This window comes from Anabrus simplex, chromosome 1 (assembly GCF_040414725.1).
Source record: "Anabrus simplex isolate iqAnaSimp1 chromosome 1, ASM4041472v1, whole genome shotgun sequence".
NCBI classification, from domain to species: Eukaryota; Metazoa; Arthropoda; class Insecta; order Orthoptera; family Tettigoniidae; genus Anabrus; species Anabrus simplex.
The window spans coordinates 944,621,004-944,765,182 of NC_090265.1; the positions used below are offsets into that span (position 1 = coordinate 944,621,004).

Consider the following 144,179-nt stretch of genomic DNA (forward strand, 5'->3'; position numbering starts at 1 on the left):
CTCTTTTTTTATCTAGAGCAGCCCCTCGGAAAAGCACAAGCGTAGGCAGAATCGTAGAATGTCATGATAACATGCTTAATCTCTGCAGGATTTGGTGTCAAAATGCTAAATTTTCAATATCATAAGCTTTCATTTCAGAAGAGCTCGTTATTTTGGCATTTTAGTATGTAATAAATTTGATTTACGTTCTTCGTAACTACAGTAATGTATGCCCTGCTACAAGCATCCTCACTCAACAATGCCGCTTTTATTGAAGTTCGTTGAACCACAGCAATGCTTTTGCATATAACCTCTTTGGGAACCAGCCTCCCAATATGCCGGTTGTTGGCCTCATAGGCAATATAGTTACGTCCTGTTGATTGTACGGTCTGTAGTCAAATGTATTACTGAATATATTTCAGACATTTCAGTGCGCTATTCTGATTTAAAGAAAACAAGGGCCTGGAGGTGCGAAAAGGTGAAAGTAATATCACGAAAACGTATTACTGTGGCAACAGACAGCTCTTGATTGGTCACAGTTTCTGATATTTTTATACCGGACTGGGCACTGGAGCCAAATTACCGCTAGTAAATTTTCTTTTTTCAACTGACCTGAGATATATCACAGAGCAACTTGAGGAGCATTGAAATCTACAAGCTACTTACAAATCCGGTAGAAATGAAATTAAAATGCATCATTTTAAAATATTTAAAAAATAATTTAAATTCGAAACGTAATACGTTACACTTGATGACATTTGGAAAATAATCATACGAAGCACATACTTGCAAAATTTAAAATAACTTTGTTTTAAAACTCTACATAAGGACGTAACAGATCTTGGCTTATCTTCGAACACACAGATGGCAAACAAGCGACTGCCGGACTTTCGAATGAAATTATCTTTATATCGTTACTCTTTTTTAAAACAACTTTGCTGTATGGGATTGAAATCTGGATGGAATATAAGATAAAAGTAACAGAAATTTAAGTAGCGACAATGATTGCCAGTACAATTAGGACGGAAGAATGGTACGAGAGTACTGAAAATGAATAAAAGCTAAGATAGGATTAAACTCGGGCGAGTTGGTCGTGCGTGTAGAGGCGCGCGGCTGTGAGCTTGCATCCGGGAGATAGTAGGTTCGAATCCCACTATCGGCAGCCCTGAAGATGGTTTTCCGTGGTTTCCCATTTTCACACCAGGCAAATGCTGGGGCTGCACCTTAATTAAGGCCACGGCCGCTTCCTTCCAACTCCTAGGCCTTTCCTATCCCATCGTCGCCATAAGACCTATCTGTGTCGGTGCGACGTAAAGCAACTAGCAAAAAAAAAAAAAAAAAAAACTCGAAGAATGAAGCTGTACGTGCAATAAATAAATAAATAAATAAATAAATAAATAAATAAATAAAAATATTTTTTTCGGTCAAAAGAACCTATATAATCGGTAAACTTTATTAGGTGTGCTGCTAGGAATTCGAAAGCGAATACCAAATCCTTACGATTCATTGGACAATGTGTGGCATATCTCAAATGGGTAATTACAGTATTCAATAAAAGATCACAATTAGTAAATTGAGCATTTAGCTATCGGAATTTCCGCTGCTAACAAGCATTTTTCTGCTTGACGGAGTTTGATTCCTCGTTGAAACAAATTTTCTCTTTTTATCCTTTTAATGATTGCTTCTCGCTATGAGTGTGCACCAGAAACAAAGGCATCCTCATTCCTGGTGATAATAAAATGGAAGTGTTGTGAGAAAAAGTTATAGTAGAACCGTTTCGACAGGTACTAAAAGGGACCGGGCGAGTTGGCCGTGCGGTTAGGGGTGCGCAACTGTGAGCTTGCATGCGAGAGACAGTGGGTTTGAACTCTACTGTCGGCAGTTCTGAAGATGGTTTTCTGTGGTTTCCCATTTTCACACCAGGCAAATGCTGGGGCTGTAACTTAATTAAGGCCACGGCCGCTTCCTTCCCATTTCTATGCCTTTCCTATCCCAACGTCGGTATAAGACCTATCTGTGTCGGTGCGACGTAAAGCAAATAGCAAAAAAATAAAAATAAAAAAGGGTACTAGAAGGAAGTGAAGAGTGCATTATTCATTCACCTATCAAATGTGCCACGTGTTTTCAAAATGTACGAATATTTGCTATGAAAACATTAATGAGGGCCACGTGCACCGTTGACTGTTACAGAGGTTGTATGACACTGAGATACATGAATGTCTCGATAGAAGACGTCTGAGTAGGAGAGTCAGTCTCCCGAACATTTTTCGACTCCTACGGCCTACGAAATTTCTTGCCTACAACCCTTTCTTTTACACCTCGGACCTCAGGGTAGTTGATTATTGTTTGTTATTGTTGTTCATGATGGTGATATTGATTGTGATGATGATGACGATAAGATGCCCTACTGTTAACAAAGCATAGCCACGCAACATCGAGCGTTGAACACGGGTGCCTGATGAATTTCGTTTAAGCGATCACTCTGAACGAGTTTTGGCAACTGATATGAATGTAGCCTTTCATCGAAGCTTTTGCGAACTCTCTTCTCGATACGGTTGAAGTAGTACGTAGGAGGCGCGATAGCCGATTGTCATCATCAGCGGCTTCTTACCAAGACGGACGCGATTCGAATACCGGCCATATCATGGGATATTTGAAATCATTAAAATGAACACGAAAAGAAATACCATTAATATTATTTAGACATTGTTTCGGACTTTAATTTGAAATGTCTACAATCCCTTTCTATTTAAAGAGATTAATTAATGAAAGTTATATGTTCTATGTCCCACTAACTACTTTTATGGTTATCGGAGACGCCGAGGTGCGGGAATTTAGTCCTGCAAGAGTTCTTTTACGTGCCAGTAAATCTACCGACTCGACGCTGACGCATTTGAGCACCTTCAAATACCACCGGACTGATTAACATCAAACCTGTTAATCTGGGGTCAGAAAGCCAGCGCCTCAACCATCTGAGCTACTTCAGCCGGGCTTCTTGAAGAGAAATATGCAGTATATTTTGAAAATAATAATACATTCATATCTACACCACAACTTTCTTCTAAACTAAAGCTGAAACTGCATAGAATAGTATTTCTTTTTTTCCTTTTTCTTTTTGCTATTTGCTTTACGCCCCACCGACACAGATAAGTCTTATGGCGGCGATGTGACAGGAAAGGCCTAGGAATGGGAAGGAAGCGTCCGTGGCCTTAATTAAGTTACAGCCCAAGCATTTGCCTAGTGTGAAAATGGGAAACCACGGATATCCATCTTCAGAGCTCTTTTTTTCTTTTTTTTTCTTTTTTTTTTTGCTATTTGCTTTACGTCGCACAGACACAGATAGGTCTTTTGGCGACCATGGGACAGGAAAGGCCTAGGAATGGGAAGGAAGCGTCCGTGGCCTTAATTAAGTTACAGCCCAAGCATTTGCCTAGTGTGAAAATGGGAAACCACGGATATCCATCTTCAGAGCTCTTTTTTTCTTTTTTTTCTTTTTTTTTTTTTTGCTATTTGCTTTACGTCGCACAGACACAGATAGGTCTTTTGGCGACCATGGGACAGGAAAGGCCTAGGAATGGGAAGGAAGCGTCCGTGGCCTTAATTAAGTTACAGCCCCAGCATTTGCCTAGTGTGAAAATGGGAAACCACGGAAATTCATCTTCAGTTCTAGAAACAAAATAGTGTAAGTAAATTCCAATCATGTAAAATATTAGTGTACACATCACATTAAGTTTAACATTTAGTAGTCAACCAGTATTCTTATCTTTGATTAATTACATGAAGAAAATTAAAAATTCTTCTTCTACTTCTACCGCTTTTCCAACGTCTATGGGGTCGTAGTTGCGAGCTGTGTCACACTTGTGGATCTGGCACTATTTTACAGCTGGATGCCCTTCCCGACGCCAACCCTATATGGAGGGTTGTAATCACTAGACCTCGGATTTTCGGGGAAGACATAATTTTTCCTTGGAGAGATAACTTAAAATGAAGTTGTATTTGCAGATTTCATGTATTTATAACGTTAGAAACGGTGGACCTATTAGTGCCTAAAAATGTCTGAAGTGACGTTAGAACTTATATATATGCCTCTCTTCCTGTAATTCGTAATTTTATCCCTAAATCGATTAAAATGCTTTAAATATATTCTCATAAAATAAAATATTTGCTGACTCGTTTTCAGTATCTTAAAAAAATATTAAATTCGGAAAGCAGTAAAAACCACACTCCCCCGGAAAGCCTTAAGAACCGCCAGCAGCGAACACTCCCGTAGTCTGTCACAAGACAGGAGACAGTAGAGTTTATCCACTGACCTACTTGAAAAAAAAAAAAAAAAAAAAAAAAAAAAAAAAAAAAAAAAAAAAGCTCCTTTCCATTCTGTGAGAACAGTTCGGTATCCCGTTTGTTCAGTGTGTAAATTATACTGAAAGTGTCTGGTTGCAAGTCATCTTTAATTAAACAGTAGTTACAGGAGTTTCCCCGTTTCACATCGAATGGTAAAATTCTGAGACGTTTGTAGCACAGAGATCAGTGAAACAGGATTTATATCTCCCCCTAACGAGTTATAATCAATTTAGCAAAATAAACATGGTATTTTATTTGATGCCTATTATAATGCGTAAAATTTAAGCTGCCTAAAAGTATTTTAAAACCTATTTGAGAGTTTATACTAGACAGATAAATAACATTTTAACACCTAAATATCACTGGTCCAGTAATCACTACCGCATGTTTCTGTGGTGGTAGGAAGTGTGTTGTGTTGTCTGAATATGTAGAGAAAAGTGTTGGAACAAACACAAACACCCAGTCTCCGAGCCAGGAGAATTAATTAGACACAATTAAAATCCCCGATCCCATCGCGAATCGGATGCGGGATCTTCTGAACAGAACGGCACAGCGGTGACTATTCAGCCAAGTATATGGACAAAATGAAATCATTACTCTGTTTCATTATTTCTAATAGTATAAACATTCAGCTTTCGTAGTAGAACAAACCAGAAATAATTAATTAATTTAATATTCCAACCAATTTTAACATGCAACTTTTGTATTGTATGCGCACTTTTTAGTGGTAGATTTTTGTACTCGGTTGAGGAGTAAGGAGGGAGCACTGCCGGTTCCGGCAATACAGCCACCTGAATGGAAATGAAATCTGAATTGAATCGATAATATGATCGAACGATATGAATTTTCTAAACCTTTATTATCTTACGCCATCAACTGTGTCACACACACAATATATAACACTATATAACATTTCCCGATGCGAAACGTGTTCCTAGCATGAATTCTATAGTTTGGCTTTGCTGTGTAAACAACAACAGTACGAGTACTTTGCCAGATGTCGCACAGCGATGATAAGTGATTCTTAGTTTGTGTTTCAAAGGTTGCCAATACGAATCTCGAAGATAACTGAAGTCGACCTATTCAGCACTAGAGTGTAAATCTATCGCTAAAAAGTGCGCAGATAATAGTTGCAATCTTCCCGCCTGATGTTTAATATATGGCCGTCAGGTACGCCACTTCCAACTCAGTTTAGTACGGGAGAATACGGAAGAGTTCCAGTATTGTCTACAGTGTATTTTATTCGGTAGCCGGCATAATGCCTATTCTCGCCGCTAGATGGGGCTTCATTCCTGACCTGGTCGAATGACTGGAAACAGCCTGTGGATTGTTTCAACATAACGAGGGCTCCAGATCTCTAGAGAATATATATCTGGAATCGTATTTAATTACGGCTACTTGGCGAAGAACTATAAAATGAAATAAGCAATGATAATAAAACTGTGTAGATATAAAACAAGTAAAATACACTGACTGACAGAGCAAATGCAACACCAAGAAGGAGTGGTCAGAACTTTATGCCAATTGCAGGGTAGACTGACGTCATTGAGGTATGCTCATGATGTGAAATGCGCCGCTGTGCTGCGCACGTAGCGAACGATAAATGGGACACGGCGTTGGCGAATGGCCCACTTTGTACCGTGATTTCTCAGCCGACAGTCATTGTAGAACGTGTTGTCGTGTGCCACAGGACACGTGTATAGCTAAGAATGCCAGGCCGCCGTCAACGGAGGCATTTCCAGCAGAGGGGTATGGTGATCGGGCTGAGAAGGGCAGGTTGGTCGCTTCGTCAAATCGCAGCCGATACCCATAAGGATGTGTCCACGGTGCAGCGCCTGTGGCGAAGATGGTTGGCGCCAGGGACATGTGGCACGTGCGAGGGGTCCAGGCGCAGCCCGAGTGACGTCAGCACGCGAGGATCGGCGCATCCGCCGCCAAGCGGTGGCAGCCCCGCACGCCACGTCAACCGCCATTCTTCAGCATGTGCAAGACACCCTGGCTGTTCCAATATCGACCAGAACAATTTCCCGTCGATTGGTTGAAGGAGGCCTGCACTCCCGGCGTCCGCTCAGAAGACTACCATTGACTCCACAGCATAGACGTGCACGCCTGGCGTGGTGCCGGGCTGGTGCGACTTGGATGAGGGAATGGCGGAACGTCGTGTTCTCCGATGAGTCACGCTTCTGTTCTGTCAGTGATAGTCACCGCAGACGAGTGTGGCGTCGGCGTGGAGAAAGGTCAAATCCGGCAGTAACTGTGGAGCGCCCTGCCGCTAGACAACGCGGCATCATGGTTTGGGGCGCTATTGCGTATGATTCCACGTCACCTCTAGTGCGTATACAAGGCACGTTAAATGCCCACCGCTACGTGCAGCATGTGCTGCGGCCGGTGGCACTCCCGTACCTTCAGGGGCTGCCCAATGCTCTGTTTCAGCAGGATAATGCCCGCCCACACACTGCTGGCATCTCCCAACAGGCTCTACGAGGTGTACAGATGCTTCCGTGGCCAGCGTACTCTCCGGATCTCTCACCAATCGAACACGTGTGGGATCTCATTGGACGTCGTTTGCAAACTGTGCCCCAGCCTCGTACGGACGACCAACTGTGGCAAATGGTTGACAGAGAATGGAGAACCATCCCTCAGGACACCATCCGCACTCTTATTGACTCTGTACCTCGACGTGTTTCTGCGTGCATCGCCGCTCGCGGTGGTCCTACATCCTACTGAGTCGATGCCGTGCGCATTGTGTAACCTGCATATCGGTTTGAAATAAACATCAATTATTCGTCCGTGCCGTCTCTGTTTTCCCAACTTTCATCCCTTTCGAACCACTCCTTCTTGGTGTTGCATTTGCTCTGTCAGTCAGTGTACATCAGTATTTTATTAAAGCTCTATTGCTGCCTATGTCCATATACATACAGAATATAGTGACACAATGGACTATACAGATGTACAGATACACGTGCACATATTTAATCTGTGCTTAGTTCAGTCAGAGAAAACTTCAGTTTCTTGCATCTTTGTAAGAGTATGGCATCTGTCACACTACCGATGGCACCGCTACACATACATTGTGAATCCGGTAAATGATTCTACTTGTGTTGGTAAACCTTGTGATGAAATCTATGTATGGCAGAGTGGAGAAACAGTGGATACAAACTGAGACACTCAGTAACTCGTTTTGCCATACATGGATTCATCGGTTTCATGAATTTCAGCACAGAAATATACTGTGCTGTTTAATTTATGGATTTCAACTGTTTCAAAAAACAATAAAATTAGGGTTGCAGAGTGTGAGTATGCATTCGGTTGCATGTCTTTTTTTCGTGGTTACCCATTTTCGCAAGAGACAAATGCTGGGGCTGTACCTTAATTCAGACCATGGGCGATACCCTCCTAACCACAGGCCTTTCCCATTCTATCGCCCCCAAAAATGTTGATGTGTTAGTGCGACATTAAACTACTAGCAAAAAAATATCACCGGTGATGTTCATTTAGGGCTGTCACTCAGGTGGCAGACTTCCAATCAGTAGTGTAACAAGACTTTTCTTAAGATTTCAAACAAGTTAGATATTTATCCGATATCTCCCTTGGTAAATAAGCCCAGTTCCGCATTACTCTTCCTATAAACTAAAATTTGCTTTAATTTGTCTTATAAATTCCAACTTTATATTATGATCTTTCCTACTTTAAAAACTCCATTCACCGGGCGAGTTGGCCGTGCGCGTAGAGGCGCGCGGCTGTGAGCTTGCATCCGGGAGATAGTAGGTTCAAATCCCACTATCGGCAGCCCTGAAAATGGTTTTCCGTGGTTTCCCATTTTCACACCAGGCAAATGCTGGGGCTGTACCTTAATTAAGGCCACGGCCGCTTCCTTCCAACTCCTAGGCCTTTCCTATCCCATCGTCGCCATAAGACCTATCTGTGTCGGTGCGACGTAAAGCCCCTAGCAAAAAAACTCCAAGCCTATTCGCCTACCAGTACCATTACAATAGATTCCTCCATTGTCACCTAGGAAACACAGTACTTAGTCGTGCAACTCATCTCCTTATTCCCATGTCTTCCTAGTCGAAAGTTTGCAACATTTTTCCAACCCCAATCTTTTATCGGCAATCACCCAGAACAAATCATGCTGCTTTTGTTTGGATCTCTCACAGTTCTCGAATAAAATAATCCTGGTGAGGCTCCTATACTCTAACTGGGGTCTTACCAGTGACTTACATGCAGTCTCCTTCACATCCTTACTACAGCTCCAAAATAACCTCATAACCATATAAAGACGTGTAACATGTATTTACAGTCCCGTTAACGTAATTACTCCGACGAAGGTCTTTCCTTTCCTTGGTACTTACAGTGACCCCTGTGAGGTATTTTCACCCCATCAAAACAGCAATTAAAATGCAGAGGACTTTTCCTGTTGGTGAAACCTACAACCACGCTGAGTGGCTCAGACAGTTGAGGCGCTGGCCTTCTTATTTTGGCTTGGAAGGTTTGATCCTGGCTCAGCTGAGCCACTGGCCTTCTGATCCCGGCTTGGAAGGTTCGATACTGGCTCAGTGCGGTGGTATGTGAAGGTGCTCAAATACATCAGCCTCGTGTCGGTAGTTTTATTGGCATGTAAAAGAACTCCTGCGGGACAAAATTCCGGCATCTCGGCTTCTTCGAAAAACGTTAAAGTAGTTAGTGGAATGTAATGCAAATAACATTATTATTATTATTATTATTATTATTATTATTATTATTATTATTATTATTATTATTATTATTATACGACCTGACGATACGATCAAAATTACCATCAAACTATTGTCAGCTGTCCATCTCACAACATTATCAAAGTTTTTTTGCAGTCACACAAAATTCTATAAATCTCTATGAAGTATAACATCATCCGCAAAAAAGTCTTGCCTGTGATTCCCGTTCTTTATTGTATATATACCTTAGCTTTTTCATAGCGATATATATATGTATATAATACAGAGGACTTTTCTTTTTCCCGTTCTTTTCTCCATATTGTATATATACCTTAGCTTTTTCATAGCGATATATATATATATATAATACAGACTACTTTTCTTGTTGGTTAAAGTTACAAGTGTCTCAGTCGGTTGAGGCGCTGGTCCAATAATACTGCCAATAATAAGGGATCAGTTCACCTGGTCTAATACTCTGAGTTCTATTCTCTAGAAAAGTCACCCATTCAATATTTCCTTTGCCTAGTGTAATAGCCCACGTTAGCGTAAGCAGTCTCCCATGATCTACCCTATCAAAGGCCTTGGTAGGATATTAGCGATTCGGTCCATTCGACCACCTGAATCTACAATATCTGCTATAAATTGCTGGGACCCTACACGTTGAGCCTGACCGGGAGAACCTTTCATACACATGAAATGCCTTCCATCAACTCAGTTAGTAAATTTGCAAACGTGTGTAATATAATCAACATATTCCAAGCTGACTGCTCTGTACCATGTACATGACTGTTTTCACACTCTTGAGCAATTGTTTTAAACCTGGCTCAGCTTGTGTACAACTGTATTTGCCGTTTTTCACCGATCATAATTACTTTTTTTATTCCTTCATACTAACACTGCCAATTTTACAACCTTTTCATTGCTTTTACTTTTAAGCACAGCAAATATAGCTCCGTGATAACTTATATGACTTCATTTTCTGTGTAGAACTCGTCCGATTTTAACACCCCCACGTCTATAATATTCTTCTCTTTAGTTGGTTACATCACTTCTGATTCAGATGACCTTACAAGATTAACGTACTTAACCATTTGTTAGCCATGCATTCCCATTTCCTTCCCAGTTATAGGTAAATTGAGATCACCCACTAAAATCACATCTACTGTTGCGACGACCCCATGTAGCTGATTATATTATTAAACAACTCTACCTTAGTGTCAGCACTACCTCTTTCAGATCTGTACACCCGCAAAACACCAAGCTGCCTCTTATAAATAGAAATGAGCCTTACATCTAGAATTTCATGTTTCTCGTCTAAACATTTTCTTAGCTTATACATTCTTCTTACAGCAGTATGAACACTCCGTCTCCTACCGAATCTATTCGGTCTCTACAATATACGCTCCAGTCCCGGAATAAAATTTTCGCATCCATATCACGTCCCAGCGATGATAAAACTCCTATTACAATATCTGGTAAAAATATAATATAATATAATATAATATAATATAATATAATATAATATAATATAATATAATATAATATAATATAATATAATATAATATAATTATATCTTTTTCTTTTCCTACCGCCTTTCCCACGCCTGTGCGGTCGCGGATGCGAACTGCGACGCATATGTGGATTTAGCCCTGGTTTACGGCCGGATGCCCTTCCTGACGCCAACCCTATATGGAGGGATGTACTCAGGCCCCGAGCAAGAAAAATTATTCATAAGCTATTAAAATCCCCGACCCGTCCGGGAATCGAACCTGGAACCCTCTGAGCCGAAGTGCAGTACGCTGACCATTCAACCAACGAGTCGGAAAATATTCTTATAATACCTATTAGATTACTGAATTCTATTCCTTTCCTTACAATACTTCTTGTATAATTTAACACTAAAAACTTTACGTCATTCTTATTTGACTTCTAGCGCAATGCACTCCCTTTTGGCCGCAGTCTACAACTATGTCAATTCTCGGCTTCATGTAAATAACACAGTTACGTAAATGTAACAATGAAGGTAACTGAAGCATACTAATGCACCAAAGAAGCTATACAGATATTTGAGTGCACTATTCTGATAAATGTATTCAAAATAGCACGTAGGTGAAGAGAGTGGCTGCGCAGATTGGGTCACATACCTATGAACTTGCGTTGGGGAGACAGAGGGTTCGAACCCCACTGTCGGCAGCCCTGAAGATGGTGGTCCGTGGTTTCCCATTTTCACACCAGACAAATGCCGAGGCTGTACTTACATTCAGATCATGGTCGCTTCTTTCCAACTCGTAGCTATTTTTCTAGTCCCGTTTGAAAGGTGCCATAAGACGGAAGTGTCAATATGAATATAATTTTGTCGCTTCATATTCCTGATATTTTTATACCGGATTGGTCACTGGAGCTATGCGCTAAATTTATCATCTACCCATCCATCTGTTCAAACCGTTCACGTAGATTATTACTACAACGTACAAGTGAGTTATAACTGGTAGTGAGTGAGTTGGCGGTTATGGTCGCGTAGCTATTAACTTGCATTCCGGAGGTGGTGAGTTCAAATCACACCGTCATTGTCAGCCCTGAAGATGGTTTTCCTTGGTTTTCCATTCCGTCCTTATATCGCCGAGAATCTTCGATGTGTTAGTGCGACGTTTAACCATAAGCAAAAAAGAAAAGTGACTGGTTAACGAATTTTTAACTGCATGTGACTCCTAACCAAGGTAGGCCCATCTCTATTCCTTAAATGAAGAAATTAATAGGGACGTACTTAAAATATTTACATGTAAATCCCATACACTGTAGGTGAATCGCCAGCTCACTTTGCGTAGGTGGAGAAAATACACGCAGTACATTTTCGCTTATATTTTAGCCGTTCCGTGAGTGTTGGACAATTCCCTGAAACTAGTAAACGCGTTGATTCACCACATTTACAGCAGCAAAGTCATTGTCGTAGCGAGCAGGATGCTGATAAGGAGAGTCGCGCATGAGCACGCTACCAGTAAGTCCGTTGTGTGGCTGGCATAATGAGGCTGTATGGTCTCGTCGGAGTCGTGCTGCTGCTCCTTCTCACACAGGTTAGTAACATTCACCTACTTCAATAATAATGATAAGATTAACGGACACTTGGGTGATTCATGCTCTTCTTTAGGGCACGATGACATGTCTATGTTAGTGTCTTCATATCACTCCACGAAGTTTTACGAGTGTGGCTTTAATCTAGGAAGTGGCATGTGGCATTTGGCCTTCTTGTCAAACTAACAGAATATATCTCAAACATTATATTTTCGTTACAAGAGTAAGTTTATGAATCCACCTCCTTTGGGGGAAGTTTGGCTATGCTCACATTGTAGTAGGTTTTTAAATTTTGTTATAAAAAGTATATTATGACAAACTTAAGATAGTATAAAATTAATTGGTTTTCAAATATTCCATCCCTCAGTGTAAAAAAATTATGTTCCTTTATCTATTAATCCTCTGCAGAAAATCTTTGAAATATATTTGTTGGAGCGACGTAAAACTAATTGGAAAAAAGGAAATATACATTGTACATAAGATTTTACTGCGATTTCACTTCAGTAGCTTATTTTAACTATCTTAAGCTTTGATGAAAATGTTAACAGTATCCGTTTAGTAATTTATGATATATATATTTCTTTTTTTAATTCGTTTTACGTCGCACCGACACGGATTGCTGTTATGGCGACGATAGGATAGAAAATGACTAGGAGTTGGAACTAAGAGGCCGTGGCCTCAATTATGATACAGTCCCAGCTGTTTGTATCTGTTTATAGTCCGTCTGGTGGCTATGATCGTTAATGTGTAAGTTCCTCATGGTCAGACACCGCGGGTAGCCGGTTCGAGTTCCTTAGGTGCAAAACGTTTCACTATCAGAATGTTGGCCGCATGGGTAGAGGAGCTGGAATAACATTCGTAATCCCTAGATTGCATGTAAAAATGATGGGTTCTGTTCTAAACGTCACAAATGGCATCTGACACTGTTGTTAGTGATTCGTCCTTTCTCCGTACGTCATTATCACACAACATGCGTCATAGTGCCTATGAAACAATTGCATAATTATCTTCGTCTCTGAGGCTAGGAATATGTAACTCCTTGATCGAAGCGATCACAAATAAACGATGATAGCGAACAGCCGATCATCATGGCCAATAGACTCGTATCCAAGTGGCTGAGCATTAGAGCACACACACACACACACACACACACACACACATACACACATGTTTATATTCAACACCTATTGCATGATCACTAAACAAAGCATAAGTAACATTCATATCCTGAATAAGATTTATATTTTCTTTTCATTTTTAGATATCAATCTAAAGATATTTAAAAATGACTCTAAATCAGTTTAATGCGATTTTACTTCAGTCACTTATTTTAATTACCTTAAACTTTTGATGAAAACTTTAACAGTATCCGCTGAGTAATTTGCGATATACAGGTACATAACATATTGAAAATATCATGTGCTGGAAACCGTGTTCCAAGTTGCTCCAAGTAACTCAACAAGAATGCTCATCAAAACCACTGAATTATAAATCAAATACCACACTCTCGACAACAATATTCGTTTCGTCAATGCTACCACTATATCGAAGCTTTTCAAAAATTGGGGGAATTACAAACCTTCTATGCCAATAAGTTGTAAAAATGCAGAATTTCCACGAGAATTAAATGAAAATAGGATTTATATTTCACCAAAATTAATCCAAAGAACCATACATTTGTTTCCAGAACGAGTTTTCTAACAAGTCACTCACCAGTCCAATGACGAAATACCGAAGTATTTTTAGGATGACAATCTAAAATTATCAGTTTTTTATTTCAAACTTTTGTTGCTATTTGTTTTACGTCGCACCGACACAGACAGGTCGTATGGTGACGATGGGGTAGTAAGGGCCTAGGAATGGGAAAGCCGGGCTGAGTGGCTCAGACGGTTAAGGCGCTGGCCTTCTAACCCCAAATTGGCAGGTTCGGTCCTGGCTCAGTCCGGTGGTATTTGAAGGTGCTCAAATACGACAGCCTCGTGTCGGTAGATTTACTGGCACGTAAAAGAACTCCTGCGGGACTAAATTCCGGCACCTCGGCGTCTCCGAAGACCGTAAAAGTAGTTAGTGGGACGTAAAACAAATAACATTATTATTAGGAATGGGAAGAAAGTGTCCGTGCCCTTAATTAAGGTACAGCCCCAGCATTTGCCTGGTGTGAAAATGGGAAAAATGGGAAAACAAACTTCAGGGCTGCCTGCCGACAGTGGGGTTCGAACCCACTATCTTCCGGATGCAAGCTCACAGCTGGGCGACCGTAACCACACGGCCAACTTGCCCGGTTCTGACTTTTTAACAGCATCTTTGAATTTTAAATTAACAGCGTTTTGATTAATCTTCTTGGAGTTTTAAGATATTTCTTCCTGGCCTTTCCCCAATTTTATTAGGTTCAGAACCTGAATTGAATTTGGCCCAGTTTTACGGTCGAATGTTTTTCCTGATGCCAACTCTGTGTGAAGGAATGCATTCACTATTGCGTGCCTATTTGGTAGATCGTAGTGTAATGTATGGTACGTAAATGAAGAGAAGTGTATTAATGCTAACACAAATCAAGTTCCCGAGCAGCGGAATAAAATACCCGACATGGGAGTCGAACCCGGAACCCTCTGAAAGGAAGACGTGTATGCTGAATGTTCAGCCAAGGAGCCCGACATTACGATTTTTACCATTTAGTATTTAAAATATATTTCAGTAGAACTTAACACACTCACCTCCGTAGCACTACTTGTTAATCGAAATACCACTGATTCGAATCTAGATTAAGATGTTGAAAGGTAGCTTACTTTGCATTTTTCATACTAAATTGCAATATATTCGGATACTTAATAATGTACAAAAATTAATAATAATAATAATAATAATAATAATAATAATAATAATAATAATAATACCGAGTGAGTTGGTCGTGCGGTTAGGGTAGTTCAGCGGTGAGCTTGCATTCGGGAGAACATGGGTTTGAATCTTGAAGCCCTGCAGATGATTTTCCCATTTTCACAGCAGATAAAGGCTGGGACTGTACTTTAATTTTATCGTCGCCGTAAGAGCTATCTGTGTCGGTTAATATAAGGAAGCATCTTCATTGGGTTAATCACATTAACGAAGTTGTTAAATAAGGATGCAGATCTCTTCATGTGGTTACGGGGGTATTTAAGGGTTGTAATAAGAATGTATAGGAGAGGGTATGCAAGTCCCTGGTAAGACCATACACAGAGTATGGTTCCAGGTTATGGAACCTTTCCACGATTACTTGATACGACAGGAAAGCAGCATGATATGTTCTAGGTTATTTCCGACAAAATAGTAATGTTAAGAAAATGTTCCAAACTTTGGGCTGGGAAGATATACTCGAAAAATCAGGATGTTCCGGGCTGTCGGTGGATAAATTGCGTGGAATGGCATTAGTAGAATAAGTTTGTGCGGAACTTTTAAAATGAGGAAATATCATGGTGTGAAGATAAAGTTGAAATTCAAGAGAACAAATTTAGGCAAATATTCATTTATAGGACGAGATACAATTCCACGTTCTTTGAAAACATTTAAGAAAAGGTCACGCAAACTGTTGATAGGGAATCTAGTACCTGGGTGATAGCCCTAAATACAGATTGACCTTCACGAAGTCAACTGTTACGCATAACTACCAGCATGATTGCTGTTTTACTCGATCAACTGTATACAGCGTGTCATTAAATTGTAGAGCAAGCCAAGCACGGTAGAATGCAGGATGTGAAAAGATGCGAATATAGTCTTGTTTAGGCTGTTCTACGTTGAGTGCAGTTTGCGAACAAATAATGAACTTGGCATTATCGCACAGTACATATAGTCCAGTCAAGTTAAACATGAAAAGGGGGTCGTGCTTGCAAAAGGTCGGGTAGTTCTGAATTTTGTATATGTTGTTAGGACCTAAACCAATATTTAAAAAACAGATTTGCAATTTCCAAAGTGCTGTGCGAGCGGCGATATACCCACAAAAAAAACCATGAGATTTTTAGACTTTTTTCAGGTTTTGCTCAATATCTCGGTGAAGAAAGGGTCCGATTGTTCTAGTCACTCTATACCTGTTTAAAGTAGACCAAATTAGCTACAATTTGAGGCCAGGGTGAGCTCTATACAGCCATTAGTTCCCAAGATACAGTTCTTCAAAAATAGGCAATCTTTTCCAAAAAGTGAATTTTTTTTTCGAAATGGTCATTTGTTTTGTGAAATATCTTCTAAAATACGCATCCCACATCAAATATTATATGAAATGAAGTTGTAGTAAATTTCATTAACTTTCATTTGGGACCAGACTGGTACCTACAGGCCCAGCGGTTCTCTCAAAAACAGCAGATAACACAAAACAGTCATAAGTGGGTTTTGGGGTAAAATTCAAATAAACTGTTCTCACGTCTTTTTATGGTTTTCTTTTTATTGGAACCTTCATTCGTACACTGTCCACAAGATTCTCCCTTTTGTCCACGCAGCTGGACATTTTTTGTACGCTAAGAGCGCGCACCTCTGCAAGATCGGATGGATAAAAGTGAATACGATCTTTCACCATTCGCCTGTATGACAAGTTTTGGCCTGGGATGTGGTCAGGTCTAACAATTGAACAGAAGCTGATGCGCTCCATGAAGACCTACGGTGGGTTGACCCAAGGAAGGGGAATCTCCGACAGTGTGCTGGCAAGGTTGACAACAGGATTGGTGTTTATGGTGAACATATGTGAAGCACTTGAAAGTTTTTGCAGCATCTCATATCCTACTGGAGAGCAGCATGTAGGCATGAGACCTTCTCGAATCGTCCGAGATAAGTGGTGTGGAAAAACTCAAAAGCTGGTTTGCTCTCCACCCTCCATTTCCCAAAACAGACAGTTTACTTTCTATCAGTATTGGTTTACCGATAGGTCCTGAGGATATAAAGGATGAGTTCAAGTATGAGTTGTCCCCGTTCCCGATGTGTCTGTTCAATGAACAGAGGATGCGCAAGGGCATAAAATCCACTTTGTACCCTGCCTTCACTCCTCTTTCCAGACACACGGCGATAGATGCCAGCACTCACGTCGTTTTGGATGGTGGCTGCCTCTTGCACAAGGTCGTGTGGCAACGGAAGAGAACAGTTCGAGCACTTTTGGCGCGTTATACCACCTACGTCCACAACCACTTTAGGAAGGACAACTCCGTTGTTTCTGACGGCTACCCCGAAGATGTTACCAAAACAAAACCACCAAAACAGCGGAATGACTCCGGCGCTACGCAGCTCATTCCAGCTACAAACTGACGTTCGATGAATCCACAGTAATTCAAATTGTTCAAGAGAATGTATTGGACAATGGGAACAACAAGAGATGCCTAATAACTCTTCTTTGAGACGCCTTTCAGAAGGAGGGAATAGAAGTGTCTGTTGTCGAAGAAGATGCGGATCGAGAGATCGTCATGACGGCGCTTTCAAAAAGAGCAGTAGCCGATCGGGGCGTCATAGTTGGAGAAGATGTCGACCTGCTCGTTTTCTCAATGGTTTAGGCGCTGAAGAGAAAAAACATCTACCTTCAGAAGAGTATGAAGGGCGAAGCTGGTTGCTGTCACTACTCTACGACCTCCTACAACCACCACGACTCCCAGCGATCACCATGGATGGTACTATTCACCCACGCGTTTACCGGGTGCGATACCCCCTCAGCACCGTTTGGCCAAGGAAAGACCAAAATCACCACACTCCTGAGCAAGAGTGAACTACTTGCTGAGCAAGACTCCACTCCGCAAGCCATGAGAGAAGCAGGCATCAAGTGCTTTGTGGCTCTATATGGGGGTGACATCGCGAGGGATACTTTGGATTTTCTGAGGTATAAGACGTTTGTCACTTCAACGAGCATAAACCTCGCCCGTTTGCCACCGACGGAAGATGCCGCAGGCCACCATGCAGCAAGGTGCTACCTCCAAGTGCAGAAGTGGCGGGGAGTCAACTTGAATCCCACTAATTGGGGGTGGAAGCTGTCTTCTCAAGAACTCTCCCCCATTCCCACTACCATGCATCCCGCACCCCCTGCCCTTCTGCGAAAAATTTCATGTAAATGCAAGAAAGAGTGCAGATTACGAGGGGTCGTGTGGTCAGCACGACGCATCCTCTCGGCGGTTATTCTGGGCTTTCGAGACCTGTACCGCCATCTCACCGTCATATAGCTCCTCAATTCTAATCACGTAGGCTGAGTGGACGACGAACCAGCCTTCATGTCGAGAGAAAAATCCCTCAACTGGCCGGGAATCGAACCCGGAGCCCTCGCGCGAGAGGCAGGCACTCTACCCCTACACCACGGGGCAGGAAAAACGCAATACCTGCATGATGTATATGTTTTATTTTTTTGTGTAAATGTAATTTGTCCTTATAGTACAGTAGGTACCATGATGTTCGTACAAGCATTTTAGTATGTAAGTATATACCGTATAAAAATGTTTGATGATGAAGTAATTCCCGATAGGTATATTATATTTTTCATCAAACAATTTTTAACAATAAAAAAGTAACTGTTTGATAAATAAAACCATAAAAAGGCCTGAGAACAGTTTATTTGCATTACCCCCCCCCCAAAACCCACTTATGACTGTTTTTGGTTATCTGCCATTTTTGAGAGAACCGCTGAAGCTATAGGTACCAGTCTGATCTCAAATGAAAGATAATTAAATTTTCTACAACTTCATTTCATATAATATTTGACGTGGGATGCGTATTTTAAAAGATATTTCACAAAATATGTGACCATTTCGAAAAAAATTCACTTTTTGGAAAAAAAAATGCCTGTTTTCGATTAACTGTATCTTGGGAACCAATGGCCGTATATAGCTGTCCCAGATCTCAAATTGTAGAAAGTTTAGTCTACTTTAAAAGTATATAGAGTGATGGTACCGGTCAAACCCTTCCTTCACTGAGATATTGAGAAAAACCTGAAAAACGTCCGAAAATTGTATGGTTTTTTGGGTACACTGCCGCTCGCACAGCACTTTAAAAATTGCAAATCTGTTTTTTTTAATATTGGTTTAAGCCCTAACAACATATGAAAAATTCAGAACGACCGGACCTTTTGCAAGCACGGATGTACATCTTGACTGGACTAATAAACGGGGTCGCATTGTAAGCAGTCCTGCGAAACCAAACGCGCGTGTGTAGTGCACAGCACATCTGCCGGCTCTCTATACACAACGGTGAAGCGAGGCAAGCGAAGCCACTGCTTGAGCGAGCACGCGTCAGGTAGAGTCTTCGCCACACGCCGGCCGTAAGTATTACCAACTATTCACTTGCACCGCAGTGCCGTCTCTGAATCTCCTCTGCGTATTACGTGACCATACCACCGAAGTCACATCTCACGCATCTTGTCTACGATCGGGGTAACTCCCATAATTTTCCGGATTTCTAGGTTGGTGACATGATCTAGCCGGGTCAGTCCAAATGACCAGCGAAGCATGCATCTCCATGACATGAAATGCTTCCTCGTGCTTGACTGTTGCTGGCCAACAACAGTCCCGTAAACCTTGAACTTCAGGTGGAGTGGTATCGAACGATCGCCGAGAAAACCAGTAGCTTGCCGCCACTTTATCCAGGCCGCAGTTACTTGTGCGCAGGTGTCTAAAATAGTGTCAAACTCAGCGTTGACCAAAGAACCAAGGTACTCAAACTGTTCAAACTGTTCTACTTTAATTAGATCTTGGCCATCTATCTGAATTGTACCATTCGCCTGCGGACCGCACTTCATGTACTCAATTTTCTTGGTATTGAGTCGAAGTCCATGTGCTGTTAGTTCTTCGTTCCATTTCTTAACCTGCTCTTGAATCTGTTGACGCTCCTCAGCAGAAAGTAGGAAATCGTCAACATACAGTAGTGACCATGGAGGATTGATACCTGGATATCAGAGGTGACTGTGTCCATACACAAAATGAAGAGAAGCGGTGACAAGGTCGATCCCTGGTGGACACCAACCTGAATGGGGAATGGCGGTGAAATTCCAGCAGGATATCGGACGGCGCCGGTAGAGCTTTGATAGAGCAAATTTATCGAACGATATATGTAAGGACGTAAAGGTTCAATGATACTGCCCTGTGGGATCCACGTCTTAATCATTACAGGATCACATAACACTTCACCTACTCCAATGTTAGCCACAGGAACTTTAATGGAATCCGAACCATAAGGATGTGAGACTTCATTTCAAAAATCCCTACATAAATTCGAAACACGGCAGCCATAGTAAGTAGCCAGTGACGATACTACCCAGCTAACACGGCTTTACTCGACCAAAACGACAGGAAAGGATCAGATAACACAACGTTAACGGTTGTTAGGCCAACTTATTTCACACAGCAAAGCAAATAACCGGACAATCGCGTAATCTTAGGGCAGCTAAACGTGAAAAGTATCAAAAACTAACATTTTATCTTTTCACTTCTTTGAATATAGTAAGTTTTCCTGATTCAAAAATACACACCGCTAAAAAATGGGAAGAAATACATTTGGTCACTGTTTAGTAAAATCATACTTCCAAGATACGCCTACATTTTAAAACAGAAACAGACACGCAATGATGATGATGATGATGCTTGTTGTTTTAAGGGGTCTAACATCTAGGTCATCGACCCCTAATGGTACTAAATGAGACGAAATTCAATGACAATTTAAAAGTCCAAAATTCATCCACTGACTAGAATTCAAAACGTGATTATGAAGAACGAAAGGATAATTAATAATTTAACATAATCAGCGGAGCCAACTCACCACACTGAATGTAAAAAATAATTCCAAAATCGATCCACTAACTATAATTCAAGAAAGAGACGATGAACAATGATTATGAACTTAAAACAATCAGTGGGTCCGACCCGCAATGCCCCACTTTCCCAGAAACTATATTAAAACAATAGCATTACTGACCAAGGCACTGCTTCCAAAGCACATACCTGAATCGATGATTCTTGTTGTTTAAAGGGGTCCAAAGTCCAGGTGAACGGCCCCTCATAACCGTATATGTCGCTAGTAAAGTAGAACCGTGGTACTAATCTAAAGTAGGGTAGACTCACGGTGTTTCAAACATTATGGTACTACTGACAAGTATTGTACGTCGCACAGGTAACGCAGACCTATGGTGTTTCTCACATAATGGCGCCATTCGTAGGCAACGCATACCCATGATGCTCCTCGCATAGGTGTACTTATCACAGGAACTCGTACTATCTCGTGGTGTTCCTCACATAGTGAGTACTAATCATAGGCAACGCAGAGCAACGGTTTCGCTCATATAGTGGTACTAATCACAGGTACTGGAAACCCACAGTGAACCGGTCTCTGCTGCTACGAATCATAAACCTACTGTGTACTAACATAGTGTTACTACTCGCAAGTGATACGCAATGAAAACAAACCACCTTCTTTGCAACAATTAAGAACTGAAATGAAAATCGTTCTTTGAACACTGAACACACGACATCATTGCACCACGTGTCAGAAACGAAGTGGTCCTTGTAATTATTTTCACCCCTCACATGAATAACAACTTCAAAAAGCCTTCTCATCTGAGAAGGCGCCGCACGTTCTGTTGATGCAAACGGCCCCTTTCTTCGAGGGGATTTAGTGTTTGGGATGGTGAGTTTTTCGCTCGGATGCATTTGTGCAGTTGATACTAGACTTTTTCGATCGGACTCAAGCTGGGGCTTCTGGATTACCACTCCATTCTTGTAGGAATCTTGTAAACACTACACTCTGACCAACCTTCGCACATGCCTTGAACTGACATCGACATCACCCAAACATCCGGATTACAGTGGAGCACTCTGGCACGTAAAGAGGACAGTCAAATTCCCATCCACTATGCATTCATACAATGTAGTTACGAACATCTAAAGACATGATCAAATTTACTTTTTGAGTAGCGTATAGTGTGCAATAAAGGTGTATTTAAAATGGATATTTAAATTTGGTGACACCACTGCCACTCTCCCTGAACTGTCAGCTAACATTACATTCCCCAAAGCACATTTTAAAAATTAGGTACCCTATACATTCCACAGGAAAAATGAGAGAATGAGAGATAGACAACCAAACTCCAGTAACAGCAAAGCAAAAAGCAAAGTCATCTCCGTAGAGGTCATGAAGGCCCCTATAGGGGTGGAAGGTGAAGGCGTCCACTATCCGTAACCTCGGCACTTGATGGGGTAAAGTGGTGGCCGCCTTTGCTCCAGGAATGAACTTGGTACTCATTTTTGGTGTAGGGTGAGTGAACCTCAGGCCCATGTGCACCTGCGGAAGAGGAAATCTCGCGCCTTAAATTTTACGACTTCCTGACGGGGATTCGAACCCACGTCGTTCTGGGCGAACCGAGCATGCTTTTACCGCCTCGGCCAGGCAGAAACTCAACCAAACTCCAGAAAACTTATTTAATTGCTTAAAAACCTCAAATACGACCCGCATGATGTATATATTTTGCCTAAAATTCAAGCAGTGTGGTATTAATTACCTCCAAATATTTTAGGGAAAGTACTTTCTTTTGTCCGCCTCTGTGGTGTAGTGGTTAGTGTGAATAGCTGCCATCCCCAGAGGCCCGAGATCTATTCCAGGCTCTGCCACGAAATTGTACGAGGGCTAGAACGGGGTCCACTCAGCCTCGGGAGGTCAAATGAGTAGAGGTGGGTTCGATTCCCACCTCTGCCATCCTGGAAGTGGTTTTCTGTGGTTTCTCACTTCTAATCCTGGCAAATGCCGGGATGGTACCTAACTTAAAGCCACGGCTTCCTTCCCTCTTCCTTGTCAATCCTTTCCAATCTTCCCATCTCCCGCAAGGCCCCTGTTCAGCATAGCAGATGCGGCCGCCTGGACGAGGTAGTACTGGTCATCCTCCCCTGTTGTATTCCCCGACCCAGAGTCTGAAGCTCCAGTACATTGCCCTGGAGGCGGTAGAGGTGGGATGCCTCGCTGAGTCCGAAGGAAAAACCGAACCTGGTGGCTAAGCAGATAAAGACACCCTATTATGATGAGAAACAGCCACGGAAGGTGATCTTTTACGTAATGAGTGAGATTTTTCGAAACTTATCACGTTAGTGGCTGCTGCACACATTTTGTTTCATACCACGGTGGATTTACTTATTTTAAATTCAATTCTTAATTAAAAATAATATTGACACGTCAAAACCCAAATCATCAATGTCTGACTCATGCAGTGACGTGTGTGTTGCTATGAATATGAAACGTGTGTGCATGTAGTTATGTGCTAACAAAACATACAAATTACTGTCGAGTGAAGCAATGAAAACTCCACTAAGCTACCATGGTCGTAAACATTTTCTTCCGGTCCTGGATTAATGAAAGCAATACGAACTTTATGGTATACTGCGATATACGCGATATTTATCAACCGGTAATGGATTAGCCTACACAATAGCTGGGAATGCAGAGACATTTTCGGTGTAGGTAGTTATGGTGCTACAGCGCTGCATTAAGGTGGAGAAACAATTGAACAACCTTAGGTTTGGTAAGTGTGGTGCCTGCTGTTTTATAAACCCTATCATTATCCGTGTTTACATTATTGTGAAGCGGAGTTCAACCAATCAGAAACGATTTCAAGTAAAAGAATGGAGGAAGTAATTACAGTTACAGTAAAGTGATATTTTCCTTACACTTTCCAGTGCGGAAAGAAGATTTTTCGATACATTTTGGGAAAGTACTTTGTTTTGACAACCCATTTTAAAACGGTGAAATACTTCGTTTGCATTTGTAGGTCTTTATTGCTGGTACAAGTGTTATTAATATGTAAAAAATAATAGTGACTCAAAGCGATATCTGCCGAGAAAATTGTACCTATAGTCGTTATTTATTTGCTAGTTGCTTCACGTCGCACCGACGCCTTAATTAAGGTACAACTATCTTCAGGGCTGCCGACACTGGGATTCCAACCCAGATGCAAATTCGCAGCCACGTGTCCCTGAACGCATGGCCAACTTTGCCGGTAACCTAAAATCGTAACCGAAATTTAATTTTTAAACGTGATTTGTTACTCCTTGCATGGCTGTTGATCTAAAGGAGATATACTTTGCCTTAGTTAATGTTAAATGTTGAGGGAAGTTTGATAGTCTGAACAAATCATTTCTTGGATATGAACCTACATGCCGGGATGCTTAGCCGGTTAAGGCGCTGGCTTTCTCAGCCCAAGTTGGCACGTTCGATCCTGGCTCAGTCTGGTGGTATTTGAAGGAGCTCAAATACGCCAGCCTCGTGTCGGTAGACTTACTCGTACGTGAAAGAACTCCTGCGGGGCAAAATTCCGACATTCGGTGTCTCGAAAAACCTTAAAAGTAGTAAATGGGACTTAAAACAAGCAATAACATTATTATTATTATTTCTTCTTCTTCTTGCGTTCCGGCCTTCTAATAACCACGTTACAATTTCAATTGTTCCTCCTTAGTTGTTCTTTCCTTTTCTTCCAGTATTCTTTCATTGTTTCACTGTGTTTCTTTTTCCTGTCTTCAGTCCACTTTGTGCCTGTTTTCTTTTCCTTCGTCCCTTGGAATCCTTCCATTTGTAAGACTTTCTTCCTAAAAGTCTTTCTTTCCAATAATTCTTCTTCTCGTATGTTGTTCCTTTCCAGGTCTTTCTTGACTTCTTGAATCCAGGTGGTAGTTGATTTCTTTTCCCAAAGGTACTTGAAGATTCGTTTAGTTAGTCTATTGTCATCCATTCTGTAAATGTGTCCGAGAAATAGCAATCTCCTTTTTTCTTATTGTTTCCGATATGTTTTCTACATTGTGGTAAATTTCATTGTTACTTCTTAATTTCCAAAACTCTGCAATTCTTATTATTCAATTTATTATTATTATTATTATTATTATTATTATTATTATTATTATTATTATTATTATTATTATTATTATTATAATACTCTCCGTGGACCAGATGGCAGTGCACTTGCCTTGCCTTTCATCGCTGCGTTCTGTGGTTCAAATCTCGGTCACTTCACGTGAGATTTCTTCTGGGCAACGCGGAGGAGGGACCGGTTTTCCTCTGGGTACTCCAGTTTCCCCTGTCATCTTTCATTTCAGGAACTCTCTCCAATATAATTTCATTTCATCTCTCAGTCATTAATTATTGCCCCAGAGAAGTGCGACAGGCTTCAGCGACCGGCACAGTTCCCATCCTCGCCGCTAGATGGAGGCTTCATTTATTTCATTCCTGACCCGGTTTATACTAGAAACAAGCTATGGATTATTATTATTATTATTATTATTATTATTATTATTATTATTATTATTATTATTATTATTATTAACCTACAAAATGAGCCTTAAAACATCCTGGTTTTACGCTGAAGTGCCTCCAAGCCTCAGTATTAAAAGCATAATACAATGACACTTGCTGTCTTCCGGTTAAGTGATTTGTTTTGTAGGAGGCTTGTGATATCGTGGTCAACAGCCCTACCTACTTATTGCGTTCTATGGTGTGCATAATATGCCGATGCATGAACTAGTTATTTAAAATTACGCTGTACTGTCATCATACAATACATCTCGCGCGCTAAGTACACACACAGCTGATGATCACAGTGTGGTAAGCTCAATTTCAAGAAGAAACAACAACAGGAATGAGGAAGGAACCGACTATGACATACATTTTAGGAAACATCCCGTTACATCCCTGCAGTTGAGGAGGAAAACCAAGACGAATTCCTCAAGAGAAAGAAGAAACGTTTTTCCATAATGTTACTTCCTTTGCTAGTAGTATATTATCGCACTAACTCAGGTAGTTTAACGGCAACGATGGTATCGCAAAAGGTAAGGACTGGGAAGGAAACCGCTGTGGCCTTAATTAAGGCACAGTCTGGTTTGAAAACGGGAAACCACCGAATACCATTTTCAGGACTGCCGATAGTGAGGTCCAAACCCCTCACCTTCCGAATGAAAGCTAACTGCTATGCGGTTCATACTTCGCAACAAACTCACTAGGTGAAAAATGTTACCATAGCATGACAGCATTTCTTTCTGATTTTTTCCAGAACCGAAAATCCAGCAACTGAAACGTCACCAAACCTGACTAACCGTTCCACATTTTCATCTTAGATTTATTAAATTACAGGAAAAGGAAAATAAATCTGCATAAAAAATTAACACCTGCACACTTGCGTGATCTACGTCAAATTTATTCAATTTGTTTGCCTTTCCCGTTAGTTGATCTCAACTGCAATTAATAATTAAACAGCACATGATGATTAAATGTCTTCAGCTTTAAGGGAGGTACACAACTTTACTTCATGAAATTTCCTTCATCGGATTACATTCTTTGAAAGGCACACTCTAATTAAATTTTTCTTAATAGTTAAATGATATGTTGCGCACGCTACTTCATGAACATTTCTAGAACAGTTTGCATCCCTTCTTCCCTTTTTGCGTCCGTTCTGATTTCAGCTGAAATGGAATCTTCACTGACCTTCGGATAAAGCAATAACGACAGAACTGAGAAGGAACGTGACCTAAAAGGGTATAATTTCGTGAATAAAAGAACAGTTAATTTATTGAAACCAAATATTTTAGGAATTATTAGAACGGTTGTGTTCCGTTTTCACCCAACTCTCTGAAAAAGCAAAACAAAATCTTCGTGTAAGTTTAAGTTCGCGCTCAATTGTCTCCTAAAATTCCAAATTTCTGATTTATATTACTTTGAAGTAATACATTGTATGTCCGATAGAGAAGAATACTACACAAACTGGTATATTTACAGCAAGCTATACTGAGGACGAGTTCTCTTTTCCTTTTTTTTTTTTTTTTTTTTGTAATTTTGCTTTATGTCGCGCCGACACAGATAGGTCTTACGGCGACCATGGGATAGGAAAGTGTTAGGAGTGGGGTGGCAACAACCACGGTCTTAATTAAGGTACAGCCGCATTTGCCTGGCGTGAAAGTGGGAAACCACGGAATACCATCTTCAAGGCTGCCGACTGTAGGGTTCGAATCCACTATCTTCCAAATGAGGACGAGAAAAACCGGCAGGAAAGCTACTTGGACTGTAAAGTGGAAGCAAGAATACGGACAGAAAAAAAAAGCCATCTCACACAGTTGCTACAGCTAACGACTTGGTGGTTTGTGCAAATCACATAGATAAATCAGATTTCTAGAAGTTAGGGAAATATTAAACTTTAAATTTTCCAACTGTCACGGTTTTGTCTTTCCCATCGCTCTAGTCAAGGGGTTTAGAGTGCGTACGTAGTGGAGGCAGGGGAAAGTTCTTGCCCGTCATCGGAAGACCCACCAGCTCAAGGTAGTAGCAGACATCTTTAATTATTTGATAGTCTCAGAAAGCTGACTTGAGAGGAAGGTTTCAAAATTCTTTCTTAATGTAAATTTCTAAAGTTCAACATTATGTAAATTCTCAAGGAAGTCTTAGGACCTTATTCAAGTCCTTGTGGGGCAATACAAATCTTAGGGAATAGAGTGTGTTCACCTTTTACTTCCCATTCAACTTGGTATTGGGGTGACTATGATTTTGTGAAATTAAAAACTTCATTTCTTCTTTCGGAGATTAATATTTTTCTCCAACTTTTCACTCTCTGTAGTATAGGCTTAGCCTCTGTGACTTAGAGCCATGAGCCCACATAGGACTCAAAGTGATTCAAGGCATATTTCAAAACGAGTGCAAGTGTTCCGCCTCCTATCATTTTGTTTATGAACGATAATTTAAACCTTTTCTGTTAACCAGGAAGGCCATTTAGTATGGGCCTTATTGCCCCTGGTTAATTAACTATTCATTGTAAGGTTTAAATCAGACTGTCGAGCGGGTAAGAACTGTTTTTGATGATCTAATTTGGATTAGAGAATTGTGCCTTGGAGGGGCTAGATTGTAATAAGTTTTGGAGCGCAGTCTCGTAGAGTATTAATTGAATAGAGCTATTATTTTTGCTAGTGGCTTTACGTCGCACCGACACAGATAGGTCTTATGGCGACGATGGGATAGGAAAGGCCCAGGAGTTCGAAGGAAGCGGCAGTGGCCTTAATTAAGGTACAGCCCCAGCATTTGCCTAGCGTGAAAATGGGAAACTACGGAAAACCATCTTCAGGGCTGCCGACAGTGGGATTCAAAACCCACTATCTCCGGGATGCAAGCTCACAGCCGCGGGCCTCTAACCGCACTGCGAACTCGCATGGTACTGAATAGAGCAATGGTGCTCTTTTGACTAATGTAACTTTGGAGCTACAAGCTCATCCTACAACTTATTGTGTACCTGGAATTTGATCATTCCTGTTATTTGAGCCGACGAGCTCCTGTATTGTTGTTGTTGTTGTTGTTTATCAAAGTTTAAAAGTCAGAAAGAGGAAAGAAATAAAATTTCAAATTTATTTTTTTAAATTACGCTTCGATCTTTCTCTGTCTACCCATTTGCCCCAGCACCTTCTTTCACCTCTGCGTTCCACGGTATGCCCGTAGCAATAATAATAATAATAATAATAATAATAATAATAATAATAATAATAATAATAATAATAATAATAATAATAATCATATCCCGCTAACTGCTTTTACGGGTTTTTTTAAAGACACCGAGGTGCCAAAATTTTGCTCCGCAGGAGTTTTTTTTAAATGCTGGTAAATCTACCGACATGAGAATGACGTATTTAAACACCTTCAAATACCGCCGGACTGAGCTCAGATCGAACCCACCAACTCAGGAGGCCGGAGCTCTACCGTTGAGCTACTAATTCCGGCGTATATATTCATTTTTTTTTTTTTTGCTAGTTGTTTTACGTCGCACCGACACAGATAGGTCTTACGGCGACGATGGAACAGGAAAGGGCTAGGAGTGGGAAGGAAGCGACCGTGGCCTTAATTAAGGTACAGCCCCAGCATTTGCCTGGTGTGAAAAATGGGAAACCACGGAAAACCATTTTCAGGGCTGCCGACAGTGGGGTTCGAACCTACTATCTCCCGAATACTGGATACTGGCCGCAATTAAGCGACTGCAGCTATCCGTATATATTCAAATACAAATTCAGACGAGAAAAGATTATATGTGCTGGTTGGTCAAAATGCCAGGTTAGTTCAGCGATGGGCTCTATTGACTCGGCGCCGTTTACACTTCCGGACTGCAACCCGCGGTACATCTTTTGAACAAGAACGATTGTAGTCTGTAGAAGGGGAAGAAGATTGATCTGCACACTCTACCCCGCAGACAATCTTCTTTACTGGGATTCTTCTCTGCGCCACAGCAAAGTTGAAATCTTTCTTTAGCACTGATATTGAGTTCTAATTTAGTAATTTATCAGACATATTTACTATGACCTTGTTATAATCTAATTCCGGTGTTTTACGTTGGACAAATCTCTGAAATATCTTTTCTTGAGTTGCTGTGCTATACCTTTAACCGTTCGACATGCTCATATTTCATTCTGTCTATCAAGATCCAATGATCAATACGCAAGTTCGTGCTAAGCTTCATGAACAGACTGAGTGCAATTGTGTTGTTCTAATCCAAATCCCTCCTGGTTTCTTGAATTTGATTTCGCTGCAAACGTCGGCTGCCTTCCGCCAGAATCTTTATGGCTCCAGTTGTTTGCAGATGATGTTTGATCTTGAGTCATGGAGGTATCATGTCACTGTCACGGCTTATCTTCAGGAAGGCTAGTCTGGAGATTGACTTACATATTTTCTTTCTCAGTCCACCGCACTTCCTAACCTTCAAGTACATATCCTCTCCATAGAGATTACTAACATTAATGATCGTAGGTTTTCGTGGCTCATTTTGTGAAAATAAATAATTAAATATGATTATCTGGATTAAAGTCACTTATTTATTACGAAAACAAAGCAGAGCTTTCCGCCAAATTACATCGGCCTTCATGAGGGCATGCAAACTCAGCTTCTGACATTGATCATAGAAATTCTTCAAAGAACGTCGAAGTCACGACCATACTATCGCAACTCATCCACCCACACCCAATACTAACTGGTCTGATAGGCCGTTTGCTAGTAAATCAAATAAATACACACATTTATTTCCTGCACATTAGCAGATGCCTATTGTGGATGGAGGAGATAGAGGTAAGTGTGGATCGTTCGAGGCAGCGAGTCCTTCAAGTTCGGTGAGTATGAGTGTAATTGCAAGTTAACTGGGCGTTCTCGAATCTATTTGATCCTGGATCAAGTTGAACGCTCTAAAACGTTTATTTCCTTGGTCTGTAGAAGCGTTCATGTGGATCCCGAATCTGACATTAATGATGGCGGGACGGCTTAATCCCTTCCGATCACCAACCCAGTAATTAATCCCAATCCCACTCCGAAATCACCATCATCTCTGTACGTTGCTCCTGCCTTATGGTCACTACAGTATTAATGATCTCTATGATCATGACCAGTAATTTTTCCCACATCAGAAGCATGAGGGTGTCACTAATGTATGCAAGAACGTTCATTCATCACTTCATCCCCTTAAGATTCAACAGGCCGTATTACCCCTCAACTTACAAACAAGACCGGTTCAGACATTCATAAATCCAAATTTTAACTATTATGACGTTGTGTTGCTAGATGCTATTCAGTGAACGAAATAAGGAACTGCAGGGAGCTTTAAACTCCTGCATTATATTTATTTTTTCACTGAAATTTGCCTCACATGTATCCCCTTTTTATAAACAATTTTCATGGTTAAAAGTCGAGCAGTAGAGAAATCAGCTTGTATCATCCTTAATCTATCGACGCTAAACTGAAAATATAGCTGAATATCTCGCCAGTAATTTCCGTTTTCTATCTTGCTTTCATGACCGCGACGCGCGATCTGTGTCAGTAATTGCAGTACCTCCACATCATACATCTGCCTTCAGTAATTCTTTCCTTGTGTCGGGCGCTAGAATATGGAATGCTTTACCCCTGAAATTAGTAATTGTTTTTCATTAATTACTTTCGAAAGACAGACTAAAGATTTCCCCTTGAATACGTAAGCTATATTACATAGTTATCTGTGAACGTGCGATTGAATGTCTTGAGTAAATAGTTCCCAAATGTTTTTATACATTATTGTTATGTTATATGTATTTCACGTAGAACAGTTAATATTGAATTCATTATGCTCATTTTATACTTAGGATGTAGATCTTTTAGTTTTAGTCTATATTAAGTTGTATTGTATAGGCTACATTAAGTTTGAGCATATATAATGTATTCAGTATCAAGCCACGTAATGTGGTTAAGTGTAAGATAGGGCCAAGTGCCCTAACTTTGTCACAATAAAGGCATAAATAAATAAATAAATAAATAAATAAATAAATAAATAAATAAATAAATAAATAAATAAATCTCATGCCATAAGACATATTTATTTCACTGTCGAATAATGTTTCATTTCACCTGCATCTCCCCTCAACATCTCTCATTGTATCGATACTAGCTCTACCTACTCGTCCACTCTGAAGTAGAAACAACTCGAGTCAATTTCACCTGCAGTCTGTGCTATGCAGTCATAAATACGAATTCCGGCTGTGTTTGTTAACAGCGCTATTAAAGAAGAGGAACAAGGTTTATGGCAGCTCTTAATTACCAGAAATAGTAAATGAACATAGAGTGTGTAATACTCAGCCGAAATTACGGCATATTAACTCGCTAATTAATCTTCTACTAAAGATCTGGAATGCATTCATTTTCAAACTTTTGTTAATCGCGCATGAAAGAATTTTATCGCGACCAGTTCTATCGGTAATAATGAAGTCCTGCTTCCTCACTAAATGGTTTAGAGAGCCGTGGGTGTGCTTCCCGACAGAGCCAAGGATTTTAACTGCGTATGGTTCATTCCTTTGGCCAGGATATTAGCTGTTCGTGTTCCTGTTTGTCATAATACGCTTGTCATCATTCACACAACACACCACTCTATCAACCACATCGGTAATTAACAACAGTGAATACATCCCTCCACAGAGGGAAGGGCATCCGATAATAAAACTGGGCAAATTCACATCAAATGTCGATGCCAATCAACTGTAAAAAGGCCAAGAATAATAATAGAACTAATGACCAAATGAAGAAGAACCAGCCTAGGGCTGAAGTCACCGTGTGTAAGCGTTTTGATCTGACGTAATTTAGGCTATCTGGGTTTCAATTTCGAAGTTCCACTTAACTATTTCAGATGTCGCAGAAGTAATTAGGCAACATATCAATGTATCATCACACATCCTTTATAAATGTCGACGAAGTGCCGAATTGGCTTCCTCTCCACTTCTTCGAGAATGCGACTACTTCTGCAGCGTTTGAAAGCAGATTGGGCGATCACACTCTACCACTGGCCCACAGAGGGAACTTTTTTACAGTTCATCTTTCCGTATTATTCCTTTTTTAAATCAATATTCACGAACACTGTTTGTGAGAGAACCCCACTTAAAATCCCGAACATAGTTAAATTCTTCACGGCAGAGCCCTGAATTGAACTCGTACCAACCGACAGCAAAGGCATTTGATAACCACTAAATCACGGCAGCTGCACTTAACGAGTTAGCATGCTCGCTCCTCTTAATTACATTAAATATGTGAATATAAGTCACCAGTCCTACAGCTTTATATGAAATCCGAACTAGCCTATAGGGACGAGATGCCCCACTTCAAAATTATTACTTGCAGAGACGTAATTTGAACCAAAAACGCTCTAGTCAGAAAAGAATAAGGTTTTTAATGCATTAATACTGGTAAAGATACAAAACTTCTATCATCATTAGATTTTTCCTTCGTTCACGAACTAGGAGTCAGCGAGAGATGAGGTTGACATAAATACTCAGAAAAACGAAACATGTAGGGCCTACAAATATCTATCATAGGGCGTCCGACAGATATTTGCCCAGTTGACGCACATTGTAAGGTTCGTTTCGGCACTCTCCTTCTATTCATTCTGCCAACATGTCTAATTTTATCTGAGTGCCTATGTATTGAGGCACAGATTCAATTATTAAAGATAAACTGTTGCTTTTAAAATTTTCAGGTATATGAATATGGATGGAAATAATGAATTAGTTAATTTAGTTGCATGTTCATTTAAAATTCTCTTCAGACTGTCAATTTGTATTTGAAGCAGCAACATGATATTGAAACTCTGTCCGCGAATGGTTATTTTTATATGCTTCATATTATATTTTACTTTCAGCCATACATCCTAGTTTTTGTTCAAATCAGTTACTGTACTTTCGTGAATTTTGAAATCCTCTCACTTATTCTACAGTATCTCTACATACATAAAACTCAGCGTCTGTTTGCATGTACCATGTTACACCTCTGAGAATGTAAAATTCGTGGCAATTCCGTTTATATTGGTATTTCATTACGTGGCTAATTAATATAAGCATGTTACATTTATGAAGCTGCAATTAATTTCAGGCAAATCTTTTCACTTGACACTTGAAAAAGCTAGTTATTGTGGTACGCAGCCGTTGAAGTCCCCAGGCCTAAGGCCGCAAGCTACAAAAGGAAAATATTTAAAGTTGCATAAAGGGGATGTGACTGGACGATTTAAGCATTAACAGTTTGTAATGTTTCCAAATGAAGCAACATCTAGTCGTTATTCCAAGAATAGTTCGGTAAACGGAACCAAATTTGAAATTTGAATTGGTTATATTAAAGCCTATGAACAAGGAAGCGTGTTCTTTATGTCGTCGGTGGTCGTGCACATTAATTGTCTTTATCACTGGTTCTTAATATTTCATTGGTCATAATATGTGCCAAATATGTTTCGGCTCTTCTCGTTTGTAGGTCATCATGTGTTACTAGTCATAACTAACTGATTATCACTTACAAGAACGATTTACTAATCTCGACAACGAAGTTGTAGATTAAGAGACCACCCTAGAACCAGGAAACTGCAAATCGAAGTGGGAATGTGGACGTCGTAGCAGGGGAAGTTAACCAAGGACGACAACAGTACATAAGGATCTTGTGCAGAATTAGATCCACGGAAAGAAATCAATGTGACCCAATCATTTGGTCTTGCTGGCTGACAATTAACAGGAGAAATGGCAGTAAGTTGTACACACAACGATGACATTTTCATGTATAAAAATCCTGTCTTCATCAGACTATTAGTATTATTATTATTATTATCATTGTGTTATTTTGTTTTAATTTAAATAGTTAATCAATTAGTTACATTCTTTTACAGCAGCCTTAATCACATGCTCCTACAAATTTTATGTTTTTTTCAAGGGTATCACATAAGGCTCAGTCAACAGAATATCAGATTTCCAGTCAATGTACGTAACCTGAAATAAAGTTCAACCTACCTATTTACCTACATTTTTGGAAAAAATGTAAATAATTATTATAATTCATGTAAATCTACTTGAAGAAAGTTTCTATTACAATATATGTATGTATGTATGTAAACAGTCTATATATATATATATATATATATATGTGTCTAGTTGTAACACCATAACAACTGGACGGCTTTCTTTTATGTGGTTTCCGCTGGTGCCTGGAGGATTTCCATAGAAAGGTTTTCGTGTGTAAAATATAGAATTGTGTTGAAAGGACTTCGAGCAGGAACTGTTAGAAGAAAATAACGCCACGCGATACAATGTCACGGCTTCCGCTACCCAAGTCATTAATGATATCCACAAACTATATGCATAAGAATTGAAAGCATAAGAAGTTCTACAAGAAAAGTTCCCGGAATCACGTTTGTATCTTTAAAAGGTCCGAGCGAGTTGGCCGTGTGGTTAGGGGCGCGCAGCTGTGATCATGCCTTGGGGAGATAGTGGGTTCGAACCGCACTGTTGGCAACCCTGAAGATAGTTTTCTGTGGTTTCCCATTTTCACACCAGGCAAATGCTGGGGCTGTAACTTAATTGCGGCTACGGCCGCTCCTTCCCACTCTTAGCCCTTTCCTACGCCATCGTCGCCTTAAGACCTGTCTGTATCAGTGCGAGCAGTGTTGCCAACACTGTAGGAGTGAAATCTGCTAATTGACTGTGCCAATTCCGCTAGAAATCCGCTAGATTCTTCAGCATTTCATTTATTAATTAAATAAATAAAATATACAATATTGCATATTTGTTTCCCGAGTAGGAACGAAGCTTAATAGAGCATAGAATTGGGAATGTTTGGAGTTAAAAATGAGCATGATTTTTTAAATGTAAGATAATTTAGTGCTTTACTGCTTACCGCTTATTGACTAGTCCTACCCTCTTAATCAACGCAATATAAATACGGTATTACAATCACCAGGCATTAGGATGCTCTTACACTGTAACATATTCCACGGAATTTTAAGTCCTCAACATTTGTTGATTCGTCAACGATGATACGATAAAGGCTGTCTGTCACCTATATATTTTTTACAACTCATTTATGTCATGAGGGAGCCTCCGTGGCTCAGACGGCAGAGCGTCGGCCTCTCACCGCTGGATACCGTGGTTCAAAAGCCGGTCACTCCCTGTGAGATTTGTGCTGGACAAAGCGGAGGCGGGACAGGTTTTTCTCCGGGTACTCCGGTTTTCCCTGTCATCTTTCATTCCAGCAACACTCTTCATTATCATTTCGTAGCATCTATCAGTCATTAATATATCAGCCCGCCTGGTGGCCATGATCGTTAAGGCGCTGAAGTCTAAAACGGTCTAACACCGAGGTTAGCCGGTTCGAGTCCCGTTGGTCGAAAAAATTTTCACCATCAGAATGTTGGCCGGCAGGGTAGGGGAGGTGGTGGTATACAATTTCTAATCACTAGATTGCGTGCCAAAAGCCTGGATTAAATTCCAAACCTCTCCGCAGTGCTCATATGGAGTGAGGGCATATGACGCTGTTGATGGTGATTCGTCCGTCGGATGGGGACGTTAAGCCTTGAGCAGACCCCTTGGTGCTATTCGACAGGAGTAGGCTATGTGCCGGCACCGGGTTTCACCCTCTCCCTACTATCATATATCACGTCATTCATTTCATCTCTCATTAACTCCTCTGATGAGGTTGACGTCAGGAAGGGCATCCGGTCATAAAAAACCGCCACGACAAATTCATCTCACCTCATACCCGACCCCGTAGGGAAACGGGACAAGGGTTGGACAAACATCAGTCATTAATATATCACCTTGGGAGTGGCGACCCCATCGTACTAACAGCCTATATATGCTTCATTCATTACATCCCTGACCCGGTCATTGACTGAAAAACAGGTTGTAGGTTTTCATTTTTTCATTTATGACATGGGAACCAAATGTGTTTTTAATTATTGCAGTACACTTGCATCTGAAAATCTCTGGAAACAACCGAGCCTGTAAACATCGTCTTGCGAATTTCGGCAAAGATTTTTTTTTTTTTTTTTCTGCTAGTTGCTTTACGTCGCACCGACACAGATAGGTCTTATGGCGAAGACGGGACGGGGAAGGGCTAGAAGTGGGAAGGAAGCGGCCGTGGCCTTAATTAAGTTACAGCCCCAGCATTTGCCTGGTGTGAAAATGGGAAACCACGGAAAACCATCTTCAGGGCTGCCGACAGTGGGGTTCGAACCTACTATCTCCCGAATACTGGATTCTGGCCACACTTAAGCGACTGCAGCTATCGAGCCCGGTGGCAAAGAGATTACAGTAGTGGTTAATAAACTGCAATGTTCCGGAATATATATATACTTGATATTTAAACATACGTACACAGTAAGTACAATGAGTCATTAAGGCATAGGCAATAAAAATTCAGTAAATCGTTTAAATATAAAAAAACACGAAATGCATGCACAACACGCTGATGAAAGTCACTAAAATATTGAATACCTAGAGAAAGGACCCCTGTGGTGGTGTGGTAGGGACGACTCAGTCCCACACAGACACCAGTGAAGAACTGAACTAATGTATACACTCACAAAGTAAAACAGATCTCGTCCAGTAAAAATAATAGCACTTCCTAATGACATGAACGTGATTTACCGTACAGGTTCGGCCCGACGCAACTGAGAAACAACTTTAGTGGTACTTCCACTGGGAACTAGGTACATTCTAAATTTACCCATTAATTTGAGTCAGTGATATTTATGCTATAAATGTGTGACATTATGTTTGCATTTAACAAAGACACTAGAAAATCCTCCGAGACATCAAAATTCCACCAAGATTTCCGCTAGCCACTAAATGCATTTTTTCGCCGCTAGAAGGATTTAGAATCCGCCAGCTTTGGCGGGAAATCTGCTAAGTTGGCAACACTGAGTGTGACATAAAGCAACTTATAAAAAATATTAAAGCATTCGTGAACCAAAACGAGTATAACTTGAAAACGACTGGACAGATTTTTATGCGGTATTTACAAATTATATGCGTACGAACTGCTGAGCATAAAACGTATGCTAGATACGAGAATAAAATTCTTCAACTTCAGAACGCTTGGGAAATTTTCATACGGTTTTCACTGTTACCTCGAGGAACACGCGAGGGAGGTCTATGCATAAAATGTTGAACTATGGTGAAACGAAGCCAAATATTAACGATTTCTGAGGAAAAAGAAACTGTATATAAAATAATGCCAGGCGACAACATTTATCATCTTACGCTGCCTAAATCATAGAAGACATCCAGAAACTATTTGAATAAAGATTTTATGGCATAAAACGTTCTTAAAAAACGTTCCGCGGGCCACGTACCAAAATTACAGTTTTTGTTTGTTTGTTTGTTTGTTTGTTAACGGTAGAAATCTTGCGCTAGGTACGGGAAGGTATAACTCGATAACTGCTGAAGAGATTATGTGATTTTCGCTGTTGCCAAGAGGATCTCACGGAGAAGGTTTCCTTGTATTTATTACTGAAAAGTGAAGGAAAACAGATCAGAAACTGTGTCTGCGAAACAGCTTCAAGGACTGTAAAGAATTGTACAGCTCACAGTAACAGGTTTTACATTTGTTAACTGTACTGGGTTAGGAAAGACCATTCCTGAGACTCGGCTTAACATAGCTTAAACCGATCAAGAGATCCTCACACTATGTGCGTAAGATCTACAGTATCTATGAAAAATGCCACAAGACCACATGTGCATAACGAAGCCCTCAACTAAACAACTGCCATGGTTTCACGTCTTCACCATATGAAGCACATTAATATTCATATCTCCAGTCTAAAATAATTGGGCCATAATCATTCTTTTCATTCAAGTGGAAACCAGCACATAAGCTGACATTAAAGAAACTGCAAATAATACCATCCCAACGTCTATATTTTGGAAAATACAATAACTCATCACTGAGTGACAAATAAACTACTGTTGGGAGATCAGAAGAATGCACATGCCCGGTGAGGCACGGGGCGAAGGGGTTTTCACCAGCAGAGCCAGTGACGCAATGGTTACCATAGCAACTCCGCTACTATCCAGACGACTTTATATTATCTTCTACTGGCAGCTCTTCGCTCTCGTCAGTTGTAATCCAGCAAACTGCGAAGTGTGAGTCGATGTTTTCGTGTAGCAGATACGAGGAGATAAGAGCCGATCTGTCTGGGCAGAACAGGAAGTTCATGCTTGCAGGCCACATTCCTCATTCTTGCATTCTTCTCATCTCTACACAGTACCACAAACAGCTACGTACAGCAGTACAGCATATTTAACGGTATTCAGCGTTGGAATTATTATATTTATAGTACACTGCGTTATTTTTTGCGTAACTCAAGGGAGACAATCGCTTGGATTCACAAAACCTGGTCAATGTGGGCAAAGTCGCGGGTAGTTTAGCTACAGTAGTTTACTGGTATGCGTGTTATTGAGAACAATATTCCTAATAACGGCATGGGGGCATGGAATTTGCATAACTTGAAAACACGTGGACGAGGGTTGTCAAAGGTAAATGTTTGTGAACCACTGGTATAAACCTACGGTCCACACAGCTCTTTATGGAATTACGCGTGCCACGACAACTGCTGTTCAGTCTGATGGACAGCAGGTATTTAAAAAAAATTCAATCGGACAGAGAAAATTTCCCCAGCCGTACCGTCTGGTTTTCTTGAAGAGTTTGACTGTCTCTCACATCAGACAGCTTCTATCCAAAGCAGAAACACTTTCTTCCTAGTGATTTTCCGTCGCACTAACACGGTGAGGCAAGGATGAGAAACTCCTAGTGTTGGTAAACTCATAGTATTGGGAAGGTAGCGGCTTTGCTCTTATTTCAGGTACAGCCCCTGCTGAGAAAATAAAAAAACGAAAAATCATATATCAAGACTGATGACGGGGCAATTCAAACTCACCATCTCCTGAGTGCCATCTCGTTCGCTAAAGGAAACTGACCAACGAAAGCATCTCGTGTATAGGGAAGCTGTTCAAATTTAAACTCATCACTTATTCTAGACTAGCAAGGCCGAGTAGCTCAGACGGTGGAGCGCTGGCCGTCTGAGCCCAATTTGGCAAGTTCGATACTGACTCAGTCCGGTGTAACTTGAAGATAATAAAATACTTCAGCTTCGTGCGGTAGATTTAGTGACACGTGAAAAACCCGGCTGTACAAAATTCCGGTACCTTGGCGTCTTCTAAAATCGAAAAACTAGTTACTGGGACGTAAAAAGATTATTATTATTATTATTATTATTATTATTATTATTATTATTCCTTAATCTGTTTACCCTCCACGGACTCTCAGCGAGGGATCATACCTCTACCTCCTCAAGGGCAGTGTCCTGGAGTGTGAAACTTTGGTTCGCGGGATACATCTGGCGAGGAGAATCAGTCCCTCATCAAGGTGGCCTCATCTGCTATGGTCAACAAGGGCCACGTGGAGGGATGGGAATATCAGAACGGATATACAAGAAAAAGGGAAGGAAACGGCCGAAGACTTATGTTAGGTACTACCCCGACTTTTGCCTGGAGGAGAAGTGGGAAGCCAGCGTAACTGAGGTGGGAATCGAACCTCCTATACTCAGTTGACCTCCTGAATGTGAGTGGACCCCGGTCCAGTCCTCGTGCCACTTGAAAAATTACGCGGCAGAGTGAGGAATTGAATCCGGACCTCCGAGGGTGGCAGCTAATCACACTAACCACTACACCACAGAGACGGAGATTGTTGTTATTATTATTAGTAGTAGTAGTAGTAGCAGCAGCGAATTCTCCCAGTATTGAGACGTTAAGCAAATAACTCAACTCATTTCTTCTGCGGGTTCTTCTTGATTTTCCAACAGGTTTTCATTCTTTCCGAGAAGGTTTGTTTATGTTCTACTGACCACATAGGTCAGTACTGTTGTTGTTGTGGTTGCTCTGATGTAACATTCCAGTTGATTATTTTGTGTCTAATGATGTCTCTTTCTGGGATGTCTCTTGAACTTACGTTGTCCTTTCGAAGTTCGTTTTGTCAATCTATTTTCTGGTAATCTAGTGAGATCACCGAAGAATTTCATTCGTCTTTTCCTAATGTCAATGAGAACTTTGGGTGTATCTTGCTCCTAACATTTTCCTAATTATCTTCCTCTCTTCATTTTTGATTTCTTAAAGTTCTTGCTTTCTTTTGAGTGCCAATGTTTCACCTGCGTAAAGGACTGTTAGTTTTATGTCTGTGTTGCAATGCCGAACTAGCTGCCTCTGTGGATCCGTGGTAGAGTGTCGGCCTCCGGATCCCAAGATAGCGGGTTCAAACCCGGCAGAGGTAGTCGGATTTTTGAAGGGCGGAAAAAAGTCCATTCGACACTCCATGTCGTACGATGTCGGCATGTAAAAGATCTCTGGTGATACATTTGGTATTTACCCGACAAAATTAATTAAATCTCAGCCATAGCCGCCCAAGAGAGATCCGGTTTACTCTAGGTCCGCTAGATGGCGGACAGAGTAAACCGGAATGTCGAAATTGACGAGCAGACAGCCAAATGGCGTCAAATCGAAATGTCTGCAAACGGTAGCTGAGGCCATACGATTATTATTATTATTATTATTATTATTATTATTAATGCCGAACTTTTGTATGTCTTGACATGGATTTTTTTGTTGGAGATATTTCGGACTAACCTTAATGCTCTTTTAATTTTTTGGAGACGAGTTTGTTGTGAGATCTTTTCAAGGCCTGTCGGTTCGATAAATTCTCCGAGGTATTTAAAATAAGGGACTCTGTCAATTGTACCATATCTTGTTCTCATGCTCTTGATATCTGTATTTGAACAAAATAATTTCGTTTTCTCGAATGATAAATGTAGTACCACGTTTTATGCACTTTCTTGAAGTATCTCGAGCTGTTTATCGGCAGTCTCCTCAACCTCAGTTAGTATCGCCAGATCATCTGCAAAAGTCGAATTAGCCTCCAAAACTCACATTTCTGGAGTTATTTCTCCCATTCTTCCAAAACCTTGTCTAGGACGAAGTTGAACAGAATAGGAGCGAGTCCATCATCTTGTCTCACGCCTCTTTGAATGTCGAAGGGTTCCGAGATTTCCCCCATAAATTTCACTTTAGATTTTTTGCCAGTCAGTGTTTGTTTTATAAATTCTCGAGTTTTGGAATCTAGCCCCCTCTCTTCTAGAATTTTGAACAGTGAGGGCCTATCGAATGAATCGTAAGCTTTTTTGAAATATACAAATGTGCATACGAGGTGTTTTTGTCTGAGAGCTCGCATTTTGAGTATAGTTTTTTGGTTAAACATTTGTTCGGGGCATGACCTATTTGGTCTGAATCCTGCTTGATATTCAGCTGCCGGGCTGAGTGGCTCAGACGGTTGAGGCGCTGGCCCTCTGACCCCAACTTGGCAGGTTCGATCCTGGCTCAGTCCGGTGGTATTTGAAGGTGCTCAAATACGTCAGCCTCGTGTCGGTAGATTTACTGGCACGTAAAAGAACTCCTGCGGGACGAAATTCCGGCACCTCGGCGTCTCAGAAAACCGTAAAAGTGGTTAGTGTGACGTAAACCAAATAGCATTATTATTATTATTATTATTATTATTATTATTATTATTATTATTATTATTATTATATTCAGCTAATTTTGGTTATAATTGCTTTCGTGTTCTTTACAAGAGACATGCCGATAAAATTTTGTAGCTGACAGATAAAAGAGAGATCCCTCGATAATTATTTACATCTGACTTGTCACCTTTCTTATGTAGTGGATGGATTAGAGCTATCTTCTAATCATCCGGGAGCTTTTCAGTTCGCCAAATGTTTTGAATTATTTGTATAATTTCTTTGAAAAAATTTGGGCCTAATTTTTTCAAAATTATAGCTACAATTCCGTCCTCTGCTGATACTTTGTTGTTTTTTAAGTTTCTTGATGTGTGAAGGAATTTCTTCTTGTGTTGGTGGTGAAGAATTTTCTGGTGTGATTTCTGGCTGTAATTTCTGGAATCTCTCTGTAGGTTCTGGACAATTTAAAAGCTGTGAAATACACGTGGGTAGTTCTGGCAATTTTCTTTATTTGTTAATGTCAGTTTATAATCTTGTTTCCGAAAGCAAAGGTTCTGTGGAGAAAACCCTTCAATTTGGTTCGTGAAGATCTTGTAAAAATCGTGTGTGTTGTAACTTTTGAAATCGTCATCAACTGACTTCAGTTTACCGTTGACGTATTTCCGTTTATTTTGTCTTAGAGTCTTAGATGCCTGATTTCGAACTTCTAAACATTTCTACTGTGTTTCTTTTGATCTGTTGCCATTGTAGTTTTGAATGCCATTTTCTTTTCTTCTAGTGCGCTCTCACATTATCGATTCCACCAAGGTGTTTTGGTTTCTCGCGAATGGGATGAGATCTTTCGCCGTTTTGATGATCATAGTTTGAAATTTCTCCCAATTCTCTGCAGATTGTTCTTCCCATTCTTCTGTTATTTTGGAGTCTATGATTTTGTGTAGATCAAATTTTGGGATCACCGGAGTTTTCCTTTTGAATTTTCTTTTGGGTGTGAATTTAATATTGATACCTGTTAAATAATGATTCAAATCGATGTTAGCACTTCTGCGCACTTGCAAATCGCGCATTCCTTTTTGCTAATCATACGATATTGCTACATGATGAATCTAAAATTCTCCTAAATGGTGGATGGGTGATCGCCATGTCTTTTGTTTTTTTGGATTTTTCTGCAGTGAAGTTGACATAATTTTCAAGTTGTTTTTTTGGCATAACCCAATGAGACGTGCGCCATTTTTTATTGGTGAACCTGTGTGCCGGATAGTCTCCCACTGTCTTTTTTGTATTTGCGTTCCCTGCCAACTTGTGCATTGAAATCACTGAGTAGAATGTTCACAACATCTTTTGGGATTTTGGCCATCTCTGTTTCAAGTTCTTCCCAGAATCTTTCCGTTTTCTCGGGCTCTTTTTATTTTCAACATTTGTTGGCGTATGTTCATTAATAAAGGTGTAGCTTTTGCTGGTGTGTTTGATTCTTAAAAACATAAGTTTATTCATGGGTTTCACCTCTCTTATGGATTCTAAAACTTTTTTGTCTACAATGAAGGCCATGCCAAATACTCCTACTACATAGCCAATTTTCTTGTTTGTTCCACTTTTGAAGATCCTGTCTATCGTTTCTGATTCTGTGAAACGTATTTCTTGTAGGGCCAGAATTTGGATTTTCTGCTTCGTAAGTTATGTTGTGAGATTGTATAGTTTTCCTGTTTGAATCAGTGTCTGAATGTTGAAAGTGCCAATGTAAGTGTGTGTTTCCCGTGGAAGTTTACCAGAGCACTCCGACTTGCTCTCTCGTAGAAGTCCAAGCTCCCCAGGATCCGAATGCTTCGTTGCCGCTTTAGCGTGGGTGGATCGTCTATCTGGGCTAATGTCTTTACTTATACGAGTCATGATTGCTTGTAATCAATCTAGCTTTCTCTAGGGGAGTAGAACGAGGAATTGTTAGTTCCTGGATCATCTTTACAGCCGCACATCTGGGGAACAGACGCTGACCACTTTGCCGCTTGCTAAAATCAGACGCGAAATGGTTTTGAATTGGTTCTTCCGCCCTCTCTGCCATTGGGATATTCCCTCTTCTGTCGTCGAGGCCGTTGACCATTTTTCTCTTTACCTCGTGTGATCAGCGAGTGCTTATTTGGCTAAGCCTTATTCACACCTGCCTGCATATCTACAGGATATTTCACTATCAGCCACTGGGACGTGTCGTGTCGGCGTTGAGGTGCCCCACCCCAGTGACTCACGTACGGTTGTGCTTCGCTCCTACTCAGTTCGGAGCTAAACCCCCACGCAAACTAATTCTTTGGATTATTATTATTTATTATTATTATTATTATTATTATTATTATTATTATTATTATTATTATTATTATTATTATTATTATTATTATTATTATTATTATTATTAATGACTACATTTTACAGTAGCCTTATCCATCATTTAAAATCCTAGAGCGAAATAATCGTAGCTTCACGATGCATTGATAGAATCGATTACTTATTATGATGTTACCGTATGCTTGTATTTAATTATTTAATTAGTTTTAAGTGTTATACAAGAAGCTAGCCCCACTTACGGAACAACTGTACACTTTTTATACAAACAAACTGAATTTCTTATCTTCTAAAACTAGCAAAGCAACGAAAGATGGAATTATTTTAAATGGAGAAGGAATTATAGGCCAACAAGTGTCTCGTAGAGGTATCAAGAAGCCAGTTAGTAACTCCCTCAGCTCTCCATTGGTAGAAATACAGGCTCCGGATCATAAGATTAAATGTCCAGTATCGCAGCTTTGTGGGCAGTGTCTTGATCCAAGGGCTTCGGGGTTTCAGACTCGATTCCTGGCCATGTGCTGGATTTCCTGATGGACAATTTCCTTGGCTTGAGGACTGGATGTGTGTGCTGTCCCCAACACCCTTGCAACTCTCACGCAAAGCTATCCTCCACCATAATACCACATGGTAACCCGTACACAGCCGACACTGGCCACTCTTACAAGAGTTGCATCAGTCTAATACTGCAATAGCCACATGAAATTATTATATACCTTCTAGCATTGCGGCAGAGATAGTCCAAGTTTTGAAGGGCAGAAAGAATGAAATTCGACACGTCATGTCGTATGATGTTTCTGATGACACATTTGGTGTTTACCCAAAAGAAATAATTAAAAACTCAGATACGGAAACCAGAAATGTCATTTGTCCTATGCAATTTGGCTGAGTAAATAAAAAACACACATACAGCCCAGATATGTCAAAGTAAAATGTCTGCATTCGGTTGCTCAGGTCACGTTATTATTATTATTATTATTATTATTATTATTATTATTATTATTATTATTATTATTATTATTATTATTATTAGATTGATGGCAGTGGAAGCCAATATACCGAATACTCTAAAGTTCAGTCAGTCGTGTCCCATAAAAAACAGCTAATATCCACGTGTTTTATATCACTATGGGTTGCATTTTATAACTATCAACCACCACTCATGATAATACTCAGTCCTGGAGCAAGACTGAACATCAGAACTTAATCACAAACCTAACATAATTTCAGTCTGTTGATTGAAAATGTACACGTGTATAGCGAATCTAAGTGATTGTACATGAATATTTTATTTATTTTGCAGGTGAGCTGTAGCAGTGGACGTGCCCTGAATGTGAGTGCTGAAGACCGAAAACTGGCGATCCAAGCATGGAGAGCTTTTCTGAAGGAACCTAGAAGCGGCGTCGACTTAGTGCTGGAGTGAGTGTGGGATAAAATATACTCCATACGTCGTAGCTATTAATTATTAGTCTAAAGGGAATTTTCAAAGAAGCAATTTATTTCAAGTAAGTTATGTACTGAAGGAATTATTTTACTGCTAGTGGCTCAACTTCACCCTATCACATACATATTTTGGGGGGATGGTGGGATGCGAAAGTAATGGAAGCTTTAATTAATTATCCCTTGTATTTCCCTTGTGTGAAGATGGGAAACCATGCAATCTATCTTCAAAACTATAGATGGTGGGGTTTGAACCAACTATTTTCCAAACGCAACGCAAGGTATACGAAGGGTTTTCAAAATGGCCCGAACATTTGATGTAACATCTTTATCGCTTATTGCACAATCCCACTATCCCACTGCCGCCTCAAAGTAGCCTCTCTACTGACGATACACCATCCCTATCGTTTCTTCCACTCTAGGAAAGCCTCCTGGAGCTCACTTTCTGGAATGACGCGCAGGTTTCTTGTTGCATTGTCCTGAATATCGTCTATGGTTCGCTTTCAATATCAGCCATAAACCCTCGTCTCATCGGCTGTTATGGTATTGCTAAGGGGTTTTCATTGTCAATGGTAGTGGCGAGCAGTTGCTGGCTGATTTAAGCACGAGTCTGTTTCTAATCGCCAATCTACAAACGCGGCAGGAATTTTGCACCGACACGTCGCTTCTCCCGTTTGTCACTCAAAATTTGATTGAAATGTCTCCGTGTACGTTCTACAAAGTTTGTAGAAACACACACACACACACATACACATACACGTTGTTGTTCACGCTCTTTCATTGTCACTTTGGTACTAATCCGACCAACAGCTTGTGCACTGCAGCGGCTGTAGCTCACCAAATACCGGTCAGAGCGAAAAGCGGCAAATGGCAGTCTGTGGTTCAAACCTGTCACTACGTGTGCTCAGTACCCGTAGCTCGTTTCCTCTGCAGGATGGCGCGCTATTTCAAAAGTTCCGTTTCGTTTTGGACACACATCGTACATCCGCGCGACCTCTAGCACGTAGCCAACTCAATCGGTGAAAGAAAGAAATCTTCTTCAATGCAGTTGATCATTGCTAGAAGACGACCTTCTAAATGCCTGTAAGTGTGAAAATCAAATTTCAGAACCAACTAAAATGTCTATAATTTCCATACATGACACATTATATGTTCTCCTAAGTCAGGCAATGTTTAAGGTGTAACAGTTTCCAAATCTTTCATGCGTCAAAAGTGCTTATAGAACTCAAACTAGAGATCCAAACAGCTTACAGAAAAATCCGTGCCCGTCAAGCCTACCGCCACCAAGTTACGAGTAGATAGCCGTGGTCAGCATGGTGATATTCTCGGTTGTATTTTCTCCCATATCAGACAAGCTTCCCATGTAACTGGCCTTAAGAAGGGCAGTGATTGCGGAGTCAACACCAACACTTTTCAGTGTTTGTCCTTGTAACTTATTTATTGTCATTGCTAGGTTATATGATACCTTTACAGAAGTGAACAATAACAGATATCTTTCTTTTCACGGTACTCAAAATACAATTTAGAATCTTGTATTTCACGTGGCAATAAAATAATTTCAAACATTAAATTTTTGACAACCGATCGTTGTCTCGAAATCCTTTCTCCTTTCTTTTACGTCATTTTCGCGTGCTTTATCCTCACTATTTACTTGTACACTCGCTCGCTCGGACGCTTTCATTCCCCACCCTGGGGGGGTGGGGCGGGCCACCTAGAGGGTGTCGCCCTCTCCCTGGCCAGGTTATTTGTACATACCACACACGAAAATGTTCGGCACCGAGCTCGATAGCTGCAGTCGCTTAAGTGCGGCCAGTATCCAGTATTCGGGAGATAGTAGGTTCGAACCCCACTGTCAGCAGCACTGAAAATGGTTTCCGTGGTTTCCCATTTTCACACCAGGCAAATGCTAGGGCTGTACCTTAATTAAGCCCACGACCGCTTCCTTCCCACGCCTAGCCCTTTTCTGTCCCATCGTCGCCGTAAGACCAATCTGTGTCGGTGCGACGTAAAACAACTAGCAAAAAAAATGTTCGGTACCGTGTTGATTTAGTGCTTATGGTAGCACCTATTTCAGTTTCTTTATAAGTGCTTCAGTGGAGAAAGAATGATGAATAACTTTCGGAATTGCACCTTTCATATCTCAGCAAACGTTTTCACATGAACTCAGGCTATAGTGTTGCATGCGCTGTTCATAACAATAGCTTAATGTAGTAACAAACACAGTTATACCGTAAAACTGCATAACATGCATACATCGAACTCACATTCACGTAAATAGTTCTGCCACTAGCTTAGCCGAACACACTAACGTCGAGACTTGTAACGACCTTAAAAGGGTTAAGTATGCTAGTAATAACGAAACCTATATAAGAGGGAGGGTGGACCATGGACCAAAGTTGATAAATCTACACCGCAATCAAGCAGTTCAGTGCTGATTTTTCTCCTATGTTCATAACTCAATTTTATTCAAGATCAGTATCCCACTCCTTTAATGTCTCTACGACAAACGGAACATCAAATTTACAAGCCAGAGTAACCTCTGGAGGAGTGGAAGGTAAGATTCCTGCATTAACTTTGACACTGACCTGATATTAATGTGTATTAGAAGCAAACTACAGCGCCATGCACTGCTCCAAATTTTTCGCTTCATAACCAGAAATCAAACCCTTCCGTCTGGATGAACCGACCATGTCTCTCAGATGGAGTCACCGTTTTATAATTATCTAGAAAGGCCTTTCACATTGAATGCAGCCGTTACAAGCTATGTCCTTTTGAAAGGCATAACATATGATTGGTATTTCCCTTTGTGTGATACAAGATCAATGTTTCTGATATTACTCCCGAGTGTAGATTTCATTTTTAATGGATTATTATTCGCCGACATTCCAGGAAGCTCATTCAGTGTACATCCCTTGAAATGAATCCAACCGCATGATAATTATTTGAGTTTAAACCCGACCGAAAATATTTATTCATTAGCTGGCACAGTACAACCAAACATCAGACGTCGGGGCATGAAAAGGAAGAAGCACAAGACTTCATTATACAGTCATCTCCCTACCATATGTCAACGCAGATGTTGGGGGAATACGTGTGCTTTCAGAACATCACCTCTACAAACCCAATTCTACAGCATTTTGAAGACAGACTCTGTCTGAAGATACAGACACCAGCTTCATCATATCCGGAGAAGTTTCAACCGTTTAAGAACAAAGTTCTCCAAATGGACAAGCAACACGGTGAAGTAGATTGATACTAATGAAGGGCATTCCTTCTTTGCTAATTTCTAGAAAATCCCTATTCGCAGTGCGAGATAAATTTATCACCTGGTAAGAGAATTATAGATGTAGAATTCTGGAAAGGTGGGGTGTGATTATAGAGTTATTCCGTAAAACTAGAGAAGTTGTTGATGATGATGATGATGATGATGATGATGATGATGATGATGATGATGATGATGAAGAAACAGAAAGAGGTCTATTCGTTCATCCATATCCGAAACGCAATAAGAACCCACAGATTCTATTAATCTTCACCGACATGCAGCTTAATGCCACTTGGTAACTGTCATACGAATTTACTGTATGTGTTTCTAAACAGTACGGCGGAGTACAGGACACTGAAATATACACTCTAAGTTTTCCCAACTGACAAGTGTATTTATTATTTGTTACAACAACCAAGGGTAATTTTACACAGTTTACTAGTAGTTAATTTAAATATTATACTACAATGGAGAATGGTGTGGCGCTTTAGCTAAATGGTCAGCCTACCGGTCTTCTATTCAGAGTCCCAGGTTCGATTATCGGCCGGATCGAGGTTTTAATCGCATCTGGGTTATTCCTCAAGTTCGTGGACTGGGTGTTAGTGAGCGTCTTAATACACATACAGCACATCACACGATAACCACCGAAACACGCAATAGTGAATACATTCCTCCATATAGGGGTTGGCCTCGGTAAAGGCATCCTGGTGTAAACCTAGGCTAAATATTGAACATTCAAAGGCCAGGAAGAAGACTGCAATGGAGAAATGACAAATGGATTATTTTGGAAACTCTAACTTGATGCCGTATTAGCAAGAACTAAACACACACACACACAGGGCCTACGTAACCGCAGTGCAAATTTACTATGCATCAGTATTTCAAAGCAAACTTACTTGTGTTCATAATTATCAGCAATATGCTATGCCATATTCCATTTATTTCACTGACGATTCAGTATTGAAATTACTCTGCACTCGTAGGCATGTTCCAGGAAAGCGAGTCCAGTGATACGCATGTTATGACAGGTGTAGATATTTAATCTGAATTTTAGTCACGAAATATAGAAATTATTTGGAACGAATACCCAGTAAATCAGTGACCCCTTATTCTTCGAATTTATACAAACCGCAGTTTATAAACTCACCTGAAAATATCTCCGCTGTCATCCGATTATTATTTATTTAGTACATAGTTTGAAATGCGTATCTCCGTTGCTGAAAAACCAATAAAAGGAGGGAATGATGATAGAACCGTAAAAGGAGCACTCCGTGCTGATCAGAAACGGCGTTGACACTGAAATGTTACGGTATAAATACAGTTGTAACGATCTTCTCCGTCGCTGAGATCGTTAACGGCCAATGTTACGTCTTGTGTCCACACATTCAAAACCTGTGCTAAAATAATATCTTCACGCATTTACTTCCATGCAGTGAGAGCCGAAATAATTAAGAACCGTAGCACAGTAATTATGGCAAGAATTAAGAAAGGGGTGAGACGGAGTTTTCCACTCTCACCATATATTTTAAACTTTTTAATTGAAGAAGCCATATGTGTTTTAAAGTAAAGGGCTAAGAGTATACAAATAAATGGGAAAAGAATCCACATTATTAGATTTCCTGACTCTGAGGAGGAACTAAATAGAATTCGAATAGTCTGTGTTACACATTTAAACATTACAAACTTAACATCAATATTATTATTATTATTATTATTATTATTAACGACTGTTATGTCTTTCAGCGTTCAGTCATTATTATTGACCTCAAGATATTTTTTTATGAACTGGAAGTAACAGACGTGTAAGTAACAAGATGGTCGCTGATACAAACAGGTGGGAGCAATGGGACGAGAGAACTCGCAACATGCGACAAAGGCAAAGTTAAGAATAAACTCCATGGATGGAGCTGCACGTGCGAACCAAATTCGGTAGGGGGGTCTCGTGAGGCGAATGGAGGAAGGCAGGTTAGATTGGAGATCTTGCCATGGACTGTGAGAGATGAGGAAGGAGATCTAAGTGACGATGGTTTGACGCACTTCTTTAATGAAGGAAAAACGGTGTGGAAATGAAAGGTGCCACAGAGCTGGTTGCGAGTACAGAAATGTGGAGACGCATAGTTAATTCATGGAGACTTTCAGACTGAACACTGAAATAAAAAAATTGGACGTTTTACGTGACTGTTGATATGGTGATTATAGCCACAGAAACATGAACCACTATGTCATAATTTCTCTTTGTTTCAAAAACCCTCCACTGGAATTTATAACAGTATAGAAAATGCATGATGCACGTATGTCTTTTATTATTATTATTATTATTATTATTATTATTATTATTATTATTATTATTATTATTATTTAGTTGATTACAGAATTCTATATTAGGGTACTATTTCACGAATGGTTAAAAATAAAATCCCACATAACAGTTCAATTTCACAAGGCAATTTAATATCTCTCGCTATGCAGGAGTGCAAATTACTCAAAGAATGTCATCTTCATATCAGACTATCATTGGCCCCAGCTTCATAAATCGGCTCCAAATGTCAAACTGCTTCATTAAAAAAAGATATGAGATAGCCTTTAATGGGGCTAGAAGCAGTAACAATTCCTGTGTCGTGTGATACCGTTTCGTGATAGTTGAACGTCGAAACTTTCTCCTTTCATCAAAACGTAATCTGCATTAATGATAATATTGTTAAAATTGGGAGTAAGTTGGTTTGTTAGTGCAATTTGGACCACTTAAATTTAAACGTCCATAACTCTACTGACCTAATGAAAATTTCTCAAAATTTTATACACGATAATTAGTACTATGTATCAAACGATTTTATGAACATGAATATTATCCTTATGTTCTTTTAAAAGTAAAGTAATATTTATTCTCAAATTTGTTATCATGTAATTTGGACAGATAGCATGTAACTTGGCTTAGATGATCGTGTAATTTGGACTCGTAAATACAAACTCTCACGAGTTATTTGATGTATTTATTATGAAACATTAAGCAATAAAATACTGCGCTATGAATTATTGTGGTCGTCAAGTTTGGCATGCAGGACAATGATAAAAGAATTCATCCTGCATTTTGGTGCAGTTTTCATGAGCCCTATTTTTGCAACTATTGCAGTGAATCCAATCGTCGTCATAATACTTGTCTCATACAATGCAAAGAGTTTTCGATTTTTTTCTTGCGTTTGTTTTTTCTTGAACAGTTTCTCGACCGCTGCTCATCCCGAAGGCGTGGAGATAACGAGGTGTCGTGTGGTCAACACGACGGATCCTCTCGGCCGTTATTTTTTGCTTTCTAGACTGGGGGCCGCCGTTTAACCGTCAGATAACTCTTCAATGGTAATCACGTAGGTTGATTGGACCCCAAACCAGCCCTGAGATCCAGGTAAAAATTCCTAACTTGGACGAGAATGGAACCCACGGCCTCCGGGAAAGAGGCAGGCACGCTACCCCTACACCGCACGACCGACCTCAAGTTATAAGACGAGTTTTTTAAGATTTTCCAGTAAAACTACGAGAAACTTAATTATTACAATAGTTTCAATGGTCCAAATGACACGCCCTTGGCCGGTGTAAACTACACGACATGCAAAGATCAAATAAAAACTAAATAATATGCAAAAATGATTAAAATTATGAATGAAATTATGTTAAAACTTGCTTAGATATTTTTGCAGTACTTCTAAAAGCTAAACACCCCTTTTGGCTGAAATAACTACTTCACACTACACTTACTTCTTCTTAATCTGTTTACCCTCAAGGGTCGGTTTTTCCCTCGGACTCAGCAAGGGATCCCACCTCTACCGCCTCAAGGGCAGTGTCCTGGAGCGTGAGACATTTGGTCGGGGATACAACTGGGGAGGATGACCAGTACCTCGCCCAAGCGGCCTCACCTGCTATGCTGAACTGGGGCCTTGGTGGGGGATGGAAGGATTGAAAGGGATAGATAAGGAAGGGGGAAGGAAGCGGCCGTGGCCTTAATTTAGGTACCATCCCGGCATTTGCCTGGAGGAAAAGTGGGGAAACCACGGAAAAAACACTTCCAGGTTGGCTGAGGTGGGAATCGAACCCACCTCCACTCAGTTGACCTACCGAGGCTGAGTGGACCCCGTCCCTGCCCTCGTACCACTTTTCAAATTTCGTGGCAGAGCGGGGAATCGTACCCGGGCCTCCGGGGGTAGCAACTAATCACACTAACCACTACACCACAGAGGCGGACAGTACACTTACTTGCCACCGTATAAGCTTACAAGGAATGTGACAATTAAGATAGTTTCCCTCTTACCCTTTAGCAAAACAACTTCGAGGAAGAAAGCTACCCTCGACTGTCTTGCTGACCTTGCCTCAGACACGGGGTGACCAAACTTGCAAATAACAAAAATATTATCGGTCCAAATTACATGCAGGTCCAAATAACGCGGACTTCCCCTAGTAGAAAGTTAGTTAAAAACGGTGTTACGTTCTCAGGTGTTAAACAAATATAATGTATTTTAATTTGGTGTAATTTTGTTCGGTAAGTAAACTCGTGTCCCCATCCCTAGTTGATGCAGCTCTTTTCAAGCACACCACAACGGAGGTGAACTGCATAAACCATTTCAACCACATTCCAGCCCTCCTGGCATTCTTAAATTTCAGGCAGTGCCGGAAATCGAACCCGGGCCTCCGAAGACGGCAGTTAATAGTGCTAACCGTTACCCTTCGGAGATGGACTTCAGTTAAAGTAAGTACAAGTAAGTACTTAATTTTGCAATGCATACTGTGAACCATGTAACCTTGCCGTGATGGGGAGACTTGTGCTTCCCACTGAAGCATGTAACCGAGCCGTAGGTGCGAACGTACTGTATTGCACGGTTATCTATCGAGATACCAGAAAACGAGCGGGGAATGGTAGACTTTCAGAAGTTAAAGGGCGACAGGCTGGATGATTCAATTATATGGCCTCGTAATATTTAGCATAGTTTAGCTATCATGATCAACGGTCATAACCGTGTTGAAACACCGAATCCCGTGGGATCTCCGAAGTTAAGCAACATTGGGCGTGGTCAACACTGGATGGGTTACCACGCGCTGTTGGTGGGGATAAGGAAATGGAGGATCGGAAAGGAGCTGGCCACCCTACCGTACGTACACTCCGGCTCAGGCACACCTCTGCGGAGGTTCGGACCTGCCTTCGGGCAAAATACACCCTTACCTTAGCTATTCAGATAATGCTACACGGCTGAAAGTAACCGGAAACAACAGACGTAACTAACTCCCGAGGACATGCATTCTCTGTATAAATGAATGAAGCACTGATACTGTCTTCCTCTCGGGTAAAATATTCCGGAGGTAAAATAGCCCCCATTCGGATCTCTGCGTGGGGACTATAGGAGTGGGCACTCATCAGGAATATAATGGCGAGTGGCCTCCGAAGAGACCTGGTGCAGGTATTTCGGGTTGACGCAATATAGGCGACCTGCGCGTCTGTGAGAATGGGGCGCTACGTGTGATGAATTCTAATCCTGAAGACGGCACACACACCCAGCCCTCGAGCCGTTGGAATTAACCAACGAAGGTGAAAATCCCCGACTCAGTCGGGAATCGAACCAGGGAATCATCAGGAAGATGAATACCGACACTCTGCGAGCTCGATCGTATAATGTTAAACGTTGGAATCATTGTGATATGTTAGAGAATCTGGAAAGGGAACTGGATAAACTAAAGTTAGATGTAGTTTAGGAAGAGGAGGATTTGTTGTCAAGCCACAACATAACTAACCCCACCAAATCAAACATGGGAAATGTAGGAGTAAGAAAATAAAGCAGTGGTTAACCTCCTATGACCAGAATACTGAACGGATTATTTTTGTCAAGGTAGACACCAAGCAATACCCACCAAAATAATGCAAGTCTATCTGCCTACTAGATCAGCGGATGATGAAGAATTCCAAGTAATATTTGAAGATTTAATATAATGAGACAAGAACCTAATTGTGACGGGAGACAGGAATGCGGTGGTAGGTCTAAATATTTTTGGTCCAAATAACTCAGATTTAGCATTAGGAATGGTATTCATGTCGCAGGGCCGTTATTACAGACGTTGCGCATAAGCGATTGTTTGTTTGTTTTGTTGGTGGCAGTGCGGTTTTCTTTTTTTACACCGCACCGACACAGATAGGTCTTATGGCGATGATGGGAAAGGAAAGGCTTAGGAAGGGAAGGAAGCAACGGTGGCATTGAATAAGGTACAGCCCCACCATTTGCCTGGTGTGAAGATGGGAAATTACGGAAAATAATCATCAGGGCTGACAACAGCGGTGTTCGAACACACTGTCTCCCGAATGCAAGTTGACAGCTACGTGATCCAAACCGCGCAACCACTCCCTCGGTGGTGGTGGTGGTGGTGGTGGTGATGGTGGTGGTGGTGGTGGTGGTGGTGGTGGTGACTGCAAGGGGAGAAACATACAGGCTATAATATCCCATCGGAATAAAAGAGAAACATGATCAGTTAAGGTGTAAGCTGAGGGAAGGGAAGACACGAAACATAGAGAAAGAAATGCCTTCATAAGCCTCGAAATCCTAGCACCGTCTAAGCCAGTAAGAATAAAATTTGGCCACTAAATGTGGAATAGGAAAAGTGATAAAGACGATCATATTATAAGTCAAAGTTATGTTAGTCCAGACTCGGCTGGGACCCCCTGATCACCACAGATCACAGCGCGTGCCTCGAATAGAGAACGTTGAGAAATTTATTTGATTTCAAAATATAGTTTCATCAATTTTGACTAGCATTGTTACAACTGAATTGTTCATTTCTTCTGTACCCGTATCTCATATTGCCAGACTATTTTTATTTGTGTGCTAAATAAGTACATTATTTTTGTTGAAGCTCTATCAAGTCCTACCCTGATGGCGACAAGGTCCTAGGAAGTCTGTCCAGAGAAACCGGACTGTCCGTGAACGAACTGGATAAAGCTGTGGAGCCTTTAGGCACCAATCTCCTCATCAACTACAGCAAGATCTTCGCCATGCTGAGAGACGAGAACAAGATGAAGATCTACATGCAGCGCATGGGCAAATTCTACCATGAAAAGAGCATCACCGAGCAGGAGTACATGGTAGGACAATTATCATATCAGTAATCAGATCAGTGAGGTTAGTCTGTAGTTTAGAGGACAAGCTTCCCCAGTTGTGAAATGGATAGCCTTACGTGTCAGGGATGGGAGTATATTTGGATGTGTACTTATGAATGACTATCCTACTTCAGACAGGCCTCCCCTGTTAAATACTAACTGTTGCGTAGATAGATAGATAGGTAAAGCCTTTATTTTCTGTGGCAAAGTTAGGGCTCTTGGCCCTTTCTTACACTTAACCACACACATATTATTATTATTCCATACAATGACATTGATTAACTTAAAATACTAAGAACTACAAATAACACTAATTTTTAAGACAAAAATATGAATATATACATGCAAAGAAGAATGAAAGAAAAAGTAACTACCTACATAATACAGATTTGAGGGGGGAAAAATTCAATACACAACGAAAGAAATAAGAATGTAAAAATACTAGTAAGCTTAATAAAAATACTAAATGAAAATTTAACTAATTGTATCCTTGCAAGACTAGATCTAAGTTAAATACTGTACTTACTACTAGCTATTTTTAGACTACTTCTACTTCGTAATTACAATATGGATGTTTTTAATTTAAATTATTATATTAAACCAATATTTAATTTATTGTACAATAATCTCATATCATTTTCACACACAATCACTCGTTCCACTCATACAGGTAGTGTACCTTGCTGGAAGCACTTAACGAGGAACTGCCGGTAGGAGATTTTAAATATACTTTTTGATGCAGCATCCTTGATGTCTTTGGGAAGAGCATTCCACCATCCCGAAGCGGTGATAGTAAATGATCGATGGTATGTGGTTGTTCGGTGGACAGGTATTTCTAGGAGGGACACTGATCGAGTATCATGGAGATGTAAAGAACCAAGGTGACGAAAATTGCTGGAGAGATAAGCAGGGATGTCTTCCGAAAGTACCTGGTACACAAGAGTATTTGCATGTAGTTTACGCCTGTCGTCTAGTCGTAACCAAGATAATTGTTTATAGTAGGGAGAAACTCGAGCGTCATACCGTAAATCCATAGCATATCTAAGACAAGCATTTTGAGTGCGTTGTAGTTTCAAGCTTAATTATTTTGTTATATCCGTAAGAATTACATCACAGTAGTCAAAAATGGGAAATAATAATGACCGAACAAGTTGAATTTTTAGTGATCGAGGGAATACATTTCTGAAACGTTTTAAGGGATGCAAGCCACAATAAACCTTTTTGCAGATATTCTTAATTTGCGCTGACCAGTTTAGAGTTTCCGTTATAATAACACCAAGGTTAGAAACTGATTCACAATAAGGTATAACAGTATAACAATTGACGGGTCAGTTTTCGTAACTGCAGTAGTAAGACCATCTAGAGAAGATGAGTGGCAGCAGAAAATTCAGAACACCCGTCATCAAACAAAAAATAGTGTAATTTTTATTATTAATAAGTTTTATGAACTTAGTGCTTGTTTTATTCCGATTCAGCAATATCAAAACATCCGAGAGCTAAGCCTTCAGTCTTCCTCCCCCACTTATTCTTCGAGTGATCGTTCCTTCACGTTTTTCTTCTTTTCGATAGCCATGTTCACTATATTCCAGATCAATAGGAGTAATGGACCTCGCGCTTTTGCATATCACAAAAATAATCCTGACAAAACCCACCACCGAAGCCAGTTAGTTACCACCACGACTGAACAATATTCCCAAGCAGTGATTTTCACCGTTGATGGACATAAACATTTTAAAAAAATGAATCATGATTGTCCTCATCAGTATTATAACTCGTGTGGTGGAAATACACAGATACAATAGATTGTAAATTAGATTTGTCTGGTCAAGGAAGCCCAGCAGGCTGACTGAGGCCGAGCGCTACAGCGGCTGCCTCAGCCCAACTCACATGTTTTAAGCATGTATACAATCTTATATGAAAGCTTACCTTGTATAAGATTCGGTAAGTGTCATGCTTCTTAATGAGGGACTTTATAAACACCATTAGGATGCTCTGCACACCAATTGTGAGAGTTATGACTGTTCACACGACCACTAAGATGAAACCAGGCCTTATCCTAAAAGAACACAAGCTCAACGATCTTTCAATGATGCAAGATACCACTCACAATATCTCACTCCTGTGGCTGGATCAGCAGGTTTTAAACAATGGGACCGTGTAAACCTGTACGGTTTTATACGTAACAGCTTTACAGCTCTGTGTGCAGAAGAAACCGAAACCACTACCTGTTGTGCTAATTTTGTGAGTGATTTGTTCGGTGACCGTTCAAGATTCGCACCAATGGCATCTAGCTTTTCCTCTGTTAAAACTGTTTGCATGCGCGCCATTTTTTCATCGAGCACTGAGCCAGCAGTTTCGAATTTATTTACAATTACGTGAATCTATGCTTGTGAAGGTGGCACCTGACCAGGAAATTGCTGAACAAATGCATCGGTACCCGTCGAGCAGACTCGTACTTAAAATAACTTGTACATACTAAAATAGGTGTTGCAATGAAAACTGTCTCACCATGTTAACAGCTGACATTCAGACTGGCTACTGCGCACACTCCTTGTGAGGTCAAGAACTATGCGCGTGCCTCCCGTAGAACTGGTTAGATCTCAGAGAGTAGAAACTCCGCTGGACGATCTGGGTTTATAAGAGAGACCCTGCATTCGTGTTTCCTTTACTTGCTACCTAGGCCATTCGAAAGGTTTTAAACTGTATACATAGTGAATCCGCACCGGTTGTTTTCCTAGTTTTTTCTTAAATGATTGCAAAGAATTTGGAAATTTATTGAACATCTCCCTTGGTAAATTTTCCAATCCCTAACTCAATTACCAATAAACAAATATTTGCCCGAATTTGTTGCCTTAAATTCCAAATTTATCTTCATACTGGAATTTTTCCTACTTTTAAAAACACCATTCAAACGCATTCGTCTACTAAAGTCATTCCACGCCGTATCTCCACTGACAACTCGGAACATACCACTTAGACGAGCAGCTAGTCTTCTTTCAACCAAGTCTTCCCATTTTAATAATCAATCAATCAATCAATCAATCAATCAATCAATCAATCAATCAATCAATCAATCAATCAATCAATCAATCAATCAATCAATCAATCAATCAATCAATACTGATCTGCATTTAGGGCAGTCGCCCAGGTGGCAGATTCCGTACCTGTTGTTTTCCTAGCCTTTTCTTAAATGATTGCAAAGAAATTCAAAATTTATTGAACATCTCCATTGGTAAGTTATTCCAATCCCTAACTCCCCTTCCAATAAATGAATATTCGCCCCAATTTGTCCTCTTTTATTCCAACTTTATCTTCATATTGTGATCTCTCCTACTTTTCAAGACGCCACTCAAACTTATTCGTCTACTGATGTCCTCCCCCCCCCCCCATTTCTCCACTGACAGCTCGGAACATACCACTCAGTCGAGCAGCTCGTCTCCTTTCTCCCAGTTCCTCCCAGCCCAAACTTTTCAACATTTTTCTAACACTATTCTTTTGTCGGAAATCACCCAGAACAAATCGAGCTGCTTTTCTTTGGATTTTTTCCACTTCCTGAATCAAGTAATCCTGGTGAGGGTCACATACATTGGAACCGTACTCTAGTTGGAGTCTCACCAGAGACAAACATGCTCTCTCCTTTACATTCTTACTACAACCCCTAAATACCCTCATAACCCTGTGCAGAGATCTGTACCCTTTATTTACAATCATATTTATGTGATTACCCCAATGAATATCTTTCCTTATATTAATATCTAGGTATTTACAATGATTCCCAAAGGGAACTTTCACCTCATCAACGCAGTAATTAAAACTGAGAGGACTTTTCCTATTTGTGAAAATCACAACCTGACCTTTATCCCCGTTTATCAACATACCATTGCCTGCTGTCCATCTCACAACATTATAGAGGTCATTTTGCAGTTGCTCACAATCTTGTACCTTATTTATTACACTATGGAGAATAACATCATCCGCAAAAAAGCCTTACATCTGATTCCACTCCTTTACTCATATCATTTATATATATAAGAAAACATAAAGGTCCGAAAATACTGCCTTGAGGAATTCCCCTCTTAATTATTACAGGGTCAGATAAAGCTTCACCTACTCTAATTCTCTGAGATCTATTTTCTAGAAATATAGCAACCCATTCAGTCACCCTTTCGTCCAGTCCAATTGCACTCATTTTTGCCAGTAGTCTCCCATCATCCACCCTATCAAATGCTTTAGACAGGTCAATCGCGGTACAGTCCATTTGACCTCCAGAATCCAAAATATCTGCTATATCTTGCTGGAATCCTACAAGTTGAGCTTCAGTGGAATAATCTTTCATAAAACCGTATTGCCTTCTAAAGTAGTAGTTATTAATATCGTAAACATACCTAATGTAATCAGAAAGAATGGCTTCCCAAAGCTTACATGCAACGCATGTCAAACTTATTGGCCTGCAATTTTCAGCTTTATGTCTATCACTCTTTCCTTTATATACAGGGGCTACAATAGCAACTCTCCATTCATTTGGTACAGCTCCTTTAACCAAACAATAATCAGATAAATACTTCAGATATGGTACTATATCCCAACCTATTATCTTTATTACATTCCCAGAAATCTTATCAATTCCAGCCGCTTTTATAGTTTTCAACTTTTGTATCTTATTGTAAATATAATTCTTATCATATGTATATTTTAATACTTCTTTAGCATTAGTCACCTCCTCTATCTTGACATTTTCCTTGTACTCGACAGTCTTTACATACTGCTGACTGAATATTTGTGCCTTTTGACGTTCCTTACATACACGCTCTCCTTGTTCATTAATTATTCCTTTAATGTCCTTCTTGGAACCTATTTCCGACTTAAAATACCTATACATACCGTTCCATTGTTCACTAAAATTTGTATGACTGCCAATTATGCTTGCCATCATGTTATCCTTAGCTGCCTTCTTTGCTAGATTCAATTTCTTAGTAAGTTCCTACAATTTCTCCTTACTTCCACAGCCATTTCTAACACTATTTCTTTCCAATTTGCACCTCCTTTTTAGTCTCTTTGTTTCTCTATTATAATTATAAGATTGCTCTTTTCTCGGAAATCATCCAGAATAAATCGGACTGATTTTCTTTGGATTTATTCCAGTTCTCGAATCAAGTAATTCTGGTGAGGGTCCCATACTCTGGAACTTTACCCCATTTGGGATCTTACCAGAGACTTATATGCCCTCTCCTTTACATGCTTCCTACAACCTCTAAATACTCTCATAATCATGTGCACAGGAACAGAAAGAACACACTGTGATAAAAGTATACTTGTTTCGAATGACAGTTGTTGCATTACCCTTTGTTCTGTTTGTACATTTTGGTTATTGCAAATGCTTTCTCACTATTGTGTGAAGGTATTTTCAGAGAAACAAAGACGACTTGGGGTAACAAACGGAATAAATTGTAACTACATTATTACTCTGTAACGAGCTGCCGTGGACTATTAGTTCCTTATACCAATATACTCTGAGAGCCTCCGTGGCTCAGGAGGCAGTGCGTCGGCCTCTCACCGCTGGATACCGTGGCTCAAATCCCGGTCACTCCATGTGAGATTTGTGGTGGACAAAGCGGAGGCGGCATAGGTTTTTCTCCGGGTACTCCGGTTTTCCCTGTCATCTTTCATTCCAGTAACACTCTCCATTCTCATTTCATAGCATCTATCAGTCATTAAAAAAATCACTTTGGGAGTGGCGACCCTATCGTGCTAAGAGTCTATATATGATTCATTCATTTCATTCCTAACCCGGTCAATGACTGGAAAACAGGTTGTAGGTTTTCATTTTCACCAATATACTCAGAAGGCACATTAGAACAACCAACAAAAGGTTGTCGGTGGAGTTCAGGTTCACCCTATATAGTAATTTAGTACATATTAGAGCAACCACCTACCTGTGATAAGAAAGTAAATGGTCATTTTACAGGCATGGACGTATGTATTCGTACAGTAAAACATGTTACAGTAAACGACTTATAACTCGATTAACATTTCGTGGGCATATTCTATTCCTCTTGAGTAAATGTACGAGATATCCGGTAATAACACAGATCGGACACAAGAGCAAGACCCAGTGAAAGTGAGAAATGTTTACGTTGTAAAGTTCAGTTATCCTCGTGCAGAGTATTCGTACACTTGGCTGTGAACAAGGAAATAACGGACAAGCTAAAAACATCAACAAATTTTGGAATATCACCAAAACGATTATTCTGAGATATTCCATGCCGCATTGACATAGGTACGTTATTCATTCTCCTATCACAACCCTGAATTTCGACAGTGTTCAATACGGGCGTGCTTTCTTCTCGTATAGTAGTCATGTAAACTTACCTTGAGTGAGATGTTGCGTTTTTCCATATCACCAAACACTACAGTCAGTTTGTGTTCAGCCTTGCACTGCCACGTCACGTAGACGAATACAAACGTTTGATAGGATACAGAAAGATGCTTTACTTTCGGCAAGCCATACACTGCAAGATTTGCCGATTGGTTAAATGTCACAAAAAAGCAGCGTATCTAAGATGTGAAGAAAGTACAGAAGGACGGGAAATGTCAACAATTGGCCTCAGTCTGGCAGTCCACATGTTACAACACCAACCGAGGATTGTCATCTCCAAGGGATGGCTCGCTGACGTCCAACATATACTATCAGGGCAGAGGTTTTTATCGCAGACCAAACAGTGCGCAGAAGACGGAATGATGATGTTCTTCAGGCCAGAAGGCCAATGAAAAGTTTTGAACTGCACCAACAGAATGGAATGGATCGAAGGTTCTGGGCTATTGCATATCAACACTAGACCATTGCAGATTGGGGTAATGTCATGTTACCGATGAGATCAGGATTGGTTTGAGACCTGGCACCCGAAGTACAAGAATATGGAGAACCTCTGAACAACATCATCAATATACGCAGGCCAAGTAAGTCCATCCGTATGCTTGCGGAAGTGTTATGTTCGGGGTAGGAATAATGCTGGGATGGAATTCCCATCTAGGGTGCAACGAGTGGACATCGATACATTCAAAAGGTGCTACAACAATTTGCGTGGCCCTTCCGAACTGCATTCGACGATCATTTCATCCCAGCAGATGAAAAAATGCAAAACTTTGCCATCCTGGGACAGTGTTACGATATCTCCAAAGACACAATATCTCTTGAATGGATTGACCTACACAATCCCCAGACATGAATGCAATTGAGCATTCATGGGACATGTTGAAGGTGGCCATTTTAGAGAGTCCAAACCCATCGGACAATCTTCAGTAACGTACTGAAGCTGCAATAGAGGAGTGGGACTGTACGCACCAAGACAAACTTGACGACCACATTTGAAATATGCAACACGGTGGAAGAGCTCATCCTTATGCTGGGTGGACATACCCATTACTAAAAACTGCTAGCACCGTGCGATGGAGAGAGTTTCAAAGTGTTGTTGTCTGAACAGAAGGTGCTTTTTTTTTTTTTTCGGTATACACTGAGTGGCCAACGGTCACGTGAAGTGGTGCCCCATTAGAAAATGTGCCGTGTATGACACCTGAGCGTTGTGGCAAGCTGCGGCGAAGCTGAGCAGTCTGTCACAGACAACAGTGTCGTGAAGATGGCAACACATCGCGTTAACCGTTTTGCGCACGGCACATGGGTCATAGCGTTGCGAAGATTTACACGCGAATTCGTGTTTCCTAGATCAACAGTGTCGAGATGGATCTCGAATAATGTAGAGAGAATGTTACCATCCGCGTAAACCGCCGCACGGGAAGACCACATGTGTTTAATGAATGGATAAAACGTCGCCTCCGCAGAACCAAACTAGGCGCTCGACGGGCTATTGTGAGTGAGATCACCGCCTAGTTGCATGTTGGGAGTCAGGAACCAATTTGTACCAGGACTGCAAGGAGACAACTGCACCGCATAGTTTTCACCAGCCAACGACCAACGCGTGTCCACACCTCGACACAGAGCTCAACGATGCGCATAGGCCCACGAACATCAGCAATGTACCATGGAACAGTGGCAGCGTGTGGTATGTTCCGATGAAACCCGGTTCCAGTTGTATCGAGCTGATGGGTGCGTGAGAGTGTGGCGTATGCCCCATGAATCTATGAATCCTGCGTGTGAACAATATTCTGTCCAGGCGGGAGGTGGCTTCCGTTCTGGTCTCGGCGGCGTTCTCATGCTCGCAATTAGGTCCCATTGTGCGGCTGCAGGGAGCGCAGGCAGGTGCACATTATGTGGGCATTCTTTTAGACCTTCTGCATTCTTTTCTAGCCCTAGAGTACCCTAATAGAGAGGCCATGTTTCAACAGGACAATTCGCCATGTCACCGCTCTGTGGTGGCACGTAGAAGGTTGAAGAAGCAATCCGGTGCTGTTACGACCATGGATTGGCCATCTACATCCTCCGATCTTAATCCAATCAAACATTTATGGGGTGCTGTCTATGCTGGTGTTCGTTCCATGAACCCCACACCAACGACACAAGACCAATTGTGGGTAGCAGTGCAAGATGAATGGGTCCAGATCCCTGCAGAACTATTCCAGCCCTTTGTAGAGTGGATGGATTGCCGTACTGCTGCCGTTTTGAAGGCTCGCGGAGGAGCAATTCGTTATTACATCTCATTCAGTAGCTTCCCGTGACTTTTCACCACTCAGTGTATATTGTTCAAAATGCTTAATTCAGAGGCAAATATGCTTAATTTGTTAAATATTAATTGCAAAGCTACCGAATGCTTGATAAGGATCCAGTATAGTCGAATACATGTTATTCTAAACTTTTGTTGAAGAGTGAAGTTGTCTAGCAGACTCGGTCTTTCTCAGCTGTTGACTGTATGTTAAATGAGCTATATTGAGTGACTGACGTGATACAAGTGATTCAAATGGGTTGCAAAGGATAAGAAATTGCACTAGAAATGAGGCGGATGATTGTCTCAGTAACTGGTGAAAGGAAATCATACTCCATAATTCCAAACATGGTTGGGAAAAGTCGCTCGACTGTCCGGAGTATAATTAAGTGATTCAAAGGAATGAGCATGCTACTACACAAAGAAAGAGTTGCTATCCCACAAAAACTGAAGAAATGGAAGAGCATATTAAAGTTTGCAGAAGCTTTCTTAGAAAACGACCTCGATTTCTGGAACAGCGTCATTTTCTCGGACGAAAGCAAATTCAGCCTGTTTTATAATTATGACCGTGTTTTGGTTTGGAGGTGGCCCAATACTGTTCTAGACATCTAGAATCTTCAAGCTTCTGTGAAGCATGGGGGAGGTGGTGTCACGATCTGAAGGTGTATGGCCAAGTCTGTTGTCTGGTACCTGTTTTTCATTGACGGAACTACGCTCAGATTTTCTTATTTACCTATTCTGGTAGAAAACTTGAAGAATGTAGAGAAAGTGAGTTTGGAAACGATTATGACTTCCAACACGAGAAAGATCCCAATCATAATGCCGAGACTGTCCGACTATGGGTGCTGTATAATACGCCCCACACTCTATAAAACCTCAGTACAGTCCCTCGATCTCAGTCCTACAGAGTACCTCTGAAGTGAACTGGAAGTGATAGTACGAAATCACTACATGTCTAGTAAATCTCAGCCAAAAAATGTTGACATAATATTGGAGCAGAGATAACTGGAAATTTGGTTTACTGGGGGAAATTATTTACACACTAGGTAGGCAGACTAAGTACTGAAGGAAAAATTCACCATTGTTCTTCATTCGAGAAAATCAATGTTACATACGTGTATTGTTGTCCGGACTAAAATTCGTATTGTGAGAAGAAATATTATCTTTATGTTTGAAAAATGTTAAAATGGTATCATTACTGTGTCCATGCGTTGAAGTGATTAGTTACGTTTATCGGAAGTATTTATACTTGTTTGTATTGAGAGTTCCAGGAATAAACACATTGTTAGTTTCCTAGTGGCTGTACGAATATTTACCTAGATGTCTGTATGTCAATACGCTCTGGATTCATGCACAGCGCGTATCTTGTCCGCCTGTTTAGTGCAAACAGAATGGTCCACGGTTGGTGAATGAAGGCATTTCCTTGTGAACTACTGGTCGGTTTCTGAAGGAAAAATGCACCCCTAAATTTACAAATGTCCATTACCTATGAATGCTTAAAGCAGAAAACTGTTAAGTTCCAATTTTAAAAGTCAGAATCGTTACGTCGCCAGATATACACAAAACTGAGAAATTGATACTAGTTCGATTATGAGCTAATTGTTAACATTATTTAAAGTGAAGACTACCGTACGAGTTGGCCGTGCGGTCAGGGGAACACAGCTGTGAGCTTGCATCCGGGAGATAATGCGTGTAAACCCCACTGTCGGCAGCCCATAAGATGTTTTTCGGGGCTGTACCTTAATTACGGCCATGCCCGCTTACATCCCACTCATAGGCCTTTCCTATCCCCTCGTCGCTACGAGATCTATCTGTGTCGGTGGGACGTACAACAACTTGTGAAAAAAGAAGTGGAAAACGATTTTTGATATCTACAATGGTTTATGAGTTATTTGAAGGGAACATCCTAGCTGACATCTGGATATTTTTGTTCTACTTAGCACTTAGAATACTGTTGTTGAAAATGTTCATTACCAACAATGCACTTGTTTATTCATAGCGTTAGTAGACATAAGATGACTGTTCGTGACAGTATTTAGAACTAGAATTATTCACTTAGCGTGTTCAAATTGCTGAGAGCTAAGCACGTATTTGTTCGAGTAACATAATATTTCAAGTATCCGCCTTCCAGTAAAGGGGCTGCCTGGCCGAGGCGGTAAAGGCGTGCTCGGTTTGCCCGGAAGGACGTGGGTTCGAATCCCCATCAGGAAGTCGTAAAATTTAAGAAACAAGTTTTCCACTTCCGGATGTGCATATGCCCTGAGGTTTACTCAGCCTACACCAAAAATGAGTACCAGGTTAATTCCTGGGGGCAAAGGCGGCCGGGCGTAGAGCTAACCACTCCACCCCATCACGTGCCGAGGTTAACAATGGTGGAAGCCTTTACCTTCCACTCCTCCAAGGGCCTTCATGACTTTGCTTTGCCTTCCAGTAAATTAATCGAACTGATCTGTTAACTCAGAACTAGAGGATGACTTTGAAAACATCCCCAGTGGGACAAGCACATGTGACACAGGATTCTGCATCGAAATTGTCCTTACCCTATTATAGGCACTGAAATTTTTTAAACCGTGCAAGTTGGCCGTGCGGTTAGGGGCGCGCGGCTGTGAGCTGGCATTCGGAAGATAGTGGGTACAAACCCCACTGTCGGCAGCGCTGAAGATGTCTTTACGTGGTTTCCTATTTTCACACCAGGCAAATGCTAGGACCGTACCGCAATAAGACCACGGCCGCTTATTTCCCACTCCTAGCCCTTTCATATCCCGTCGTCGCCGTAAGGCCTATCTGTGTTGGTACGACGTCAAACAACTTGTAAGAAAAGAAGTTATTGAAAGATAATGGAACGACGATTATACAAACGGTAATATAAATACTGTATGTGTGTGAAATGGTAACTTCAATAATAGCTTTTATTAATTTATTATATTCTGAACTTGCCCAGAGTTAGAAGGGACATCTGCAGTAGTACAAGCACATGTTACACAGGATTTTGCATCGAAATTACTCTTTCTCTATTAAAGGCACTGAAGTTATTAAAACCTACAACCGCATAACTTCTGGTGCAAGTTTGAGGATACAACCAGCCACTGGGCAACTTAATAGACAGTCATAATGCAAATGAAATGCTGATCAAGTTCAATTGACCCAGGGGCATGACAAGGAGCATGGTTGTGAAAATAATTCAGCATATAATTGTTTGTTCGTATGAAAAACCGTATTCGCCCTAAGAAGTTTAAGCAATTTTTGTCCATAAAATCAAGCGTAAATTTGTGATGTATATGAATACAACCGAGGTAGTGCATTGGCTATTTAATGTTTCCCACCGTTCATATTGTTATACAGTTCTCTGCTGAATTTCATGTCTCCCATAACAATTCTGCTCGCTGGAGGTAATACATCAAAAGATAAAGTTGAGTTTGTTAATATTTTAGCCAGTTGTCTAATTAACTAACCGCAATTGTGACCATTCCTTTTATTGGATATAATGAGCGAAGCTTTACGACTACTCGTTATCATTCTTTTGTCTCACTACTACAAATATGGCAATAAAGCCTCCCTTTTATGATCTTCTACTCACAACGTTGGTCTCAGAACAAAGCGTTTTATGGTGATCAGTGAAACTTCACCGAGCTACTTACGCTTCATGTTCTCGTTGCAAGACCAAACAAGCGAATAAATGTTGGATTAGTGTGAATTATACCACAACAAGTAGGTTGAACTGCGAATCCATCGAGATAAATATTACGTTATCTTGGGTTTCAAGGATGAGGGAGACTGACTCTAAAAGACCTTCTCCTTACCGAGCAAGCAAGCCTGTGGTTTTACGTGTCCGTAAATATCACAAACATAGCCATGAGACTTCCAGCTTTACGTGGAATCTGAATCACATGGACGTGACGTAACATCTGACTTTAGGAGAGAGCGGATCCCTGGAAAATGCCTGGCGTAGTTTCCGTGTTAAACGTTGGTAGCTACCAACCTAATTCCGACCATAGCCTAAAATCTCAGAAAATAACTTCTTAAATACTCACGGGGATGTGACTTTTCAAGGCCACGGAAAATCCTACATGCACTGGCCGGGATTTAAACCTCAGCCACCTTGGTGATAAGCCAATGACGATGTGAATCGTTCCCACGTCGTCATTGCATCACCGTTGTCGTTATCATCCAACTACTACTATCTTTCTCTCGCTGATCATCCCTTAAATAAAAGTCGATACTCTCTATTTCTGTCATCAATGTGTTCATATCGCGTGATTAACCAGCCCCTTATTTTTTCGGAAATAAGCAACACAAATAACTCGTATAACTTAACGATCCTAGTAATTTAGTTTCATGAACACCAAATAACTTGAAATGTCTCCTTATGGTCGATAAGGCTCTCCTCTACCAGTGCGTCATAACTGTAAATTGATCCATGGATCTAGCAAAGGAAAAACTACTATACACAGTTCCGCGCCAAATACGAACGGCCATTCAGCAAACATGTGATTTATTGCGCCTTGAAATAACGCAGGTACCCGTAATACAATCGATTTAATAGGGTATGCCATGTACTAACTAATGTAAAGAAGTTAAACGAACACCGCAAACAATCACTGAAGATTTCGACACGGATATTGAATTTCCAGTTGAAACGGTCATACTGAAGTAGTAGTAGTAGTAGTAGTCCTTTAGTGAGCGTCTTATATGTTGTTTTTGTGGCTCGCCAGCTCGATAGCTGCAGTCGCTTAAGTGCGGCCAGTATCCAGTATTCGGGAGATCGTGGGTTCGAACCCCATTGTCGGCAGCCCTGAAGATGGTTTTCGTTGGTTTCCCATTTTCACACCGGGCAAATGCTGGGGCTGTACCTTAATTAAGGCCACGGCCGCTTCCTTCCCACTCCTAGCCCCTTCCTCCCTCATCGTCGCCAAAAGACCTTTCCGTGTCGTGCGACGTAAAGCAAATAACAAGAACAATTTTTGTGGCTCAGTCTGTTACGGGCCGGTGACACAAGGTGTCTGAATAGGAGCGCTTTCCTGACAGAGAACTACGGACTAGCAACACATTCCGAAAACTTCAACGAAAATCGCGGTCAACTGGGACACTTGTAATGGTACGTTCGGTTAGGAAGATGCTCCTATAACGTCTGGTCCAAATGACTAGTTTTGGACGCTGTTCAGAATAACCCTCATATTAGCAGACGACTTTTGCACAGCAGACCAACATCAGCCGGTGATCAGTCATGCGAACACCGCGTAACATTACATTTCACTCACATCATCTACAGTTACACGAGCAACTCCACGGACGTGATTTAGATGCTAGTGTAACGTTTTGCCAATGGCCGTTACGCAGTGTGACCAATAATGCAGCCTTCATGTCAAGAGACGAATCACGATTTCACAACAATGCCATACTGAATCGGCACAATATGTACGATTGGAGCGCGGAGAATCCTCATTGGTTAAGACAGGGCCTATTTTAACTGCAGTGGGGAGTAAATTTGGTGTGGGATCTTGGGTGACTAACTCATAGGACCATGTTTCTTCGACGGACATCTATCGGAATCACGCTACATTCATTTTCTTCAAACTGAACTCCCCCAGTTGCTGCTGCGCGAGCGATTACGAATGTGGTTTCACCACGACGTGGCACCACCTCACATATCAGCAGTTGTCTGCAACCATATTCATGCTTCATATCCAAATAAATGGATAGGAGGGCGAGGACCCGTTCACCGGCCCGCCAGGTCACCCGATCTAACGTCGCTTGACTTCTTCCTGTGAAGTCATTTAACAAGGTAGTGTATGCACAGGAGCTGCAGATCCTGGTCACCTTCGGCAACTGATCACCGAGGCATGCCAAGTTTTGTTACACCTGACATGTTACAAAGGGCAAGAATGTCTTTACAACATCGTGCTGAAATCAGCATAAACCAAGATGGTCAACATTTGGAACACTTGTTACACTGAATATGCAGGGTGACCAACTTCATACCTACAGGCCATCATGCCGTAGTCTAACGTGGGTATGTAATATCGTATAAAACGGTACTTTGCAAGACTAAATAAAAATCACTCTTTGGAACAGGATAATATGCGGCCATATTACAGTCAGTGTAAGCGGCGTTAATCGAAAAATAAGTGTACCAGCTTGTGAATCGAACCTACTTCCAGACAACTTAGCTGATGCAACAGCAGTAATCAGTCATTTAGCCACCGTAGCTAACACGAGCCCTTGTTCGTAGCTGGCACTTTGTAGTCCTTATAGTCATTTTCCGTCCAAGCGTAGTGTTATTCGCAGTCTGATTGTTTTACGCGTTCATTATAGTTTGAGTAATATAAATAACATGCCACTAATAATTTCTACCATATTTGCGAGCGTTATATTAACGAGATAGTTGTACTAGGGCCATAAAAATGCAGGTACTAATGTTTTTCCGATGACTGTAATTTAAACGTTAGCTGGGGTGCCTACCTCCGAAAACAATCATGGGCCGGTGAAACACCTGGTATACACATACAGTATATATACCAGGTGTCTCACCTAAGATTCATCAGGTGCCTATTCTCTGGTGTTCTAGAAAATACATTTTCAATTTCGTTTTTTTTGTGTGTAGGTAGGGACAGCTCAAACAGAAACTGCTCCTCGTGTACGTCATGTGAGGTTGAGTGTCAACGGAAAACGTCTTTTAGATTCTCATTGCAAACTATCGTTAAAGAGTAATTTTATGTGTCCAATCAATGGAGCAGCCTCAAATAAGTCTAATATGATATTCCGTTTAAGAATATTTATTGTTGGTGAGAGTACAGCTTTCCTGATTGCGCTGTCTTGGAGTGCGCCGTGCGGTCTCCACTCCAGAGTGTGAAATCATGAACGGGGTTCCAGGGGTGGGGTGTGGGAGTGAGGGAGTGTTGTCTCCCACCGACATTTTATCTCAAAAAGGTTCCTCCCCACTATTATTTCTGTGTGGTTTTCCTTCATTTTAAAATAATGAGTAAAATGTAGAAAACATATATTACTGAAATGAATGCTTTTACTGTGCATATTTTCATAACAGCATTAGCAATAATAGACATAGTATACGAGGGTCGAGTCATAAGTCATGGCAACTACTTTTTTTTTTATCACGAACAGGAGACAACACGGGAAATCTAAGATATGCATTTGGAAATACAGGGCATGTACTTATGCATAGCGCATGAAGACAAAGTCTGATTTCAGGAGATTCTCGTACGAAAGTGACAGAATACAGGCCATTGGTAAACACTGTTTTATTATGGTACAGACTGCAAATACACAAGACTACATACAAAGGACAGATCTCCACTGGTTACGGACCATCGAAATAATCACCCAACGTTTCCATTGTGCGTTGCCAGCGGTGGGGCAGGCGCTGAATACCATTTGCTGCATGTGCATCGCTAACATGTGACACCTCTCTCCGAAATGCTGATACGATGTACTCTTTGTTGAACGTCTCCACCTTCTTGGCCACTGTTCTATAGGACATGGCATGCAAACCTAATGCTTCCCGCAGCTCTGCATGGCATTGGCGAGCATTTCTGCCGCGGAGAACTGCTATTTTAATATAGGATCGTTACTCCTGTTTGTTGACTTCCATTTTGTGACGCTCTCACTCACTGAATTTGGGGGAATGCTCAGACTCACACTGTTGTTTACATACACCATCTAGTGGCACCATACGCAAGGACATACCGTACGTTTCCAAATGCATATCTTAGATTTCCCGTGTTGTTTCCTGTTCGCGAGAAAAATACAGTTGCCATGACTTATGACTCGACCTGCGTAGATAAAAACGGCCGGGCTGAGTGGCTCAGACGGCTGAGGCGCTGGCCTTCTGACACCAACTTGGCAAGTTCGATCCTGGCTCAGTCCGGTGGTATTTGAAGGTGCTCAAATACGGCAGCATCGTGTCGGTAGATTTACTGGCACGTAAAAGAACTCCTGTGGGACTAAATTTCGGCACCTCGGCGTCTCCGAAAACCGTAAAGGTAGTTAGTGGGACGTAAAGCAAATAACATTATTATTATTATTATTATTATTATTATTATTATTATTATTATTATTATTATTATTATTATAAAACGACTGCCAGACCGCGAACAATAAAGCAAAGTAGTGGTGGCAACTCCGCACCTGCAGCCTACTGTTCGTGGTTCACTCTGGAAAGTCCACCTGAAACCCGGGTAAAAATATAACTTTTTTTAAAACCCTCATCCCTTTTTATCGCTCTAAGTAGCTCGAGCATACACCACTCCTGTACTTCTTGTAAAGGATGTTTTTCCGACAGGTGGCTATTAGGACAATATTCACTTAAGGAGTGTACAAGCTGACAAATTTGTTCAGTCTGCACGTAACCCTAGTAGAGGAAGGTCCCACTAATAGAGCAATACATTCAGGACAAACCGCGCCTCATCCGGAACTAAGACAGGGACAGTCGGAATAACATTCCAATGCCTAACATTCTTGTCATAACAGCAGAATTAAAATAAAAATATTTTCTGGAGGAGGGGGGTAATTTACTTATACGGAAATGATACCCCTTCCCCACCGGGTACTGCCTGAAATGAACACTAGTAGGCTAGTTAAGTCTTATTATCCACCCACCCCCATTGCTTTGTGATTTCGCACCCTGCTTCACACGACTGTCCTACAGCAGCGTCACTCAGTTGCTACTGGAAATAATATTTCCCTTGTTGTGCCATCACCGTCAATAAATATCCTTTAACGGAATATCGCAACGGACTAATTTGAAGCTATATCGACTGAGCGCATAGAAACGACATTTCGTTTGCAGTAAGAACCTAAATGTCGTTTTATGTTGACACTAGATGACGCATGACGTACCTGATGGGCAGTCTTTGTTTGAGTTGACTCTATCTTCCCATTACAAAAACGTAATAGAAAATATATTCCAGAATACAAAATAAAAGGCGCCTTCTGCTTCTTAGATGAGTCATCTGGTATATAAACAGGGTGTACTTGAAAAAAGTTCCAAGGATGCAGCACGCAACAAACCAAAGGAAAAAGGTCCTATAAACGTTAAACGTTAGTCACAAACCCAATATACTTTCGAGTTATGGTCCGCTACCACTGCTATATCACTACGTTTCAATAATTTACGGAGGGTCTTATGCAACAAAAGACGGAAATACGTTCCAGTGTTTTTTGTTTTGTTTTTTTGCTAGTTGTTTTACGTCGCACCGACACAGATAGGTCTTACGGCGGCGATAGGACAGGAAAGGGCTAGCAGTGGGAAGGAAGCGGCCGTGGCCTTAATTAAGGTACAGCCCCAGCATTTGCCTGGTGTGAAAATGGGAAACCACGGAAAACCATTTTCAGGGCTGCAGATAGTGGGGTTCGAACCTACTATGTCCCGAATACTGGATACTGGCCGCACTTAAGCGACTGCAGCTATCGAGATCGGTGCGTTCCAGTGTTGCTAGAGAATGTGTCACTACAGAAAAGACTGAAAATGTGGTACAAGCATGATAGGGCACCGGCCCATTTTCATCATAGGGTTAGGCGACACCTAGCACGGGTCGTCCATGAGTGACAGTTTGTTCGGGGAGGGCCAATACCTTGGCCTCCCGGTTCGCCTTCCCTTAACACTTTAGATTCTTGGCTTTGGGAATCGTGGTGTATGCATTCCCCATAAATGATGTGGATATACTACGAGAACGCATGCTCAGTGGCTGAGATGCCATCTGGCAACAGCCAGGGTTGTTCCAACGAATGCGTGATTCCATGTGACGTAGGATGGAAGGCTGCGTTGCAATGGATGGCGGTCGTGAAGCGTAGATCAAAGACATGGTGAGCAATGGCGATAGTGGCAGCGGACCATTAACCGAAGATACTGCGTTTGCGACCAATGTTTATGGGACATTTTCTCCTTCCTTCGTTGTATGCTACCTTCTCTATAAATATTGGAACCTTTTCTAAGGACACCATATATACAGGGTGATTCAGCTAAATTGTCGACCTCAAATATATTCTGATCCGTTAAAAATGTAGATATTATATTTTAAATTCTTAAATTGTATTGAGAGGCTTAAAAATACCGTCCTATTCCCCTAGATCACATAAACAATTACCGAGAAACTGGTACTGTACTATTTTTTTAATGGGACCATACTAATTTGACCAAGAGAACAATTAAAAATCGAGCGAAAAATTCAGGGGTGCGCTTAGTTTGCAAATCAGAGGAGTAATTTTGGAGATATTAAAGAGTTCCATATGTGTGGTTATTAGATGGAAAGCGTCCGACTCGTTGGCTGAATATTCAGCGTACTGTCCTTCGGTTTAGAGGGTCCCGGGTTCGATTCCCAGCCGAGTCAGGGATTTTAACCTTCATTGGATAATTCCAGTGGCTCGGGGGCTGGGTGTTTGTGCTGTCCCCAACATCCCTCCAACTCACACACCACACATAACACTATCCTCCACCACAATAACACTCAGTTAGCTACACATGGCAGATGCCGCCCACCCTCATCGGAGGGTCTGCCTTACAAGGGCTACACCCGGCTAGAAATAGCCACACGAAATTATTAGATGGAAAGCGATGCGCCACTTGCTGTGATGTCCAATGTATTGTCCTCCTGCATGACTCACGCGCTTTGTTGATAAACACACATACCGAACATATTCCATACATAGCATATTGAGATGGTATTGTGCACTGTCAACATGTTTGATGGTCAGCCACACGCGTAAGAATAAAATTAGAAGAAACGTTCACAAGAAGCTAAATGGACGAGTATTGTACCATTTTAAAGTGTAAATTAATTCAACTCTTCCAGGTTCGCCAGTACTGAAAGAGTAGAGTACTTGTTATTTATCCTATGCAGAAAAGTGTTTTTAGATAATTCCCCTAGGATACAGGACGAGGTGGAGTGGGGGAAATGCTTACGGACATAAGATACGGCATTCCACACATGCCAGCATTGTATGATTACGTTCCATTCTTTCCAATTACCATATCATTCAATGGATTTTGAAGTTGTTGATTTCATATCCTGCAATATGTACTCATGAGGACAATAAAGCACTTAAATTATTACAATTTCACTGTGTTACCTGGTCTTTTTCTGATTCAACAGTAATGACACAAAAGCTTTTTAACTACTAAATGCTGTACTCCCACATCATACCTTTTTTTTCTCCGGTCCTCCTCGAGTTAATGGCGTGGTACGTGTGTTTATCAAACAGGCGTGAGGCAAGCACGAGAACTACGCGTGTCTCTTTCTGGCTAATGCTTACACATTTGAAACTTTTAATAGTTCAAAAAGTACTCATCGGGTTTGCCAAATAAGCGCACTGAACTTGTCAATCAATTCTTAGTTGTTCTTTTGGGTAAAATTAGTATAGTCCCATTTAAAAACTCAAAGTTGTTACCGGTTTCTCGGTAACTACGTATGTAATTGAGAGGAGCCCCTTTATAGAATTTAAGAATTTGTAAACATAATGTCTATATCTTTTACGGATCAGAAGATATTTGAGGTGGACAACTTATCTGAATCAACCTGTATATATCATCTTCTTTGCATTTTCCCATGTATTACGGGTCCACTTTCTTGCGTGTTTCCTCCGATCCACAGTGTCCCTGGGACTGAGTTTTGCGAGTCTCTCACCCAGTTCAACCAGCGTGTTTCAGGTTGTCCACGAGGTCGGCGAACCTGCCTATTCAGTAGAAAGGAGGGCTTTGTAACTGAGTTTTCACTATTTCATACTACAGACCCATATTTTGGCAGACGTGATTCTCACATTTTTTCTGTGACTGGGGCAACCTTGAATTTTTTCGCACATCATCGTTCCTAGTCGGAGTCAAGCCGATGCACCGTAGCAGCATCTTCATTGTCATTGCCTAAAATGCCTGTTCACACCTTTATTACTACTGATGGCGTTAGGCATCGGAAGACCATGCAAGACCAGCATTAACAGTGAGAGCATAAATTTATGGTTCACACATTTCGTGGTTGAAAAAAAAATCAATTAATACTAGGTAGAGTCTGATAAGTATTCGCAAATTACAGCGCATAATTGTGGAGTTAGATTTGATAACAGGATGGCAACTGAAGTTGGCAGTGAGGAATATATCTTCACTAAAGAAGAGTACAGATGGGTCTGTTGCTGGGAGTACTTTTTAAATGAAAGTATGAAGTGTCTGTTCACACTTCGATGTTGTACGCCAAAATTCGGCTCCATAAAGTGCCACCAGTGTGATTAATGTTCGGGAAACTTTAGACTAGATGTGATGGAATTTTCTTACGACTCCAGAACATAGCGCCATTCCAAGACAGCGTCTTGACATCGGGAATGATAATGTAGTCCAAGGTGATGTCTGAACCCACTTATTTCAATTGGATCACTTTATTAAGATGGATCCCGTACACAGTCATCGTGCCATCTGTTTGGTCACCGCATTCCAGGTACAACGTCTTCTTCTATAAATGTTTATAAGTTGTTCATCTTCGCTTTAACTGAAGCATAGTTTTCGTGACGATGAGATAGGATGCGGCTGAAAATGGGAAGGAAGGGACCGTGGCCTCATTTAACGTATAGCACAAGCATTTGTCTGGTAGGAAAATGGGAAATCAGGAGAACCACCTTCAGCGATGCCAATGATGGCGTTCGATCCCGTCATCTCCCGAATAAAAAGTTATAATTGGATGGCTCATACCATGCAGTCAACTAGCTCAGTGATATATTGTTCGTCGTCCTCCTTACCGCCCTTTGGAAGGAACTATATAGCAGCTACAGTCACATCAGGCAGGTGACCTACACATCTGGATTCCTCTACTCATGATAGCGCTGCGATAAATGCACGCATAAAATCTTGTTTTCCATAACTGAGCCAGGTATGTCTCCAAGGTTAAACCTAGTAGCACCATCTCTAAAACGCTTGAACGGTTGTAACATTACAAAACCGCTGTACCTTCATACTTCACTGATTTCTTCCCCTGTCGATTGTGCACTTTAATATTGGGTACCCATAATATATAACAAGAGCACATAGTAAACATTTTCATTCCAGTATTATTTAAAATATTACCAACAAAAAAATATGTTGTGTCTACAAACAGAAAGTTATTAATAAAAAAATACTACCTACTCAAAGTTGTTAAAACCAAGGTTGCATAAAGATATTAAGTTCAGAAACTGTTAACACATCATCTTCCAAGAGGTAAATTATCTGTAAATTCCAAGTCTTCGTTAACATAATTGATTCCTACTGAAATTCTATTCGAAACGTTCATAGGACGGAGATCGCAACCCTAAAGCTAAATCTCTAACCTGGAGGACTAGATATTGTATATCTTGTCAGAATTAGTGCACCTAGTCCGGATGGTCGCTACATTCAGGATATAAGATTACGCGTGCTAGGAACAGCCTCCAGCAAAGCTGAACTTACGCATAATCATTCAAATAAACTGTCTTCTCGGAGTATTTCCTAAGTTTTGTCGGATATGAACACATTACTTACACCCTGTCAACTTATTGTACTTAGGATTACATTTTAACTGGTTTGCTGTGCTGAATGTGGTTTTCTTTATTCCATCTAGAAGGATACGGAAACAACAGTCCCGAGCTCCAGGTACTTATAATGTGTTAAGTCTACCTGATGATCTTCGTTACATTGGCACTTGTATTTGGCGTGCTGTAGGACCTGAAATAAATTGGGGCTTGAAATGGATTACAAGTGGTCATGGATTAAGTTCAGGTTGGAACACTGGAGAATTTCTTAAAATGATCCGAAACAGAATTACAGCTCAGTTATCTCCTCAGTAGCGCATGCTATTTTAGTCCCTCACAGGAGATATAACCTCACGACAAAGAAGGAAATCAAACCTGGAGCAGTGATAATGGAAAGCTATTTTGCTAATCCCTATACCGCGGTTAGAAGCTAGGTATATTTCAAAAGAGCAAGTAAAAGAATCCGTTTCAATATCGGAATCACTCAATCAAGCTGAAATAACTCTAAAGTAACTCCTACGTTCATAAAAACAAACAAAACAACCTTTTAGAATAATACACGTGAGACGAGAAAGAAAATAAAAATATAGGCAGTCGTCACTTTCGAAATAAATTTTATGAATTAATGATGTTAAAGTAGAACTTTCATGTTTTCTCTTTTTTTTTGTTATATTTATACCCACTGATTATCCGGACCATGCAGTATTTTTTTTTGATCTGGTAATAAAACATGCAGTTAACGACATTCTTATGAATTATTAATAAGAGAGGGGGATATAACCACACTTGTAGCTAACCCTTCGAGTATACTCTCACCTTGATAGACGTATGTGGCAGCTGTATGTCCTCACCTGAGTCTGTTGTTGCTTCTAGTTACTTCAGCCAGACTCCTTTTTTAAACGTTTCTAGTTCGACCAGAATTAAAACAAAAATAGATTGATAATTCTATTGTCCGATTTCTTGGCTGAGGCGTCAGCATACTGGTCCTCGGTTCAGAGGCCCTCGATCTTAACTCCGTACGGTTAATTCCACTGTTTCGGAGATTGGGTGTTTGTGTTCGTCTCAATACATTTCTCTTGATATATTCATAACACACTACACTACTAACCACCTCAGAAACACTCAATAGCAAATACGGCAATATGGCAATTCCAGACCCCAATTAACTGGGATTCAGGCTAGGAGGGATAAGATGAAGTTGGTAATATCGTCATTTTGCCCATTTAAATAAAAATTAGCCGCACTACTTAGGAGCAAAAGATCCACATGGGTCGACGCCCCGAACAAATAGCATTTAAATGAGAGAAATGAGAAGTGGGTAACACGAGCTTCTCTTCTATAACCGAGCGAATTAGCTGCGTCGCGTAGCTCTAATCTTGCATAAATAGTTAAATATTGACATCACATGCTGTTATTATTATCGATAATTAAACTTTCTCTCAAACTTCTAGTGAAGTAGTCAAATATCTGGATTCAGTTACGGTACGCGATTCATTACTGTCCAGTGCTGTAAGTGAACCAAAATACGTTTCATAAAGAGGAAAGTAAATGTAACTCCTCTTAGTGTTTAATCATGTATTCGTTATGAAAATGAAAACCTACAACCTGTTTTCCAGTCATTGACCGGGTCGGGGATGTAATGAATGAAGCAGATATAGGCTGTTAGTACGATGGGGTCGCCACTCCCAAAGTGATTTATTAATGAATGATAGATGCTATGAAATGAGAATGGAGAGTGTTGCTGGAATGAAAGATGACAGGGAAAACCGGAGTACACGGAGAAAAACCTGTCCTGCCTCCGCTTTGTCCAGCACAAATCTCACATGGAGTGGCCGGGATTTGAACCACGGTATCCAGCGGTGATAGGCCGACGCGCTGCCGTCTGAGCCACTGAGGCTCTCATGTATTCTTTATATTAACAACAAATGACAATGAAAACAGAATTGTGAATATGTTCTATTTCATACATTTATAATGTATATACATGAAGACCTAAAGAACTTTAAAATCCACACTTTTTTCCCTCTTATTTACATTCAGTTAAATATTAACAGTCCCCAGATTTGATGGATAAGGCATGAGTTTCCAAATAGAAGTTTATATCGTATATTAGTTACATAAGACAAGTGATGGCGAAAGACAGACAACAATAATGGTTCTCTTCGACTTCAGAAAGGCATTCGAGTCTGTAGACCATGATTTTTTACTGTCAAGACTTATTAGGTTTTTCAAATAGCACCCTCAACTGAAAATACTCCCTTTACATAGTCGGCAGTAATGTGTTACCATCAAAGGTGGCAAACCATCTTTGTGGCAGACCGTGGAAACAGGAGTACCTCAAGGTTCTGCAGTAGCACCTCTTCTTTCGCTATATATCAATTACCTATCTAAATATCTTAAGTACAGCTGACATCAAATATACTCATATGACGTGGAACGGAACATTCATTGTAGACCGGATGACATTTTAGAAACAACGGAGAAATTGAGTTCAGATCTCGAATCAGTAAACAACTGGGCAGTAAAGGATGGACTGTCTCTCAGCCCTGAAAAATTCCAAACACTCCTTGAAGCCTATCCAAAACTGGTATCCGAAGCAGATCGCGCAGCTTTTTCGCCTCACAGAAAAACTGTAAAAAAGAAAACCACTCTTCCCTTTGCGAAAATCAAATGAACATGAATATGTCTCCCGGTCATGACCATCCATTAACGGCTTCTAATTTCAGATGGCATCCAGCCATAAGACATAGCCTGGACGGTTGCTAGGTAACACTATCTCACCATCCGTCCATACCTTACATCACTGCCTGCATGGTTGCTATGGTTACACTTCTGTCACACATTTTGTTGCGTCACGTCACATACATTTTCGGATGTCGCCCGGCCATAAGACATACTTAGGTCAAAAATCTTGGAATCACTGTACATGAACACCTATCCTGGTCCGTATATACGGTATCAACTTGCAGGTGAGCATTTGCGTTACTGCACTCTCTCAACAAGGTCATTTTTAAATTTTTTTAAACTCGAAAATATTTAAATTGAAACGCAACTTACGCCAATTCTTGATTACTGTGTTGTACCTTACAACGTAGGCACTGATTAATCACTACAGAAGTTACAGCGCTCGCAAAATGCACGTGTGAGGATCATCTGCAACCGTAAACACATAGACCATGTGACATCGACCTACCCCATATTCGGCTGGCTCCGTCTATAAGACATACGTAATCTTCACTGCCTAACCTCACTGCAAAGAACTTTAAAATCAATTATTCTCCTCCTTATCTTAAAGAACGTTTCTATAATCTCTCTTTACTCCACGACAAAAACACTCAAGAGCACAGAAAATGCATATTCTAAACATACCCAATCACAAGTCCTCATCATATGGCAATTCCTTCATAGGTACTGCAATTCGTGAATATAACAATCTGCCTAAACACGTCAGAGGCGTATGTGTCCAATAATCAACGTACATGCACAAAATAAATGTTGGTAAAACACAAATAGGAAGGCAGCAAAACAATCACTTTCCAACTTCCTCGTCCACCTTTCTTTTTTCTTTAATTTTGGCTTTCGGTCTAACGTCCATTTAGTCAGTTACAATTTTGTATGTTTCTAATTATTAATTATGAACTGACTTGATGATTTGAATTTATACATTTAAGACGAACACAAGAAAACCCAGCCTCCGAGCTGAAGAAATTAACCAGACGAAGTTAAAAATCCCCGACCTGGCCGTGAATCGAACCGAGGACCCCAGTGAACAAAGGCCAGCCGCAATTGTATAAAGCTGTTGTATAATATGGTTTGGCATAATAGCAGGCTTCATAGTCTGAGTCCCACCATATAAGAAAGGCAATAAACTAAACTAAACTAAACTAAACTAAACTAAACTAAACTAACCATTTAGTCATGGAGCCTCTTGTCTTTTAAATCTCCTTGCCTCTCCGGAAATGGAAATACAGCGCTCTGTCATTCGTACGCGTTGAGTCAAGGACACCGCTGTGGTAGTTCTACGGGCTGACTGCTTCAATGTGTACAGTGTACTGCGTGTCAGCGGAGTGCGTTGCATTACGGTCGAGTGAAGCCGATCAAATTTGCTGTGGTTTTCAGTTTGACTTCTCCTTCTATCCCGTTGCCAGAAACGAATGTGGACTGTAGTTCCAAAAGAAAAGAAACCGTGGCAAAAAAATCGTGAAGTAAAAATAAAAACAACAAACGAACTAAAAACCGCAGTATACAAGACTTCTGAACCGGATCCTAAACTTTAAAGTCGTATTTGGTTGGTTTTCAAGCCTGCAGTTGACGGTGACGAGAAAGACGTTAATTTTATGTGCTGCACGATCTGCGGTGAACTTTATGTTCACACTAGCAGTTACCCGCGGTTTCTCGCGTGGATTTCGTAATTTGATAAAAGTAATTGTTCCTCGGTACTGTACTAAGACATTACCTGAAAGTCCCAGAAGTATAAAACCTCACTGAAAACTTGAGTTTCAGTTACCCCAGAAACTCTTTGTAAACCAAGTTTGTGGTATTGCCTTTTGGGGATGAGATGACCATGCGACATAGAAGTATACACGTGAGATTACAAATACATATTTCCACATCTGTAACATCTTCATGTTTTGAGATATAAGTATCGCATAAAAATAATTTATCAGCCCTTCCTCCACCCCCACCTACGTGGATTTTCTGAAAACAAAAAAGAAAGACATGTTTCTTTACTTTTAAAGGACATTCCGAGTACCAAGTTCCATGTCTGTAACTTGTAAAGTTTCTGGTATACACTGTAGATATACCGGTACTCAGTTTAAAAATTCACCTGCTTTTTCAATTCTTTGCGAAAAAATACGTGTTTATTGATAAAGGAGCTGCCAAATACCAATTATCACGACTGTAATATCATCAGTTCTTGAGATATTTGTATCGTCATGAAAAGAATTCAACACTTATTTCAACCCCCCCCCCCATCCGAAGTTAACCCCAAAAAATGAGTGTTTTTTATTTTTAAAGGTGATTTCAAATACCCATTTTCACGTCTGCAACATCTTTAGGTATCCTCATACAAATAATTCAACTAATATTTCAGTCTTTTCATCCCACTTAAGTGGATTTTCCAAAATCAAAACAATACATATTTCTTTCTTTTTAAAGGAGACTCTAACTACCAATGTTTATGTCTGTAACAACTTCAATTTTTGAGATATCAATACCCTAATAAAATTAATTCAACCCCCTTTTCAGTCCCTTTTACCCCCACGTTAAGTGGTTTTTCAAAAACAAAATAATACACGTTTTTTATTTTTAAATATTAAAAATTACAATTTTCACATCTGTAACATTTAAGTGTTTGAGATATACTGTAGATATGCTCATCGTAAAAATTCACGCCAACCCACATATCAGTCTTTTCCAAAAACAAATTACATGTATCTTTATTTTTTGAAGAGATTATAAATACCACTTCACGTCTTTAACATGTTACGTTTTTGAGATATATTGTAGATATGCTCAGGGATTATGTGTACATATTTTGGTTGGCAGCTATGCCCAAACGTACACGCATAATCTCGCTGCTGTAGAACCCTGGAGCTGGCATTGCCATGAATACGACAGTTCATTTCCTTATCCGATTCCGATAGCAGGGGTAGTGTGGTGCCAATATCTCCATAACGGTCGGTTATAGGACCTTAAAACCAAACATGGTTTTCGGGCCCGTAGGGCTTACCGAGATTTGTTCTTTTGGTCAAGGGGCATAAACTGAGTTCTCGTCCTTGCACGATAAAGTCGATTTTTCGCCTATATTAGCCTATTATTTTTATACCTTCACCGTCGCTCCCCACCTCGAATTGTTTTGAAAATAAAATACAGCCATGTCCCTCAGGGATAATGCATATTTACATATCAGTAAAATGATTTTTAGAATCAGTCCAGTAGTTTCTGAGATTACCCTCCAGATATGCACAAACTAATAAAATTCGCGCTCTCCTTATTATATTAGTATAGATTAAATGAGTCGCACTGATTTTGTATTTTTTACCTTTTGATAAAAAACTTACGATGAACAATGACGAGCTTTCTAATGTTTCCGTGTCATCAGACTCCACGGCTATGCCACAACATGCCAAAGTAATGAAGTTTTCTTCGTGGACTGGCGTTCATGATGCTCCTATTCCAACATATGAGCTGGAAAGATATTTAAAGCAAAATTGTGGAATGGAAGAATATAGATATAGCGTCCTATTGGAGAACAAATGGACAAAATTGTCCAAAATTTCACCAGATCTCTAAGAATGTAATATGTATGCAAGCATCAAATTCAGGTTCAGAGAGAAATTTCAGCTCAGCGGGCTTCATTCTCAACGCACGACGGTCTCTTCTACAACCAGACAATATGAATGCTCTTCTATTCATTCACAGTAATTCTATTCCCCATATTAACAATGACCAAAATGCGATTAGCCTACTTTAAAATATGTTATTAGCGTACGTGGATTCGTAGAGTGAATGATCCGAATAGTAGTGTGGCGAGAACATTTCGTTGCACATGTTACTGTGGAGAAGTACTCAAGGTTATTCTACTGAGCCCGCCCAGTGCGGTGGGCTGTATGAGACCAGTGCTATGGGCCAGTACGCTGCCGCGTCAGAAGAGAACGGCACTGCACGGACTGGGCTGCCAGAGCCCGTGGGTTTGAAGTGCTGCGCGGTGGGCCTGGCTGCTGGACTCTGGTTTACAACTCTAGAAAGTGATCAGGAAATTCGAGAAAAGTACCATATAACATGCAAAACCTTCTCGATTTCTACCAAAACGTCTCTAGAGACAAATTTTCGGGTGTACACAGACTGGCTGTCAAAATGTTTAGCTTGTTCTGTGTCACGTACCTGTGTGAGCAGCCACGTTCTAAAATGAAATTATGTAAACATCAGATACGTTATGCCATGTGAGATGTTCGTCGCAAAAACTGCCTGAGATTAATGAGTGCGCAGAACCTGAGAGCAAATATTGAAAATCTCATCCAACAATAAAGATGTACTATTCCAAATAAATGTTACGAATACGTCAGTATTTATATTGCGAGTTTGTTTGTGTTTTATTTTGCCGGCCCCACGGTGTAGGGGTAGTGTGCCTGCCTTTTACCCGGAGGCCAAGGGTTCGATTACCGGCCAGGTCAGGGAATTTTTACCGAGCGAGTTGGCTATGCGGTTAGGATCCCAAGATTGCGAGTTCAAACCTAACAGGCATAGATTTTTTTAAAGAGTGAATCCAAACTGCATTCAGTGTCGTAAGATGTTGACAGGTAAAAATATTTGATGATATAGGCCACGATCGATCCTTCCCTCCACCGGGCACGATAGCTGCAGTCGCTTAAGTGTGATCAGTATCCAGTATTGGGAGATAGTGGGTTCGAACCCCACTGTCGGCAACCTTGAAGATGGTTGCGCGTGGTTTCTCATTTTCACACTAGGTACCTTAATTAAGGGCACAGCTGCTTCCTTCCCACTCCTAGCCCTTTCCTGTTCCATCGTCGCCATAAGTCGTATCTGTGTCGAGGCGACCTAAAGAAACTTGTAAAAAAAATCCTTCCCACTCCTAGCCCTTTATTATCCCACCGTTGTCATTAAGACCTGTCGGTGCGACGTAAAACAAACTGTAAATAAATGTAATTGGGAAATATCAGACAACCACTTCGAGGACATCAGCCCGTATCTCTGCGCAATATCAGTATTTTTCAGATAGGTAATAAAGTACATAAACCCTATGAGATTAAACGGCATATCGATAATGTTAGGAAGCAAGCAGTTAACACACGGCCATCCCATTCTAGGACGCATTCGCCTGTCATGACATGATATATGATCGTCGTTGAGAACGTGTACCGTGAAATAGACTGTATTGCATAACGACTGAACGCTATGTAATAATCAAGACAGGTGATTTGAAACAGAGAAACCTCAACGAATGATTTCAATTACTGCACAGCGAATGAAATGCGTCCGTCGTTTATTGCGTGTAATTTCTCTTGACAGTGAACACACCTTGACCGCCTCAGTGTCATTGCTATGTACTTAAGACGAAGGAATAAACAAGATAATGCTTACCATTACCTGATGCTATAAAGTGGTAAGACATTGTATAAAGCCTCCTTCGTGTAATAGTATTTCGTTGTCTTCCATACGTGCGAGGAAATGACTTCTACAAATGTCATTATAGGCTCTTGGATGGGATAAATTTAAAAGTGGTTGTATTTTACATTCTTTTCCTGTTGGTTTTACGTCGCACCGTCTTAGACAGGTCTTATGGCGATGATGGGATAGGTTAGGACTGGGAAGAAAGTGACCGTGATTTTCAAGAATGTACAGCCCCAGCATTTGTGAAATTTGAAAAACACGGAAAACCATCTTCGGGGCTTGAATCCATCCGAAACAATGTGTAAAGCCTCTTCCGTTTAATGGTATTTCGTCGTCTTCCACACGTGCGAGGAAATGACTTCTACACATTTCATTATAGGCTCCTGGATGGGATGATTTTCAATTTCCACTATTAAGATAATCATCTGAATTTCGTGAAAAATGTCTTTATTTCAGACCCCAATAATCTTCTTCGTTTAGATATTATTATTATTATTATTATTATTATTATTATTATTATTATTATTATTATTATTATTATTATTATTATTTCCCGTTAGCAATGTTTGCGCGAAAGAGAATAAACAATATAGTTCGGAACGATACGCCACAATTTACACAAATTATGACTTGAAATATTCGCAATTCGTTAACGTGATGAATAAAGCATTATATAAAATGTTCGGGAGAGACGTTATCCAGCAGTTTTAATCTGTTTCAGAACACGAGTGCAATTTGCACTACGTTAGACAAAGTAACATCCACAGTCTTACATTGTGTTTCATCGTACCGACACAGATAGGTCTTGTGGCGACGATGGGAGAGGAAAGGGCTAGGAGTGGGAAGGAAGCGGCCGTGGCCTTAGTTATGGTACAGCCCCAGCATTTGCCTGGTGTGAAAATGAGAAACCACAGAAAACCACTTTCAAGGCTGCCGACAGTGGGGTTCGAACCCATTATCTCCCGGATGCAAGCTCACAGATGCGCGCCGCTAACCGCATGGCCAACTCGCCCGGTCTGTTCAGTAAATTATTGTATTTAGACTGAGGAATAACTCAATTAACCTAGTAATGTACCAAATTTCAATTTAATAGGAACTGAAATGACACGATATTTACTCAATTTTGTACCCTCTAGAAGATAATGTCACTCTTTACGCTTCCTAAATATTTTGAATTAATGTTGATCGTACTGCATTTCCCGTTTTTAAAATTACCCTGCGTAAAATTTCCCGACGTAGCTATATTCTTGCTCAATGCGACTTACAGTATAAGCGGCCTCCTCACCAACGTTTCTTCATTACTTGGCGCGGGGCGTTAATAAAACACCACGGCGTTGCTATGGAGACCGCGCTGCTCGAATTGGTCACGCCGTCGTGTCGGTTTCACACGTGTTATAGGTGGGCTTCATAACATATTCTTAACGCGTGGATTCGTTTCCAGCTCAATTTAAAACGTCGCGTTGACTCGAACACGCACTGGAATGCTATTCTCTTAACTCACACGACTTTCAATAATAATAATAATAATAATAATAATAATAATAATAATAATAATAATAATAATACCGCTTTTCCCACACCTGTGGTGTGGCGGATGCCAACTAGGTTGCACGTGTGGATTTGGCCCTGTTTTAGGGCTGGATGACCTTCCTGACGCCAACCCTTTATGGATGCATGTATTCACTATTGCTTGTATCTACCGTGGTTGATAGCGTGATGTGTTGTCTGAATATGAAGAGGAAATTGTTGGGAAAAACCAAACACCCAGTCCCCGAGCCAGAAAAATTAATCAGACGTGATTAAAATCTCCAACCCGGCCGGGAATCGAACCCGGGACCCTCTGAACCAAAGGCCTCAACGCTGACCATCCAGCCAAGGAGTTGGACCAATAATAATAATAATAATAATAATAATAATAATAATAATAATAATAATAATAATAATAATAATAATAATAATAATACCTGCCAATGTGGTGTAGTGGTTAGCATGATTAGCTGCCAAGCCCTGAGACCCGGGTTCGATTCCGGCTCTGCCAGAAAATTTAAAAAGTGGTACGACGGCTGAGACGAGATCCACTCATTCTCTGGAGGTCAATTGAGAAGAAGGGGTTTCGATTCCCACCTCAGGCATCCTGGAATGTTTTTTTCATGGTTTTTCCAGTTCTCCAGGCAAATGCCGGGATAGTACCTAACTTAAAGTCACGGCCATTTCCTTCCCTCTTTCTTCTATATCTGTTCAACATAGCAGGTGAGGCCGCCTGAGCGAGGTGCTGGTCCTCTTCCCCAGCTGAATCCCCCGACCCAAAGTCTCACGCTCCAGGACACTGCACTTAAGACGTTAGAGATAGGATCCCTCGCTGGATCTGAGGGAAACACCAACCCTGGAAGGTACACAGATAAAGAAAGAAAGAAAGAAAGAAAGAAAGAAAGAAAGAAAGAAAGAAAGAAAGATAGAAGAATAAAGAAAAGTTATCAATATTCCTTCAACTATTACCGGTCTTAAGAGGAACTAATAATATTCGTTTAAAGGCATTTTTGTCACATAAATGAAGAGAAGAAGCCTGTTGTCTATCCCTTTGTAAAATCATTTGTCCTATTTCTAACTATACGTCAAATCAGTCCTGGTAAACACTTGTCACAGAGAGTTAACACGATACTGTACAGCTAAAAACGTTATTTTACGGGCTAAATTAGTATTACGATCCGTACTGCAATGTTGCAACGTTATTCTTGTTACCATAAGCTCATGATCGTTCTGCAGTCCAAATCCCTCTATAAATGTAGAAAACGCTCTCCGTCGAACGAAACACTTACTGCGAATGGGCGACATAGGACACGATTAGTGACATTCACAGGCAACTCTGTAGGAACCAACAATAATATTTCAAAACATGGTGTAACAGGGAAATTGATTAATGTTTGAGATATTATTTTATTTCATTGATCAACTGTATAGAAGAATATTTTGCAGAATTTCACTGCTTCGTCGTTAGTGCAGCAAAATCGAAGTGAAAAGTCTAGCTTAGAGGATACTTTTATTTAAGGGCAGGAGGCACTGTCATCAAGTTGTGCAGATGTTCATCTCGTACCTTCCGGGCTACATGATCATGTCCACAGTGAAATGGAATATGTTACGATTTTTGTCATCAACACTTTACGATATTTTTTCCATGTGAATAGGACAAACAACGATATTTTACTGTAAAATATTTTTACGATGGTTTGCGGTTAATGTATAGGTCAATTAAATACACGCTAAATTAGACAGGATCGTATTTCCTATCTAGAAACTAAATGAAAACTGAAGTTGCGTCTTTTGTGCGTGTGTATATTTTACTTACATATTTTTAACGGAATCGGCTATTGATGAATTTCATGTTGGAAAGTACGTCGAAACGGGAGGAAGCTGAAAGGAATTCGTTAATTCGATGACTTCACAAGTAGCAATTAGTAAACTAATGAAACTAATTTGAATTTATTTGTGGAAATCTTTATTAAGTAAAGAGCTATATATTTGTCATCAATAATTACTTTGTACAGCAATGTGCATGTCCCCTGAGAACCACTTTACCACTGTAGGGAGAAAGAATGAAATGCTTGAACATTTGAGCATGAAAATGATACTGCCTTAATCAATCAATCAATCAATCAATCAATCAATCAATCAATCAATCAATCAATCAATCAATCAATCAATCAATCAATCAATCAATCAAATCACCACTGATCTGCATTTGGGGCAGTCGCCCAGGTGGCAGATTCTCTAGCTGTTTTTTCCTAGTCTTTTCTTAAATAATTTCAAAGAATTTGGAAATTTATTGAACATCTCCCTTGATAAATTATTCCAATCCCTAACTCCTCTTCATATAAACGAATATTTGCTCAAATTTGTCCTCCTGAATTCCAACTTTATCTTCATATTGTGAAGATGGTTAATGATAGAATTTACTGCGATACAAGACAATGTGGTGAAATGTTGAGAACGGTAATTATAACATCCCAGAAGGGGAACTGTTAGCAGACTGCAATATGATCCTTTATATCTTTAAGAAAAAATAAATACGGACTTCAATAGAGAAGATAACAGAATAGGCTATGCACGAAATGCATTACTGTGTCTCTAGATCCTTAAAATGACTACAACAGTCGTTCAAGCTACTTTGATAATGTGTCTTCGTTGCTATTGATATTGATAATGTTACAGTTGTTTACGTCATCTGGCCAACGAGCATTGAGACAATGGTTATCAAAAATTAACTTGGACGTGTCGGCCACACAACCTTCCATATCAATTGTAGACTGCAATGAAAGGTGGGCAACGTTACCATGGAGGACGAAAACATGACAGAAGAAATGACTGCCAAGCTCTAAAACAAAAATGAGCTCTGATAGATCTGATATGCCAGTACTAAGCCTGAACTTTTGGTTCGATAAGTGGCTGTGAAATGAAACCTGCCAGACAGCACAGTAGATCATTTAGTACCTTAAAGGAAACATAAGTCACTTATCACGCTAAGTGATAAGATGATCTATTCCAGTTTTGAGAAAAACTGGCGGTCTGTCGACGGAACAACATCTGTACCCAGACAGACACGTCATCGTCCAATGCAGACCGATATCCGCGAAGGTCTTTCTTCAGCTCCTCAAAGGTGTGAATGTTGCATGGGGATAGATTTGGACTGTAAAGCAGACCCTACACGGTCAGTAATACTGATCAGTAATACTGAGTCAATAATACTGACAGTACGCATCAATATTGTAGCGACCTTACACGATCATTATTACTGTCAATATTTTGGTCAGTACCAGTGCACTAGCTTACCATTGCGGCATTCTCACTTCACAAATAAAGTCAATAACCGTCACTACGGAATGAGATTTATAACATGCAATTGCGGTATTCTATCAAAATGGATCGTAAAAGACGGGCATTTTGTAGCTATCATATTAGTACTGCACGAACCGCAGTTTTAAACGTAAACGATGGGTTAAAGATTGGCTTAGGAAAAGAGAAAAGTATTCTCATATGGAGTGTTGAGGGAAACACAATATACCGAAGCAGAAGATTATCAGAACTATCTCCGAATGCGTGAGGGTACTTTTTCGAAATTACTAAGAATGGTAGAGCCTTTTGTAATAAGGCAAAATACAAACATGCGGTGCTGTTTATCGGTGGCAGAGAGATTAGCGGTGACAGTGAGGTATCTTACAACTGGTATAAATTTTGAAGATTTAAAGTTTTCTGCTATAATGTCACCAGTTTCCATCAGTACAGCAGTTGTGGAAACATGTAAAGTATTGTGTTAAGTACGTTTATTCTGGCAGCGTTTCATATAGCTCGATAAACTTTTGCAATAGGCCTACTTGGCGGTTCCACAAGCACCTCTACTTGGCCTTGGTGAGAAACGCATTTGTCGTCCACCGCTGCTCCGTTGATACTGACAGAAATAATGACTAGCGCACTCACACGGTCAGTATAACTGTCAGTATCCCCACCACTCTACAGTACTGACGCTCGCAGATCAGGAAATCCGGATCTGCTTCAGTACTGGCCTTCATTCCATCATTCCAGTCCACACGCGATCAGTATTACTGTCAATATTTTTCGGTACTGACAGTATTACTGACCGTGTAGGGTCTGCTTAAGGGGTATGTTGAAAAGTTCCCCTTCCTCACAGTCTTGGCAATATGGGGGCGGACGTTGTCATAATAGCGTTCGATAGCTCGCCCAGGCCTTCTGATTTTATAGCACGCCTCGGTTTCTGTAACTTGTCTACATGGCGCTGTGAACTGACTTCAGCCTAATGCTCAAGCTCAAGAAAAACATTCCTGGACATCGGATTGCTCCGGACGACGACGTGTGTGATTGGGTACAGATGTGGTTCCATCGAGAGTCCGCCAGCTCCTCCTTGCCTCGCCATAACTAGAGCCCTGCGCGGATATACAAAATAATGTCCGCATCCACACTACCTTCATCCACACCCGCATCCGCGAATGATTATCCTCGGATATTTACTACACTATAATTTTTAGCAGGTACAATTGTACTATTTCTGGGTGTCTCAAGACTTATTCTATCGAACTACCTCTTCATCTGGTCAAATTTCGCCAGATTGTTCTCCTTCAGAAATTAAATTCTGTATCTCTTCGTTTGTGAACTAATCGTCCATCTTATCTGTAACATATGTGTAAGTTAAAAGCTTTTCAGTATGTAGAGTACACACGTTAAATATAATACTACAATACACCTGTAAAAACATTATTAAACAAGGGATAAAAATACGCACTATTAAACAAAGAATGACATGCTTCAGTCTTAAAAGAACATACCAGATTCTATCAAGTCACACTCAAATACTCAGAAAAAATATTTATGTTTATCTCTGTTTAATATGTAGGAACTTTCTAGAACTTATCTTAATAATGTCCTATTTTGTCTCTACTCCACCATTAACTGCGAGGTGTTTGTAGAACTGTTGCTCTGTCAGTGGCATTCAACCGCCGTAGCCGTGTTGAAACACCGGATCCCGTGAGATCTCCGGAGTTAAGCAACATTGTGTGTGGTCGAGATTTGTATGGGTTGCCACGCGCTGTTGAAGGGGGGGGGGGGGGGGGGGTAAGGAAGTGGAGGAGCGGAAAGGAACTGGCTACCCTACCGAACGTAAACTTCAGCTCAGGAACACCTCTGCGGAGGTTCGGACCTGCTTTCGGGCAGAATACACCCTGTCATTGGCATTGTGTAATAATGTACTTTTACAGGTATGTTGTAGTGTAATATTTACATTTAACTTGTGTGTTTGACGGACTGAACGGACATTTAACTGACTCGACACTGGAGTGTATGGCTTCCTGAGCTCGATAGCTGCAGTCACTTAAGTGCGGCAAGTATCCAGTATTCGGGAGATAGTGAGTTCGAACCCCAATGTTGGCAGCTCTGAACATGGTTTTCCGTGATTTCCCATTTTCTCACCAGGCAAATGCTGGGGATTTACACTAATTAAGGCCACGGTCGCTTCTTTCCATCTTCTAGCCTTTCACGTCCCATCGTCGCCATAAGACCAGTGTCGGTGCGACGTAAAACAAATTTAATATAATTATTGCAAACATATTTCAAAGGTTTACATTTTTCTTCTTTCTGCTTTCGTTACTGCTCATATTTCTCTTCCACAAAGTGTTACACTCTGCACAAAAATATTCATACACATATTTCTAGTAGGATTATGTTTTAGTAAAGCAAATATATGTTGTTAAAAAAATATTTCCTTGCTTTAAATTAGCCTAAATTTTGAAAATTCTATGGTGCGGAGGGAAAAGTACTTCGTTTAGCAAAATTTCAAACCTCCATTTTTCCTTTTCCCGTAAAGATGAAAATATTATAAATATTTCAACGCAAAAATGGCAATTTTCAAAACTTGTCAAAGATAAGGCATTCCGAAATTCTTAGAAAGAAGGGTAGAGAATATCGACAAAAAGCGAGAGAATTCTAAATCAATCCTTGTTTTTCAGCTATCCTTTGAAGTCTACTTCAGCAATCAGAGTGCCCTTTTCCCTTTTCACGTCACGTTTATATTCTTATATCTGTCATCATTGGCTTCCGTATATCTATATAGGAATAATATTTACCTAATTACTTAAAGGCATTATTTTCTAACCTGATATATTCAGCATCACTTGACTGCATTCATTTAGTTCTGTTGTAGACCTATTTTATTTCATTTTGTACTTTTTACGTAAAACTGGGCCCATGCATTTCAGCATCTTCTCTGTATTTCCTGAATATTTCAATAAATGAAAATATCATCGACACATCTTAGATTTTTAATTTCTTTTTCTTTTATAATGTAGCGTATTATAACTACTGTTGTATCTTTTTCTATTACAGACACTGAACGGGTTAATATCCCAGCATGTGAAGTCGAAGTTGAAAGGGAAGTATCCGGAGCACCAGTTGGATGCAGTTGGTCGCGTGCTAGATGCTATCAAGAAAGGAATCTTCAATTCTTGAAGACTGCGACGTAATCAAAACGTGCACTTGCGGAGGTAAAGACTGGAAAGGCACTGATTAGTTGCAATACTAGTACAAGAAAAAATCACTTGAACAAGAGCATGAGTGAAAAGATCTACTTCGAAAAGGGAAGCATGGGAAGTGTGGGAGTATGCAACAACTGAATATCTTACTTTTTATTCTCAGACAACAACGTCAAATATTTACCGACACATTCAATCAAAATTATGTAAATTCTATGTATAATAAATTTCCGAATTTATTTTACACCCTTAATCTGAAAGAGCCTGAAACTTTTATTTCAGTGTTTTATCCACTCCGTTTCCTCCATAGGTTCAATAAAAGGATCTAACTCGTCAGTTTAACGCTTGAGTTCCCTTCTCACTACGATCATAAATATTAAATACAGTATCTGTCAATAACACAGTACACCGCCACATTAATAACGTGGGGGAACGATCCACGTTCAGTAGCCAGGTAGCACAGTATTACAGGATACAAATAAATAAATAAATAAATAAATAAATAAATAAATAAATAAATAAATAAATAAATAAATAAATAAATAAATAAATAAATAAATGGTGGCAAGAAAATCAAAGTGAAATGCTTGGCTTTCGCAGATGACCTAGCTATCATCACTAAGAACAAGGAGGAAACTAGGTATGCTATCGATACATTACACATAATAGCATCACAGGCCGGCCTTCATATCTCATTCGAGAAAACCTAGTATAGGCAGAAATTTCAGCAAAAGTGCAAGAAAGATAAAATCGAAACGGCATATATAACACAGGTATCTTTTTCTAAATACCTTGGGAAAATAATTATTCCTTCGGGATTGGACAGTTTGACCAATATAGAATGGGCCTCAAAACTTCAGAGGATATTTAGATTCACATGGGATCACTACAATAAACGAGTTATGTTACGTCATGCTAAATTGAAACACTACACAACAGTTATTCTACCGAAAACTCTATATGCATCAGAAACCTTAACTTTAAGTGTCATTCTAAAATCGCAAAAAATATTAAAAAACAAGAACATAAAATTCTTAGGAAAATTTTCGGCCCCATACGAGAAAATGGAATTTGGATCAAAAGGTGAACTGCAGACCTGTATAGTTACACAGATAGTTTTATCAATACTGTACGGAGCAGACGTTTGAAATTTTTTGGACACATTCTAGGATGGATAATAATAGATTCCAAGAAATGGTTATTCAATGTAATACATTCCCAAAACGGGAGAACAAAATGGCTGGAAGGGACCTGAATGAATCATCATGAAATGTCGCAAAGTCTTCAGGACCTCACAGTAAATAAACACACTTTTGTGGTCAAAACCAGCAGCAGGGCTGGTATAAAGTGGTCAGGAGAAAGGCAGAGGCAACACAGTGAGTTCATGAAGAGATTTTGGAAGAATAGGAAGGCGGAAGTCATCAAGCCAATGAACAAGTTTCAACGCGCTCTATGAATGAGCATAACGAAATAATAAATAAATAAATAAATAAATAGATAAATAAATTGTGGCAACAAAATCAAAGTGAAATGCTAATAATAATAATAATAATAATAATAATAATAATAATAATAATAATAATAATAATAATAATAATAATAATAATAAAATTATCCCTCGTTCTAGCATAACCACACACGAGCCAATGTTGCGTCTCGTCTACACATCTAAGGAAAGAGTTCCCTTAACATTAGCAATTCTTTGCGGCAGTGTCCGCTGGCCACACCACTCACATACATCAAGAACGGTGAATTATAAACAGGGGAAGTCTCCCACTCTCCGGCCTGAATATTTCACACTGAATGTCATACTTAGCTGAAGGCTACATTTTCCGTTCAGCCCCCTTCAAATATGCAGGAGTTTCCTTCTGGCAGTAGGTGTACATCGAGGAGGAAGATGTGCGTTGCAAATAATACACGTAACTTTGGGTAAAGTATACCGTCTGGTTCTGTGTTTAAATCATGATACACTAAACAGCCCAATGTTTGCGAGAGGTGTACTGGAAGCGAATGACAAAAGAAAACGCGAGTGTAGGGATTTTGTGCGGATTAATGGATAGATCAGTGTCATAGCGTGTATATGTCGGGAAGCTGATAATTTAAAACTCAATTGTATATTCTTCATCTTCTGTGTATAGGCTGTAGCTGGGAATAGCAATTTACACAGTAGAGCTCCGTACAGCGAGCAATTTTAAGTACCTAGGATCCATTGCATCTAACAATGGCAATTTAGACTTAGAAATAGCTCACAGAGTACAATCTTGTTGGTTGAACTCGAAAATATGTCCCATTGTCCTCCGTGAAAGAAGTGCAAATGTTCAATTAAATGGAATTTCCTACAAGAAGGAAGAACTGTAATGAGAATTATACGCAGCAGAGACAAGGGGTAAAGTGAATTCGTAATTTCAGAGGTTGGAGATTGCCGATATGAAAATGCTGCGGAGGATATATGGTGCTTTAAGGATGAACTTCAAGAACAATGTCATCATAGGCAATGTTAAAATGAATGAAATAACAAGAAAATTGTTCAAAAGAGGTGACTACTCTGAAATTGTCACACAAGGCACAGGAATGTCGGAAGGGCAGTGCTTGGAGGTGGAAGGTATAACACTGAGTGTAACCCGAGATGAAGATGGATCGACTGCGTGCAAAGATCTGCGGAAGAAGCAATTAACAGTAAACGATGTTTGGGACAGAGGCAAGTGGAAATATCTTGCCAGAAACGTTGAGTCTGCATCAATAGTGTTAGACATAGGAGAAAAAGAAATTGTTTTACGTCCCAATAACTACTTTTACAGTTGAGGGCACCGAAGTACCAAATTTCATGTCGCAGAAATGTGCCGCTAATTCTACAGATACGAGGCTAAAGCATTCCAAAATCTTCTAATACCACTGTGCTGACCTGAGATTGAACCAGACAACTTACGTTCAGAACGGTGTAATGTATGTATGTATGTATGTATGTATGTATGTATGTATGTATGTATGTATGTATGTGCTGGGCGAGTTGGTTGTGCGGTTAGGGGCGTGCAGCTTTGATCTTGCACCCGGGTTCTAACCCCATTGTCGGCAGCCCTGAAGATGGTTTTCCGTGGTTTCCCATTTTCACACCAGGAAAATCCTGGGGCTGTACCTTGTAAAGGCCAAGGCCACTTTTTTGCCGCTCCTAGGCCTTTCCTATACCATCGTCGCCATAACAGCTATCTGTGTCGGTGGGACGTACAGCAAATTGTTTTAAAAAATGTATGTATGTAAAAAGGAGGAGGGTGGTAATCTTTCTGCCATGTTGACCAGAACAACGAACCCGGGAAAAAGTGGCCAAAAACTGCAAGGAATTAGTAGCATTGAACTCATGTTAACGCCTCCGGAGAAACCAATGTACTAGTATTGGGGATCCAGAATCGGATCACTTGGCAGTTTTCGCTATCAATGGGGTAACTAGCATCCCATATCAAGTCAATGTAGGCGCTAACAGAGGTTAGCTCTGATGGAGCGAAAGGCGATTTCTACGACAAGCTACAGAATGGTTTATACTCGGTTCCACAAAATGGACTTGACCATCTTGATTCTTGACTTCAACGCCCACTAGGTCATACAAGAAGGGCTAAGAAGAAATACTGGGTCGTTATGGCCAAGGACAAACCAACGGGAATGGACTTAGTCTCCCGACCTTCCTCTCTATCTGTGTGGAATAGTTTCCTTCCAGCACTCAACTAAAACACCAGCCTACATGGAGAAGTCCTTCCTGCAGTGAACCTGCAGTTCCGGATTACATATCCATATCACCGCTCAAGGACGTTTTGTCAATGAAGGGACCTCACTGTGGGTCTTGTGCGTGCGAGACAGCAGCTATGGATCCGCAAACCACGGCGATGAGTATCCCCGGTAGCCAAGTTGGACTGGACACCACTGAAGGACATTCATGTAAAGCGGGAGTTGCAGATTGCGCTATCCAAAAAAATTTACTGCACTAGACAGATTAGATGCTGAAGGACAGTTCATATCAGAATCCATTCTGGAATGTGCTATCACACTATGTCCATCTTCCGTTGTGTAACGCAGCCATGGATTTCGAACGACTGTCTGTAGCTTGTTGAAATCCGGCAACAGATGTAGCTTGTTTACTTTCAAACAGTAGTATTGTCAGAACTTAATGAACAGGTCAGAAAGAAGCTGACGACACAGAGGGAGACAAATTGGAAAAATCTAGCATCGGATCTTGGAAATCTGGCTTCCTGATATGAATATCAAACACTTAACCAGAAGACTGGATGGGGAAATCAGGTCAGTCAACAAGTGAGCGCCTGAAACGGTGGATAGAGGACTTCCAAGAGTTGTACAATCACGATCACCAGGAGTACATTTACCACCTATGAGCCAACTGTAGATGAAGGCAAGTCTGCCATAGCGACGCTGAAGAATGGAAAAGCACTACGATATGATCAAATCTTGTAACACTAGGATTTTATCAAATCTTGTAATATTTTATTTCCATGGAATTTCTTGTTGTACTATTGTTGTTTTTATTGTTGTTGTAAGTCATGGTGTAAAATTTTGAAATACTTAAGGTACGTGTGAATTTACATAAGACGGTGTTGTAATGTTAAGCTAGTAGTAAGTGTCCAGCCCCGCGGTGTAGGGCGCAATGCATCCACCTGTCACCCGGCGGCCCCGAGTTTGATTCCCGGCCGGGTCAGGGGTTTTTAACTGTAAATGATTAATATCCCTGGCCTGGGGACTGAGTGCTTGTGTCGTCCTTAACGTTCCTTTCCTCACATTCAACACTTCACACTACCGCAATACCCAAATACACGCAGGTTCATAACATATGATGCAATTAGGAGGAAAAGATCGTTGTAGGTCGACGCCCCGAACAAATAGCATTTTAAATATAAAGTTCAACCTGTAGTATTGTAAGCCGTAGTGTTCAGCACTGTAAATACCTAAGTTGTGTGTGAATTTGTATATGATGAAGCTGGATTTAGAATGTTAAACTAGTAGTATTTCTTGTTGCTTATTTATGAATTACATACAGTTTTGCCGAGGAGTTGGGGGAACATCCTGCGTTGCTTGTAGTGGCTGCTATAATTCGAACACGACACTGTTGATGTTAATGTTAAAAGTTATATAACGGTATGTAATTCATAAATAAGCAACAGCTGGGCACATCCCTATTTTACAACCTCCGACTGCCTTAACATCGGCACTCATACAAAATTGTCAATTCTGAGACACGTATTTTAAAACTATTTGACGGTTCGACCACAAACATATGAACGAAATCAAATGTTCATATTTTTAACATAGATTTTTATATCCATGGTTACATCCGCAACATCATAGGAACTTCATAACATCCTCAATCACAATTTTTTAACATAATATTTTTAAAATATGTTTAATATTGTGTATGCGTGCTCACTTATTTGTGACTTCGACTCTAAGGAAGTCAGATCAAAAATTAGATGTTTGGCTTTTCAGGCGCTTGCTCTATCAACCAGCGCCCCGTCCTAAGAAAAATATCTAATATCTAATTCCCTCCATGGGAATTTAGAATTTCCATTCTAAGGAAGTCACTTAAAATTCAACGTGTTTTTGTGACATACAACTCATGTTAACCATTTTAAGCGTATTTTTAAGACATATTTTATGTAAAATGTGTGTTAATCCTGATACCCTTCTGATTTATGTATTTGCTTGAACCGATGATGATTCCAAGAGAATCGAAACTAGTCTTTATTAAAGGTACATATTACATAAAGTGTTGAATGATGGAACATCCCTCGAGTGATTCCTTTCATGCAAGTCAAACGTCAACACGGAAATGAAAGTTATAATTTATTATACATACAAGCACACACACATACAGAGACAGACAGAAAGATGGGTGAAGACAACAAATCAGTTACAGCTCACATCGGTAGACACGGTGTACAGTAAGCAATCTCACCATAGTTGAATCTAATTTTGGAAATAATTACATGAATTTTGCTAAAGTGAACACTTATGGAAAAGGAAACTAACTTCGAGTCCAATGCAGTATGATTACTGAAGATGTCTACTGTAGTTGTAGACGAAACGTCTAAAAGTCGAGATGTTTATTCATTATTCATTTTACAAGCACCAGTCGTGCTAGCTTACATTGTCTTACTCCATAAAATTTAATGCCGAGGTAAGGGATAGTTTAATTCGTATACTTAAGCTATATGTATTTTCTATAAGGATATGGTTTGGTGCATCCTAAATTAAAATCTTCGGAGCACTGAAGAAACTCAGCAAAATATGTTTAATAGATAAAAAATATTAGGATAGTCTCGTGGTTGTTGAGAATAACATCAACACTCACACGCAGGACTCAAGAATTACAAGAACTATTAGATTCATTCATAAATAAATTTATTAATTCATTCAATCATTCATTCGCCTATCAATGCACGCAATATTGAGTATCTTAACACAATTTGTAAAATATAGTAGCGTAGTGGTTGGTTGCCTGGTCAACAAGGCCCTAGGAAGTCTCTGGTAGGACCCCAACTAGAGTATGGTTGCAAACTATGGGACCCTCATCAGGATTACTTGATTCAAGAACTGGAAAAATCCAAATAACAGCAGCTCGATTTCTTCTGAGTGATTTCCGACAAAAGGGTAGCGTTATAAAACTGTTGCAAATTTCGGGCTGGGAAGACTTGGGAGAAAGGAGACGAGCTCCTCGACTAAGTGGTATGTTCCGAGCTGTGAGTGGAGAGACGGCGTGGAATGACATTAGTAGACTAACACGTTTGAGCGGTGTTTTTGAACGTAGGGAAGATCATAATGTGAAGATAAAGTTGGAATTCAAGGGGACAAGTTGGGCTAAATATATCTTAATAGGAAGGGGAGTTAGAGATTGGATTAAATTACCAAGGGACATGTTCAACAAATTTCCAATTTCTTTGTAATCATCTAGGAAAAGGCTAGGAAAACAACAGATAGGGAATCTGCCACCTGGGCGACTGCCCTAAATGCACATCAGGTTTGATTGATTGATTGATTGATTGATTGATTGATTGATTGATTGATTGATTGATTGATTGATTGATTGATTGATTGATTGATTGATTGATTGATTGATTGATTGATTGATTGATTGATTGATTGATTGATTGATTGATTGATTGATTGATTGATTGATTGATTGATTGATTGATTGATTGATTGATTGATTGATTGATTGATTGATTGATTGATTGATTGATTGATTGATTGATTGATTGATTGATTGTTTGAGTGAATCAATGAAATTATTAAGTATTACGGTTTGAACACACACACAAACAAGCGCGCGGTGGGGAGGAGGGAATAATATCCACATGTCCATGGCACGGAAGATCGATCAAGAAGACCCCAATAACACACTACTCTCAAGAAACTTTGCTGAAAATATAAGACCAAGCACTATTATCTCTAGTGGATCTCAACTTTGGAACGGTAAGTGGTGACCATGAGGTCTCTAGATGAGCCTGGCATTCCTTCCATGTATTTGTGATTCCGTCTTCGCCTTCATTTATCCTATCTGACTTACCTTGTCCTCTTCTGACTGCGACGGCATTAAGTCTACGAGACAGAGGGAGTTATTTTTACACCCTTTGGGGTCTTCGTCGTGCTTTTGCCGATACATTAATTTTTCAAAGTGTTGGATATCTTCCTAATCAGAGCTAAGAGGGGATAGTTAAGTCGTTGTACTTCCCCTATTCACCACCACAACACACTGAAAGCACATTCTAATCACAGAGTGTGATACGGTCGGTATTTTCGAACACGGGCAGCCTTTTAATTTGAACCTTGCTCTTTACCATTCAAACCCATGTTTGACGCTGAGTGCGCTACCCATCTTCTTTAAAGCAATCTCCTATGAATGTTTCAGCCGGCTGCGGTCTACTTACGGAAAAATAAAACACACGAAGCTCGCATTAAAGTTTAACGTGGAGACGTTAAATTACAGGCAAAAAGAACTTCTTGAATACCGAATAAAGGATCATTTCCAATATCGATTGTCGATATATCGATACTTTCAATGTAAAAGAGGCAGCAAGAATGTCAAGTATTATAGGTCGTATTCATTTAACTAACAACATAAAATGTTAATATAAAGAGCTGATATTACCTTACTTACCGTAATTCTTAAGTTAGATTCCGTTCTCCCACACAGATCGATTCTAGCACTTAACTGATAGGTACTCCACAGCACAGCCATGGTAACGTACGTGTGCTTGGCATACTCAGAAAGTAGCCATTTCTATTCACTCGCAGAGAGTTAGAATATTTAGAAACACGACTGGAATATCTAGAGAGACCGAGCGAGTAGGATCGTGCAGCTGGGAGCTTGCATTCGGAAGATAGTGGGTTCAAATACCACCGTCGGCAGCGCTGAAGATGGCTTTCCGTGGTTTCCCATTTTCACACCTGGCAAATCCTGGGGATGTATCGTAATTATGGCCTCAGCCACTATCTTCCCAGTCTTAGCACTTCCCCATCATTCCGACGCCGAAAACATTCGATATGTTAGTGAGATGTTAAACAAATAGCGAAAAATTGTTCTAGAGAGTTCTGAATTTCACCCAGTAACATCAGAAATGAATAACAATATCAGGTACGTGTTTACCATTGCTTAACTGTTTTACATATTTGAAGATGTGCCGAAATGTACCTCTGATCACGATTCCTTAACGCAGGAGGAAGTGGAGGGCGAGGAGGGCGTGAACCCTAGATCCAGACTCTCCACCCATACTCGTAAAGTCTAAGTACGAATACCAAGAGTGGAATTTTCACCAAAAATTTAAAGTGGTGTCAGGAAGGACATCCACTCTTAAACCCCTGGCCAAATCCCGAAAAGAGCCAGACCTACTCCAGCGACGCGTGAAATGAATAAGATAAGCTGAAGAAATGTTGTCCAAGGACGTCTTAACGTGTTATAAAAACACAGGTATATCACATTTAGGTACTTTCAAACGGCGGTTGTAAGCGTCAGCATTCGATCCCGTAAAGTAAGGTATTTAGGCCTGCTACACTACCAAGCCGATATTATGAAGAGTGAAATACTGCTGTATGGGCTTTCATGGCCTCTATAAACATAGCTAGGCTTACGTTTCACAAGTAGGCCCTACCTGTGCCATGAAAGGAAATGGCGTATGGCTTTTAGTGCCGGGAGATCCCAGAACGGGTTCGGCTCGCCAGGTGCAGGTTTTTATTTGACACTCATAGGCGACCTGCGCGTCATGATGAGGAAGAAATGGTGATGAAGACAACACATACACCCAGCACTAGTGCCAGTGAAATTAACCAATGATGGTTAAAATTCACGACCCTGCCGGAAATCGAACCCGGAATCCCTGTGACCAAAGGCCAGCATGCTAACCATTTAGCCATGGAGATCTGTGCCATGAACGGATCTGAGAGGCGGAGTGGTGAAATTTTGAAGTATAATACCACTTATGGTTCATGGTGTGGGTTACTGTAATCAAGTCGTAGTAGGTGGACTATGGGCAACGACTGAGTGGCCTAGTAAGTGGTCACCAGTTTCTATGAAATAGAAGTGGGCATTTTAAACTTATTCTGAGTCATGGTCCTCCTTGTGCTTAGGCGGCTAGGACTATTAATCCACTGTGGTCCCCAACCCATTACAGGAGAGACCCTCACTGGGACTAAGTGTAAGTAGGGTAGCATCCTGTTTCACTGAATTTTCACTGAGCACACTCAGAACTTTCTTTAATTAATCCTCGGACCTATGGGAGTAACGAAGAAACACTCCCATTTTACAGGCGAAGGATTCCTTGGAAACAACTTGGTGAAAGAAATAAAATTTTATGGGGAGCGATCAATATTAATGGGGCTTGTGGATTAAAGAAAGTAGAACTGGCTGAGTCAACAAAGAAGATGCGTCTGAATGTGTTAGGAATTGATGATATTCAGAGAAGGGGAAATAACGAGGAAGAGAGAACGGATTATGAAGTATACCGAACAGATATTAACCTCTTCAGTCCCGAACCTATTTTCACATTCAATGTGTAATATTTTGCTAAAATAACTTTAAAATGTTTACCAAAGGAAATGGATTAGACAAAACTATATGGATATGATTCATGAACATTTCGAAACAACAGACCGTGATTACGCTCAGGATATACAAAGAGAATGGATGGCATGTACGGACGTTCTTGTGGAAACAGGAAGGGAATGCCCAGGAACAACTGTATGTAAGGATGAGAAAAAAAGCGAACATCATGGTGGAATGTTGAAGTAAGGACAGCTTGTCAACGTAAAAGGAGGACGTCAGTAATGAAAGAAACAGATAGAAACAACTAATCTTTTAATCCAAGAAAAAATCGTGGGAAGACTTCGATAATGATCTGAAGAGGCTAGGTCAAGCGTCAGGGATACGTTTCGTGGAGGGGGAAAATAAATGAATAGTAAATGTAGTGAACTCACTGTAGCTACCAGGGAATCACTGGAGAGGTGGAAGAAATATTTTTAATATCTTCTCAGAAAAAAGGAACTCTCTCTAATCACATTGTGAACAACCGAGGACAAGGGTGTTAATGAAAATACGCTTGATTATGTGGACAGGATGGTAAATAAGCTGCATTTTCATAAAGTAGCGGGAAAGATGAACTTAGACCTAACATTGTGAAATCGAGTGCAAAGGCTGGATTGATATGGCTTCGTATAGTAATAAGGTTAGCGTGAAGTATTAGTAAGGTAGGCTACCTTCTGATTGGACGAAAGCAGTAATTTACCGTATCTATAAGCAATGTAACAGGAAAGATTGCAACAACTATCGAGGTATTTCATTGATCAGTATACAAGGCAAGGTGTTCACTGACATTTTGGAATGTAGGACGTGGTCAGTGGTTGAGAGTGAGTTGGATTAAAGCACTGTGGATTCAGACCACGGAGGGGCTGCCAGAATCAGACATTTGGATGATGTAATATACTTATGACGGATGCAATAACAAATGGTGGGGAATCTGATAGCATACCGACTTCGACATTGTTCCAGCGTTGCAAGATGAGCCACACAAAATTTCTTGAATAATATTTCAGTTACGCATTTAAAATCAGAACAAAAGAGTAAAGAGGGGAGGATCCTTCCCAGTTATGCCCCCTATTTTGGCCACTGACAAGTCATCTCAGCCGCCATATTAGTCTTGCGTAACTCTGGGATGAGATGATGAATCTTTCATTTTTCTTTATGGTTTCTCCTCTTTTCATTTCGTTTATGGGTTTCAATAAACAATTCAGTATTTTTCGAAATTTTCCAAGAGGCACAATTTTCTTCTTCACGGTTATTCCATTTTACAATAACGCCCGTAAAAATGGAAAATTTCGTGTTTTCTCTTTGAGAATTTACAATACGCAATGACTCTATGATGCAGCTACTATATTTGCAGGTATAATTGAAATATATATTTGTTAGATACGCAATAGCGGTACACTATAACACTTCTACAGATCGACCTCTTATGGCAGGAACCAATATTACCTTTTAAGTGTAGAAGTTCACCCAGTGCGTGACAGGCCAGTGACATCATCAATGGCTTCTCACAGAGGTAGCAGCGGTCCGAACCCCTGCCAATGCATGCGGGATATTTGTAATGAAATATCATGTCCCTGTCGTACGGATACGACATAAAACTGTAGGGCCTATGGTTGCGATCTCGCTATAAACAGTCACTGCAAGCCTGGTAGCTTTCGTGTAAATGCATTTCATTTCAAGAACTCGATAGCAAAAATAATATACATACGTTCGGTTTAAAAATAATACTCTCTCTCCTCAGAGATTTGGTAATAAATCTGAAAAATATATTTTATGATTCTGGATACAAATGGCCGAGGAATTATGCATAGAGTATTAGGCAGGCATTAACAGAAATCCAAGCAAGAAATGCTTCTCGAGCTAGGAATTAAGCGACCTTAGCAATGAATTAACTGGGAGGATTAGAGATATAACGTTAAACCGCCAAGCGTTAACTAACTTCATTCCAGCAATGGAGCTGAGACTGCATAATCCCAGCTAAACCGAGCAGGGTAGCAGCAGTCGGCGTTATACAGGTACCGTACGTTACTGTACGATTATTATTGAGAAAGGGCACAATGAAAATAAACAGGTAATTGTGAAAGAAATAACAAACTGTAAGAGAGGTCACAAGCTAACGAGAAGAGGAAACGGTTACTCGATGTCATACTATCTGAGGAAGATGAAAGGTGACTGATGTTTCATGATTTAAAGCTCTAGTGTATGCTTATTATAATAAACAAAAACCTCGTTTATCCGGATTAAGTGGGACCGGAATTGATCTGGATTATCGAAAACCCAGATAATCACGAAAACTAAAAAACAATACAATACATGTTATATAATCTATTAACATAAGTTGTATAGTAATAACCTTTTAGCAATTGCACCAAAAATATAAGAACACTTTTCTTACATTTACAACTCTGTTTTATGCACTAAACTAATGTATGAGCTTTTCCTGTTGTATAGCGTTTGCACGCAGGACGATCACTAAGATGTTTTACTAACATCACTTCTGCCGGTGTGGTTTCAGTTTGGGCTTCTAAACAGGCCATCAGTTTGTCCACCTGCATTGTTACCCCTCCATGACTCATTGTTTCTTCCGATGGAGCACCGCTTTCATTTTTTAATTTACCATCAGTGAATTTTTGTTGCATTCAGAAGAGCGTGGGTTCTAATCCCATCTCGGCCATCCTGGGAATAGTTTTCTACGGTTCCCCATTCTCAATTCCAGGCGAATGCCGACATGGTACCTTTGATAGACCGTGGCCGAATTACTTCCAATTCCTGTCCTTAACTATCCTTGGCGGAAAAGACAGACAAGAAGTGTCGACACCGTAAAAGAAATACTGTACAAATAAAAACATTTTTTATTATTTTCGATCCGGATAAATCGAATATTGTGTAACTATAAAACTGATTTTGATTTTATGTCCCAATGGGGCCGAACTACTTTTACGGTTTACAGAGGCACCGGTTTCTCTCCAAGAATTTGAAACAGGCGACTAAGTTTTAATATTTCTAAAATATTGACTCTTCGCGAATGATGACAGGGGACGTGAGTGACTTGTGATCCGTTTACATTTCTTCTACTATGTTCCGATATTAGAAATCATGTTTCCGTTTTAAGCCTTTAGAAGTACTTTAATCTTTTTTTTAGTGGTACAGTGTTCTGTCAAGTCAGCAGTTGTAAATATGTTTATCATGTTATTTAGGTTCCTCTACTATAGCAATTAATTAACTTCATGGAGGAAAACAAAGAAATCAAAGTATGCATTTTTAAGAACTGTATCTCTTCAGCGCAGACGAACGGTATTGTGATGTATCCTAAGAAATCTACACGTTAAACTGACATTTATTTTTGCGATTGAATTTACGTCGTACCGACTCAGGCAACTCTTATCGCGACGATGGTTTAGGACAGGGCTAGAACTGGGAAGGAAACTCCTATTGCCTTAATTAAAGTACAGCAATGGTATGAAAACGGGAAACCACGGAAAACTATCGTTAGGACTCCGGCAGTGGGATTCAAACCCACCATTTCCCGAATGAAAATTTACAGCGGGGTGACCTGTACAGTACCGCGTATTCGCTCAGTAAAATGCACATTCAGAAGATGTATTATTATTATTATTATTATTATTATTATTATTATTATTATTATTATTATTATTATTATTATTATTATTATTATTATTATTATTATTATTATTATTATTGTTATACTGTATAATGCAGATATGTATTAATAATAAGACAGTTGTTTCTGACACTAGCTCTGTCAAGAATGAAAACAAATACCTACTGTAAATTTTTATCAGAAGTATTTGCTAATGCATGACTTAAAAGGCCAAATGCTTAAGGACCTATTAATATGATACTGTCTTTATTTCGTTTCCTCATATAAAAATTAGCACCTCTTGAAATGTACATCAATACAATAACACTTCTGTAAAACCTGCAACCAAGAATAAAAGGAAATAAATTACTCTCGAATATTATATCTTAAATTACTGTAATTCTTAAATTCATACGAATTAATGTGCAGTTTTTTTAAACAGGCGCTTTGATTTTCGCCGAAATTGAATTCTGATTCCTTTCATAATTGCCACTGTTTTAATAACGTTTTGTGGCATATAGCCGTCCTGGAAGGGTACAAGCTTTCTGAGGAAAGATATCAACCATGTTGAAGGATATCCCTTGCGCTTTATTGACAATAGTATCAAAAGCCAGGGTGATGTGCATTTGTTGTCTTTTGAAAAGTAAAAGGCAAGAAACTGTGGCAATAGAAAGCATTTTTTGACATTTTTTGAGATTTTAAGGAAAATCTTACTGGTAATTTTTCAGTCACGAAGTATTTCTAGATTAGGGGCTACCCGCAAGTAAACTTACTGTTTCCGAGAACTTCTAATATTCGATCTAGTCTTCGTTCATTTTGTATCCCATTCCGTCCCTCTGGTGCAGGGTTTCCCAAACGTGTTGTCTCTGAGTCCGCTGAGCATATCGCACGCATGTCCATGGACCATAGAACATAATACTACGCATAGTAAATAAATAAAATAACGCATAATTTTATAATGACACCATGTTTAAATTTATTCGAATAATTTAGGACATACTCGGTTTTTTTAATGATATTTGTTCGTGGCGTCGATCTCTGTAGATCTTTTGTCACTACTTTCACCATTTGAAAGGAACCTGCATGTAAGTGGAATTGCGGAAGTGTATAGTGTTCAATGTGAGGAGAGGAACGTTAAGGACGACACAAACAGCCAGTTCCCAGGCCAGAGATATTAATCATTACAATTAAAAAACCCTGACCCGGCCGGGAAACGAAACCGGGGCCGCCGGGTGACAGGCGGACGCGTTGCCCCTACACCGCGGGTCCGGACAGGGCTAATACTTACTTTCTTTGAAAGCTTAATTTAACTTCATTGACATAAAGATACTTTATAAATGCACACAAATGATAAAACAGTGTAACACTTGGCTAACAATTACAACGGTCTGGGTGAGGAAACTCATTTGAAAAAATTCATGTGTTGCGGTTGTTTGATCAATGGGACGCATGGTGTTGTTTCCCAAAGACCAAACGTTTTACAAGCGTAGTCATTGGAACCCGAAGATCAGCCTCTACATTAGTTCATTAGCTCTGTTTCTCTACTTCGTTTTCATTTGTGTGAGAACATAAAAGTTACACTCACACGGATATGTTGTCATGAAAGGCATTAAACATAGTATTTCCTTGTAGGGTATATGGGATGTCATGGACCTAAAAATCAGAGACGTAGAGATGTGATACATTCATGGATCTTTCTGGAGTTAAACATGCCACTCCAACTGAGTCTGCACCCGTATCATATTTATTTTTCGCTTTCTCTTTACGAAGATTTTTCGGCTAGTTGATCTTCCTCAAGGGATGGCGGTTCATGTTCAGTTTCAAAGAAGAGATTTCTGATCCACGATATTATCTCAACAAGAGGCGGAAAATATGATCTGAGTATGGATACTAGCAATTCCAAGTGTCTCACAAAGAAATCACTTATACTGCCTTGTAGTATTTCTTCTTTTTCTGCTGCTCACAATGTGTCTCACAATTAAATAACTTATACTGCCTTGTAGTATTTCTTCTTGTTCAGCTGCTCACAATGTGTCTCACAATGAAATCACTTATACTGCCTTGTAGTATTTCTTCTTTTTCTGCTGCTCACAATGTGTCTCACAATGAAATCACTTATACTGCCTTGTAGTATTTCTTCTTTTTCTGCTGCTCACAATGTGTCTCACAATGAAATCACTTATACTGCCTTGTAGTATTTCTTCTTTTTCTGCTGCTCACAATGTGTCTCACAATTAAATAACTTATACTGCCTTGTAGTATTTCTTCTTGTTCAGCTGCTCACAATGTGTCTCACAATGAAATCACTTATACTGCCTTGTAGTATTTCTTCTTTTTCTGCTGCTCACAATGTGTCTCACAATGAAATCACTTATACTGCCTTGTAGTATTTCTTCTTGTTCTGCTGCTCACAATGTGTCTCACAATGAAATCACTTATACTGCCTTGTAGTATTTCTTCTTTTTCTGCTGCTCACAATGTGTCTCACAATGAAATCACTTATACTGCCTTGTAGTATTTCTTCTTGTTCTGCTGCTCACAATGTGTCTCACAATTAAATAACTTATACTGCCTTGTAGTATTTCTTCTTTTTCTGCTGCTCACAATGTGTCTCACAATGAAATCACTTATACTGCCTTGTAGTATTTCTTCTTGTTCTGCTGCTCACAATGTGTCTCACAATGAAATCACTTATACTGCCTTGTAGTATTTCTTCTTTTTCTGCTGCTCACAATGTGTCTCACAATGAAATCACTTATACTGCCTTGTAGTATTTCTTCTTTTTCTGCTGCTCACAATGTGTCTCACAATGAAATCACTTATACTGCCTTGTAGTATTTCTTCTTGTTCTGCTGCTCACAATGTGTCTCACAATGAAATCACTTATACTGCCTTGTAGTATTTCTTCTTTTTCTGCTGCTCACAATGTGTCTCACAATGAAATCACTTATACTGCCTTGTAGTATTTCTTCTTGTTCTGCTGCTCACAATGTGTCTCACAATTAAATCACTTATACTGCCTTGTAGTATTTCTTCTTTTTCTGCTGCTCACAATGTGTGTCACAATGAAATCACTTATACTGCCTTGTAGTATTTCTTCTTGTTCTGCTGCTCACAATGTGTCTCACAATGAAATCACTTATACTGCCTTGTAGTATTTCTTCTTTTTCTGCTGCTCACAATGTGTCTCACAATGAAATCACTTATACTGCCTTGTAGTATTTCTTCTTTTTCTGCTGCTCACAATGTGTCTCACAATGAAATCACTTATACTGCCTTGTAGTATTTCTTCTTGTTCTGCTGCTAACCTGTACCATCCATCGGCCAAATTAATAGTTACATACACTGTATATGTAAGTTATACAACAGTGAAGACATAGTTCCTAAATTTAGTATATACCGAACGAGTTGGCCGTGCAGTTAGGGGCGCGCAGCTGTGATCTCGCATCCGGGAGATAGTGGGTTCGAACCCCACTGTCGGCAGCCCTGAAGATAGTTTTCCGTGGTTTCCCATTTTCACACCAGCCAAATGCAGGCGCTGTACCTTAATTAACGCCACGGCCGCTTCCTTCCCATTCCCAGGCCATTCCTGTCCCATCATCGCCATAAGACCTATCTGTGTCGGTGCGACGTACGGCAAATGACAAACAAAAAATAGTATAATGGTCCATGAATTGCGTGTGCACAATACAGTTTCACTCTTCAAATACTTATAATTTACATGATTATTGTGAACCCCTTGGATTAACGTCGCCCCCTTCCCCCTCTCCCCAGGAGTCCGCACACCACAGGTTGGGAATTCATAGTTCCAAATTGCCTCAGGAGATTTTACCAAAATGAATCAACGCATTAAAAGAAAAGTACCCTCTACTATAATGAGAAGGATCCTCCAGCAACTTAAAAAATTCTGTATCCTCCTCTCTCTTTGGTTCCTCTGAGGGCTTATAGGTCCCAGTATTCCTGCTCACTTTCGAGTTAGGGACTCCCTGCACGTAAACTTGTAGCTCCTAGGCCTTATAGTTTTTGAAATTTTTATATTTATTTATTTTGCTAGAGACTTTACGTCGCACCGACACAGATACGTCTTATGGCGACGATGGAATAGGAAAGGCCTAGGAGTTGGAAGGAAGAGGGCGTGGCATTAATTAAGGTACAGCCCCAGCATTTGCCTGGTGTGTAAATGGGAAACAACGGAAAACCATCTTCAGGGCTGCCGACAATGGGATTCGAACCCACTATCTCCCGAATGCAAGTTCACAGCCGCGCGCCTCTAACAGCATGGCTAACTCGCCCGGTCGAAATATATTTGTCTGGACGGAAGACAAGAGGATCTACTATTATATTTTATGATAATTAAAAGCATATCAAACATCCGTTGTTAATGTCAACTCAAGTGGTAGTGAAGTATTTATTTATAGCACCCATCGTTCACTTCTTACACCTCCTCTCATCATTAACAAAGGGAACGTCCACTTCTCAACGTTTACATTCCAGAGAGGCGGACAGCCGCTCTTGATAATTTAAAGAGGAAATTAACAAACTCCATCTCCACAGTTGGTCGATAATACTAGGCTCAGTCAATAATACATTGATGGAAATGGAAATTATAGCCTACTGCCACACGCAATAATATCAAAACGAAACCTAGTGGGATGATTTGACCATTATAACGCGCTATTACAAACACACATAATAATGATAATGGAACCAACTTGGAGAGTGGTAAACTCATGTAATTTCGTGATTCAAGTAATTCCGTCATAATACATGCCTATGGAGTAAACTAGAGTGATTGTGTCAACAGATGGCGGAACTCATCAACAAGCATACATACTGAATGTGGAAGCTACACTCATACACATATAACAAGCAGGACTCGCAGACAAACAACTCGTCGAGACATGGTACAAAATTTGACATCTTGCCGTATTCTGAAGCGTTTAAGTCAAAATTTATTTACACTATGAGTCAAAATGAAATGGAGGTTGCCTAATCTATGTGGCAAAGGCGTTTCCGGTTCACCGGTTTGATTCCCCGTCAAGAAATTCAAAAAATTAGAAATGAGAACACGTGATCCTGAGATTCATTCAGCATAAACGAGAAATGATTACCTGGTTAATTCCTTGTTCAAAGGCGCCCGGTCATAGGCCTAACAACTTTATCTCATTTAGTATCCAGGTTACTGTTAGTGGAAGTCTTATCTACCACTTCTCCAAGGTCTTCATGGCCTGTACGGAGATAGCTTTGTTTTCCTCTTGAAGGTGAAACTAAATCGTGAAATTGAAATTAATTAAGACTGCCACTTCGTTCATTTGGTGAGAACGATAATAGAAAACAGCATCAAGACTCCAGACACAATATTCTTATCTGCGTAATTAGTGGGGGGGGGGGGGGCGACCCGGAACTCACCGACGATATAATCCTCTATGAACTCAATGCAGATAACGTCACAGCACGGAAGGTCTTCCGAATTAGGAATGAGTTTGCGCCGACCTTCCTCGATTGCGTCATCATCCCTGTAGTGTTCAGATAGTTTTTGCTGACAGCTGAAATAGAACGTGCTGTTACGGATAACCTCTGCATATTGTTTTAAAAACTTCTTCCTTTACCTGTGTACCTGCTAATGTTTGCATCTCTCGTAAGAACTGAGTCGGGTTCTCGTCACCTAATTCTAATTCTATTCGGTCACTTTTCTGTTTTGTGATTCTTCAAACTCCTGGATTAGCCTAGTCTTAAGACCTGTGAACGGAGTGGTTGATAGTTATGGTTGTAAGTAGAACTGGTCAACCGCTAATTGGGAGAAAAAATTCAAGTATACTGAACCTACAATAAATGAGGGCATCGTCAAAAAAATGAGAACCATTAAGGACGTAAAAATGAAAAAATTTCTGGCCTTGCAGACTTCATTCGATTGGGACTGGGAGAAAAACAAGAGCTGAACAAGGTTAAGTCTGATAACAAAAATGAAAATGAGGAAGCTGGCACAAGTAAGTGGAAGAAATAGCAGACTCAACTGAAGGCCTAGTGGTCACCAATCTGTTCTCACAAGTGGAGACCCACTGGTGGTTAACCCCTTCAGTCAGCTTTTGTGAAAGCTAGGGGATACTGCGGGGAAAACATCGAGATCGTCGGCTCATTTATAGAACGATAGAAAGTGGGATTTTTGTCCTTTTCTAAAGCAAAAGTTAGAGTTTTACGTGGTTATTCATACCAATAAATAAATAAACAATAAATAAATAAATATCGCGATCATAACCGCGGGACGTCCATTTTTACGTGGAAAACAAACTACAGAAATGTAACTTTTCGTTTGAAATATCCCTCATAAATTTGCCGGGATTCAAAAGTGGCTGCCTTAGTGTGAATCCAGCGATATCGACAGTTAATAACAACTATACCTGTTTACTTTTCTTTTACAATCCTTTGATATATTATGTCACTGAAGACTTCAAATTGAAGTCAATAAGTCGAATCCCAATTGAAGAGAGACTCAAACTGGTGAGAGGACGCTTGGTGAAATTTGACCAGACGAACACACAGGTTGATAAAACACATCCTGGAGTCACGTAGGACTTGTTCAGTTAGTTTTTTTAAGGTGGTGTATGGAGTAAGAATGGGAGATGTAGACCAAGACATCGGTAATTATGACAGAGTACATGTAGCCTGTAATAATTACGCTGAGTTGTAAACGTTAGTCAAAAATTGGAAAGCACACAGAGCTGCGTCTGACGATTCAAACGACAATGCTACTATAAACAATGAATTAGTATTGGATGAGTGACATTCCGGCAAATAGAATATTGGTATCTCACGCAACGTTATTAATGTGTGCCCGTACAATAACGAGTCAGTCCCATAATTTAATTTAGGTGGAGTGTGCCTGCTTCTTATTCAGACGTCAAGTAATAAATGTAGTTCTCTGCGGCAGGAATTACCAATTCCGTTCAATTTCATAAAATATTTCAAGAACAGTCATAAAATTCAAGCGTTGTCTTTCTGAAGAGAACGCTATACATGAACTTGGCTTAAGTTTCGACATACGAACTTTCCCAGTCTCATTGATAACTTTCAACATATTACTCCGATTTTCTGCATCTATGAAAAACAAGCGTTTCGTATTTGATGAACGTTAAAATCAAACTATGAGACATGCTTCTGTCCATCAAAGAAGAATTTACTGTTCGCCTATCAAAGTTGGGGCCAACAATAAAATGATTATACTACAAGAGAGAAGCCCACGTATCACATTGAGTTGTCAGTTTCAAGAGAATTATGCATTCGAAGAACTGCTTACAATTTTAACCGAGAGTGAATCTTTAAAAATTACTTTGCAGGCTCAGTCTTCTTCTTTCTTCTTTTTCTACCGCTTTTCACACAGCTGTGGGTTCGCTGGTGCGAACTGTGTCGCACATGTGGATTTTGCCCTGTTTTACGGCCGGATGCCTTTCCTGGAGGGAGGTAATCACTATTGCGTGGTTCTGTGGTGTTTGGTAGTGTAGTGTGCTGTCTGAATATGAAGAGGAAAGTGTTGGAACAAACACAAATACCCAGTCCCCGAGCCAAAAGAATTCATCAGTGGTGATTAAAATACCCATCCCAGCCGGGAATCGAACCCGGGACTCTCTGAACTGAAGGCCTAAACGCTGACCATTCAGCCAATGAGTCGGATTTTGCACGCACAGTAATAATATAAATTTCTTTATTTGAAATGCTTGCGTATATAAAAAATACTGTCTCTGTTAGGTAGTTCTTGTAAGTTAATAAGTGAACGCCTTTCTATGCAGAGTATTAAATACAGTGTTCTAAAACATTATTGAAAATAATCGAATTGCGTTTTGGCAGCATATTTTAGACCAAGTTCATTAATTTCCCTTCGTGGAAGGTAATTATTTTTTTAAATTTCGTGTGGCTATTTCTAGCCGGGTGCAGACCTTGTAAGGCAGACCCTCCGATGAGGGTGGGCTGCATCTGCCATGTGTAGGTAACTGCGTGTTATTGTGGTGGAGGGTAGTGTTATGTGTGTTGTGTGAGTTGCAGGGATGTTGGGGACAGCACAAACACCCAGTCCCCGGACCATTGGAATTAACCAATGAAGGTTAAAATCTCCGACCCGGCCGGGAATCGAACCCGGGACCCTCTGAACCGAAGGCCAGTACGTTGACCATTCAGCCAACGAGTCGGACTTCGTGGAAGGTGATGTGGAAGGTGATGCTACTCGTAATTTACAAAGGGCACTAGGAAAGTTTTGCAATACGCAAAAATGGTTGGCTGGACACCGCTGGTATGGTGAGGGATCAAAAGAGGGATGAAAACCGATCTAGAAGACAGCAAGGCGCGACCTTCACACCAAGTGTTACCAAGCAGTGGGATTGAAAGCAAGTTAAGATATCAGTGTGGTCTAAATGTGAATATGCGCAATTATCCGCTACACATTTGCTCGTGGATTAACTGTTGGCCAGTGCCTGGAGGAAATGACTCCTGTGCTGGGGAAGGACTGTGCACATCGGACAATAATTTTCCGCTGGTACAAAGAGTTCCAGAGGGGAAATGTTGGGGTTGAAGACGATCCTCGTTCTGGGCGACCGCCTGAATCAGTGACTTAAGAAAACATCGAAACTGTGAGGAAAATGTTGCAGCAAGAGAGGTGGTTGACATATCGGCAGGTAGAAGAGGCCCTCCACATCTCTTCACCAGCTATTCATTCTATTCTATTCTATTCTATTCTACAAGACCATCTCCATGTTAGAAAGGTTTGTTCCCTTTGGGTGCCCCATTCACTTTCAGAGGAACAAAGGGTGCATCGAGTGAAATGTCGAAAAATGCTAAAATAGTTTTAAAATGGGACTTCGCGTAACGTCAATAGCATCGCTACAGGTGACGAAACTTGGCATTATAATTACGATGTCCCAACAAAATCCCAGAACAAGGTGTGGCTGTTTGAAGATGAGGGTACTCCTGTGACTGTGCGAAAGTCAAGGTCAGTGAAGAAAAGTACGATTGCAATATTCTTCACTAAACGGTACATACTGACTCGGGTTGTGCTAGAAACACAAAGGACAGTTACTGCAAAGTGGTACAGTGAGACTTGTCTGCCTCAGGTCATCACGGCTCTCAAGCAGCTACGTCCAAAGTCACGGCTCAACACTTGGCTCTTGCATCACTACAATGCTCCAGCATATCTTGCTAATGTAACAATGGATTTTCTTGCCAGATCAGGGTTGACTGTGCTTGATCACCCTCCATACAGTCCTGATTTTGCCCCAAGTGAATTCGAACTCTTCCCAGAAGTGAAGATGAAGCTGAAAGGGCGGCGTTTTGCATCCGACGAGGAGCTTCTGGCAACATGGGATCAAGAGTGTGAAAATGTTACCGAAGAAAAGTGGCAGAGTTGGTTCAGTGACTGGTTTCGACGTATGGAGAAGTGTATTGAGTGTGGTGGAAATTATTTTGAAAAAGTCTAAAGCGTTCACTTACATAGCAAAACCTTCCTAGTGCCCTTCGTATCAGCGTTTAAATAACACAGCCTATTCCATTCTGGCCGCTTTGTTGATGAAGAGAAAAAATTGCATTAGGTTAAATATGCATCAGGCAACCAGGTTTTCCCATGGTTTGGTTGAATATTTCTAGAGTTTCCCGAAACAAACAGAATTCGAACGGCCAGAACATCGACGTACAATACGTACAGCGTGATAAGTAATGTCCAAATAAAGTGCCTAGTTTTAAACTTTTCCACCACTGGTCTCCACTTTTGCAGTACTGGCCTCACGACGTTCAGCCGCCTGAACATTGAGACGCTCCTAATAAAGATTTGACGTTTGAAATTGGTGATTTTGGACTTTTTGGAAGTCGCTCTATACTCTCGAATGCATTTTCGATTGTTTTGAGGAGATTTATTGACCATATATTGCAACATTTTGTAAAAGAAAGAAATGTTCACCCTTCTTCGCTTCACTTTTCTCTCAAATACTCTATTATTTTGTTTCAGTACATCTGTAGAACTAATTAATATAATACACGCGGCATCCCACACGTCGTGCTACCATGGCGGAGTCCAGAAATACAGTAATTTATGGTCACGTGGCATGGCGATCTCAGTACCTCAAGACGTTGGTGCGATTGCATCACCCATTGACGTCATACCTAGATCAAATCATATTTATTCTTGGTACGCCAACCCTTCCTCTTTATAATGAGACATAGAAGGCTTTCATGTCTAGTCTAGAAATTATTTCGATTACATGTTTTCTGGATCGCTCACCGGCAACGTACGGTTCCGAAACCGTGGGCATATTCGACATAGTCTAGGATAGCAAACGCTGCTCTAGGACATACGATATTTTTATTATAAAGTTGTTTAGAATGTTCCAGCAATGAGAAGTCAGTACGATGTTAAAGAGGGAGCAAAATAATCGCTATGGAAATTCTTCATGAACCTCTCTGTACAAGCATCTCCTGTTTAACTGAAGAATTATTGGATGGTGTTCATTTATTTTTCATCAGGGTTTTCTTTAAGGACATTGCTATTCCTCTGCTAGTCTTGGCACTGTTGTTACCGACCAGTGTATTTTAGACCAAGTTCATTAACTTCCCTTCGTGGAAGGTGATGCTGCTCGTAATTTATCAGCGTTTTAACAACACAGCCTGTTCCGCCCTGATCACTTTATTGCTTAAGAGAAGACAAGACTTTACATTCTCATGTCACATACCTCTTTGTTTGGATTATTGCTTGCGTCAGTGGGTCCGGCTAGGAGAGCTCTGAGAATTTTTAGCGGCAAGCAGTTGTTCAAGTGCCACTGCTCATTGATATCAGGAGTAACGTTTTCAAAGTGCCAGAGAACTGTTGATGTAATATTTTATAAGACGTTTAGGTGCGAACAGTGTGCATTCTAATAATTTTAGCTCCTCATTACAACAATTATTCCACCTTGTGTAACTTCGTTGGTTAAATCCGTAAAATAGGGATTTTTCTTCAATGGAGAAGTTTCGTTTAACACCTCTGCCAGTGAGTTTTGCTCAACAACATTCATAATACAGACTTCTAAAGACGTCAACATTCACTCGCTCATTCATAATTAGTTCAGCACCACGATATTTACAAAGTTATTAAGCACACCTAGAAGAAATCTGATTTCCAGTTGAAGGTCATGCATTTTATGCTACTAACAATATTATCTACAAGAGTAAAGATTTGAGTACCAGAACGCCCAACTGGACTGTGCTTATACCGCGTACATTTATGCTTACACGATTTATTAACAGTCATAAACAAATAAAATTACAAATATAATCGATGAGCTGGGTAGTATATGGCTGAACACCTCTGGTTATTAAACTATTTAATCCATTAAAAATCCTGCTTACAGCGGAATTTTCTGTCTTATTCAATATTATACCAATATCTGTCAGAGACTTTGCGAACGGTCCTTTGATCACACATGTAGTCAAAGTTTCCCTGTCATATACCGAAGTCTACTTATACTGACCACAGATTGCCTTGTCTAAGCCGGAGAGTATTTTTAACTGATCCACGTTACAAGACCATAGAAATGTTTCATGTTTCACATTAATTTGTTCGTATTACTACTCCTTAGCGACTACAAATTAGTGAGGTGAGCGGGGCGATTTTACCGTAAAGGTTGAATTACTTCGTCATTGGCTTCTCTCCAAGGCTGCCAAGATTTGAATACCAGTTTTGTTTGATTTTACTGATTTGAGGGACCAGGGCCTCCGGTTGTGTAACAGAGTAGAGAAGCAGAACGAAATCCAACACTTAATCACCTTTGAATTGACCCTCCACTTAAACATCAGATGAACATGAACAGTATGATTATGCCCGCATTAGTTACAAATATAATACATCAATAGCCGACACATAGATTATTATGAGAAGAAGAAAAAGAAGAATCGCAGGGTCTGGGATACAGTGTTCAAACATTTTCATTTCGCACCATTTAGGTTGCCTGCGTATAAATTTCGATGGTCCGTTTCCCTCTACCGGATGACAGAGAAACCGGGATTCTGCTGGGCGATGAATGTAAAATGCGTTTATATTCGTTTTATACTATAAATGCCAGATCGGTCAGCATAGATCTTTTACATTTCCACTTCGAACAGTAATGAAAAAAAATTCCGCCCTCCAAAAATCGCACTACCTCTACCGCGTTCGAACCTGCGATTAGAGGACTGGAGGCCAACACACTATCACTGATCTATAGAGAGTTGGATTTTACAGATACTGAATACATTTTGCTGGTAATCAATGTTTTGTAAGCCTCTCATATGGAGCAAGAGACAAATTATCTGTGCAGATTTTTCTTTCATTCAAATTAATATCTGATCTCACTTAATCAAATCTCGTTTTCTCATCCCATTATTATACTTGTTTCACATCTCTTCCCTCAACCATCGAAATGTTAGAAATCTTATTCTTCAGTCACACAACTTACCTTAAGTTGAAGTGTTAATCATCGATCAATAAGTTAGTGTGGGTGTGTTAATTCACTCCGATGAGAAATTTTAAGCAAAATATATTTCACTTCGAAAAGTAGTCCTAGGACGTTCTCTTATACAAATAAGTCAAGAATCATGATGTGCAGGTTGCACAGCAAAGAATTACTAAACATGAGATGCCATGCTCACTGCGCCCCCTCCGCAATAAGTGATCTAAAAATGTCATCAAAATTTAATCATGAGCATCATATTGTTTGCAATCCTTCTAGTTTAGAAGCTGATAATCCTTTAGATCTTTCTCGTTAGAATAGTACTACCAGCGCCATACACTGTTATAATACAGGGTATTCCAAAATCTAACAGCACAACTTTTAGAGATGATACGAGTGACCGAAACAAATGTTTGGAAAATAATCATTGGTCTAAAACGAATTAATGAACGAATTGAAAGAATTGGAACTGCATTTCGTCCTTCAAAATCGCCAATATTTCATATTCTGTTAAACATGTCATGACGTAAAACTGCTATGGCTCTTCTGCGACAACACGCAGCACGTTTCCGTTCGTGTATGTGAGTCCAACTGAATTGATGATAAAGATCATGATGATGATGATGCTTCTCGTTTAAAGGAGCTTAATAGCTAGGTCATCGACCCATGCAATTGAATTCGAGGAGGAGCTCGTCGTTCGGGTGCTTGCAGCTGTTTACTCTGTACAACACCTGCCTGGTGTCTTTGAATGTGAACGACAGGCAATGGCATTTCACTGCAGAGTATGTATTGAATCAGAACAGTTTTTGTAAAATATTACAAATAAATTAATATGCAATTGTTTTGTTCTCAGCCAACTCAACATGTACTTTAGCTATTAATTACCGACCTAAAGTTATTTAAGTGTTAAAAAATATCAATTTTTGTCTCTTCTGCCGACCCTAGAAGTATGAGTGCTGAATTTTTATATACCCTGTATACAAGGAAACAAAATTAGGTAGAAGGGATACCTCTTCCGAAGCCAACATTAATTATTGTACTAGATTAATTATAAGTAGAAAAGTTTTGCATTCGTATGCCGGAGGTTTTAACTGCATCTCGTTCTATTAATTAGAGCGTTTCTGTTCAAACAGAGCATTCTTTGATTCGTGCACTTTCGACAAAGTAATTGTTCAAATAAATTTATAAGTTTTAGGATGTATTTGTGTAAGACTTTATAAGTAATTACGTGCTATTCTAAACTGTTCAGATGCATAATTACGCATTAAGTCGGGATATATCAGGGTGGGGAGCTTCCGTGGCTCAGACAGCAGCGTGTCAGCCTCTCACCGCTGGATACCGTGGTTCAAATCCCGGTCACTCCATGTAAGATTTGTTCTGGACAAAGCGGAGGCGGGACAGGTTTTTCTTCGGGTACTCCGGTTTTCCCTGTGATCTTTCATTCCAGCAACACTCTCCATTCTCATTTCATGGCATCTATCACTTATTAATAAATCAATTTGGGAGTGGCGACCCCATCGTACTAATAGCCTGTATCTGCATAATTCATTACATCCCAGACCCGGTCATTGACTTAAAAACAGGTGGTAGGTTTTCATTATCATATCAGGGTGGATTAAATCAACACCAAGATATCACTGGGCAGGCACTTTCCGCATAAACGAGTCACAATTTGAGGATATTTCGTGGCAAACGAGCGGCCTAGATTGAATCTGGAATTACTTCCATTTATTTGCACCAGGTATCTCTAGATCATCTTTTAAATTGGACCTAGCTTGTTCTCTTCTGTCTGGCACAATTAAGTGTCCGGTACCGGGTAGCTTTCCCTTTCTTCTGCTCACAACCTCTCCTTTTCTTATTCAGACAGCTTAATTCTCAAAGAAACCCAATCTATTCTTTTATCTTCGATTAATGTTCATAGGGGTCGATTATCAATCTCGTTGATTTTGCCCGTAAAACATTACTACCAGCATTGTTCTCGCTTTCAGTATGCGACCCGCCTTACAACATTTGTCACAACGTTGTTAAACCTGTTGCATACATTACAGGAGCCTAAAAATTGAGGATCCTGTCAAATCAGAACAAAACAGGATGGAGCGTAAGTAAACTATGGTAGACATTAATTCCAAAAATTGCAGGGAAATAGTTCACATATAGAGTGCTCGCTAATAAATAGAAAAATATATGATTTTTTAAATAAAAGGGAATACGATTATCTCCTTGTTATAGAGAATATTATTTAATTTCACTGCTCATCACAATAAATTTATGAATGCATTCCTTGTTGTATACCCGTCGTTGAAGGATTCGGTTTTTAACTGCAGTAGTAAAGTCATCCAGTGGAGATGGGTGCCAGTAGAAGACTCTGGGCACACTCCAACTTAACAATAATAGTCAGTCCGTGTGATGTTATACGGTAAATGGTAAGTACCAGATAGTTTGTAAATATGACTAAACAATATTTCCAGGTAAGCGATATTCGCAATTGGTTACAATTTAAGAACAATTTAAATTTATGAATATCTCAATTATTATAGCTCTTAGGGTAAAAATGTGTTATAAAAATATTGCATACTGGACTTTGTATGTATTTGGATATGCACACTTCTTAGATAGAACTAGTATTTCAGAGGATATTTAGAGCTTGTGAAATACGTAACGATCGAGAATATCTGCGTTATTACCGCGCGAGTGGCTGTGCGGTTTGAATCACGCAGCTGTCAACTTGAATTCGGGGTATAATGGGTTCGAAGCCCACTGTCGTTAGCCCTGAATGTGGTTTTCCATGGCTTACCATTTTCGCACCAGGCAAATTCTGGAGCTGTACCTCAATTAAGGACATGTTCGCTTCCTTCCCACCCACCCATAGCCATCTCATTGTCGCCATAAGACCTACCTGTGTCGCTGCGACGTATAGCGAATTGTTAAAAATAAAGTGTCTCCCTTCTTATTCCTCATGTGATAAAGACGGATCATGCATAAAATACTGGAAATTACATTTTGCCCAACTTTTGCTGTAAACAAGAAACCAAAGAAGTGAACTTTCTGGTCACGCGGTAAGGTGCAAATTATGTTATTAGACATGAGCCATGGACCTGGGTATGGCATAGGTGGCCCGTAAGGGAAGTCGCTGAGCTCTGCTTGCTTCCTTTTGGCTGAAGTGTGGCATTCTCTCGAGGTTAAAAATGTAATTTCTCAGCTTCTACTTACAGGATTAAGATTTTTAAAAATACGTACAAGGAAGTTCAGGATGTCTCTTCTTCAACATGGTCTTTTCATAAAAGAATGGATTAACAGTTTTTGAATTCATTCAATTAAAATACAACGAGCTAGACGGATAAAACTTCGAAAAATATTTGACACCGTTTCCGCATCGTGTATGTTATCAAACCTCTTAAAGTTATGACAGACGGAGAGACACTACATTCTTATAATGATAGTCCTCTTTTTTCTTAATCCATTCACCTTCCAGGGCTGATTTCTTCCCTCGGACTCAGCGAGGAATCCCACTTCTACCGCCTCAATGGCAGTGTTCTGGAGCGTGAGACTTTGGGGTGGGGATACGACTAGGAATGAGGACCAGTATCTCGCCCAGACCTGCTATGCTGAACAGGGACCTTTCTGGGAGATGGGAAGATTGGAAATGATAAACAAGGAAGGGGAAAGGAAGCTGCCGTGACCTTATGGTAGGTACCAGCCCGGCGTTTGCCTGGAGGAGAATTGGGAAAACACGGAAAATCACTGCGGGGAAGGCTGAGGTTGGAATCGAACCCCCTCTACTCAGTTGACCTCCCGAGGCCAAGTGGACCCCGTTGCAGCCCTCGTATCACTTTTCAAATTTCGTAGAAGAGCCGGGAATCGCATACGGGCCTCCAGGGGTGGCAGCTAATCACACTAACCACTACACCACAGAGGTGGACTACAATATTAGTACAATGAGAGATTCTCCAATCGTAGATCACATCCCAGTGGTTCGGATTCCACGAAAGCCGATATGTTCCGTAGCGTATGATCATGGGACGAACAATGAAGTTTTCGAAAGTACTAGTAGTTAAAATATCCTAAATACACTTTTTTATATTTCCGATCTATTTCACTCTGAACGATATGTAAGTGCAATTGCAAGACAATAACAGTCCACTCACCACAACATCTGGACTTAAAGAGACATCTGGTTTTACCTGCAACAAATAAATCACAAGGCACTTAGAAGAATTACTAATAAACTGTATTATTTAACTACAGTACGACATGAAGGGGCAAAATACAACACGATAGATTTACTTTATCTGCCAAGAGTAAGGCCATTAGGACCTCTCTTCCATCTAACCAAAAAATACAGTATCTACATGTGCAAAATTGAAATAAATACACTTACAATTGAAACATATTGCTACTACTAAAGAATACAATATTATGATGAAAATAAAAAAATAAAAAAGGGAAAAATAGGAGAATGATGAAGATGATTATTATTATTATTTATACAATTATGACATGATTAGCTAATTTCTATTAACCTTGGTAATAACAGTGGGATTATATAAAGTCTATAGTTTGAGGAAGGCTAAATCTACAATATTTTCATAACATTACTTAGTAGGTAGCGGTGATAAAGTTGCCTAAAACTAGCAGGTGAGGCTCCTCTGACAGAGACGGATAGTGTATTCCATTGTCGTGCCGAATAAATTACAAATGAGTTCGTGTACCGTGTGCTGCGGTGAGGTGGAAGAGATAAGAGTGTATCATATTTTGACCGTGTTCCAAAACTGTGATTGGATGAGAGGTGGTGAAATTGACTCTACAAGAAGGGAGGTGAGCATGAGGAAAGTATTCGATGAAGAAGGCATAAAGCATGAAGATTATGGCACTGTTTGAGTTTTAGCAACCGAATTCATCGTAGGCAGGTGTAATATGGTCAAGGTAACGTAGGTCACATACCCAGTACAGTCATTAAGTTCTGAGACTGACCGCATGATGGCGCTGTGGTGCACTACACCGCATAGGTGGCGCCGTGGTATGGTACCATGTCAGTTAGTCTCTCGTCCCTGCAAGAAACAGCTGAGTGCATGCACTGGAAGCAGACGTACGGTCGTTGATGTGACGGTGATGTGAATGCGCCCGTCGGACTTGACATGTCACAGTTTGAGCAACGGGCAAAAATCAAGTTCTGCCAGAAATTAGGCGAAACGGTTGCCGAAACATTTGAAATGATGCAGCAGGTTGACGGTGAGGATGCATTGAGTCGCAGTGTTGTGTTTAGGTGGCACCGACGTTTGGTGTGTGCTAACCGCTCCCAATCGGTAGATGATGTTAAAGCAGCAATAGGGGTCAGCCATGGTACTTGCCACAAAATTCTGACGGATGACGTCAACATGTCTCGTGTACCCAGCACAGTGTGCCACAAATCCTGTCGCAAGACAAACATGATGATAGCATGATGATTTGAGGTGACCTCGTCAGTAATGCTGACGATGATCCGACGTTTCTCAACTGGATAATAACTGGATACAAAACATGGTGTTTCCTTTCAGTGGTGCTTCCAGCAGCTATACCAACTTTGGCAAACGTGCATAACGGCCAGCGGCGACTATTTTGAGGGTGGATGTGGTTCTGTGTACGTGTTCGCCGTGTAATGCGGCATCCTGTGCAACAAACGGAGTCGAGTGAGTGCCTACCTTCCAGGCGTCAAGTCTCAGAACTTAATTACAGTACTACGTATATAGCGAACTCAGGCGTTTTGCGCGCGTTGTACTTTGTTGTTAAGAGTAGCAGTCAGGTCGTTGTACACGACGTCACAGTAGTCGAAATGAGGTAACACCAGGGTGCAAATGAGGCGTTCTTTTAATACTCGAGAAAATATGTTGCGGAAATTTCTAAGTGAGTTAAGTGTCGCAAATACTTTCCTGGAGATGCTGGTAACCTGCTGCCTCCAAGAAAGATTTTCGTCTATCATAACGCCGAGATCTTTTGACAGATTCACTGAAATCAATGGGTGAATTTTGTAGGTAGAATTTTGGTAAAGTGAAGTTGCTTATGGTTTTTTAACAAAGTCGAGAATGTGAAATTATTATAGCTTGATATTTTACATTATTTAATACAAGTCCATGCATGTCAGTCCAGTTACAGATTTCTTGTAAGCCTCTATTGAAATTTGTCATTTCATCGGTTAGTCTTTCCGGTTCACAGTGCAAGTATAATTGTATATCGTCAGCGTACATGTGGTATCTGCAGCTGTTTACCGACGACGTAATATCATTGATATACACAGAAAATAGAAGCGGTCCTATGACAGACCCCTGTGGAACACCAACCTCTACGGATCGCCTGGACGAATATTCATTATTGTTACTTTTCACAGACTTCAGACGACCGCGGAGGTATGAATTCATCCACTGAAGACTGTTTGTCGAGAACATAAATACATACGTTTATATACACTGAGTGAAGAGGCCGCGCAGTTAGAATCAGGAAGCTGTGAGGTTGCATACAGGAGATGGTGGGATCGAATCGCACCGTCAGCGGCCCTGAATATGGTTCTCCGTTGTTTTCCATTTTCACATCAGGAAAATGCGGGGAATGTACCTTAATTAACGCCACGGCCGCTTCCTTCCCCATCCTAGCATTTTCCCATCCTTGCGTCACCGAAACCTCCCATGTGTTAGTGGGACGTTAAACCAATATAAAAAATACATACATGCATACATTACATACATTATTGTAGACGTATGCCTTTCAGCGTTATAAGCATCGGTAAATAAATAAATGCTCCAAAATGCTCTATTTTATGCTAGTGCTGTGGCCTCAATTAGTTTCACACCACTTAACTTTAAATAATTGAAGACCTAGTCCAACTATCATCGAGTTGGTATTCCTCTTCACGACATTCTCCAAAGGTAACCTATCATTAGAGAGCGGATTCTTCTACACACAAAAAACATATGCATACATCTATGCACTAAAAACAGCAATATCTGCACTCATATATGCACTGAAAACAACAATATCTGCACTCATATATGCACTATTGCACGATCTGCAGAATTCTATTTTTTCTATCTATGTTTAATGTTGGTCCTCCATATATCTACCGCAGAAGCAGAATTATTTTAGATGTTTTTTTCTCTTTTTTCATGATATCTAATGTTTACCTATTTTCTTACAAAGAAGATAATAACGTATAGATTATAGATCCAACATGGTGGTGGCTCCGATGAGTTCACAATGCACTGAAAAGGCCTGCCAACGGCGGTACATTGTACACAGCTACCCTATTGAATAACACGAAAGATGAATGACGGTGAAAGACAGGTTAGAGCTACAAAATATTGGTCCGTACAAGACCATGATTGGTTAGGTCCGGCTAGTGACAAAATCATGGGAAGGAATAAATTGGTAGCATTCTTTAGTTTCAGGCTGACAGGGTTTTAACTCTTTTGTAGAAGTAGGAGTGAATTTTGAGGTGGGTGAGTTCGTACCTGGCAAACATGGGGGAAGGATCTCTCATTTCTGTTACTTCAGGTACCGTATCGTAAAATAGTATTTTTCTATAATCCAGCACCCGAACCGGATACTAATGAGCCACCGAAATAAACTTCCACATTGTCAAGCTCCTGCTAATATTGTTGACTGCCAATAACAATGGTTTGTAAAGGCTTCCGTCAGCGAATGGTATTCATTTACTTTGCACTGTTGTACCGACATCAATATCAATATACAGCATATCTGTTATTTCACAGAATATACTAATAAAGTGCATTTATATGCACTATAAAATTTAGCCACTCTATTTCAAATGGTATGATTCACTGTTATTTTTATGGTCATATTATACCTTGAAACAAACAAAACATGCAAATATGCTAAATTCCGCCCTCTACCTATCATTTTCCCCTTCATTTCACATAACTCCACCACAGCGTCATCTCTCTGAGCGTTTAACTCCTCATTACGAGTGTCATCCTGCTCGTGTCAGCTGTCATTCTCACCACTTTCATTTCTGTTTCCGTCATCTTGTGAATAAAATGTCTAATATCAACTATCTTTCACTCCCGTACAGCCAAGTCAGAGAATAATTTGCCTGATAGCCCACTTCTTTCTTACAGTAGACCGCTGATCGCAACTGCGAGTTAGCCACAATAACTGAGGCGTGGAGATCAGAAGTGGTGTAAGTCCAAAAGCATGACATGGAGTAAAAAAGGAAATCGTAAAATTGAAAAATAAAAAAAGTATTATGAACTACACAGTGTTTTCTTTTTCAAGTTGGTTTTTTACGTCGCACCAACACAAATAGGTCTTACGGCGCCGATGGGACAAGAAAAGGCTAGGAGTGTGAAGGAAGCGGCCGTGACCTTAATTAAGGTACACCACTAGTATTTGCCTGGTGGGAAAATGGGAAACCACGGAAAACCATCTTCAGGGCTTCCGACACTGGGATCGAACCCACTATCTCCCGAATACTGGATACTAGCCTCGCTTAAGCGACTGCAGCTATCAAGCTCGGTGCTACAGAGTTTTCTTTCTAAGATACGTACATAGGTAACAATTATATATTTGACTACTAAATATATTGAGTTCTAGATTATATTATTATGCAATTCTCGTAATTAAATGAACTTACAATGGTTCTGCACTGAAAATTACAGTCCTTCCATGTTTGACATCTCAGTTGAACTAGAAATGAGAATACATTGCTTAACAAATTAGTCATGCAGAGGTTCATCATCTCGTCGTTGCCGGGACAAAACCTCCTATGTGATAATATTTCTGGAGATATACTGACCTGCAGCACATAAATTATGAAGAGCGAAAATGTTTTGACAATATTCACACAATATTGCACCTTACATGACAGAACCTAACCGGTCAAAGTTGTAAGTTAAAATATTTCACTTAGGAGGTTTTGTCCCGCCAGCGACGATCTAGTTCACTGTTACTTGCATATTTTTGTCCTAATTTGGTGTCTACAACCACAGACAAACTTTTCAAGAAAGGATATCGACTTGGAGAAATAAAAGAAAATATATCCATCATATCATATCTGTTCTGTTTTTCTTATTTATCGTGACTGCGTATTCAATACTCTGCCTCTTCAGAACGTTCGGTATCAGTATCTTCACTGCTTAAATTCATCTTTCACAATAGCATGGACTTGCTTCACTTCTGCACTGAGAAAAGGAGGGAAATTGTAGCACCAGTAGGAAAGTGCTGCGCCCTGTGAGGAAAAGGGAGAACTATGCACTTACTTAACTCTGCCTCTGGAAAGAAGACACCTTGTTGTGTACAGACATGCAATTATTACGAATTTGCTAGTTTTGGACTTACAACACTTCTGCTCTGCACACCTCAACTATGCTAGTGCTATACATTAATACTCGTAATTCGATTTCACCATTCAAAGTGAATATGCATTGTAAATTCTCGAATTAATCCTCCTGTTCCATTTTCACGTTCCCTACCTAACATTAAATTCTCTTACGTTTCTTCCCAATTCACAACGCTTTAGTATTGGTAATAATTTCCATATCATTGTTAAAATGTGAAAATCTACAAATGTGGGGAATTTACGATACCGTGAAGTTCCGTCACCACCATTTGTTACCGTTAAAACAATATCGAGAATACCAATATCGTCTTTATCACGACTGATATTTTCATCATCACTAGGTTCACTTGACGTCTCACTTTCACTGCATATATCATTATTACGTTAGAATTATTTTTCACTATCGTCATTTAGCAAAGGAGACGAAGCACAGCCCGATGAGGAAGCCATAGTGTCAACAAATGGCGGCTAACGTCATTCTTTTTTCTCTATCTTGGCAGTGCAAGGAGGATACATACTTAGAGCAGCGCTATTGCAAAGAGAATATATTCGTGATTCCAACGGTGTGCAACAGATGGCGTTCGCGTTCATTTTCGGCTGCAATGAAAGCAATTAAGGCAAAGCTGCACAAGCTCGAATTTGTATTCGGGCTAACACCGTGCGGCGGGAATGGGGAACCCGAGTATGTACAGTACTCGGGGCAGACAGCGAAGGAGTTAACAAGCTACATGTGCGAAGGGTTCTCTTCTTTGGTTGATTAATACCACGTCCTTTAGTTGTGGGTATCAGAATTGGCAGGAGGCGACTGACCGACGAGTTGGGAGACTTAGGAACACAGCAACAAAACGCATCGGATCTAAAAAAATCTTATTAATATTTAAAATGTTTTCCCTCCAGTAATTTATGCAAATTGCTTTTTGGAATAGCAATCTCATTACAACAGGATTATTAACATTCCTGCACTGATCTACATTTTGCTACTATCCTATGTTGTATTATTTTGTTAAAAACAGCAAATTTCCGACTTTGTCCCAATTTAAGTTACTATTTCAGGCAGATATAGTGAGAAAGTTCCCATGAAAGAAATTGAGCAAATGTAAAATTAGAACGTAATTAATGCAAAAGTGTAGGTTATGATAATGTAAAAGAAATACACAGGAGAAAACAGCATAAAGTAATTATATTAGTATTAAGCCAGAAATTTTATATTATTATTATTATTATTATTACATACATTATCATTATAGACTGTTATACCTTTCAGCGTTCAGTCTGCAAGCCTCTGTGAATATACTACACATCGCCACAATCCTCGATTTGCAACTAGTGTTGTGGCCTCATTTAGTTATATACCTCTTAAATCGTTACAAACCGAGTCTAACCATCGTCGTCTACTTCTCTTACCCTCCATAGCAGAGTCCATTATTCTCCTAGGTAACCTATCCTCCTCCATTTGCCTCACATGACCCCACCACCGAAGCCGGTTTATGCGTACAGCTTCATCCATCGAATTCATTCCTAAATTAGCCTTTATCTCCTCATTCCGAGTACCATCCTGCCATTGCTCCCACCTGTTTGTACCAGCAATCATTCTTGCTACTTTCATGTATGTTACTTCTAACTAATGAATTAGATATCCTGAGTCCAGCCAGCTTTCGCTCCCGTAAATCAAAGTTGGTCTGAAAACAGGCCGATGTAAAGATAGTTTCGTCTGGGAGCTGACTTCCTTCTTACAGAATACAGTTGATCGCAACTGCGAGCTCACTGCATTAGCTTTACGACACCTTGATTCAATCTCACTTACTATATTACCATCCTGGGAGAACACACAAACTAAATACTTGAAATTGTCGACCTGTTCTAGATTTGTATCACCAATCTGACATTCAATTCTGTTGAATTTCTCACCTACTGACATCAATTTAGTCTTTGAGAGGCTAATTTTCATACCATACTCATTGAACCTATTGTCAAGTTCCAAGATATTACACTGCAGGCTTTCGGCACAATCTGCCATTAAGACCAAGTCGTCAGCATAGGCCAGACTGCTCATTAAATTTCCACCTAACTGAATCCCTCCCTGCCATTTTATACCTTTCAGCAGCTGATCCATGTAAACTACGAACAGCAAAGGTGAAAGATTACAGCCTTGTCTAACCCCTGTAAGTACCCTGAACCAAGAACTCATTCTACCATCAATTCTCACTGAAGCCCAATTGTCAACATAAATGCCTTTGACTGATTTTAATAATCTACCTTTAATTCCATAGTCCCCCAGTATGGCGAACATCTTTTCCTTCGGTACCCTGTCATATGCTTTCTCTAGATCTACGAAACATAAACACAGCTGCCTATTCCTCTCGTAGCATTTTTCAATTACCTGGCGCATACTGAAAATCTGATCCTGACAGCCTCTCTGTGGTCTGAAACCACACTGGTTTTCATCCAACTTCCTCTCAACGACTGATCGCACCCTCCCTTCCAAGATGCCAGTGAATACTTTGCCTGGTATACTAATCAATGAGAAACCTCGATAGTTGTTGCAATCCTTCCTGTTCCCTTGCTTATAGATAGGTGCAATTACTGCTTTTGTCCAATCTGAAGGTACCTTACCAACACTCCATGCTAATTTTACTACTCTATGAAGCTATTTCATCCCTGCCTTCCCACTATACTTCACCATTTCAGGTCTAATTCCATCTATTCCTGCTGCTTTATGACAATGGAGTTTCTTTACAATCCTTTCCACTTCCTCAAGCATAATTTCACCAACATCATTTTCCTCCTCCCCATGAGCTTGGCTGTTCGTAACACCACCAGGATGATTTCCTTTTACATTGAAAAGATGTTCAAAATATTCCCTCCACCTCTCCAGTGATTCCCTGGGATCTATTATGAGTTCACCTGAATTACTCAAAACACTGTTCTTTTTCTCTCCCTTCCTAAGATTCTTTATTACTGTCCAGAAAGGTTTCCCTGCTGCTTGACCTAGCCTTTCCAGGTTGTTACCAAAATCTTCCCATGACTTCTTTTTGGATTCAACAACTATTTGTTACGCTCTGTTTCTTTCATCTACGTACAAATCCCTGTATGCCTCGGCCCTTGTTTGGAGCCATTTCTGATAAGCCTTCGTTTTACGTTTACAAGCTGCTCTCACTTCATAATTCCACCAAGATGTTCGCCTTTTCCCATCTTTACACACAGTTGTTCCTAGGCATTCGCTTGCTGTTTCTACTACAACATCCCGGTATGCCACCCATTCACTTTCTATATCCTGAACTTGCTTACTCTCTACTGTTCGAATCTTCTCACTAATCATATCTATGTTCTTCTGTCTAATTTCCTCGTCCTGAAGATTTTCTACCCTTATTCGTTTGCAGACAGTTTTCACTTTCTCTGCCGTAGGCCTAGAGATACATAGTTCACTACAGATCAGATAGTAGTCTGTATCATCGAAAAATCCCCGGAAAACTCGTACATTCCTAACAGATTTCCTGAATTCGAAGTCTGTTAAGATATAGTGTATTATGGATCTGGTACCCCTAGCCTCCCACGTGTAGCGGTGAATAGCCTTATGCTTGAAGAATGTATTCGTAACAGCTAACCCCATACTAGCACAGAAGTCCAGCAAACGCTTGCCATTCCCATTAGCTTGCATATCTTCCCCACATTTACCAATCACCCTTTCGTATCCTTCAGTTCTATTCCCAACTCTCGCATTGAAATCGCCCATTAGCACTATTCTATCCTTGCTGTTGACCCTGACCACGATGTCACTCAATGCTTCATAAAACTTGTCAACATCATCCTCATCTGCACCCTCACATGGTGAATACACCGACACAATTCTAGTCTTAATTCCTCCAACTGACATATCTACCCACCTCATTCGCCCAGTGAATTGTATAGTCCTAACCGCCTGAGCACAAGGAGGGCCATGACTTAGAATGTGTCCGAGATGCCCAATCCTATTCCATAGCAACTGGTATCCCGACTCTCAGGACCACTTACTAGGCCACTCAGCCGTTGCCCATGGTTCACGAACTAGGACGTAACTACAGTAACTCACAAACATGAACCATTGTTGTTGTTGTTGTTGTTGATGTTGGGGAAGAAAATCAAGAAGAGTTTTGTAAATCCGTACATTATCGATCAGTCAAGTCATCAGCTTGGAAACTGGTTGGATCCTCAAGTAATGACACTGTAGATTACGAGGTTATAGGCAAACTACAAAATGCGATGGCGGCACAATTATAAAGTGTTCTAGGCAAGATGAGGATTGAATCAATTTTTCCACTGTTTCCGTAACAGCCATACAGTGGCATTGTAGCCCAGGTGACCTATGAGCAACCATCTTCGTAGCATCCAGACGCACTACTCGTCTTTAGTGGAAGCCACGGATTGCTCCATTAGGAAGTAACTATAGGCGGAAATTATGCGTAACATTTTTAAAAGAATCCACGAAAAGCAAGGAAATGAAAGGTACCCTAGGTTTCAATTTTCCAAACGCCATAATTGGCAGGAGAAAACGACTCTTGAATGTCAGATGGATAATATTAAAAGAAGAGCGTAGTACAAATTAACCGAGAGGAGTGTTCAGCCTGGATCATAAAATACGTATCGTTAGTTTTGAGTCCACAGGGATGGTTTATGTCTAATCCATTCTTTCACGCCTGTAACTTCGATTTATATTCATTTAATATTTTAAAAATATTGTTCCGAAGATCTCCTGTTTTCTATTGTTGGAACTGGTGAATTTTCATTTTAAAAATTATTTTTTAAAATGCTAATCAGTTAATTATTAAAGGAATCTACAATGTAAGCCTGAATATATCCGTTGCTGTTAAAAATAAATGTAAATTCAATGAAGTGCTTCCAGCAGTGAACGTTTTGTTAACAATTACCATTAAAACTTGTCAGTGGCTACGCTAAAAAGTCATCCACTCATGTCTATTTCACTTCGCAACCTTAAGCTCAACGAACTGACGTTGGAGAAGTTGGACTCACTTCCGTGAATGCAGTGTCACTTCTACGTTCAGCTTTTTGGATGAATGGTCAGCGTAGTCGCCTACGGTTCAGAGGGCCACGGGTTCGATTCCCAGCCGGGTCGGAGATTTTAACATTCAATACTGTAGTTGTTTCCCCTGCCTCGTGGACTGGGTGTCTGTACTGTCTCCAACATTCCTGCAACTCACACACCAAACACAACACTACAAAAGCACACAGTTCCCATACATGGCAGATGCCGCCCACCGTCGTGTGAGGGTCTGCCTTACAGAGGCTCAACCAAGGTAGGAATAATCACACGGAATTTTTATACTTCCGCTATCTGTAACATTCAGTTTTGAATTTCCCATAGATGCGATTGATGTGTTACATCCCTTGTATTTTCAACGAGAAATAAATATTCATTGTTCATATTTTAATGGAAGATATTTATATAAAATTCAGACGCACAGCCATCGATACTCAGAAATGGATGAAACAAGCGTGGCTGGCTAGTGACTGCTACTAATTGTCAAACTACTCCAGAGGTGGCAGCACAAGTATTGGACCCTTGATGTTTGGAGGGCGAAACGAGCAGCCACATCCGTCGAGAGGGCGGTGCGAGGAGGAATCCTGTAAGTTATCGCGCGTGGCCGGGATTTATTTGCTATTTCATGAAATACTGGAGTTCTTGCTGATGAGTGGTTCTTTTCTTGTGCTATAAATGATGATATGACAAATGTGTGTTGATATAAAATGAATGATTCAGTTTCGTGTGCTTTGCAGCGTAAATATCAAACAAAGAAAACACGGGAATGATGCGATTTTGAAATGACATCACGCCGATCAGAGAGTAGTTCAGCAGGCATGGACGCAGGATTGCCACGGTCACGCGTTTCTACCACGCAGTCCGAACTGCATTCTAACCACTGTGTGATCAAACAATTATTAAGAGAACCATTTATCATACTTTCTTTTACGGAGAAAAGCAGAATTAGAAGTGGATAACCGCGCCCAACTCTGAACAACTTAAGTCGTGAGATCGTCATTTCAATAGAAATATTCATGAAACAGACCATTGGATTAGTGGATGTGAGATCTCAAATAAATCTTTCTGTTGACCTTGTTTGTTGTTTTCTCTTGAAAGATGTGTTTGGAATGACAGTCTGTTTGCAATGATGTTTGTTTGCATTTTGTTTTCGGTTACAACCCCTAAACCAGAAATCAGGAGTCGCCACTGGTAACATTACTCTCCGATCTACGATACCTTAAATCAAGTATTTTACCACTATCTGTCTCAAATAAGAGAAAAGTTAAATTAAATAATCGTAAAAGTTACGACTTATCTGTAAGCAGCGTTCCCGCTTTTCCCTGCTAGCTGCTATAATGGCGTCCTCGGAGTCTGGTAGGAATTTGTCGAAGATTTCGAGAGGTAAAAATGTAAAGTTATAAGATAGATTGTGGACAGAGCGAGTTGGCTGTGCGGTTAGAAACCTGCAGCTGTGAGCTTGAATTAGGGAGATTGTGGGTTCGAACACCACTGCCGGCAGCTCTGAAGATGGTTTGCCATCGTTTCCCATTTTCACGCCAGGCAAATACTAGGTTTGTACCTTAATTAAGGCCATGGCAGTTTCCTTTCCACTCCTAGCCCATCGTCGCCCTAAGACCTATCTGTGTCGGTGCGACGCAAAGCCAACTGTACAATGGTATCTAGTTGATCCTTAAGTAAGTGCGTGAAATCTTTATGTTCGGGGTTTTAGGTTTGTTTTTGTAGACTGTAAGGTTGTGCGAATACAGAATTGAACAATATAAACAGTACTGAAATAACAAACATGCTCTTAACATCAATATACATCCTTATGACACACAAGGTGACGATAGCGACACGTATCTAACTGCGTCGGTACGTAATGTTTTCAAACTCTGCACCCTTACGTCTCACACAGTATTCATGATAGTTCTATAGATTGTCGAATATGTTGATGAAGAAAGGTTGCCGCAAGGACACAAAAATTGCTATCTCCTCTCGTAATACGGGAAGATAAATGAGCGGGTGATCTGACCAGAAAATGGATTCTTTCATCATTCTCCATATGCGGAATATCTGTTCCTGTTCAAAAGGTGTATTTCCAATGCAGTTCTTTTTTAGTCCACATGCATTGAAGTACTTGGATACTATCAAATGCCATGAGCAATTCAGACCAGGAAGATGTAATTCTTTAAAGGTAGAATCATAAACGATCATGGGTATGTTACATGTTTCTTGTTTTATACGTTTCCTTACGTTTTTCCACAAGTTTCTTTTAAACAGACAGTCCTCATATGGGGCTCCACCTTGCTAAATACATTATCACTGCAATAGTAGGCTTTCGGCAACTTTCAGTACTGTCTGATGTTAAATGATATAATTACAGACTGCAGGGAGGGTTAAACAATGTAGCGAGATGGACAACAGTCAATGGATGGGGTGAAAAGTCAAGTTGTAAGATTCACCAAGAGGAAGAGTCCTCTCATTTTCTATGATTTTGATGATGAGGTGAAAATACCTCACGGGAAACAATGTAAGTACCTAGGTGTTAATATAAGAACTGATCATCGGGGTAATCATATTAACGAGGTGGTTAAAAAGGGGTATATATCTCTTCACATGGTTATGAGAGGATTTAGGTGTTGTAGTAAGTATGTAAGAAGCCTCCGTGACTCAGACGGCAGCGCGTCGGCCTCTTACCGCTGGAAACTGTGGTTCAAATCCCGGTCACTCCACGTGAGATTTGTGCTGGACAAAGCGGAGGCGGGACAGGTTTTTCTCCGGGTACTCCGGTTTTCCCTGTCATCTTTCATTCCATAAACACTCTCCATTCTCATTTCATAGCATCTATCACTCATTAATATAAATCACTTGGGGAGTGGCGACCCCATCGTAATAACAGCCTATATCTGATTCATTCATTACATCCCTGACCCGGTCAAAGACTGGAAAACACGCTTTAGGTTTTCATTAATTTCATTTTCAGTAAGGATGTAAAGGAGAGGGCATATCCGTCTCTGGTAAGACCGTAGTTAGCGTACGGCTCCAGTATATGGGACCTTCACCAGGACTACATGATACGAGAACTGGAGACAAAGGAAAGCAGCACGATTTGTTCTGGGTGATTTCCGACAAAGGAGTAGTGTTACCAAAATGTTACAAAATTTAGGATCGGAAGACTTGGGAGTAAGGACACGAGATGCTCGACTATGTGGTATGTTCCGAGATGTCAGTGGAGAGATGGCTTGAAATGACGGTAAGTAGAAGAATAAGCTTGAATGGAGCTTTTATAAGTGGGAAATATCATAATAGGAAGATCAAGTTGGAATTCAAGAGGAGAGATTGCGGCAAATATTCATTTATAGGACGAGGAGTGCGGGTTTGGAATGCATTATCAAGGGAAATGTTCAATAAATTTCCAATTTCGTTGAAAACATTTAAGAAAAATATCAGGTAAACAATTAATAGGTAATGTGTCACTTGGAGACCGCCCTAAAAGCAGATGACTGATTGATTGATTGATTGATTGATTGATTGATTGATTGATTGATTGATTGATTGATTGATTGATTGATTGATTGATTGATTGATTGATTGATTGATTGATTGATTGATTGATTGATTGATTGATTGATTGATTGATTGATTGATTGATTGATTGATTGATTCAAATCATATTTGTAATTTCAGTACGGCTTTGTATTGACGTAAACTGTATTTTATGGGGTTAAAATGAAAGGAATAAATTTAATTTGTATTGTAAAGGTGGAATTCCCATAAAAGTACCATAACCCTTGTTAATGAAATACCTTATAGGCTATATCTCGGAATTTAAGATAAGAGGTTAATATAAACCTTAATACTCAGAACATAAAGTACTAATCACTAAATATGCAAGCGTAGACTTGAAAAATACTGCATAGTTGAGGTAGACTACGTGTTGATAATTATTCACGATCTTGCCTACATACCTCTTCAACTAAATGAGATAATTACAGAGCCGAAAATAATGTATTTCAATCACCTTCATCAAACGTTAACTTGTTGGGAGTAAATGTGTCACAGATGAGTACATCGGGGGTATCCCTACTGGCACGGAATAAGACAAACATTCCTATGTAAGATTTCATCAAGATGTTACAAGCTGAAGAATTTCTATGCGAGATATATTAATCTCAAAAACCAACTAAAAACAGATAAATATGTAATGAATGAGTTTGTAAATACAGAGGGTAGGAAGACGGTACAGCGCCTGTCAGACTATGCTCGTTTATATTGCATCAAGAGAGGCAGACATTTGCTTACACATTTTAATTGGTCTGCCAAGTTTGCCTGTTTGCTCTCATCTAATTGGTGGCACTGAAGATGTTTCAGCCCGCCGGCGTCGCTTTGAGACGCGCCCATTCCGCCTGGCACATTGCCTGCCCGCACCTGAGTCACGCTGTTTACAGCTATACTCCCTTTACTGCACACCTCGTAAATCTGTTTGTTGTATATGAAAATTATTAGCATACAATCCTGGGGAATTACCAAGATGACGAAAAAGCAAAGTAAAGCAAAGGTCGTCTCCGTACGAGCCATGAAATCTTTTGGCAGATTAGGAGATAAAAGTTGTAACTTCGACACTAACAAGGGAACCCTTCCAACTGTAAGTCTCCGATCTGATTGAGATCTGGTACGAAGATTTTAGTAAGAATGACTTATTTCGCCATAAAAATTCAGATGCCCAGTCATTATTTAGCACTTGTTTTGGGTTGTCAAAGTTTCCTCATTTAAGCACCGTTTAGACAGGACTACTACCGCTAAAATGTTTTTATTCCTCCCCTGAAGGAGGAGGCGGGCCTTTTGGACGGTGACGCCGTATCTCAGGCCGGGAGATTTGTGACGATGAAGGAGATGCTTGGAGAAGGTGAGGGGGTTGGAGGCCGTGACCTATACTAGGAACTGTCCTGGCATTCGCCTTAGTGCAGGAGAATGGGAAACCACGGAAAACCATTCTCAGGACAGCCGAGGGTTGGGGCCAGCCGTGAGGTCCAGCCCAATCCCGTAGACAGGAGAGAGTGGAGGGAAGCAGGTAGAGGCGAGGAAGTAATGTGTGTGTGTGTGTGCGTGTGTGTGTGAGAGAGAGAGAGAGAGAGAGAGAGAGAGAGAGAGAGAGAGAGAGAAAGATTGAGCGCGTGACGCATGAACTGCCCAGCTGCCCCACCTCTATCTGCTTCCCACCGCTCACTCCTGTCTATGTGGTGTTAATGAGGAAACTTTGATGCCCCAAAACAGGTACTAAATTAAAGACTGGGCATCTAATTTTGATATGGCTGAATAAAGCATTCCTACTGGAGTCGTTGTCCGACTCGTTGGCTGAATGGTCAGCGTACTGGCCTTCGGTTCAGAGGGTCCCGGGTTCGATTCTCGGCCTGGTCGGGTATTTTAACCTACATTGGTTAATTCCAATGGCCCGGGGGCTGGATGTTTGTGCTGTCCCCAACATCCCTGCAACTCACACACCACACATAACACTATCCCCCATCACAACAACACGCAGTTACCTGCACATGGCAGATGCCGCCCACCCTCATCGGAGGGTCTGCCTTACAAGGGCTGCACTCGGCTAGAAATAGTCACACGAAATTATTATAACTGGAGTCGTTGCACAAAATCTCATTAAGATAGGAGATTAGCAGCGGGAAAGGGCGGGCTGAATGGCTCAGACGGTGGAGGCACTGGCTTTCTGACACCAACTTGGCAGGTTCGATCCTGGATCAATCCGGTGGTATTTTAAGGTGCTCAAATACGTCAGCCTCGTGTTGGTAGAACTCCTGCGGGACTAAATTCCCGCACCTTGGCGTCTCCGAAAAACAAAAATGTAGTTAGAGGGAGGCAAAGCCAATAACATTATTATTATTATTATTATTATTATTATTATTATTATTATTATTATTATTATTATTATTATTATTATTATTAGGAGATGGAAGGGTTTCCTGGTAAGTAGTTATCCCTATGCCCAGTTGCCTCTGCCTACAGGAATTAACCTTGTATTCAGGGCCATATGCCTCTGTATAAGTGGACATATTTTTTCTAAAATGCTTCGTGATTGCAAATCGAACCTACGTCCAAACCACCTCGGCTAGATGGCCCATTTTCTCGTTGATAATCAAACAATTTCCCAGTTCGGATCAAACTGAAGTCCACATTGAGACAGCTACGTTGATTACGGCAGTCGACCATTTAAATGAAAACCGCGCACAGTCCGGCCCAACGAGCAGCGCTCAATGAGCAGAGTAGGTGTTCTGACGGAAGATACAGCATAGCAGCTGTTTGCAAGACTCTTAGTTAAAACTAACGAAGGGGAGTGTATCTAATCAGATTTAAATCTTTAAAAGTTTATTTGTGCCCAGTGTCTCGTTCTATTTAGTTCATTAGATTGTACTGAGGAAAAATATTATTAATTTTGTACACAAACTCCATGTACTAAGTAAATACGTTTAATTATATGAATTTCATTAGGTTAAGAGTAGGAAACAAACCTAATTAATTTTACAATGATAACTAAATACTCGTTTGACTACTACCAGTACTCATAGAAATAATGTAAGGCAATATGAAAGCTTGTTTAGGAATACAGTATAAATATTTAACGACAAAGCCGGGCTGAGTGGCTCAGACGGTTGAGGCACAGGCCTTCTGACCCAACATGGCAGGTTCGATCCTTGCTCAGGCCGGTGGTATTTAAAGGTACTCAAATTCGTCAGCCTCGTGTGGGCAGATTTACTGGCACGTAAACGAACTCCTACGGGACAAAATTCCGGCACCTCGGCATCTCCGAAAACCATCAAAAGTAGTTAGTAAGACGTAAAAACCAGTAACATTATAACATTTTCATCATTTCTTATTAACAACGGGCTAATTGTGCGAATGTACTGTATAAACATACTCACTCAGGTACATTGCTGTGGCTTTACTTGCGCCTTGACACCGCATATCGACAGCTAGTCTTTACAGCACAAACTAATAGAAATCAGTTGCTCTTGGCTCTTCCAGCCCTCATGCCGTTAGCTCAAAGTGCAGGGCTCTTTCATTGTCCATACATGATTTAAATCAAAAGACATTCCTACTTAAAGAAGAAGTTCCCATAGGCTATCTTCACAATGTTGATTTTTAAAACTTCGCGTTCCTTTTTCTCAGAAACGACTCCGCGAATTATTAATTAATTTGATACCGTCACAAATAACCATTCCTTAACGGATGTACTGTAACAATATTTGTAACAGTTTCCTTTAACTCCATTATTTTTCTAAAATATTGGTCGTAAAGGTATCAATATTATGAAACACGTAATTCTTAGAATAATATCCCTGTGTTAAAATGGTGCACATAGACCACAGAAAAGATGGTAACATTTTTATACGCCTAAGATAGGTGAAAGCTGAGTAAAAGGAACATATAAAATTATGTGATGAGAAAATTGCATTTAAAGTTTGTAACATATGGCGAACCTCTACTGATGCACTACGTGATGCAATACTGCACATGTTTCCATAAATAGTTAACATCCATTACTATCTATCATCTTAATTTCAGTTATTTGATTGAATAGTCAGCACTGAGCCTTTCGGTTCAGAGGGTCCTGGATTTGATTCCCGGTCGGGTCGAGAATTTCAATCGCGTATGATTAATCCCTCGATGAGAGCTGCTGTTTGGTAGATGTCGAACCACCGTCGGATGTTCCAAGTCCAGACAGTTAATTTCTGTCCGCGTCTAAGTTTTCCTTCTACCTTGCTTTCGATTATAGTGGTATAACTTTATTTAACATTTTTGAAGAAAGGATCAAAATGGGCTGCTTCCCTGTATTTTGTGAGAGTGAGGATTCCGCGTGATTTCACGGAAAGACATAGTATACTTTCTTGTCGGTAATATGGTCTACCCATAGGATGTTTAAAATTCTGCGATATATAACTTTAAAAGCCTGTCATCGGTTCATCGACGAAGCCTTTAATGTTCAGTCCTCAACAACGTAAAGCAGCACCTCGTGACATGCCAACGAGATCCGAATAGGAAGTCACAGTTGCACACAAGTTGTTTCAATTTCTGAAGCGTAGGTACCTCCTGTAACGCCGATTTTGATTTTCTTATAAATATATGGATCCATACTTCCCATTAGTCCACAGGTACGATTTACGAAATAGGTAGGTCACGTCCCCCAGGTTCAGATTCCACGTTAAATTGTAAGGACTGAAGATTTTGTTACTATTCTTTCAATTTAGAAGACCGTGATCAATGATCACGTTTATTATAAGCATGTGAAATATATCTTAATGGTTGAATTTTAGGTTCAAATTGTTCAGACTCCTGTCTTCTCCACTCTGAAGTGGAAACGTTAAAGTCAGTTAAACTAGCACCAGTAGGGAGTGCTACTGATAACAACTTAAAATTCGAAATTAATTGACTGTTTAACATGGAAATGTTCAAGTGCATTTGTCCTTGAAGTGCGTTCTCTTCCTGTCTCGCGCACTTACGCGTACACATGCATTTAGTGTGAGTTTTACGGACTTCAGACAAATAAGTTATTGTAGGACAACATACGTAAATACGCTTCACTAAAATAATAACGGTCGCCAGGAAATTTTCTCCGCAGTGTCTACACGTTGCTGCGTGAGGTAGCATCAGCAGTTTAATTGGGAGCGCGGTGTCATATCTGTCACGGTCACTCAGACATACCGGGGTCGACAGGATAGCAGTGCAGGGAGGGCACAACGTGTGAGCTGAGGGCTGTCGAAATCGTCAGTGTGTATTGCAGTAAGCAAACTTTCAGATAGATTATTGAAATAGAGCAACAGGGTGCAAGCGATAATGTTTACTACTGAAGAGAGAGCCTTTTTGGTGGAATACGTTTTTCTCGAAGGCAATCGGTTTACAGAAAATGTAAAACTAAAATTTCAGGACCAGTTTCCTAATTCAGGGTGTACAAACCGGGATACCGTTCGGGATTTGATCAGTAAATTTCGTGTGACCGGCTGGGTTCACGATGTTCCGGGAACAGGCAGGCCTACGCTTTTAACAGACGAAAAATTATTGATGAACTTAATTATGTGCAGTTCATTACGCAAGAAACTTTAGTGAAAGTCCTTAGACAATATGTGTAGACGTGTTGAAGTCTGTCTTCGAACACAAGGACTACACTTCCAGCATCTGTTATGAACTGCTGTGGTGAGGACAAAGGTTACTGATTTGATTTGATTTGATTTGATTTGATTTGATTTGATTTGATTTGATTTGATTTGATTTGATTTGATTTGATTTGATTTGATTTGATTTGATTTGATTTGATTTGATTTGATTTGATTTGATTTGATTTGATTTGATTTGATTTGATTTGATTTGATTTGATTTGATTTGATTTGATTTGA

At 40.3% G+C, this 144,179-nt stretch overlaps 1 protein-coding gene across 1 annotated transcript; it reads left to right on the forward strand.

Annotated features, from left to right (window-relative positions):
• The first annotated feature begins 11,970 nt into the window (after window positions 1-11,970).
• LOC136875038 (uncharacterized) lies at window positions 11,971-94,549 on the forward strand. Its single transcript, XM_067148762.2, has 4 exons — window positions 11,971-12,085; window positions 45,497-45,612; window positions 55,778-56,006; window positions 94,175-94,549. Exons 1-4 carry the CDS (start codon window positions 12,035-12,037, stop codon window positions 94,295-94,297), a joined length of 519 nt encoding a protein of 172 aa, XP_067004863.1. The 5' UTR covers window positions 11,971-12,034; the 3' UTR covers window positions 94,298-94,549.
• Window positions 94,550-144,179: the final 49,630 nt, after the last annotated feature.

Bases quoted from the DNA above. Each gene is read 5' to 3' on its own strand.
- LOC136875038 (XM_067148762.2), top strand. From the start codon at position 12,035: ATGAGGCTGTATGGTCTCGTCGGAGTCGTGCTGCTGCTCCTTCTCACA. The intron at 12,086-45,496 runs GTTAGTAACATT...TTTATTTTGCAG, and splicing joins TGCTGCTCCTTCTCACACAG to GTGAGCTGTAGCAGTGGACG. The intron at 56,007-94,174 runs GTAGGACAATTA...TTTCTATTACAG, and splicing joins TCACCGAGCAGGAGTACATG to ACACTGAACGGGTTAATATC.